The sequence below is a fragment of the Cryptomeria japonica genome, chromosome 8 (assembly GCF_030272615.1).
Source record: "Cryptomeria japonica chromosome 8, Sugi_1.0, whole genome shotgun sequence".
Taxonomy (NCBI): Eukaryota; Viridiplantae; Streptophyta; class Pinopsida; order Cupressales; family Cupressaceae; genus Cryptomeria; species Cryptomeria japonica.
Window position 1 is genome coordinate 3,127,329 of NC_081412.1, and position 144,179 is coordinate 3,271,507.

The 144,179-nt window shown below is 35.9% G+C and overlaps 1 protein-coding gene across 2 annotated transcripts; it reads left to right on the forward strand.

Moving 5' to 3' along the window:
* The first annotated feature begins 8,385 nt into the window (after positions 1-8,385).
* LOC131028878 (uncharacterized) lies at positions 8,386-88,736 on the forward strand. 2 transcript variants are annotated; one of them, XM_057959254.2, is made up of 8 exons: positions 8,386-8,734; positions 37,117-37,211; positions 81,709-81,788; positions 82,092-82,147; positions 82,345-82,457; positions 82,637-82,688; positions 84,927-84,988; positions 88,032-88,077. In XM_057959254.2, the coding sequence occupies exons 1-7, from the start codon at positions 8,665-8,667 to the stop codon at positions 84,983-84,985; spliced, it is 525 nt and encodes a 174-aa protein (XP_057815237.1). In that variant the 5' UTR covers positions 8,386-8,664; the 3' UTR covers positions 84,986-84,988; positions 88,032-88,077. The 2 variants fall into 2 exon arrangements, with proteins under 2 accessions (XP_057815237.1, XP_057815236.1); XM_057959253.2 differs by lacking the exon at positions 82,637-82,688 and having other exon boundaries at positions 8,390-8,734; positions 88,032-88,736.
* The last annotated feature ends 55,443 nt before the right edge of the window (positions 88,737-144,179 follow it).

Here is a 144,179-nt window from a genome sequence, read left to right on the forward strand (position 1 = left end):
TTCATTATATCAGCAAAGTCCATACACATATCATCATTTCCACCAAAAATTATGTCATCTACAAACACTTTTTCTATCAGCATCTTGTCTCCATCAGTCTTCAAATAAATATTGTTGTCCTCTCTGGTACGTTGGAATCCAATTTTGATCAAATGTGCATGTAATCTCTCATACCATGCCCTCGGTGCCTGCTTTAGACCATATAGTGCTTTGTGCAATTTACACACCATGTCCTTATGATCAGTCAAGGAAAATCCATCCGGCTGTTCAATGTATACTTCTTCTTCTAGAATCCCATTTAGAAAGGTTGACTTGCAATCCATTTGGTAAACTTTGAATGCCTTATATGCAACAAATGCCAACAACATCCTTACTCCTTCTAATCTAACAACTGGTGCAAATGTTTCACCATAATCCTCACCTTCTTCTTGAGCATACCCTTTGCAAACTAACCTTGCCTTTTTTCTTACAATCTTTCCTTCTTCATCCAATTTATTCCTAAAGACCCATTTTGTTCCAATTACATTCTTATCCTCTGGTCTAGGAACAAGTGACCATGTCTGATTCTTCTCAATTTGATCTAATTCTTTATTCATTTCATTCATCCAATCATCATCCTTTAGTACTTCCTTAATTGTCTTGGGTTCAATTGTAGATATCAAACACGAGTTCTCTTGGATCTTTCTCCTGGTTTGTACACCTGCATTCTTATCACCAATTATATGCTCTTGTGAATGGTTCAGTCTGACATATCTAGGTATTGCTTGTGCCGGTTCTGCATCTTCTTCATCAGGTTCTTCATCTTCTTCCTCATTGTCATCGCTTATTGGTTGAGTATCCAATTCTGCATTTGTCGGTTCTTCATTATTTTTTGCCTTCGGTTCAATGATCACAAACTTTTCCTCATTATCATCCTTTTCAAGTTCTTATCTGCTTGTACCTTCAAAATTATCAGATAGTCATCAACTTTTACATTAGCACTTTCAACAATTTTCTTAGTTCTCTTATTGTAACATTTATATGCTTTACTTTTAGAAGAGTAACCAATAAAAATTCCTTCATCAGATTTTGCATCAAATTTATTAGTGTAGTTATCTCTCTTAATAAAACATTGACTTCCAAAGATTTTAAAATAACTTACACAAGGTGTTTTTCCATACCATAGCTCATAGGGTGTCTTATTGTTACCTCTCTTTACCAGTGCCCGGTTTAAAGTGTATACAACAATACTGATCACTTCTCTCCAAATTTTTTTGGATACATTACCCTGCAATAACATGGTTCTTGCAACTTCAAATATTGTTTTGTTCATCCTTTTTGCTATGCGATTCTGTTGTGGTGTCCTCAGAGCATACATTTGTCTCTTTATACCCTTTTCATCACAATACTTAATAAATTCATCAGATGTGAATTCACCTCCCCGGTCCGATCTTAAACACTTCAAGTTCTTACCAGTTTCCTTCTCAACCAAAGCTTTAAATGATTTAAATTTATTAAATGCTTCCGATTTCTCTCTCAAAAATGTCACCCACATCATTTTAGAATAGTCATTGGTGAAGATCATGAAATACCTATCATCGTAATAACTCTTTGTTCTCATAGGGCCACATAGATCAATATGTACAAAATCTAAAACATTCTCAAAAATACAATTCTTGCTCTTGAAAGAAATAGAGGTCATCTTACCGATTTGACTATCTTCGCATATCACACTATCCGGTTTGACAAGTTGGGGTAATCCTCTTACAACACTTGACTTGCTTATGATCTTAACCAAATTATCAAAATTAACATACAACATTTTTTATGCCACAACCAACTGTCTTCCATTCTTGCAACCAGACAATTATTAATATTACTATTCAAATGGAATAAGTTACCTCTAGTTTTCTTTACGATAGCAATCACTTCACCATTACCTCCAAGAATTCAGCAGACTCCACTTTTAAACTCAAGAAAATAATCTTTATCATTGAGCTGACCAACACTTAAAAGATTATGTTTAAGACCATCAACCCAAAACACATCATCAACATTACTCTTCCCATTTAGAGAAATTGAACCTTTACCTTTCACCATGCAAGGAGAGTTATTTCCAAATCTAATAACACCTCCATCAAATTCATTAAGGGTTATGAACTTACTTTTATCTCCGGTCATGTGGTGTGAGCAGCCACTGTCTATAATCCATTCATCACTATTCTCCATATGAGATACTAGTGCCTTTTCATCAGACAATTCCTCCTTCACGACTACAAACACAATTTCTTAATTGTCATCTTCTTCTTCTGACTCCTCATCGATCACACCTTCATCTATTGCAACATAACAATGTTTCTTTCCCTTTCCTTTGAATCTTCTAAACTTCTCTTTCTTAACAATGTTAGGGCGGTTAGAAGCAATATGACCAATTTTACTACAAGAGAAACATTTCAAAGGTAGCTTTACTTTATACTTACCATGCCTCTTGGAAATCTCTTTGCTAATAGTGCCTCAAGTTCCATCACTTGATCTTCATTGTCTTCATTTCCCCGGTTACTTCCATGACTTGTCCTGCACTCATGATTTTGACATATATCCTTTCCTTTTCTAGCAAATGAACCGGTAACAGAAGCTTTAAAGGCAAATTCAGTAGATTTTGTCACACTATTGTCAAAACTATTTAACTCAAAAGTTGTAAGCTTACCAATCAATGAATCAACAATTACCTTATCCTTTGAAATAGATCTAAGTTCTTGGATTGCCGATACTCTTATAGCATACTGAGGTTGAAGAGTTTTGAGCATTTTACTTACTATTGCATCATCTCCTATTTTACCTCTTGCACTCTTTATGCCACCAACAACTTCTTTGATTCTCTGACCATATTGTGCAATATTCTCTCCTTCAAGCATTCTCATGTCATCGAACTTTTCTCTTAAGCTTTCCTCTTTGGCTCTTTGAACATGCTCATCTCCTCCATAGATTGTCTCTAACTTTTCCCAAACCTCACCTGTAGTTTCCAATCCTTGAACATCAATATATTCTAAATCAGATAAAGTACTTACAATAGCTTATAGGGATTGCATGTTATCTTGCTGCTCTCTGAGTTCATTCGATGTCAAGGGAGTAGTAGTAGGAGCAACATATGTTGTTTCAACTTGCTTCCAATATTGTGCACGAAAACCTTTGATGTAGATCTTCATTTGGTCTTTCCAGATCTGGTTGTTATCCTTGTTGAACTTGCGACCCTCTTTCTTCATCATCTTTACTTCCTCAGATTCTTTTCCTTAAGCAGTTAGGCTTTCTGCACACAGAGGACCAAAGATCCTGATACCAATTGTTAATCCAATGAGGATCCGATTAATACTGAGAGGGGGGATGAATCAATATTAAAACTAATTAAAAATTTAAACTCAAAAACAAACTTATATCAGATCTGAAACCATTTAACAAATATCTCAACTTCTTTAGTCAAATCTAACAACCTCTTTATCAGATTTGCTTAACACATTAATCAAATCATTTACCACAACTATCAATACTTTTACCACCAAAGCAATCATATAAAATTGATCATTTACCAACTCATTAACCTTATCAATCAGATCAAATACTTTCACAAACAACTCCTTATCAGTATCGGTAACCTCTGATAAACTTCTAATAAAACATCATAACCGGTGTCTAAGAAATAATGCATGAAATGAAACATAAACAAGAACATCACATGAAAAACATTCCACACATGAACACCATAAGTTTTTGATGTGGAAACCCAAATAGGGAAAAACCATGGTGGGAGTTGGCACCCACAAATATTTGTACTCTTTTGAATTACACCCTATTAGAAGCTTACAATACGCCTGGTTAGGAGCAGACCCTGTTAGGAGTCACCCGGTTAAGGGATTTGCCTAGAAGCCCGGTTAGGAACTTGATAATCTGTTAGGATCAACCTCATGAGAGTACTTAACACTCTTTTGAGAGCTGCCTTGTTAGGGGACTTAAATGTTTAAGGCCTGTTAGGACCTACCCGGTTAAGGGATTTAACTTGCTGCAACTATTAGGGAACAACAATAAGAAATGATCTATTACTTGCACTTCTCTGCTTGCTTGATTAGATCCAATTATACAAAATACTCTGTAACTCTTAGGAAAATATCACACTTCACTTGGATTGGTTAACACATTCTCTAAGACCACTGACACAATAAACATCAGCTGTGTCATCCTAAATAGCCATCTCAACTAGGTCGGCCACTAAACCCTAATTACATCATGAATTTACAAATCAAATCATAAGAGATCATCACAAATTGATATATAGATCATTACAACAAATTAAAATGCAATATCAAACGTTGGTTGATCGTAACCCATCACAAAAATCCGATCTATACCAAAGTCAAACCCTCAAAGCACTCTACTAAGCATTTCACTAATTCCTAGGAATTTCTTTCTTGAATTGCACCAAAACAACAATCAAATATTTTCATGCGGGTTGTGTCGTGTTACCAACTTCATGTAGACTCGTCGTTGATCACCGTCATAACAAAAATCATTACCGGTTTGATGATTTCTTCACCGGTCTTAAACCCTACTAAAACCTTAGCAAAACTTCATCATAAATTTGAAACACGCCTTCTGGTAATCTTCACAAGTTCCGGTTTTGGTCAGATACACCTTTCCATGATACAAGTTCACCATCCAAACCTCAAATCACCAATCATCGTCGATCGTTGGATTCAATCAAAACATCTCTGTTTTATCGGTTAAAGTCCTGTTTCATAGACTTCAGTTCTCTGCTAATAAACCCTGTCTTCTGGTAAACCAAATCACTAAGATGACAAAACAAAGCATCAGGAACATCATTTTACATTAGTTGCCATCAATGACAACACAAATAACTGATCATGTCATCTCATCACAAAATCTCAATCTCTTCATCACAAATAGACTTCTATCCTTTACTCGTACAATCATCCATCTTCAACTGTATCACCTGCATCTGCATCAGTTATGCCAAATGCGAACACACCTATCAAAAGGGCATCAAAGAAGGAAGAACCTCAAAATGCCAAAATATCAAACACTTAGCCACCATTGCACTTCCTAGTCAATGATTAGGGGTAGAGAGGGAATTGAAAGCTAAGTTAGAGGTTTTACTGGTTCTCGAAACCACTAGAAGTTTTGTGGTGTAATCATCGGTCAGGAGGGACCTCAAAGAGATCAATGCGGACTGGGCAACAAGAGTAAACACAACGGAAACAAGATGATATGATGGAGGCAATGTAGAACTGAATGAATTAGATCACGAAAACTGATTACAGATAATTGATAATATCCGGATTACAAGATTCGACTCACTGGCCTGCTACATACATGCTCAATTATATAATTGGTCAACTTTGGACCTCTAAATCCTATGATCTATCTCTATGTTCTATATGACTGATTTCTAATGCTCAATTACAAATATTTATAAGATCCAAGGAGATCTGTTTGGCCAAAGGGGATCAAATGCGAAGAACAATATCAAACATGTAAAACCAACATGTTGGCCTCCACCAGAGAGATTCCTTTGAAAAATCCAAAGGATGAAGTGTGGATCAAAGGGAAGGTTGGTCACACGCCAAGGAACATCGGAATCAACAAATTGGGCTCCACAAGCTACGAAAAGGATTCGGTAGATTCACCAATGCAAATAGGTCCAAGCGGTTTCGATGCCAGAAAACTGTCTCAGAATCCGAAATCAACAACTTGTCAGAAAATGATCCAAGTGCTCCGCGGTTTAGGAATAAGGAAGATGATCATGTCCTTAAGCAAAATCCAACTCCGCAAGATCCGGTGAGACAATGCAAGAAAATGTAGAAAGAAATGTTGAAACTGCAAAACAAAAAACAAACAAAAACCAAATATTTATGGTTGATGCAACATTGCCAAGAACCGGGGATGCTCTTGCATCACTTTGACTCTCCAAAAATTAGCCAAAATCGACTAAAAGTTGATAGAAAGAAAGTGAGGCCGCCTAACAAGATGATCTTCAACATGAAACTACAAAACTATGCAAACACTACCTAAGGTTGGGGTCCCATGGAGGGGCTTAAGATTCTATTGTTTAGGAACAAGAGGTCCCATGATGAAAAATAAAATTTGCTACGAGATTATTTGGAATCTTTTCCAAAAAATTAGAAGCTCTTACTTTTTAGGCTTGCATATTTATGCAGGTGAAAATGGGGTGGGGCTAGAAATTGCCCCACTAGCTTAGGAATGTAAGCTACCACTTATCAATAATCTAACTTTAGATTTTTGTTAAGATTTTTTTTGGAAGGAATATAATTATTTTTTACTTGTTTTTATTTCTCATGCAAAAGTGTTATGTTCATGAGACCACCGACTTCCTTAAATTTTGGAGGCTAAACTTTTAAGCTAGTCTACACCACAAAATTCATGAGACCAATAGATATAAAATATTCCTAAAAAATCTCAGTAGCTCCAGCTCTATTTTTTAGGAAGCCCCCTCCATGGGACCCCACTCTAATTTTTTCAATCGGAAACTTGGGCCCTACTCAGAACAAAATCAATGTAGAAAGGAAGGTTACGAACAAATGGATGATTTTGGCAATTCCAAGAACTTCTAGAACCTTCAACAAACACTTAGCAATTTTCTTCATGTTTCATTGGCATTTCCAATAAGAACATGAACAAGAACCATTGATGGTTCCAAGAACAAGCACACCTCCTAACTAACATCACTATAAATGGCTAAGGCACATAAGAAGAATCGAGAATGAATAACATGAAAGGAATTGGAAACTCGTAGGTAGTTTCACCTATTTTCAAAACTACAGTGGGCATTGATGGAAGTTATTGGAACTAGGGAAACCTTTGATTGGTCATAACTTGCACGATTTACTCCAAGATTCCCTAATAACCCATTAGGTGTTTCTACAACATGGAAAGCTCAAATAAATTTCAAACTTAGCCAATTGTTGGATTTTTGAGTTTCGAGGAACGAGCTAAGGAAAAGGAAGGGGAACATACAACCAAGGCAAATTTTAACATGGTGGCCTATTGTAGACTTTCTCATATCAGTTATTTATGGAGGATCATGAAATGGGCACATAAAGAGGAAGAGATTCAAGCCAAATAGAGGTATGAAAAGATTGAGTCCTAACATATTAAATCTCAAGAGTAATTGCTAGCAACACACTTTGATTTGGTGTAATAACAAGGGTAATGAATTTGCATTAGACAATTTCTTGTTGTTTTCAATCATTGTTAAATTTATAGGAGTTGAGAGAACTTGCCTTCCTATGATGAATCGACAAAGCTTAAGGTATTTTTAAATACTACAAGTCTCCACACATTTAGAAAAGGAAGAATAGTCTATTAAACATGAAATAAAGCTGTAGAGAAGAACATTGTTGATTTTAAGGATGAGTCTAAAGTTTGAGTATAGATATGTGACAACTTCATTCCATATCCACAAACTTGTTTTTGATAGAATAGAGACCTAACAATCATGTCAAGGCATCTCACTAACAAAGAGATACTGCTTCCAAATCAAACATCAAACAAATTTCATAATCTTCTTTATTTGACACTCACATATAGCCTATATTTAGGCATTTTTTCCATAAAACACAACCAAATTTTTGAGGAAGATTGCATCTCATAAAACAAGAGATTGTAGATTCAATTGTTAAACTTTCTACAAAATCACACTTGAATGCTTGCATTAGCAATGGTAACTAAAAAAATATATATGTTTTTAGTAAGTTCCACAAATCTATGTAGGAAACTTGGCAAAAAAAAGTAAGCCCAAGGCAAGGTTTGGTGGGAATCGTTGTGATGAGTCACAGGGATATCTCTATGGCCAACGAAAAAAAGAAAGAAAGAAGAAATATTACCTTGAGAAATTTGACCTCACTTCGAGCATTCAACAAAATGCCTATTTAGAGGCCAATATCCGTTAGAGATCAAAGATTCTCATTACCTAATTGAGTACTAATCCACATTATCTTTGATATGAAACATATAAATGAAAATGCCAATAGAAATATGAGAAAAGAGAGAATATGCATTTTGAACAACTATCACAATTAAAAGAGAAGAACACTTTATTTTAGATTATAAAGCTTACAAAGACATCTAAATTCAAGTACATAAATACTTTAATAACTTATTCTTTTCAAATTGAATGATCAACACTTCACAAAATAAAAATAATTGAATCGACCATCTCATAAACTCTCTCTTTTAACTCCATGAATATTAAAAACCTTCCATTCTATTCTATTCTCTTCTATTCTATCGCAAACAACTATCCTTAAATTAATAATCAATATAAAAATAAAATGATTTTAAAACGGGTATATTTGATTGCATTTATTTATTTACTTAGCCTAGGTAAACCGTAACGGTAAGGAATTACATCGTACGAACAAACAAATACAAATCTGTTACAGTTTTTGTTTCTCCATTTCTATTAATGGAAGGTGTTCCCTTATGAATTGTTCCTGCGCCATTGGAAGCTCCAACACAAACGCCATGCTGAGACTGTATATTTCTACCCATTATATTTTCTCGCAGAATACCGAATAAATACCCATACAACACTAGATCATGCGGTCATAAAATCATGGCATAATATAATTTCGTATATCCTGTTGGAGGCCTTCAATGGGCGGAATTCAGTGCTCCATTTGCTTGGAACTCGTAAACGGAGAAGCATATTTGGATCAGTGTTTCCGTAAGTTTAACTATGTCTAAATTTTTTATTTACAGTTTAATTTTTATTTATAAATTGTTCCCGCTAAACCACCCATGATGCCAATCTAGATTATATTCTGTCAAATCTAAGTTGGGGTTTGCACCTGGCCTCGAATGGGCACATCATAATTTATTCAATTTAAAGGTTAAAACGTCTTTCGGGGATTTGAACTTGTGCAATTTTTCGCTTAATTTACTGAAGTTTTGTACTTAAAATGCTTTGTAGGGATTCAAATTTAGTTTCATTTTACAAAAGGCGGATTCATTTAGGGTTTGAGCTCAATATTTTTTAATTCTATCTGTACCAGTCTTTCCAAGATTTGAATTTAGTCATTCTTAATTTTATAGGTAACACGTCTTTCTGAGATTTGATCTCAGGCATTTTATTATTTTACTGAAGTTTGTGTTAATCAAATCAGAAATACTGAGAGGGGGGCGGGGGTGAATCGGTATTTCAAAAACTTTTAATACATATAAAAACAAATTAACAGAGCTGAGCCAATAACCACTAAGAGAACACAAGATTTATTTTGTGGAAAACCCTTTTGGATAAAAAATCACAGCATCAAAAGTTTTCATAAAATAAACTGGGCATCAATCCAAATACAACAGTTAGCTGCAACTCACATAAAAGCACCAACTCAGTACAAAAGAGGCACCAACCTCAAAAAGAGCTCCAACTTTATCAATAACACAAAGGCTCCAACCTCTTAATAGAAGTAATAAAACTGAACTTATAACCTCTCAGACTTCAGACTTTAACATATATATTCGACTATAAATTTCTTCTAAAACTGAGAGGAATGTATCACAAACACCCTTTTCTCTCCAAAACTTACGAAAAATTATATTGAAGTCACCTATGATTTCTTCAATACAGATTGAACAAGCTTTCAGAACATGAGTTTTGGATCAGTCCCCCAGCAATTTGATATTCTTGCATGTGTATCTCTGTATATCATCTTCAAAAAATCTGCAAAAAAGACTGTGTGTGTTATTCTACTCTGCAACCCAGAAAGATCTGTCAAAAATAGTCCTCATCTCAATATTCACACTTTAAAAATCTTATCTTAAGCTCATATCCCCATGCCTAACACACAACAAATGAAACTGATTTTTTAATTATGAAAGAAAACTCCAACTCTCCAACAAACAAGCTCTGACTTTATCTGGAGAATACTTAAGAGAAAAACGTATTTGTCAGACTGGTAACCTCTTATGCATAGTCCAGAAATTAATCATTCAAACTCTGCACAAACTAAAACTGTTTCTGCACAAACTAAAACTGTTTCTGTACACACAAGGAATATTGAACTACTTCTACACACACAAAAAATGATCAACAAACAAGCACAGCTGTCAGATTTGAAACAGTCAAGAATATTCTACCAACTTGTGCAGACTTCTGATAAACCACCAAAAATTCTGTCAATGTCAGTAAACCGCCAAAGACAAAAAGAACAGTTACAAAACAGAGCCAACCGATTCAAGAAGACAAGTAGCAGTGTTGACATCCACTGACACGTCTGCATAACACAAACAACAGAGACTGCAAAACAGAGCCAAACGATCATGAAGACAAGTGGCAGCCTTGACATCCACGGATACATCTGCATAACACGCAAACAACAAAGACTACTTTGCAAACCACGTGGCAGCAAGCAAACTGCCCATACGTTGACATCAATGACAAGAAGATCAACAGTTTGCACTTAACATGTCTTCCTGGGATTTCAATTTTGGTGAATCTTTTGCTTAATTTAGTCAATTTTATATTGAACCAGCTTCTTCATGATTCAAACATAAGGTTTTGCTACAAAAGGCTAATTCATTAATGGCTTGAGCTCAGCATTCTTATTTTTATACGTAGCATGTGTTTCTAACATTTGAACTTGGGTATTTCACTATTTTGGTACTTTTCTTAATTTAATGCTTAACATGTGTATCAGGGTTCGAACACTGGTGGGTGTTTGCTTAAATTAGTTTTATATTTAACACGCTTTTAAGGGATTAGGTCCTTGGAACGGTAGATAGATTCATTTATGACCCCAACTCATTATTCTTATTTGTGTTTTGAGATTCGAACTTGGATGGTTGTTGTTTACATCATTTTTTTCTTAACATGCCTTTGGGGGATTTGAACTTTGGGTGAGCCTTTGCTCAATATACTCAATTTGCTTTTGATCTTAATATTTTTATTTATTAGTTATAGTTATTCTTTAGGCTGACATAATTAAGATGAAGGGGTGTGTCCCTACATAATTATGTTAATAAATAAGGAAGAGTAAGGCTCTCCCAAACTATCTTAAGTTTATATTGAATTCATATTATTAGTTTTCGATTATTGGAGGTCACCCCTTTGAAGTGTTCTACTAGTTTATTGATTTTTGCATTTATTCTAAAAAAATCAGAACAAGTGGCATAAGAGCTATGATTTGGGCCAAAAATTTTGTTTTCACCATAATCTGTAACATAAATTTAATGCTATTTAGAATTTAATATTTCATTACTTGAACTAGAAAAGAGATTGAAAGATGCATGACAAAAAAATGCAGATCAGAGAAAATAAAAGTGCTGAAATGACAAATTGGACACTGAAATGGTATTAACAAAAAATAAAGAACTTGGCACCAGAGGGTGAAGCTCACTACCTAGTACATGCATGGATGCCCAACACGATGTGCTGTCATCCAGAAAAGTTGCAAAAGTTAAAGTTTTCACTAGATTTCAAACTGACTTGCACTACAAGAAACGAGGACAGTAGAAGCAGCAAACCAGTGATACAGATGGTATTAAAATGTTAAAAACATATGTATTTTGAAATAGAAAAAATGAGAGGGAGATGAGAGGATTCAAACTCATATTTGTTGAAGAGCACCAAATAAAGCCTGTAGCTTGGAAGAGAGAAGATGTTTGTTATGTCTTATTGCTAGTGTGTCTAAGTCTATACTTATTAGGTCTGTTTTTGTGTCTTCCTTGTTTTTGTCTGCTGTGTATTTTCCCATCCTGAGTATGCCTTTTCTTCCAAATCCGCTCTTTCTTTCTTCTTGTTGGAATTTTGGATTTCCCCATCTTGTCATACCTATCATCCATTTCCTGCTCCGCTGTTATATTTGTTTGACTTTCAGATTTTCCCTCATCGGCATGCCTTTTGCTTGCCCCCCAATGCCCTGGCCTGTAGCTTGAGTCTTATGGTATGACCAACCCCCAACCACTGATATCTCTGCCCATGTTTCCTTTCCCATCCTAACTTTCTAGCACGTACCATAATGTTTCTAGTAGTTTGTTTTTGGTGCCAAGTGGAATCTTTCTCTCCCATGATCACTATTCACATTTGGAGTTGTGGGTGTGCTTGGTGGCTGACCTGTTTTTTTCCCGGGAGGAAATAAATATTCAAATGTCTTCATTCAGGATTGTCATATACACTTAACCAAATTCCTTTAAAAATTTGTTTTGAGCACTTGGGTTCTGGGAATCCTAGGATGAAACCCTAGTGATTTGGAGGGCAATCTCATACCAAGTTTGTGTTTGAGCTTCATTGGATATAGACTCTAGCTGAATTGAATTGATTCATTTGCCTTTGTTGTTGGTATGAATTGCCATTGTTGTCAAATAATTTGAATGTAATACAGTCATTATTGTAATAAGAGAGAGATCAGAAATTGTATCTGATATTTGTTGTTTGTTATAAGAAGAAGATCCAGTGTTATGTTTGTCATGTGTTGATTGGAATGAAATGATATGGTTGATGTATAAACATAATTTAAATATGAGGATCTAAGATCTGATTAAATAAGAGGACTTAATAGTGTGATTATCCAATTGGCAAGTGTCTGCCGAGGGTTAAGAATCAGATTTGCATTATTGTTTAGGCATAGGACATTACAATGTTGGGGCTCGTTAGGAGCTTGCCGCAAATGATCAATCAATTATATTAGTCTTTCGACCTCCACGAGTAGCTAAGAAGATAGAAAAATGTGTATGCGGTTTTATTCTACACATGTTTAGGAGGTAAATGTTGAGATATGGACCAGCTAGGACTCGAACCTAGGACCTTCCATACAGTGCTGGAGTGCTCTACCACTGAGCTACTGGCCCCTCTTGGACCAGTCCATCGTCGGTCTGGGTGTGGCTTATTTCTAACACCAACGCCCCCCCTTAAGCCACACCTCTCGTGTGCTTGGGGCTCCTAGCTTGGACTTGGCTCTGATACCATGTTGAGACATGGACCAGCTAGGACTCGAACCTAGGACCTTCCATACACTGCTGGAGTGCTCTACCACTGAGCTACTGGCCCCTCTTGGACCAGTCCATCGTCGGTCCGGGTGTGGTTTATTTCCAACACCAACAGTAAAACAATGACAAATTATATGAATGTCACTCCCTAGTCATAAGGGGTGGCAAACTAGTGTGTATATGTGTGTGAGCAACAAGGAAGTAAAACCCCAATGGTGCCAAGTACACCAAAGTATTTTGCAGCAATGAAGGTAAGAAAAATGAGAAGGTAAGACCCCTAAAGTCTAACTACAAAAGCAACAAAAATAAAGTCACCTCGACTTGTTGGAGAAGCCAAAAGAGACTAGGCTGGTTGCAGGGTGCTACCAAGACCTTCAAGAGAGTGGCAAAATATGTTGGTGTATTCACATGAGGATTACCATGCTCAAAAGCGTTTTAGTATGTGTTGACGTGTATTTTGTACACAATCAAACACAGAATAAAATACCTAAGGGTACCTTATCCTCTCTTGAATAAAGCCTCTGATTGCTGAAGATATCGCGAAAAAGGATCAATTAGGATGACTCCAAGGTTCTTGTATGTAGGGTCTCTATGTGTGGATAAGCTCTCTGTGGTATGATGTGATTTGTTGGAATCACAAGGGGACTTACATTTGATGATTGAACGTTTGATCTGCTTTGAATATTGCTGGAACATAGGCTCTTACTGGCTTTGACTTGAAAAAAAGGAAAAAAAATGAGGGCGAAGAGAGGATCTAATCCTAATACTAAGAATGTAGGAGCAATGATTGATCTTTGATGAAACTCTAACTAGGTCTTGTTTTGACATCGCAGGACCATCTCCACAAGGCTAGTGCGATCTTCGAAGGGAAGCTTTATGATGTTCAAATCATCACTGCAGGCATAGACACCATCAGGTTGATGCATATCAATGAAGAAGCGACAATTGAAGTTAAGCTTAAGCTGAACGATTCCAGTTGACTACACAAGGCAAGTCTGCAATCAACAAACTGCTAGTAGTATGGATATGCGAATTTCACCATCAATCAAGCATATTTCTTCCACTCATCTAATAACATGAAATCAAATATGAGAAGTATAAAGACCATGCAAATTGTTGAATTGACCCATAAATTTCACCATTTCTTCAATGAAGTTACAAGTCTTTTACAACAACCTCTTGGCAACAATCTTTGCCTTCTCTCTCTACTCTACTCTAATTGCTATTCTAATCACCTTCTAACTACTTTCTATCTTCTAACTGCTTCAACTATTTACATACTATCTCTAATTGCCTTTACAAAATGAAGAGTCGGGGTTTATATAGTGCCCTCAATACAATTCGATGGCTAAGATCAATTCGAGATCAATGGCCAAGATTTTACAATGAAAACCCTAATTAGGGTTTGTTACAATCATTACATAACATTTTAATGCTTGACCAATGAAATAATTGTATTGCTTGGACACATGTCCTCTCTGAAAAAATCGGCCAATGGATAGCCGGGGTAGGTACATCGGAGTTCGTGCCACCTTCCATGAGTTAGGTACATTGAATCTGGAAATGCTGAGGTGGACCACACTAACTGGAGAAGTGATGACTAGGATGCCACCTCGTCTGACACTTGTAACTTGGTAAATATTCAACTTGATGTTGTTGAGAAGCTAGCTTTAATTAATTCATCTGGAACTATCTACTTCTTCAACGAACCCTTTGCTTTGACTTCTTGTGTCCTTGATGTGCAGGATGATTGATGTACCTCGCCTTGGAATACTGGATTGGAGAAGTCGCCCTTGATGACGTTAGTCCAAAGAAGGCCATCCTTGTCGATGCTAGGCTGGAGGAGGTCGCCCTTGTCCTTGCTTGATCGTCCTGGAGGAGACCGTCCCTGATCTAGCTTGATTTTCCTTGATGAGAGCCTTCCGACTTGTAGATCCTTCGGGTTTGGGAGTCGCCATCTTGATACCTACACAACATTTCAAAATTAGTAACATGTTTTTGAAAAAATTAAACTTTAAAAGGAAGATTCAAGATTTTAATTAGGAAACTTCATGATAAATCTTGAGTTATCATTTCCTAATTTAGGATTTTCAAAGCAAAATTTAAATCTTCAAAAATGGTGCCAAGGTGATTACGCCATACCTCCACTTGGGAATTAATTCTAAAGAATGATGCAAAAATAGGAGAATTCGCTAGGCAAAATGTAGATCAAGACTCCCTTTAGCAAAATGCGCCCCCTTTAGCTTGGAAAAGAACTCCATCTTCCACTAGCTTCTTCAAGATCTGGAAATTCGCCTTCAAATACCTTCAAAACATCTGGAATTTATCCTCCAATCTAGCAAGAAATACGCCTCTCCAATAGCCTTCAAGATGAATTTCACCCTTCTTAGTCTCCACTCCTGGTAGAAATTCGCTCCTCAAATTGCTCTTCCAAATCGCACTTGAAATGATGAGTGAATGATTTGAATAATGAAAAACATGCCTCAAATATATAGAGCGCTCACCATTTTATTTCCATGGGCTGACTTGGAAAAATAGGCCAAAAGATAAATAAAAATTAATAAAAGAAGAGGCTGACTTGATAAAAACATTAAATAATACCCCAAGCGCTCCAATTTTATTTTATTTTTTAAAAATAATAATAATTAATTTTAAATGCCTTTATAATTAAAAAATTCGATTTTTTTAGGCTCAAAATTAATTATTAAATACCATGCGCTTTTATTAAATGCCAAAAATATTTCAAGGTTTTATCGAATCTGGCATTTAATGTAATTTGAAGGATATTTGGCGCCCAATCATGAAAAATAATGGCCATTAACAAGATCGCTCTGGTCCCTTGGAGAGGGACAGGAGCGCCTATACCTTTTGGACCTCACACTTCTTGTTTTTTACGTCCAAGACCTCATTTTTGACGTCCAAGATGGCATTTTTACTTAGAATTTCGAGTTCAATTTATTCGATCTTTGAAATGAGTGCACTTTAAAGCATTTTCGCCCTGGTCCCTTGGTGAGGGACAGGAGCTATTTTGCAAATCCAAGCTTATCCGTCCTTTGTTAGCCTTCCAAATTATATTCAATGGATAAATCATGTTTTCCTTGGTCTCTTCAAATCATAAAATTGTCTTGATCCTGCAAGAACAGTGCAAATTTGAAATTCAAGCTCCGGTCCTTCAGTGAGGGACGGGAGCACTTTTGCAATTACAAGCCAATTCGTTCTTTGCTAGCTTCGAAAATTATCTTCAACGGATCGATTGTGTCTTCCTCCACCCACCTCAAACGCGAAACTTGCTTTCCTTTTGCCAAAAACTTGCCTTGAGGGAAAATCGCTCTGGTCCCTTGGAGAGGGACAGGAGCGCCCTAGCCAGTCACCTTGGTCCCTTGGAGAGGGATAGGGGCGAACTTGTTACTTAGGCCGATTTTCTTCATTGTGGCGTACTTAAGTTATATTCAACGGGCAAAACATACTTCCCTTGACCTCCTCAAATCGCGAAACCACTTAAATCTTGCAAGGATAATGCGAAATTGGAATTCAAGCTCCGGTCCTTCAGTGAGGGACAGGAGCGATTTTTGCTCTCAGGGCCAAATCTTTTTACTTTTCACTTCAAATTTCCTTCGCTGAGGAAAATATCATCTCTTTACACGCCATGAATAAAAGTTCGAGTCCAAACAAGGTCTAAAAATGTGTACATGAATAAAATCGCTCTGGTCCCTTGGTGAGGGACAGGAGCGAATTTACCTTTCTAGACAAATACTCCATCATTTCATCGTCCTTAATCAAGTCTGGATGCTCTATCACGTTCATTTTGTCCTCCATCATGCCTTTGATGTCTCAATTTGTCCAAACATGGTCAGGAATGACTCCACTAAGCTTTTTCGCTCTGGACCCTTGGTGAGGGACATGAGCGATTCGCCTTGGACCCTTGGAGAGGGACATGAGCGAAATTCGCTCTGGATCCTCAATGAAGGACAGGAGCGAAATTTAACTTTTCGAACTCTCTATCAGGACAATTTTAATGGAATATAACATTTAAGTATAAGTTATATTCCATATATACTTTCAGGATGTTTGAGAGTGGTTTCAGACCTCCAGGAGTTATATTGCAAAATCTAGTTTTTTGAGGTTTTTCAGTTTCCAGACTTAGTCAAATTTCAGGATCAGAACATTCCAGACTTAGCCAAATTTTCAGGATCAAGACATCACTCCAACAGGACTTGCTATCCTATTGATCTCCCCGACAGCACTCAAAATGCAAAGGCCAACTGACAAAACCCTAAAAGACCTAGAAAACAAACCCTAAACAGCAAAAAAAAAAGCAAGGGTCCCCATTTGCAATGGGGCGATGTGTGAAAACGTCACAACAGTATGTTGGAAAGTTTGCTTGTGAGTTGAGAGTTTGTGACATAGGTTCAAAATGTGAGCCATTTGGATTTGTTGTAAAGTTGTTACCACCAATTAGAGCATTCAGTAGGTGGTAAAATCTTTTGAAACAATCGATGAATGACAAACTATTGCAGGACACCTACATGTTGTGCTAGTGTCTAGACAATTACAGCTCTTGGAAAAGCTACAAGCTAAGAAGTGACAAGGTTAGCAGAGGTAGAATGCAATTTTACATAAAAGATACCACAAGAGGTCATGACCTTGACGTTGTGGAAAGAGGCTAAGGAAAGGGTCAAATAAGCCTAGAAACATGCTAAGGGATATGGATACCAAAGTGGATCCAAAACATAATGTGAATTGCAAGCTTTACTTAAAAATTTAGCAATCTATGATCATTTTGTGGAATTTATTACAATTTTATTATTTTTCATTAAGTTGCTTTACAGGCTGCAATATTTGTTTTTTTTAAAAGATTTTTTGACTTGTTTTTTGGAAAGCTCATGAATTTTTTTTAGGTAGGATCAATTCTTTATATTTTCTACTTAGAGGCAAATTTTGTCAATTATTGGTCAAAAGAGGGACATCAAATTTAGCTAAAGCTCTTGTTTTAAATTTTTATTATTACAACAGCTTTTGATTTAAATTTTTATTATTACAACTCACACTAGGTACATCCCTCCTCTACCTAATTGAAAAATGTAGAGTTTACAAAAAAACAATACACACACATCAAAAGCCATGTCATCTTTTGGATTAGAGAAATTTTCGATAAATATTGAGTCTAGTGAATCTCTTTAATGTTCACTACTTTAAGTCAACGGAAAAATTCCATGACGATGTGATATAGTGGTACATTTTAGCAAGGATCATTTGTTTGCCCCATATGCAACATCTTTAATTTTTTAAATGAGGGTTTGGATAGGTTTAAACAAGAACTATTTCTTGAACTGAAGCCTTGGCTAAACAACCTAGTTGGTGACAACCCTAACAGACAAAAAATTAAGGGATAGGGCAGCTTTTCAAGGCCCAAAATTGAACCTACCCAAAATAGGCATTCATAAGTTTGATGCTATAGATGCAATTTCATGGATAAGTCTCATGGAACAATATTTTAAGCTTCATAATATATAAGACTATGCAATGTTGACATAGCCTCGGTACATTTAGAATCTAAAGTTCATCAATTGTATTAATGGATGATGAATGCCAAGCAAGGGCAAGTACTTAGTTGAAAAGAATTTAGTAATGACCTAATAGTGCACTATGAGCAACCATGGAAGGGAAGCTATTTCACCCAACTAACAAATTTAAAATAAATAGGGTATGTAGCCAAATATAATGCTGAGCATATGAGATTGGTGACTTGAATATAGGATGTGACACCTTATTATAGGCTGTAACTTTACATCAAAGGACTTAATGACCAAATTAAGCATGATGCTGGTTGTTGGAACCTTGTTAGGAAAGTTGTCCAACAAGCCTTGCATACTGAGCAATGGAACTCCACCACTAGAATTTACACACACAAGGTTAAACTATAAGATGGAAAGATAGAAATGTGACTAATCCTATTGACAAAAAATGGGACAATTTTAACCCAAGACAAATTACTAAGCTCTGTCCTCAATAAAAGGTTGAGAAAGAGAGAAAAGGGTCTATGTTGGTACTGTGATAGCAAATGGTCTAGAGGTCATAAGTGTACGAATAGTGAGAGAAAATTAATGATTATTAAGAATGAGGTTGAAGAAGAGAGAGTAGTTACAAAAGAACCAAATGTGGAACTTGAGCATGAGACTTCAGAGGAGAAAGAAAGCCCTACTATTTCCCAACATGCATTGAATGGCACACACACACCTCAAATATTTAAAGCGATTAGTTATGTTGAAAGTTAAAGGTGATAGTATTGGTTGATATAGATAGTTATATAGTCAGGTTCATTGGCTGCCTTGTAATGTCCAATTTTTTTTGTCCATTTTTAAAATATTAAAATCAAATTGAATGATTTCTTTTAATCTCTAAATTAGATTTGTATAAATTTGAAAATAGACAAATCAGTTTTACTGAAATGACCTCCAAAACCATAACATACTAAAACCCAACTTAATGCAACTGATGTAGATTGTTTTATTAAATGTTTGAACATGATTTTACATCAACCTTGCTGCCAAACATCAGATAACAGCCATGAACATCTGCTGTAAAAATCAATAACAAACTCCAACTCTTTGGTATTCAAACACACAAGAAACAGCTACAACTTCTACTGAAACTTCTCCAAACTTCTCACACTTTCTCACAACAGTAAATTACATGAAGTAACATAAAAAAACCAGCCAAGTATAGTAATATATACTGTTATGAACAACAATACAAACATGAAGCCAAACTTCTAAACTATGCAGTCAAATCCTCTACAAAACACATACAACCGATGGAGAAAACACTACAAATTGAACCACCAATACAACCTTTGGATGAGATTGCCCTTAGAGACCCTTTGGACCACTACCTTTGAGCCTCAATCTCCTTGGTTTATCAGTCTTGGAGATCCCTCTTCATTGTTTTATTACCCTTGGAGGTCCCTCTTCATTGGTCTATTAGCCTTTGAAGACATACAACATCAGTTGGTTAGAATGAGCAAGATAGAATGCCCAGAATGTGAAATCACCTCCAAATATCACGACCCCCTCTTGGAAAATAAACAAAATATCATCAGTTTCCCTCCAAAAGAGGCTCCCATTAAGACCACTGAGTTGCCAACTGTTGAGTTGTCCCAAAAGCCCCTTCCATTTGTAACTGTCATTTCTGTTCGAGACTTCTTGCTACATGAATCAAAGGACACACATCCCAACGTTCCAAACCCAAGGGGCCAAATTTAATATTAATTAATGATTTTTTCAAATACCCCCCCTCAACTTAGGCCTCATAAAGAATTCCCATAACTGTCTTTAGATTTTTGGCTAAAAACAAATTGTAATTCCCATTGTGACAATTTGTCATAAAATCAGCCATTTATGCCTCTTGAGTTGGCTTCATTAAAATTAATTTAATATTTATTTTTCCAAATGTAAATTGCATTGGGACATTATAAATATTAAATAAATAATATTTCCCAATGTATTTTGTCATAGTCAACTTACTATTTTTGGCCAATGGGGACTTACTGTATATAGAAAGTGCTAGTTTTAGAAAAAGGGATATGACAAGCCCTCCCTTATGAAAATTGCTTGTCCTTGAGCAATTGCATACATGTAAAGCTGAAATCTTGGTGCCAAAATAGTCTGTCATGGCAAACTGCATAGCAAACCTTGACTTTGCATCTATATAATGTTGTATCTTCTTTCCAAGCATCTTGGAGAGACTTTGTGAGGTGTATGTTGAGTTGATTGGTGGTGACTATCTTCAATTCATAACCAAAGAATTCATGTTGATTGGTGGTGATTATCTTCAATTTATAACCAAAGAATCCATGTAGTTAATTTCAATTTTCCTCCTTTCCAAAACTTATCTTCCCAAGCTTGAGTTCCCAACTGAATTGATGTATGAACATTGAGCAACATGCACTAATGGTTTCTAATACTTTTGATGATGTTGTGGATCTCAAACAGAGTGATAGTGTTTCCAGCTTTATGGATTGATATGCAATAGAAAATTCACATCAACGGAGCAGCCATTAGTATCAGACAAAAGCAATATTCATTCCATATCATTCTAGGTGTCCGAATCGTAGATGATATCTTATCGTGATGGAAAATGATGTACCTTTTGAAACCATCCATCGATCTATGTTTGATATTCTTCATAAGTGAAGTGCCGTGAGCTGCCCTCAACATTCTCCTCTTCATCTTTGGTTTAGGAAAGAGACACTCCCTATCCATGTGAAAAATGAACTCATTTGCCTCCCTGTGATCATCATCCTGAAACCTTTGCTAGAATTCATCATAGAAGTACTGTGTACATCATCCATATCCATATCATCTCCTCCAATGGAGACTCCTATCATGAATATCCTCCAAACCAAAGCAATGGCTGTTGTATTATTTTTCACTAGCAATGATAACCTTCTCTGCAATGATCCAAGTGCAACAAATTGTAGCTATTCAAAACAAGAGTTACCAAAATCAGCAATAATTGCATGAGTGACCAACCTAAGTAGCAAATGAAAATATCTCCCTTGTAAGATAGGTGATCAACCATGTAAGGGATGCAATGTCTCCATGAGTAGCTGCAAAATGAAAATCATTCCTTCCCAAGCATGAAAATTCCCTTGGAACATAAACTACAACACTTATGAGAGTGTTCATGTTAGCTCGTATACAAGTGTGCAAGATTACAATCAGCCATACAAGGTTGGAAAACATTATGATCAACAATATAAATGGAATACAACAGTAATTCACCAGCAATATAGGCCATAGGAAAACATAAATTTACCATACACTAATTTCACTTCCCTCCAATAACATTTGCATGCTACTAAGATCAATCAAAATCACCAACCCTTTGAAAATCATTACACAAGGATTATTTAATATTATTATGTCAGAATGGACATCTCCTTGAAGTTTCCTTATGGTAGAAATTAATTTCTCATAAAGAAAAGCATTCCCATCATGCTTCTTTCCAGTAGCATCACATTTTTGAGTGCCAATGTCTTGAAAGTGTATTATCAATGTCCCATGAAGATGCCTTAGAAAAGAGCTCTTGTTGCTGAATATATCTATAGCTATATTGCAATACTCCCAAGCATGTTTCCAAAACTTGTTGGAGATCAAAATATCATTAACATAGATGAAATCAATATCTCACTTGATTCACCATGAATTGGAAAATCAACCTGGAAGGAAAGAACTTGTATTCCATGTGCTCTCTGTAAATAGATGTCTGAGAGCAACATGATGCAAAATAAAAATTTGAGACAAAATTAGTGTGTGCAAACCCATGGCATACTGAAATATCCCCTCCAAAGATGATCTTGGAAGCATATGTTTGAACACTCCCCTTTGTTGATTTGGAAAGAATGGAATGATAGAAAGAGATCTATGATGCTCATCAGTAAATATCACTACTTGCATGCTATTTACCACCAAACAACTTGTTGCCTGCTTAGGTTCTCTTAAAACACTGTACTCTTCTACACATGGATATGAAAAATCAGAATGTGAAATGCAAGACATGAGTTGATTACCTTCATAGGATTTTCTTAGTTGTTGCATTCTCTTGCATGTTAAGAGTATTGGTGATATGGCCCAAGTATGAAATATTTATTGTCATGGAGTCATAAAGATATTAATTTGTAGTTAGAGCCTTCTTTTTTTCATCCTCCACTTTTGTAGATTTTGGACCTTCCTCTTAACACTTTCACTTTTCACCTATGAACTTAACTTCCTTGGATTTTTGCATTTTTAATAGCTCATATATTAAATGCAACCAACATAAAACTTTAGAATGTGTAGTTAAGTATTAAAATTTAAAATCAACCATTTTGAAACCTCTTGCCGACCATGCTACATATTCTTGAGGGAATCTTGCAACTATCTTTCCCTTCATCATTGCTTTATCTTCAATAATAAGATGTTTTTCCAAAAAGTGTAGACATTGTACTTCAATAACCCTGTTAGCATAGAATTTGAAACATATCTTACCCTTGCTCAAGGTTATGATAAGCTCTCTATTTATTCAAGTGCATAGAATGGATATTCTATATTTGACTATTGTATCAAATCCATCAAATATTTCAGCCTTCAAATGAATTTGAATGTTGCCCCTCTGTGATTGATCGGAAAAGGAACCGGGGTGCCATACCATCATGCATGAATAAGTCAAAACCATAGAAAAATTATTTGTATCACCTTTGGATAGATTTTCACTTGGATCCCATATACAAGAGTTTGAAGAATGATCTACCTGTTTTACATGCTCTCCAAAATGCCAGAAGGACTGAAATTTTGTCATACCTCGGTTGCAAGTAGGAAGCTTATCTTCATTTGCCAAAAGAGATTTCTCAACAATATTTTTGTGATCCAAAACCCATGAGTTTAGGGTTAACCAAAAAATTGCTCTTAAAAGAAAATTCATCCATAATCTTACTCTGTAACTCCATCAATGGATCACCATGTGCCAATACCCTTTTCCTTTTACCAAACTCTTCATTGAGTGACTCTCTTCCATAATCCTGCATGATAGATACATTCTCTTCTTGCACAAAAAGAGTTTTCCTATTTTCTACTTTCAAAGGGCTCTTTGACAATATTAAAATCTTTTTGAATTATCTTCATAATCAACATGCGGTCCTGATTTTGTATGAACTTAATCCAAATAATCACATCCTTGCTGTGAAATCTCATCAATTGAAATACCTTTTCCAACTGAACATTCAATACCCTTAACCTTTGGTTCTATCCTCTTCTATGCTGGCTCTTTCTCTTCAATCTCCTCTTTCTTGATGACGCCCTGAGATTTAACCTTTAATCGATCTTTTGGCTTCTTGATTTGTTTATCCTTATGCAATTGTTCTTTTATCTTTGGATCATTCTCATGTATTTCTAGGAATTTCACAAATGGAATAGCTGATTTGAAGATTTTAGAGTTTTTTTTGTATTCTCCATACCATTTTACAGCAAGAGATGAAGTAGGAGGAACAATGTATTTTTCTCTTGCCACATTTTCTCCAAAATGAGAGCCAATTTATCAACCATTGCAATAAAAAAAATTCTTGGATCTTCCTTATGCTTCCCTCTTTATTCTTTAGCCATGGATTCTTCTTCTGATTTTTCTGTCACTTGGAAACATTAAACAATCAAACCCTACAGACTGGCAAGATCTTAGCTCTAATACCATTTGCAATGTCCCTTTTTAAAATATTAAAATCAAATTGAATGATTTCTTTTAATCTCTTAATCAGATTTGCATAAATTTGAAAATAGACAAATTGGGTATTACCGAAATGACCTACAAAATCATAACAAACATCAACTCTTCGGTATTCAAACACACAAGAAACAGCTACAACTACTACTGAAACTTCTCCAAACTTCTTACGTTTTCTCACAATAGCAAAATACATGAAATAACATCCAAAAAACAGCCAAGAACAACAATGCATTCTGTTATGAAACTGATGTAGACTGTTCTATTAAATATTTGAACATGATTTTACATCAACCTTGCTGTCCAAAACATCAGATAACAGCCATGAACATCTACTGCAAAAATCAATAACAAACTTCAACTCTTTGATATTCAAACACGCAAGAAACAGCTACAACTACTACTGAAACTTCTCCAAACTTCTCACATTTTCTCACAACAGAAAAATACATGAAATAACAGCCAAGAACAATAATATATTCTGTTATGACAATACAAATATAAAGCCAAACATCTAAACTATGCACTCAAATCCTCTACAAAACACATACAAACTGATGGAAAAAAAACTGCAAACTAAAAGCATTAAGCACCAATACAACCTTTGAATGAGATTGCCCTTAGAGACCCTCTAGACCACTACCTGTAAGCCTCAATCTCCTTGGTTTATCAGCCTCTGAAGACATACAACATCAGCTGGTTAGAATGAGGAAGATAAAATGCCGAGAATGTGAAATCACTTCAAAATATATAGAGGAGCAACCCCTCACAGCCCCCCCTTTTGGAAAATAAACAAAATATGATCAATTCGCCTCTTAAAAGAGGCTCTCATTATGACCATTGAGTTGCCAATTGTTGAGTTGTCCGAAAAGGCCGTTCCATTTGTAACTGCCATTTCTTGTTTAAGTCTTCTTGCTACATGAACCCAAAGGACACATATTTCAACGTCCCGAGAGGCCAACTTTAATATTAATTAATGATATTTCAAATATTCCCCCTCAACAATAGGCCTCATAAAGAATTCCCACAATTGTCTTTGGATTTTTGGCTAAAATCAAACTATAATTCTCATTACGACAATATGTCATAAAATCTACCATTAATGCCTCCTGAGTTGGCTCCATTAAAATAAATTTAATATTTGTTTTCCCAAATGATATAAATTGCATTGGGACATTATAAATATTAAATAAATAATCTTTCCCAATGTATTGTCATAGTTGACTTCCTATTTTTGGCAAATGGGGACTTAATATATTTAGCAAGTGTTATTTTTAGAAAAAGGGACTTGACATGCCTGCCTGGATCTGGGTCCAATTCGCACTAGATCTGGGTATCAGTTCAGTACACCTATGAGTGCACTCGATTTTGATTGTGGTGGCCAGCTCTTTTTCTTGCACATGGTTCGCTTGTTAATACTTGTGTTGCCTTATGCCCTTTTCCCTTTTGGCTTGCAGTTAGTGATTGACTGATAGACACAGAGTCCGCCTATCCAAAATAGTCTTATGGTACCTTCATCCTCTGTCCACCAAACGCTAAAAAACGATTTTGATGATCTCTCTTAAAATTAATTTGTTGTTTCTCTGTTGCAATTAATGCAGTCAGTAGAGCCCAGATTTCGGAATTTAGTTTTTTTAAGTTTTAGTTCACATAAATTCAGTTCATATGAAAAATTAAATTGGAGCTTTTAATCAGGAATCCAATTTTGTACATTTATGAATGTAATAAGGTATGTTAGTGGATTGCAGAATTAAATACATGTAAAATTCAGCCTACGTTAAAACATTTATAATTTTTTGTCAGACATTCAATGTTGTACTCAATGGAATAAAGTATATGAGATGATATGTAAGATATGTATAAACATTAAAATCGGGAACTAAATATTTATAAATTTAAATCTACAGAAAAAATTATATCAATCCTAGCAAAATCTCTTTTAAAATGTTGTATTATACCAGTAAATATAAAGTAAGTAAAATTTGTATAAATATTAGATTCTTAAATTAAAATTATTCAAATGTTTTAATTTAAATTCAAATAAAAATTATCATGCATGTTTTAAATGACATTCAAGTTTATGGCAAATTTGCTGTTTATATGATGTTATGTAATATTCTAGTCTTAATCCATGCTTCTAGGCTAGTGGAAAACTGAAATTAACTACATGGACTAAGATTATAATATTTCATAACATCATATAAAGTTAAACAACAAAACCACCATAAACTTGAATGTCATTTAAAACATGCATGATAATTTTTATTTGAATTTAAATTAAATCATTTGATTATATATATATATATATATATATATATATAGTTAATAACTAATCCACTGATTCCTACAAATCACCCCCCTTAATCCTATCATCTAGCCTAATCATGACTAACATTTCCCCCAATTTTATATTCCCCCACTCATTCTCTCTCCTCATGTCATATCCTTTTGAATTGCCCACTTGCACTCATAATCTCTCATTAACCCACCTAATTTGTCCTCTTAATCATTTGCACAATGATTAGGGATGGGTCATCTCTTTGCCATAAATGGCTTTCCCATCCCACCTTCCAAACCTTAAATTGCCACCAACTTTGGCTCTTCTAATGTATGAAGGGTATAATATTTTGGTGCATCCTAAGGACTGAATAGCCATTTCGAAGAGGGGGATTGAGAGGGGGGGGATTGGAGGAAGGCACTACTTGATATAGGAAATCTTGCTCAACATTCTAGCGAGAGCATCGAGGAAGAAATGGTTAAATTTATGCATTGTTAGCTGATTTAAGTTGCTGTCAGATAATCTTGAAAATAGAGAGCAAGGATATCAGCATAGCAAAGTGGACTGTAGTGTCGCGACTTAGTAAAAGCTGTATATATATATATATATATACATGGTTTTTACGTGTTTTTTGTATAAAAAAACCCAAAGCCCCAAAATTTTTTAACGGAAGCCATGATCCAAACCCTTGAACTTGAACTTGAACTAGTACCAGAACTGAAAACTTAGATAGATAGTACACAACTTTATTGATAGAAGGTTAGAATATTGGTGTATGAGCTCAATTGTTTTGGGTATCCAGTCTTTAATTTTCTGTCATGGTGGTCAATGGAAAACAACTTTCTTGTGGTTGTAAATGCCATCATATAAAACTCTCAATTAGAGATTATTAGTTAGATTTATAAATGTTTGCTATCCCACTTACCGGAGCAGATGTAGTTCTAGGTTTGCAATGGCTTAAATAATTAGGAACCATGCTTTTCAATTCTTAGGACTTATTCATGGCTTTCAATACAAATGGACAAAAATATGAATTTATAAGAATACAATCACCATTGAGTCAAATTATTATCTCCCATATGATAGAGAAATTACTCAAGAAAGGTTCTTATGGTAGAATGTCACAACTACATTTTATAGAAGCTTAAGATGTGAAAATTGAAGATCCACTAGAGCCTCAAGGGATCATTCAGCACCATCAACAAAAGTTGGAAATAAAAATATTGGTCAAGGAAATGTTGGATTTAGGCATTGTTTGTCCCAACAAAAGTGGCTATTCATCTCCACTGTTTATGATTAAGAAGGATGAGTCAGAGAGAATGTGCTTAGATTAGAAGGAGCTCAGCAGGTTGTAGAAACCCTTGCACATATAGATGTAGGAATGATTGATTACGACACAAGGAATTTTGTCAAATGATTCACATACCAAGTCTCAGTCTGCTAGTCTGAGTTTGAGTCTGATATAATTCTGTTTAAGTGACTACACAGCACCAAAATTGTTTGCAAATGATCTCTATAATGTCTAAGCTAGAAGCACTAAGCAAGAATAGCTTCTATTTAATCCTTCCTTTGCATATACATGACTGTCAAAAGTGAAATATGCATCTACAGCCAGTACACATTTTTACAAACATTTGGCATGCGAACCACTAACATTAGGAGCATAGATATAAGATCATAAAGGGCTGCAACTCAATTCCCTTTAAGTTATTTTATTCAATTGATGTCTAATATTTCATACTACATCATACCCGGTGAACAAAGGTTTGAATGTGTGAGCTTGGTGGTGAATTACAGCAGCTGGTAATGTACGGACAGCAGCAAATTATTGGTCTGCACCTTGGAAAGAATGTCTATTGCTCCCTTAATGCTGCGTTTCCCCTTCTCTTACCATCACAACCCTTGCAGATTTTAATTGAAATTTATTGAGGCCTCTATCTCCAAGATCAAGGCACCTAGGGATCTACGCCCTCCCACAGCAGAAGTGGTGGCTGTATCTTGTACGGCTGCTTAGGTAATTGATGGCCAAGCATGGAAATTGTGATGTCCCCTTTTTGTTGACATCAGTTCTTTAGTGAGGATTAGCCTATTACCTTGACCCTCGTAGGCTAATGGGATTGGTTAGAGGATCTTTTGAGGATTGGTATCATCCCCAGTGTTCAGAGTGTTTCAGTTTGGTCTTTGTTTGGCATCATTCGGACATCATTTGCTCTACTTACTATTTTTAGTAAGTCTTGGGATGTTAGAGATGGACCCTTGCTATTTTTAGTAAAGATATGCAGTCTCCTCATGTTAGCTCCCAGTTTAGACGACGTTCGAAAATATAGAGTATTCATGGAGATATTAATGTTTAATTGGCTCAATTAAACATTAATTATTTGGAGATTATATTATTAAGTTATAAAATGACTTTATATTATAAAGCACTTAAATGAGGGTCTATTTATCATGAGAATGGGGCCAAGTTTATTAATAATTTACGAGCACATAACCCAAGGTTTAATTACATTATTGATGCCAATGAAATATTATAACATTTTCATGTTAATTAAGAGCTTTTTGAAGAAGTTCGAACTTCTTGAGGAAATATAAGTGTGCAAAAGGAAGCGAACTTCATTATGTGATTGGAGTTTTTGATTGAAGTTTCTCAAGAGCATTGAAGTGTAGGATACCAAGGGTTTCTGCAGAGCGTGGCTTCTTCATTGTAACAACATATAGAGGGTGTGCGATATCATCTGATTATGCTTGTGAGAGTTGGCTTCATTCAGGACTTAGGAGTCAATATAGAGCTGATTGGAGGGTTTATTTCAAAGTTTGTTTGCAGATTGAAAGGGATTATATTCAGAGATTTATTTGCTGCTACAATGCTTGTGAACAATGCACTACAGTACCCCATGAATAGTAAATCGCTACAGTATCCATGAATAGTAAACGCTACAGTACTAATGCATTTTAGAAGAGTTAATCTACATAAATTCAAAGGGGTTTGAGGAGCGATTTCAGATTGTTGGAGGCTACAATTATTGCTGTTAGTACCACTCATTGGCACATGGGAATTACATGTGGGTATGACAAGTGTTTGTGTTAATGACAATCTGTTGTAAGTGCATTTTGGTCTCTTAGAATGCATGCCAAATGTTTGTAGAAATGCCTAACAGCTGTAGATGCATATTTCATATGATTTCAATCACACATTGTCATTGAAAGGTTAGTGGTAGGTGTTACATTGCATTCTCATTTAGTTTCAGACTTTGATATATGCCCTTTTGAGTTCAATGAATGCATATTATTATCTCTTAAATCAGAATATCAAAAAGAAACCACAATCAACAAGTACAGAAGTTTCATGACAAGTGTTTGACAATATTCCTTGAGCATCTAAATCAGAAATTTTCAATCAGATTTGGCAAGGGATATTATAGAAATGAACCCCTATCACATCAACCCTTTTGGTCTGCAGATGCCACTTGTGATCAGCACCAAAAACAAGAAATTCCTCACCAATTTTTGCACAATTGGAACTCCTGAATTGAAGCTCCCTGTATGCCACAATTTAGTGGACATTTCACCACTTCACAGCAGCTGCAACACTGAAGAGTATCACGTTCTTCAATGGCTTGGAAATTGGAAACCCTTGGTTTCTTCCTCTCCAAAGAAATCAACCATTTTCAACAGCATAATCACCATGAGGTTCGAATTCTTCAAGACAATATATATATTTCCCTCACAAGTTCGATTTCTCCTTTGCTCATTAAATGATATTAAATGATAATAAAATTAGATTCACTTTATCATTTAATAATTACCTTGATTTGAGAGTCTAATTAATTAATTCCAATGACCCCAACTTATGATGCCTTGACCCTCAAATAAGTCATGAAATAAAGTTACATTATAACTTTATAATATGATCTTTAAAAATCATTAATGTTTATTTTGACCAAACAAACATTAATATCTCCATAATTACCCAATAATACTGAACGCCGTCTGAACTGGGAACTAAGCAGATGAAGCTGTACATGACCAAACACCTTACTTAAATTAGTAAGGGTCCCTTTCAATCAAATCCTGACTTACTATAAATAGTAAGTTGAGCATGCAGAGTCCAAAAGAAGCCAAATGAAAGCCAAACCCGCAAAACTCTAACCGCTAGAGAAGCTTCATCCCTCAAAAGGACATCCTATTCAACCTTATTAGCCTACGAGCGTCAGGAATAGGCTAATCCCATTGAAGAACAGGAACGAACTAAAAAGGGGACATTTCAGTCCGCCCCTCTTGAAATTGCTTGTCCCCTAGCAATCTCAACTGTAAATAAACTCCTCCACCTAGATCCCAAGTGAAGACCTGTGTAATGTCCTTGCTAACACTAACCAATTCTTGCAACACCATCAACAACACAATGGACAAGACCTGCCAAACTAAATCAAACTCAACAACAGGTGTCGTGTCACAAGAACATGATATATTTAACTTTCTTTTTTCAATATTATGAATGATATTTTTTAAACATTATAAAAAATTGCATTACCATTAGGGATGTCTATGGAATGATAATTTGATGTTGTAATTAATTAAGGAGAGGAATACTCCTTATATAGAAAATTACAAGATGATCTTTCCATAACATAAATAATCAAGAATAGAAACACGAAAGACAAAGGAAACTTCTTAATAATACCTAGAGACAAAAGACATAAATAGAAGTTTCTAAATACTAACTAAATGATTAAGATGACTATTATATCAATATCACAATATTATTTTAATACCCTCCCTTAATGGTCATTCTACTTACTACCCTACAAAAGATGTGATATAATTTGTAGGTCATTTGGCCATAAATGAATAGAAGGCTGGCCCCTTCTCCTTAGAACGCTTTGCAACATGAGCCTATTGCTGAGACTCTCCCTGGTTTTGCAAAACTTTTGGATATGACCAACTTTACCATAATCCTTCTACCAAAATCCTTCCAACATGATGTTGGGTAACAAAGCCATTCCTCCCTTTATCCAAAGACATTGATATCAGCTTCTCAAAACTTGTGCAAAAACCAATCATGATTTTTTTTGGAAAAAAATCAGAAAATCTAGAAAACAATAGCACCCTTCATGATTTTTTGTGGAAAAAATCAGAAAATCCTTCAGCTAGAGAAAGAATCCATGAGTTTTGTGTGGAAAAATTGTGCAAAAAACGAATAGAGACACCACAATTTTTGAAGAGAAAATCATACAAAACCCTCCATGATTTTTTGTGGAGAAAAATTAGAAACCCATCCCCGATTTTTGAGGAGAAAATCACACAAAATCTCCTAGTTTGTTCAAAAAATTTACTTGCGGCCATCGCAAGTAGTAAACAGAAACAAAACTCCATAATTTTTTGTGGAAAAAATCAAGCAAAACCCTTTCGATGATTCTTTGCAAAAAAAAACTGGAAAACTTACAAATTTTTTTTATTAAAAAAATTTGCTAAAAAAGAGCCTAAGCTTTGATACAATGAAATGATGATTCGATGTTGTAATTAATTAAGGAGAAGAATACTCCTTATATAGAAAATTACAAGATGATCTTTCTATAACAGAAACAATTGAGAATAGAAACACGGAAGACAAAAAGGAAACTTCCTAAAACTACCTAAAGACAAGATATAAATGGAAGTTTCTAAATACTAATTAAATGATTAAGATGACCATTATATCAATAGTACAATATTATTTTAATAGTTTGCCTGTACCTAGGATGGCTAGGGGATGTTTTAAATGTCTTTGGCTGTCTTGGGGATGGCCAAATGTCTCCACCACATTTCCTATTTTTACAACATGTTTTGGAAATGTTTTGAAGATTTGAAGATTTTTGGGGATGGTAGGGGATATCCCTTGTTGCCGCGGTGTACTTGAAATGCCATTGGGGATTAGGATGGGGGTTTGAGGGACAGGGATGCATTTTTGTGGAACACAATTTCTTACTTTTAGTTTTTCCTTAAGTTGGCTTAATTAAGATGAAGGGTTGTGTCCCTACATGATTTCCTATTTCTGCAACATGTTTCAAAAATATTTTGAAGCTTTGAGGATTGTTGCGGATGCTAGGGGGCCTCCCTTGCCATCTTGCTGTACCTAAAACGCCATTGGGGATGGGGATAGGTATTTGAAGGCCAATGATGTTTCCTCGTGGAACACAACTTATTAGTTTTAATTATTCTTTAAGCCGACTTGATTAAGACAAAGGAGTGTGCCTCTACATAGTTATGCTTATAAATAAGGAAAAGTAAGGCTTTTTCAAACCATCATAAGTTTGACAATTAAATTCATATCATTATTTTTGATTATTGGAGGTCATCCTCTCAAAGTGATCTACTATTTTATTGGTTTTTGCATTTATTTCCAAGAAATATTCAACAATTTCACATTTAGCATTTGTTTTAAGGATTCAAACCAAGATCATTGTTGGGAAAGGCTAATTCATTTATAGCCAGGTTCAATATACTTAATTTTACAGCTAACATACTTTCGTGTATTTTAACTTTAGTGGGTCATCACCTAATTTACTCAATTGTACACGTAAGATGCTTTCAAGGGATTCAAACTTGGGTCTTTATTGCTGAAGGCGAACTTGGTTTATCGGTTGACCTCAATGTGCATAATTTTATGGTTAACAATTAACATCTCTTTCTGATATCAGAACCTGGGTGTATGATCAATTTATTTACTTTTACACTTCTGATTTTTGATCTCAGGTCTTTGTTCAGAGCTCGATCTTACTCAATTTTGTATTTAATGGGGATTTGAACTTCGGTTTTTTCTAGGAAACCCCATTGTTTATTGCTGGAGCTCAATTTACACAATTATACACTTAGCATGGGGATTTGATCTTGGATCTTGTCTGTGAAAGTCCATTGGTTTACTACTTGAGCACACTTGTTGCTTGGCTCAAGTTACTCAATGTTACACTTAACATCTTTTGGGGATCTGAATTTGCATCTTTTCTACAAAAGTATTTTCTCTGTGAGCTCATTTTACTCAATTTTACACTTACTGCGTCTCTTTGGGATTTAAACTTTAGCCTTTATCACTAAATCCCATCGATTTACACTTGAGCTCAGTTTAGTTAATTTCTATTTGATTGGTAGGTTCTCCTTGCAGAGTGTTCTTTTTCTAGAATGCCACTAAGGAGTATCTTTTCTGTCAAATGCATCTAGGAGATGGCACTGGTATTTCCTGTTGGTATATACCATGGCAAATTAGGTGCGGTAGTTTACCTGATTAAAAATTTTGACATTTGCAAAATGAGCTTGTAACATTTTGATTTGTTCATGCTTCTCCACTATGAAAGCCTTGATTATTTACCTCTCAAGCTCATCCCATTTGACTTCTCAATTTTACACTGAACTGTCTCTGGGCATTTGAAATTGGGCATTTTGTACAAAATCTCATTGATTTACTATTTAGATCTGTTTACTCAATTTTATAGTTAACATACTTATTGGGATTTGAACTTTGGCCTTTGTTAAGGAAGCTCATTAGTTTAGTTGTTGAACTCAACCCAATCGAACTATCTTGTTTAAGTTCAATATGGTTGAATACTTATTAAATTATTTAGTGAAAGATTTATAATCTGATTTTAGGATATAGTTTGGGCTTGATGCCTTTAAATCAAATTCTACCGATTTACCATTAAAGCACCTTTGAAAACAATAGATTCCATAATTTTGAATATTGTGCAAGGGTTTCCCATGTTGCATAAACTTGATGATTTCATTGATTTAGTTTGTTTATAAATATGACAAGTAATTTTCAAATTTTATAACTGTTTTCTAACCTGTTAAATCAGGGCCTTTTTCTTAATGGGAAGATACGCTTTAAACTTCCAGAGAGTTGTGCATGTCCACGGGGATATTCAAATTGGTATGACTCTTAAGAGAAACTAAACCTACTTTACCTCTAGGCCATTTTACATGGGATGAGGGTCGCTTTAATTTCATTGATGAGATCAGTATGACCTTTTTATATCTGATGAGGTTCACTTAAAAAAACCTATGCTAGTCCATACTTGTTAGGATGCTTAATACAAAACTTGGCAATGAAGAAATTCTTCCCCTGGAGATATTTATTGTTAACTGTTCTTTGTGACCAGAAATTATATCTGATTGGATGATGAAAACAACAAAAGCCTACTAGAAGTTATGCATACCTAATGCTTGGTGCAAATGTTTGCCATACAAAATGTAATGTCCCCACTTTGAAATAAAATTTAATAATAAATGATAATAATAAAATTAAAATATTTAAAATTAAATTAAAATATAAAATAATAATTAAATATAATTAAATATGATTAATGAAAAGTCAAAAGACATGAAAGGAAAAGTTGTGACTCCCTCAACAATGAGATATAAAAGGGAGAAGAGAACCTCATTTGAGAGGGGGAATAATTTGAAAATGAGAAGTGCAGATCTGATCTAAATAATAAGTGCAGATCTGATTATGAGAGGTTGTGTCCCTTTCAAAGGGCAGAAATAATGAAGAGTTGCACTCTTTCAAAGGGTGCTAATGGTGAAAGGGCATGTCTCTTGCCAAAGGGTATACATGATGAAGAGGTGTGACCTCTCCCTCACATTGAGAGATATAAAGGAAAGGAATCAAAGCATCCAATAACATCACCATGGATTGATAAGATCAGAACTGTTATTAAGTTACAAGCAGTAACATCTTTGTTCTTGGTGGTATGCATGGGGATGAGCTGAGTTGTTCATTCACATTTTGGCATAAATTGGTTATATATACTTACGGATAGAAAGCCGAAAGAACACCACAATCATTGCCCAGTTGGGTGGTTCTACATGCACAGAGTCAGTAAACCAGATCGCATGAATACGTGGACTGGTGTCAGGGATGACAGTATATACATAGCATAGTGACAAAGAACTATAACACAAACCATGACAGTACAGTTGCCATTACAAAATCAGTCATAGACAAATTGCATACTCATATCAATGAATGCCACCTTCAGAACTGCTGGTATCATTGACTCTATCAGTCATAACATATCCTCAATTGTCAAAATCCGGAAAGCTGATCAAGATAAGTTCCATTATTCGAATTAATCTCAGAATTTTATAGTAGAATATATCAAATTCTGATAAAATTATATTTATTAATATATTACTATTCTAATTTGAGGTTAGAATGGATGTCTCAGGTTTAAATTAAGGGAAATCCCAAGTGGGGACATTACACAAAATCAAGTTCTGTTTTCATTCATAGCATGTGAAGTCCCCTTGAAATGATTTCAGTTTGCATTATGTCTTTCTCTTGACCCAAGAATATTATCTGATTGGATTAGGAATTGTCTGAGCTCTGCAAACAACAAAAACCCAGTAATCTCAGTTATGTATGCTTGTTGCTTGGTGCAAATGTTTTCCCTACAAATTGGGTGTCATGTTAATTTGCAGCATGAGTTCCCTTAAAAAGGATTTTAGTTCATGCCAAGTCCTTTATATGACTATAGTGGAGGTTCAGCATTAGAAATTTGTAGGTTTATCTACACGTGGTTAATTTGACCATGGTTGCTATATTGAAGCTGTCTTAAGTAGTTCGTGGACTTGGTAAATATCTAGTGGCTTCATGTATAGCTTTGATGCTATTGTTTGTTTTGTTTACATGAAAGTTTACATCAAACTCTGGTGTTCAACCAATTCAGTAGGTCTTTTTGGGATCATTTATGTTCATTTCTTTAGAGTCTTAGACACAGGGTGCACTTTAATCTTGATATAAATTAAGACTCAAATTTAAAGCAACAAAGAAATGCCAGAAGTGAAATTAAATAGTCTTAAGTCTCAGTAAAAGCGGAGTTATCTATAACAGGCGAGCTTCAGGAAACACACCCGATGATTCTGCAACACCAAGGGTGAACTTCTTTTGGTTTAGATGTTACGCGTAAGGGCTATCTGTCCTCCCAAAGTTGCTTGCAATGAACATTCAAGTTTGTCCCATTTTGTATTCTTTTCATTTAGGTGGCGTTTTTTCTGAACAGCTAGTACAAACTGTGATCAGCAGTATCTCTCTTGATTTCTAGTGTAAGCTGTCCCTGGCTGTCCTGAATTTTTTTACTTAGGGACTAATGCTTTTCAAATTTAAACCACCATAGCTTGGTGAAAGAGTCAATATTCATTGATAAATTGGAACAAGGGAAAAATGAATTTTGATTTTAGAATGACCGTGTTTGTAATTACTTGTGTAGTTTCATATTAAGAATGAGACCGGTTACCTTGAGAAAGAATTAATTGTCACTGATGGGCTTGTCTATGAACACATTACTATTATTCTTGGAATGTTCTTCTAAATGTATCGTTGGAAGATGTTAGGGCCATGTATTGTTCATTTGAAAGATGACTATTGTTATATTAGTATTGGGAGATTTGATTTCCTTTCTTCAAATTTTCTTGCAAAGTTATTTATGTTGTACTGAATTCACAAAACACTCAACTTGGATGAATAGCTTCCATTATTCAGTGAAGAAGAGCTTATCTTTGGGTGATTATCGTGCAAAGCCACATTCTATTTATATTTTTAACATGTTCAATTTTTTTCTGTTCAGATAGGTTCTGCTACCATTGTATACTGCAATGGGCTGAAATGCTTTTCAACAAACAGTCTGACTCCCTTCCGTGTCTACTTTGCCCTCTTTGCAAGGTTTTTGACTATTCCTTATCTCATAGGATTTTATCAGATACAAAATTTCATTTCAGTAATTACTCTTTGCCAATGGCCCAATAGGTAATATACTACTTTTAATATGTTCTAATGTTTGGATATGTATGATGTTTTAGATGGTTATATGTGCTCTTTCTTTGTCTTTTTCAATGCTTGCAAAAGAGTTGTTAATGTTATTCATGCCTGTCCTCACTATTCATATTAATAATTTAGTTGAAGTCTAAGAATATTACACCTCTTAGAAACACAACAAATGTACGAGTGCATCATCATTTCCTTTTTTGCATTACCAACAACGGGAGAAGTCCACCTGGCAATATCACGAGATGCTGATTGGCTGAGCAAAGACTATAGTTTAGGGGTCAAAACATATACTGATAGATAGGAGTAAAGTTATGCCTTTTTCTCTTCTATTGACTACCATTCTTGTGACTATAGCAAACATATTTTTCATGTACTTTAATAAGTTCTAAACTGTGCACAAGAATCAACATGAAATACATGTCATCGTCAACCACCTCAACATATAATTTTTTGAGAGGTGGATGATACCTAGTAGAATTGCATAACTCGTTAGTTTCCATAAGGAAAATGTCTTATCATATCACCTATTGGCTATTAGGAGTCCCTTTCTTATTCTGTGGATGAGGGTATGTGCATGTCTCCGATGAATATTGATGAAACAAGGAGTCCTTAGATAAAAATCTAATCCAAAAGCATGTCATGCACTGCCCTTAGGGGAGTGTTTGGATGAAACCTAATTAAAAAAAAGCGACACATGAAATAATCACCAGTTATGTAAGAGAGAATGATAAGGTGATTTCTGGGGTTATTGTGTAGGAGTTTTTTGTTTAAGTGAAGCTTCATATGCCCCTTTAAGAAGGATCAAAATAAAAAACACATTGTGTAATCTATGTATGGTGTACATGTCATGGCAGGAGTCTAACTGTTTAAAGCAGAGTTCACAAACTTGGACTTGGCAGACTCCAAATTTAGAAACTTGGTAAAAATTCTAGTAAAAAGCAACAAAATTTGGCAACTTGAAATATTTTATGGCCAAAAATGGTGAGTTTTTCAGTCTCAAGTTATGTATTAGGGAATGCTTTTTTAGTAACCAGCTATATTACCAGGTTTTGCAGTATTGCCCCACATGCCAGTTCTGGTCTGGTATGGTTTGGGGTTTGACCAGGGTTTGGCCCAAGTACCCTGTGACCCAGGGTGCTTGGGGTAGACCCTAGGAAAACCCAGGTGAAGGTTCATGCACCATTAATTATTTTAGTGCATTGATCTCAAGATTATCATTATTTATCCACGTTTGTTAATATTTACTAAACCATTTTTTGTTATTCGAGGAGTTATTGTGATTCTGGGTCATATTTGAAGGTGAAATATTCTTTTTGTTTCTTTCTGTATTACTTCTTAAAAGAGTAACCCATCTAACCTTTGCAGGAGATTTCCTTATTCCATTCTACATTTATTTGGAAATGTGTAGAGCACTGCATTGCAAGATCACTAGTGTTTTCACTTTTCTGATCTCATCTTTACCCTGTATTCCTACTATGAATTAATGCCAATATGCTTCATTTCAAACTAAAAAAGAAGTGTAACATGTTTTTACATCCTTCTAATTTTTGCCTTGTAAATTGATTGAGGAAGTATGACCAGTTGGGAAAAGAGTCAAGAGACGATAATGGATAATTCCTTTCTATGCTGAAAGTGTCAATTCAAAAATCAATAGAATGCTGGGTGTGGAAATTATATGAATTTTTGATGTTTTGTTCATATTGCATTATAGCATGAAACTGTCAAAATTCAAGTCAGCAGATTATGTATGCATGTCTGTCTGTCTGTGTATGTATGCATGCATCTTTAATTAATTTGGTGCATTGATCTCAAGATTATCATTATTTATCCACATTTGTTAATATTTACTAAACCATTTCCTGTTATTCGAGGAGATGTTGTGATTCGGGGTCATATTTGAAGGTGCAATATTCTTTTTGTTTTATTATTCTGTATTACTTCCTAATAGAGTAACCTGCCTAACCTTTGTAGGAAATTTCCTTATTCCATTTTACATTTATTTGGAAATGTGTAGAGCTCTGCATTACAAGATCACTAGTGTTTTTCACTTTTCTGATCTCATCTGTACTCTGTGTACGTACTATGAATTAATGCCAATAATGCTAGATTTCGAATTAAAAAACAAGCATAACATGTTTTTACATCCTTATAATTTTTGCCTTTCCTTGTATATTGATCGAGGGAGCGTGACCAGTCAGGAAAAGAGTCAAGAGACCATAATGGATAATTTCTTTCTATGCTGAAAGTGTTGATTCAAAGATCAATAGAATGCTGGATGTTTTGTTCATATTACATTATAGCATGAAAACTGTCAAAATTTAAGTTTGCAGATTACATATATGTGTGTGTGTGTGTGTATGTATGCGTTGCCTTGAATTTCTCCCCATAATCAAAATTTCAAATGCTACCTTTCATTTTAAGGTCGGGGGACATTGTTCATGTTTTAAGACGCCTAAGTGAACTCATTTTCCATCATTAAGTTTCTACACTGTTTTTTTGTGAGTTTTTCGGGTTTGAGTCTAAGTTAAAAATTCTCGTTGGGCTTCGACAAGCCTTTAGACCCCGTGGCTTTTCTTTTAAGCATTTAAAAGGTGTTGTCAGTCCTTGCCTTTTGTTCTAAAAGTTTTGTGGGGCTCCGATGCCCCTCCTTGTACTTGGCTTTAAAACTTTTTCGTTGTTGGTCCTCTTTAAGTCTACAAACATTAGTTCTTAATGCTGTGTCGGAACCCGACATGCGGTCTCAAACTCATCTTTTGGCCTTTAGTAAGTTCATTTTTGTCAAAGTTTCAGGCCTCTTTGGTCATATTCTTAAGTTCTATATGAAGTGTCAGGTCCCGATACGGTTTTCTAACCACGTTGGAACCCTATTGCTTATCTCTTAAAGGAGATTCATGAAGGTGGAAATGGTCGGGGTTTTCTTAACAAACAAACTCTTCAAGGCCAAAGTGTGAATTAAGGGGTCGGGCCATGAGGAAGTTATAAAACCTCGTCGGACTCCGACACCTAATTCCAAACTAAGATGAAGAGGTTAAAGAGAAAGGGATCAAAACAAGCATCACATTCTGTGGCATAAAGTAGAAGGAAGTATGGTTTTAAAATTATTGTCGGGCACCAGCAAGTTTTTCTAACTAAACTAGAGCCAGAGTGTTGACACCACCCAATTTACTGTGCTTTAATTGCAGAGGGTCGAGGTAGGCATGTAGTTAATGTAGCTGGAGGGAAAGGTTATATAACCTAAATTATCATTGTTCAAAATGCAATCAAGGAGTTTAGCCAGTTTCAGCGAAGGAATGCACAACAAAATTAGTGTGGTGCCCTGAAATTGAAGCACCAATTGTCACCATTGCTACAGAAAAAGGTAAGTCATCAGATAACCATAAAAAAGCTTGCTGTTCACAGTATTAGGGTTCTTATTTCGTCATCGAAAGTGGCCAAAATAAATGGAAACAATGCCAAAATTTTTCCAAGGATTTGAAGGATAATTCAAATGAAAGACAAATACTTAGGGTATGAGCATTTGAATGGGTTAGAGAGCTCACTATCAAAGGTTGGGGATACTTGACTAGGGCATATTGACTTGAAAGATTTTTGGGATCGTGTAAAGAACCTTGACCAGCATCTAGTTACACAGAAATTAGTTGAGAGTAGATTGCTAGAGGCAGTGATGTTCCCAGTAGCGGTGCAATGCACGGATTTGGTTTTGGAGTGCATCAATAGGTATGACCCTCATACTCAGTGTAGACACCCAAAAATGGTCAACGCTTGCGAGGTCATACTTTAACATTTGCGCATTGCCTCATTTTAGGTTTTTGCGTCGCATTAACATTTCTCCTATGTCACGCACTTGATTTTTATCATTTGCGAACATTGAGTCATTCTTCTACATTCTTCAATCATCTCGTCTTCGAATTTGGTCTTGTCGACAACATTATCCAGTCATGATTTTGATCGATTTTACTTTGTCACATCAATATGCGTATTCATTTGTCATCATTTTAGACATCGTCAATCCTAATTAGGGTTTTGTCCTCCTGTCAATCTTATCAATTTTATCATCAATCTTATCATTTTGGACATCGTCAATCCTAATTAGGGTTTTGTCCCCTTTTCAATCTTGTCGATTTATCATCAATCCTTCAATCTTGTCATTTTAACGATCGATTTGTCATTGATCGTTGTCATGTTCAATCTTGTCATCTTGCAATCCATTTTGTTGTCGATCCTTGTCCACTTGTCAATTTTGTCATTTTGCGACCGATTTGTCATCGATCGTTGTCTGTCTCAATTATGTCAATTTGGATCAATTTGTCATTGTTCCTCGTTAATTGGCGCATTTTCTCAAATCATTCTATCGCATTGGTCCTTTATCAATTCAAAATCATGACATTAATTATCTCTAATCAAGACCTAATTGTCATCTTCGCATTTCTAATTCGTCTTCTAGGGTTTTATGATTTGGTCATTTAACCTAATTTGCCATTTCTTCCTCTAGGATTACTAAATTATTTATTAATCCTAAGTCTTCTTATTACAATTAAATCTTTATTTAATTGGCTAATTATTCTTCTTTGTGAATTGATTAATAAATGAAAAATTATTAATTAATTCACTAATTCACTAAATCCTATTTTTCATCAATTTCTAATTCCAATTTCCTAATTGGTCATCAATTTCAATTTTCCTAATTTTCAAATTTCTAATTCTTTTTCCCTCCTAATTCATCTCCTAATTCTATGGGAGTGGCATGTCAATTTGTCATGAAATTGTCATAATTGATAATCAATCAATTTTGACATAGAATGTGTCATAATTTGTCATCAAATTGTCAATCAATCAAATTGTGCATGGAAAGTGCATAATTTGTCATAATTTGTCATATTGATTTGCAATTTCCATTTGAATTGCATCATGCCAATTTTGTGATTTCTCCAATTTCTCTATAAATTGGATAATTCTTCTTCTTCAACCCCTTCAATTACTTCTTGAAATCCGAATTGCTGTCAAACTATCAAATTTTAGTTCTAGTACTCTTGAGCTTTTTGCTTTCAATTGTGAGAGCACTTGTAGGTGAGATCCACAAAATTATTGAAGAGGAAAGAACAACAATGGAGCCGCATGGAAGGAGTATTCAATCTTGAGTCTGGTTTGCATAATGTTTTCTTTTGAATGCTTCATTTTCATACCTCTATTGAATGTGCATTGTGATTAGGTTCATTGCAATGAGTATTTCTTTGATTGAGCTATCATGTTTAATGTTTTGATTTGATCTACTTATCTTGTAATGATTCCTAATTTCTATCCCACATTAAATGGTGAACCCGACGTGAACATGCTTGGATCTAATATCTTTTTGAATGTTTTGTGAAGTTGCAGATTTTTTTGTGGAGAAATTGCAGATTTTTCTTCGAAGAAAAAAACAGTCATAATCAATTGAAAACGTAAAAAAATGCGTGCAGAATTAAAATAAACGATTTTTGGGTTTATTAGATCACGTTGTTATCTTTCCAGATCATTTTACGGTTTGTAATTTGGATAAATATTGAGAAAGTTATGACATTTTTAATTATGCTGCTGTAAATGGTCAAAATTTTGAAAAAAACAAAATCATGCAACCTTCATCTAGATTAATTTAGCTTGGCAAATTAATCATGCATTCATGCAAATAATTTTTGGTGTTTTTGCTTTCTATTTTCTATGCTTTGGATTTTGGTACTAATTATTTGTGCAGGATCTTGGCATACGCATGACAAAGACTACAAATCAAACTACTAACATGTGTTATGCAGATTCGATGGTCAAAGACAACAAATCAAACTTTTGACATGTGTTTTGCAGGTTGCCTTGGAGAAACAACCAAATTGTGTGTTTGAGTTTTCTAATTAGGCACTTAGTGATTTATAAGTAGGTGGGAATGAACATTTGTTTGCTTTGATTGTTAAGTATGACATTGGAGTAGGAGAGTATGCTCTCATCCTTCTTAGGGTGATCAGAAATCCAGATCTTCGGTACCATACTTGTGTTGTTGATTGTTTGTCACCCTTAGAGGGCCTGCCTTCCCGACCACTTTGCTTTAGCAAGCAAGTGATAATCGTGAGAAGGGGACGACCCAAAGTGAGTACGGCTAGAATTCCTTGGCATTCTAACTCACTATAAAAAAATACCCGATAAGCGAAAGCTTTGAAGGAAGTGTTACGTGGGAATTGTAGTTACTTGGGAAGTGATGCCCCTTGAAACTCTTTCTCATATCAACATCTAAGTAGGGCCTCTTGGTCTAAATCGCGCTTGCGCGACTACATTTGTTTGGTATCTTGATGGGCTTAATGTCTCAATCATGCTTGCATGACATCAAGGAGTAATGCTTAACAGAAATCCTTACTACACACCTTGTTTTTAGAGGCCAAAAACCCTTCTAGTTGCTTGAGAAGGACAAATTCGGATACTTGGAAGAGATACTAAGTTCGCCATGGGGAGGTTCCATGGGGACTGATGCTTGGCTGCCCTGAGAAGTGAGTGTCGTGGAGGGGAGCCCGTGGGGTCAAGCATCTATGTATTCTCCTTGAATCCCATAATGAGTCTACCTCTCAAGTACCTAATGTCTTTGCCTACCATAAGGAATGTGGAAATGAGCATGATTGTCTTGAGTCTAAGTTGTAACATCTTGTATTCTTTGATTGTCAAAAGTTGAATCCATTTCAAGAACAAACACATTAATATAACACAAGATCAAACACCAAAGACATTCATCCAACAAACATTCAACAAGATTCAAAGATCATACTTCAAGCATGGTTGTCCAACATTGGTCAAAAACTTGTCTCAACTCTTATGTCACTTGCATTTAGGTGCATCCTAGGTTTGCATTTTGCAAAGTCATTGTCAATTACCAAAGTGAGGTTTCACCTAAGTCATATTTCTTTTGCATATCAATAAGAGTCATCCATTTGCATGTGTCCTCTTGCATTAAAGTCATACTATTATCATACATTTGCATTTGCATATCCTAAGTCTCTTCATTAAGCCTAAGTCATTGTCATATCATATTAAGATCATTTGCATATTAATTATCCTTTTGCATATAATGTCAAATCCAGGCTTTGTCATACTTGAGTAATCCAAATCTTTGATAAACCCTAAGTCATTGTTAAGAAGTCTAGACATTATCAAACTTTTGTCCTTTTGTCATCAATATCATTTCGTCAAACCTAGCTTAGTATCCAAGCATATAGGGGAGACATTGTCATCTTGTCCTTTGCCATTTAAGTCCTTTTGTCCTTTGAGGTCTAGACATCATTCCAATATCCTAAGGGTCTCTCTTAGATTTGCATTACAAAAGTTTGTCAAAATCTTCAAAAACACCAAAAACATAGATTGCATTTTCATCTATTTAGTTTGCATTTAGTTGCATATCATATATTATCCTTGAAAAATTCCAAAAATATTGCATTCGCATAAGTGACATGTCTATTGAAACAAGGTTCCAAGTGCCAATGATGCAACAAAGTTTGACATATCAACCGACAATGCAATCACAATTCTATTCAACCCAACAACAAAGCAACATTGGTCAAACTTATCATGATGATTTAAATGTCCAAATACAAAAACTAGAGGAGAAACTAGCTCAAGAAAAGGAGATATTGGAGCAAAAAGTGATAAACAGTGAGAAGATAAGATCTCAAATGTCCAAAATGTTTCAAAAATTTCCAAGTCAAAATCCAAATTTTGAGCCAATTAATGTAAGATCTCTTCTTGAACGATCAGACATACCAGCTCTCCTCTCCCAAATAGAGATGATGAAACAATTACAAAAAAGGAGACAACATCAATTTCAACATTATGTGCCTCCACAACAAGAACAAGGTGTTTACTATCAATCAGATTTTCAACCATCACAACCAAGGGTCCAACATATGCAACCAACACAACCAATGGTTCAATTTCAACAATATGTCCAACCAACTATACAATGTCAACAAATGGTTCAACCAATGGTGGAATATCAATGTCAACAACCACAATCACCAATTCAAAAACAAAACTTGCAACATGCACCAAGCCGAATTTTGAACATGTCAAACCAAAATGATCAACATCTAGTTCAATATCAGAAAATGACATCAAATCAAAAACAAGTTCAAGTTCAATCAACATATCAATGTCAACAATTGCCACAAAACATTCAAAAACAAAGGTTGCAACACACACCAACCCAAGTTTCAAACATGTCAAACCAATCTGATCAACATCAAGTCCAATATCAAAACATGACATCAAATCAAAAACAAGTTCAAATTCCAAGTCCAATCATATCAAAACCTAAAAAGAAGGGTGGCCTTATTGCAATGCTCTTAAGGAAACGACTAAGTGAGTCTTTTGAGGAAGATAAAGATAATACAATTTTGTCTAGCAATGCCTCATCCCCCCATAAGCAAATCGACTCTCCAGCGGCAGCTATCCCTACACCTCTAGAAGTTTCACAAGAACCTTCCATATTGTCCTCATCAAACAATACACCCAAGGATGCAATTATCCAAGAGCTATCCATAATTGATTGCCACGATAATCCAATTTGTGATGCACATCCTTGTCATATTTTAGAAATACAAGACCCAATGCCACCATGCACTTTATTGCCATTCCCTATTTTAGAGGACCCCATTCGAAGTCCCTCTTCCTCATGTTCAAGCATTGATTCCTTGCCAGAATCCATCGCAAATGTTCAAAGTGCATCCCCTTCATGCCAAAGCATTGATTCCTTGTCAGAATCCTCCATGCATATCCAAAGTCCAACCTCATGTCAAGAGGATAATTTAGAGCACGAAGAAACGTGTCTTAGAACATATCAAGATCAAGATCCCAAAACCTTATCATCCCATCCAATTGTTGACCAGGACCCCATCTTCCCACACATTCATAATGATCCTCCTATCACTATCCATTCTATCCAAGAGAACAACACCTTTTCAAGTCCTATTGACACTCCATTCTTCGAGCAAGATCAAGATATCTTAGTCCATCCAATCCCAAATGATCCCATTCCATTTCATGAACACAGTGCCCTTTCAAATCCCATTGACATTCCACTTCCTCAGAAAGATCAAGATATCCCTTCCATCCTTTCCGATGATCCCATTGAAAGTCAAGAGCAAAGCACCTTTAAAGAAGATTCCAATGATCTTCCTCCTTGTCAAGATCAAATCATTCCTTCAGATCCTCCACAAGATCCACTTGTCCCTCCATCTCCACGTCCTAATCCCGCATATCCACTCCAAGATTGCATTTCTTTTGACGATCCCATTATTTCTCCCATTCCATCTCTTGAAGATCTTGTCATTGAACCATGTCCACTACACACTCCTAGTCCCCCTCATGATCCTGATCCCCCTCATGATTCTAACGTGTCAGTGCAAGATGTTCATGAACCCCCTACATGCATAATGGGTTCTTCCACTTTGGTGCAATCCGATCCGCTTCAAGATCTCACTATTTCTCTCATATCATATCCACCTCATAATGGACTCTCGTCTTCTTCCCAAAGAAAAGAGTATCCTATTAGTCAAAATATTGATAAAGGCAAAGGGGTAGACCTTCACAAGCAAGAACCCTTTCATATCAAAGAGTATACTAATGGTCATGGCTACAGAGCTCACACTCAAGGCGTTGGTATCCCTTCAAAGTCAAAATCCAAATGTCCACCTTCCCCATCATCGCTTCCATCCATTCTAGGTCCCTATATCCCTCCATCTCCTATGCAACATCAGCAAAGGCACACATCTTGGAGAACCTTCCATCCATCCCACAGGCCTCCATATCATTCCCTTCCACACCAACATTCCTTTTCTCCTCCAAGCAATTTGGATGCCAAGCATAAAAGTCATAAGTCTAGAAATCCACATGTATTCAAGGATCAACATGTCCAATCTAATCGACATGTCAAAACAAAGAGCAATATGATCTATAAAGAAAAGGAAATATCCAAAAGGCCACAAAGGCCCACTGAGCAAAATAAAGCAAAGTCAAGATCTATATGGGTTCCTAAATCCCTTGTGCAAGCAATGCACTCCAAGGAACCACAAAAGCATGAAAAATCAAAAACCATGTGGATCCCTAAGAAGCTCCTTGAAGCACAAAGAGAAACATCAAACTTGGCATCCAAAATTGTTATTCCTCCATCCAAACCTCTCAAATCTATTCCTCCATCACCTTCATCATCCATTTTGGGCTCTTATGTCCCAAAATCCCAAGCTATTCCTCCATCCAAATCTTACAATCCAAAATATATTTGTCCTCCATCAGTCTATCACCCCTCAAGGTGTGTGCCAATGTTGATCTTGCCTTCATTTCCATCCACTGAAGCCCAATTCTTCCAATACCCTATCCATTATCCAATGCATATTTTCCATCCTTCCATCCCTTTGATCCAATCCTTTGCGTCAATCCTGGCCTTAGTGTCATCTCATTTTCCATGTCTTTATCCTACCAACATCTTTGAGCATACTTTTAAAGGTCATGGTCTATTTTTTTCAAGGCTACTATCCAAACAAAAAGACGCTTGAGTCCTTCTTCCATCCTCTATCATGTGTCCATCTTCTATTGAAAAAGTCAAAAAATCAAAAAAAAAAGAAAAAAAGTCAAAAAATCAAAAAAAAAGAAAAAAGTAAAAAAAAAAGAAAAAGAAAAAAAATAGTAAAAGAAAAATAATTCGTCCACTGGTGAAAACCTGGCAAACAGGCGCCTTGGGCAAGTACCATGATGAAAACCTGGCAAACAGGCGTCATGTGTAATCTATGAACTTCTTGCACACCACACTTGGGGGCAGGTTTCCTCCTATCATATCCTTTTGTCCTTAATTGTTCCATTATCCTATCAAACCCATGTCATACTCCTTCATATCTCATTGCCCTTCCTTATCCTATCATATCATGTCATGTCATACCCTTCATATCCTGTTGTCCCTCATGTCCAGTTTCCCTTTCCACTTTTGATCTTGACAAGGCTAAGGATCGTCATGAGAATCATGTATCTTGTTTGCAGCTTTCAGTCTATCATAGCTTTTGGTCATTTATCCATTTGCTTATTATAACCTTTCATCCATATTCCCTAGCTTATTGCAACTTTCTACCACTATCCCTTAGCCTACCCCGACCTTCTGTCCATGTCCTTTATCCATTCTTGGTCTTGCTTATCCTATCCATATCATATCACTATCCATACACTCTTTCTGTCCCTTGATCTTGATCTGACAAAAGGATGTAAGATTTAAACATGGATTCAAAAACCTCTTGACATGTCCCTCATGCCATTTCACTGCTTTTGTCATATCCAGCTTGTCCCATCACGCCATAGCCCTTGAAACTTGCATCCGTATTGTCTCCATAATAAAAGACCTTTGCCTTCCCTCTATCCACCAACATTTCAGCAAGCCTATTAATTCACCTGTCATATTCCTTGCCTTGCTAGACACTGGGGGCAAAATAAATCCATAAAAATCAAATAAATGTCCTGAAAAAATTCATAAAAATGGCAAAATGTCCTGAAATAATCCAAAAAAATCAAATAATGTCCTGAAATAATTCAAAAAAATCAAATAATGTCCTGAAATAATCTAAAAAAATCTTAAAATGTCCTGAAAAAATTCCAAAAAAATCAAATAATGTCCTGAAAAAAGTCATAAAAATTGAAAAATGTCCTGAAAAAATTCATAAAAATCTCAAAATGTCCTGAAAAAATTCATAAAAATCGAAAAATGTCATGAAAAAAGTCATAAAAATTGAAAAATGTCATGAAAAAATTCATAAAAATCGAAAAATGACCTGAAATAAGATCATAAAAATTGAAAAAAGTCCTGAAAAAAAAAAAATTCATAAAAATTGAATAATGTCCTGAAATAATCCAAAAAAATCAAATAATGTCCTGAAGAAATTCATAAAAATCGAAAAAATGACCTGAAATAAGATCATAAAAATTGAAAAAAGTCCTGAAAAAAAAAAAAAAAAAAAAAAAATTCAAAAAAAATCAAATAATGTCCTGAAAAAAATTCAAAAAAAATCAAATAATGTCCTGAAAAAAATTCAAAAAAAAAATCAAATAATGTCCTGAAATAATCCATAAAAAAAAAAATCAAATAATGTCCTGAAAAAATCCATAAAAATCAAATCCTGAAAAAAGAATGAACACAAAAAAATTGTAAACCTCCAAAAACCAAAACACGCATTTTGCAATAAAGTATTCCCTTTATGCATCGACAGATCACTGAGCATTCCTCCAACGACTCGCAATCAAACATCGTGCTTTAATGAAATCATGCTTTAACCAGATGAACTTTTTCAACTCAAACCAAACATTCAAATTGATCAAAATTGTCTTATCAATTGAATATCACCATCAATATCACTTGTCCTTGTCATCATTATCATGGGTCTTATACAGGGTGTGGTATACTCGAAACCAGACTGTGTCCTGTCTTAGACGGGGTACCACATTTCCTGAAACCAGACAGCATGATCGTCCTATCAGCACATTCAACTTTTGACAATGAAGATCAAGATGTTTGTTTGATTTGCTTGAATTTGTGAGTCTTATCTTTTTATTGATTTATCTTTGGCTTCGATCATGTCCCTATGTTGCTCGATGATGTCACTGAGTGATTTAGAGTAACCGGGATGGCTCATGATCCTTTTCTTTTTTTGATTATGATTGTCGTTTGTCTGTGATGTGTCTGTCTTTTGCAAATCGGGTTGCATTTCAGCTCTGGCCTTCAATGCCATGATGCTACGCATCCATTTTGCTAAATAAAAATAAAGGTTCTCACCTACAAAGTGCATTACTGAAAGCAAATTTTCATCATCTCTAATTGTCCTCTGTCTTATTTCTTCTTACTAACACTTCTTCCGTCCGGTCGGATAGTCAGTTCGGTCTAGTGCTCCGATATCCAAAACCATATTGTGTCCTGCATACATTTGGTCAATACATTTGCATTCCATTACACATTACATCACGCATTTTATACATTTCATATTATAAATACATCCAAAATACATAAAAATGCATCCATACATGTTCATAAACCAGTGCATAAGTCATCCATTCATGAAAAATAACATAAGTCATCACATATTGCATCCCATCATATCGATGCATATCATATTACATATCATAATAATGTCGGAGTACAAAATCGGACTGTCTGTCCTAAGTATGACTCGCAGGCTGACTACATAATGGCAAACTACATGATGTCCACTGTCTGTCATAAGGAGTACGTGCCTCTGTCACTAGGTGCTCCCTCTGTCCTCCTCATCCCTGCAATGTCCCGTAAGCCGTCAAAATTCATGAAATTCAAAACATGGGTTTTTGAGATACATACCGCTGCTCCTGCATCCTCCGGTCATCTGAATGTGCGTACACGTTCTCCAAGGTGATCCGTCGTTGGAATGTTCGCCATCTGTCTGCAAGTGTCCTTGTCCAGAGCAACAAATCCTTCTCTTTAGCTAGTGCAAATGAGTCATTTTCACCCTCTTGGTCCCATTTATAGCTCTTTGTCATTGCATAGATGGACGTGCGTCCTCTCCATCTTATGTTGGTCGCGGTCTTGTGCACCTTAAATTGCTTGTCTATCATGCATCCGATCTCCGATTGTCAGTCCGTTCGATCCTGTCATTTTTTATCGATCAATTGGCCTCTTTTCTGCATGTTTCCGGCCAATTCCTCGAGGAGGCATGCATATGTCATTATCGTTGTCTGGGGCATTTTTTGTTATTGTTCTTTGAAACAACGCTCAGAATCGCATTGTCTCAAAGAGGGGCAAAATGTAGACACCCAAAAATGGTCAACGCTTGCGAGGTCATACTTTAACATTTGCGCATTGCCTCATTTTAGGTTTTTGCGTCGCATTAACATTTCTCCTATGTCACGCACTTGATTTTTATCATTTGCGAACATTGAGTCATTCTTCTACATTCTTCAATCATCTCGTCTTCGAATTTGGTCTTGTCGACAACATTATCCAGTCATGATTTTGATCGATTTTACTTTGTCACATCAATATGCGTATTCATTTGTCATCATTTTAGACATCGTCAATCCTAATTAGGGTTTTGTCCTCCTGTCAATCTTATCAATTTTATCATCAATCTTATCATTTTGGACATCGTCAATCCTAATTAGGGTTTTGTCCCCTTTTCAATCTTGTCGATTTATCATCAATCCTTCAATCTTGTCATTTTAACGATCGATTTGTCATTGATCGTTGTCATGTTCAATCTTGTCATCTTGCAATCCATTTTGTTGTCGATCCTTGTCCACTTGTCAATTTTGTCATTTTGCGACCGATTTGTCATCGATCGTTGTCTGTCTCAATTATGTCAATTTGGATCAATTTGTCATTGTTCCTCGTTAATTGGCGCATTTTCTCAAATCATTCTATCGCATTGGTCCTTTATCAATTCAAAATCATGACATTAATTATCTCTAATCAAGACCTAATTGTCATCTTCGCATTTCTAATTCGTCTTCTAGGGTTTTATGATTTGGTCATTTAACCTAATTTGCCATTTCTTCCTCTAGGATTACTAAATTATTTATTAATCCTAAGTTTTCTTATTACAATTAAATCTTTATTTAATTGGCTAATTATTCTTCTTTGTGAATTGATTAATAAATGAAAAATTATTAATTAATTCACTAATTCACTAAATCCTATTTTTCATCAATTTCTAATTCCAATTTCCTAATTGGTCATCAATTTCAATTTTCCTAATTTTCAAATTTCTAATTCTTTTTCCCTCCTAATTCATCTCCTAATTCTATGGGAGTGGCATGTCAATTTGTCATGAAATTGTCATAATTGATAATCAATCAATTTTGACATAGAATGTGTCATAATTTGTCATCAAATTGTCAATCAATCAAATTGTGCATGGAAAGTGCATAATTTGTCATAATTTGTCATATTGATTTGCAATTTCCATTTGAATTGCATCATGCCAATTTTGTGATTTCTCCAATTTCTCTATAAATTGGATAATTCTTCTTCTTCAACCCCTTCAATTACTTCTTGAAATCCGAATTGCTGTCAAACTATCAAATTTTAGTTCTAGTACTCTTGAGCTTTTTGCTTTCAATTGTGAGAGCACTTGTAGGTGAGATCCACAAAATTATTGAAGAGGAAAGAACAACAATGGAGCCGCATGGAAGGAGTATTCAATCTTGAGTCTGGTTTGCATAATGTTTTCTTTTGAATGCTTCATTTTCATACCTCTATTGAATGTGCATTGTGATTAGGTTCATTGCAATGAGTATTTCTTTGATTGAGCTATCATGTTTAATGTTTTGATTTGATCTACTTATCTTGTAATGATTCCTAATTTCTATCCCACACTCAGTAGATTAAAACAAATGATGACATGGTCCTCATAACCCTAGACCGAGCCACAATTGAGAGTTTTTTTTCAGCTTCCAAACAGGGAGTAGTACTCACATTGGGACTTTGCCATATCGCACACAACATTCAATGAGAAGAAAGGTTTCCATAGGAATGTCATTGCTAAAGATTGGTTCACCATACTGAGGAGAGGGCAATCTCAAGTTCCATAGTTGAAAATCTCGGACTCGCCTCGGACTTGGCAAACCAAAATTTTGGACTCAGACTTGGACTCGTGAAAGACTCGCAAAAGACTCGGCAAAGACTTGGCAAAAAAAAAAACCTTAGTTTTACAAAAAAACATAAAGAAATTAATGCATTTAGAGAACATAAGTGCCATAATTGAAACATTACACACGTCATATGATCTACAAACACGCAATATTTGAAATTTCATCATTCATGGCAGCATATTCAAGTTTCAAGTTTCAACTCTAAAATGTATAATGGCAGCATAAGTATATAAATGTTCACAAAATTACATATAATGATATGTCCAAATCCAACTCCAAATGTGAAAAACAACAATGTGAATGAACAAACCAAAGAAAAGACTACATCTTCCTCTTTGTATTTTTCCTAATATAGCTCAATTTTTCAGGCTTTGAGCTAGAAGTAGTAGCAGTGGGTGTTGTGGTATCTTAAATGGTGAGATGATTCTTCTTCAAAGTCAAAGTCCTCATCATCATCCTCATCTTCGTCCTCATCTTCATCCTCCATTTCATCCAATCTTGCTCCTCCTGCATCTTGTGCTGCTCCTCTCTCTATTTCTGCAATTTCTTCTTTGGTAAGGAGGACATCGTCACCATCATTTTGTTCATTCATGGTCCAATCACCATATGGATCAATTTCATCCAAGTCAATGGCCTCATGTGAAACACCCTCCACCTGTCTAACTCGAAGGCGAAGGTTGTACCGAACAAATACTAGATCATTGAGCCGCTTTTGTGACAATCTATTTCTCTTCTTTGTGTGAATGCTCTCAAAGACACTCCAATTTTGTTCACACCCAGAAGCACTGCATGGCTGAGACAAAACACGGATAGCTATCTTTTGAAGATTAGGCATGCCGGCACCATAATTCTCCCACCATAAATCTACAAAAAATATTTAGAAATATTAGAATTGAGAAAAAAATGTATCAATCAAGTTTGTAGGTTTTTTCTTGCACTATTGAACTAAGTTACTAAATTTTTTACCTGGTTGTTGTTTTCCTCTCCTATCAATTGCTAGTTGTGATGAGAAAAGTCTCCCCTCTGCACTTTTGTAGATCTTGAACAATGAACATTTCCAAATTCAGAAATAGATAGTCAAAGTGTCAAACTCAAATTCAATAATGAACATTTCCGAATTCATAAATAAAGATAGAGCAATTGCAAATGTCAAATCTCACCTCCAACTCATCAAGAACCTTGTCTCTCAACTCAGGATTAGGTATCATCTTATCAATGCATGTAATAACACCTGCCATGACCTCCTCATCAGCCCTAAATGAATCAGAGAAGTAGAATTTTGGGTTCAAAAAGTAGGCGAAGGCATGTATCGGTTGGTGGAGTTGGTTTGTCCACCTACGATCAATGATGCGCCAAAGGATTTCACATTTTCTTGTATTTCCACGATAGTAATGTGAAATGGCCTCTTTGGCCCTATCCATGGCCTCATAAATGAAACCCATTGGCATGCCCTCTCCATCCACCATACGAAGAACCCTTACCAAAGGTTCTGTCACCTAAAAAAATGAAAACAAATTTTAAATTAGTACAAAATCAACCCCTAAAAAATAAAATCAGCAAATAGACAAGATTGTATAAACTTTACTTTTGTGTTTGTTACTTACTGCAGTCAACTCCTCTCCACTTTTATTGAACCCTTCATCAAAAACAATGCTCACAATCTTCTCTGCTTCAGGTCTTTTGGAGTATGCAGACCCCAACCAAGCATCTGACACAAACATCTGCTTAAGATGAGGAATGGCACTAAGAATGCTTTGCAAAGTGATGAAGTGGCTAGCAAATCATGTCACTCCAGGTTGCACAAGGTCCTTGCCATTTGTGTGTTTTCTCATCAAAGCAAGCACCCAAGTATGGTTGTAGATGAATTTGGTGACACTTTTTGCATCTTCAACCACCTTCTTCACCCATCCAATCTTCCCAATGTCCTCTAGCACCAAGTCCAAGCAATGTGCAACACAAGGACTCCATGTAATCGAAGGATGCCTCTCCATAAGCATTCTACCTACAGATACATATGCAGCTGCGTTGTCCGTGATAATTTGGACAACATTCTCAACTCCAACTTTCCGAACCACACCATCCAACAGATTACACAAAGTCTCTGCATTTTTTATTTCATTTGAGGCATCAATAGACTTTATGAATACCATTGCACCATTTGAAGCCACCAAGAAGTTGAGAAGAGTCCTATTCTGTCCATCTGTCCATCCATCAGATAAAATGCAGCATCCTTTTCTCTTCCAATACCTTTTCTGATCATCAACCACACCTTGTGTATTTTGCACAGCTTTCTCTAGCAATGGCCCACTGAAGTCACCCCTTACCCGCAACTGTACATGCATTAACAAAACTTTCCCAATACACATTGTTTGCTGCATTGAAAGATCGATTATTGTAAAACCAAAAGTTTGAAGCTGCTATCCGTGCTTGTTCATGCTTCTCTCTATTCCATCATGTACCTTCAAGTGAAGGTTGTGCACCTGGAACATTGCGTGGTACAAAAAAATTAGGGTCTGATCTAACAGGAGTGCCACTAGCCTCACCCTCATTGTCACCAAAAGATGAAAGTGACTGACGACCCCGACTGTGACCAATGGGACCCGAAGTGGACAATGTGGGATTCATTGCAGTTGCCATGGCTTCTCTTGTTTTTTGCCTTTCTTCCTTATGCATATCCTTCTCAGCAAGAATGGCCTTCATCTCTCTAATAATTTCAAGAGTTGATTTAGGGCATGCCTCCACACCATATCCAGGTATTTGTGCAAGGTGGTATTTTAATCTATTGATTCCACCAGTCATCCATTTTGTACATTCGGTGCAAGTGACCTCCCCCTTTTTGCTTCCTGCAATCCCATATTTCCATGCTTTATCTCTTTGTCTTCCTGACCTTGGGGTTGCCCTTGGAGTTGGACTTGCCATTGCTGATTTAACTTGAAAAAAAAAAAATCAGCAGGGTTTTATGGAAAATCAACAAAAGAAATGACAATGAATCATTTGGGAAAAATAGCATTCAAAAACAAGAAAAAAAAATGAGGAAATAACTTAGGAAAGAAAATAGAAAAAAATTTGGCAGCATATCCCCTTGTTTTTCAAGATTTTTTTCAGTTTCAAAATAATGAAATGATTCAAATGAAAAAAAAAAAGAAAGAGAAAAAATCCTTACCTAGATCTCTCTTGCTGTTTTTTTCTTCTTCCCTCTACTCCTTCAAACCCTACAAACCTGCTAAAACCAAACAACACTGAAAATGAAGTGAAAAATGAAAAAAAAAGCACTTTTAACCCTTCACGGGCGTCTTTTTCTGGGCCCGCGAGTCTCTGCGAAAGACTCGCGAGTCTTTCACAAAGACTCGCCTTCACGGGCGTCTTTTTATGGGCCCGCGAGTCCCTGCGAAAGATGCGCGAGTCTTTGCGAAAGACTCGCGAGTCTTTCGCAGGGACTCGCCTAGACTCGCCTCGCGAGTCCAAGGCGAGTCGACTCGTGGCACCAAAGGACTCGCAAGTCCGTGGTGAGTCTGAGGCGAGCCGCCAAGTTTTAAAACTATTGCCAAAAATAACTCATAAGTCATACCTAAAAGGAGAAATAGTAGACATAATTATCCTGTTACATAGGCTGTGAGGGGATGACAATGATTTTAATTTGGATGAATGGATGTATTTCTTTGTGCAAGTCATATTTGTTGGTGAATCATACTTGGATTAGGTTAGTTTAATCAGTGACCGACTACATAGCATGATTACTAGTTTTTGCCTCAATAAGTTCTTTTACATTTCATCTTACTTATTCTATGCCCTAGCTTGCACATGATATTGGTATGGTCTAAATCGTGTAGAGCAATATGGTGATATCAACCAAATTTATGATTTCTACCCAGATTTGCAGTTGCAGAAGAGCTAATCCAATTTTAGGAGGGTGAGTGATGTGTTCACTATGAGGCTGGTGAGGGAGTTACAAGGTGATTTGGGAAGAAGAATTTCACCAGAGGCAGCCATCTGATCGCCCAATATGGAAGCTATTTTATACAATTTCAAAGGTTCACATATCTCAGGGTAGGAGGATTTGATGACGTTTTGAAAGAACGAAAATTGGCATTCAGTTGCCTATTGGTTTGGGTCTTTATTCTTGTAAAACAAAATCTAATGCATTGATCATTGAAAGAGACATTGTCAAATATAGTGCTGCTACTTATGATCATCTCAGGCTGCATTTCGATAGAAAAGACTTTGTCAAGAATAATTTGCATTTGGGCCTTGCATTCAATCATGTTCCTCATTTGGAGGATTACTAGGCGGATTGTGTTGATGATTATGAAGTTCGAAAAAGGAATTGGATGAGACTAAGTCTTAAGAAGATAATTGATTAGAGATTGGGTTGGGACGTGACAGGTGTTGAAGATGATGAGTCTGATTTGATTGATCCTATTTACACAACCAATGTCCAAATGCAACTCTTGATCTCTATTGATTGGAGTCTGGCAGATCAAAGAGATCTGGAAATAAGGACTGCGGTGGTTCTAAAGAGAAGTCAAATTTGGCTTGCGAAAAAGAAAATAGAGACTTCAAAGGCTGCCCCAAAGAAGTCACAAGGAGCAGGAAGCCAACCAAACCCAAGTCTCGTAAGTATTACTCCTTTTGGTCCATCTGTGCAAACAAAGCCAACAACTGCTCCAAGTGGAAGTGGGGGTGATGAGGAGCCACTTGAGAAGAACAAACCATCAGAGAAGACTTCTGGAGATGGTTCATTACTAAACACGGGAGCAAGAAAATAACATAAAGAAGGAGAAGATGAAGGAAAGGATCATGAAAGAGATAAAAGGGAAAGGGAAGAAAGTAACAGGGAAACAAGAGCAAATAGCTGAAGTTATTGATACCAATCTGAGCGGAGGTCCCATAGGTGGTGAGTCTGACACACCCTTCCCCTTTAATTTGCAAAACATAGAGAAAACCCCTCCTGTGAAAAGGACTGTATTATTTACTCCTGATTCAACGCAAAGTACTATGAAAACATCCTTGTCCAAAAAGAGGAAAATTGAGTATGTTAAGAAGTCTTCTGGGGATACTGTGACACAATTTGACTTCCTCTCCCAAAGCTAAGAAGCTCAAGACTATGGAGAAGATAGTAGAAGATGAGAATTTAAATCACTTGTTTCTAGAGATTTCTCATCCTACCACGTAGAAAGACCCCAATCAAGCTACAATAGGGACTTCAATATGACCAAAATTGACATGGGCTCGCCTAGCCAAGATGCAAATTTGCATAATTTCCAAGTCAACGTCTTGAAGCTCATGGAGAGAATAGAAAGAGATAAATTTGATAAAGAAGAATTGAAAGCATTGGTAAATGTACTCTCTGATTGTTTGAAATCATTGTTGGGACTCTCTTTACAATCATCCAGCTCTTCAGAATTAATTTTAGACCCCAAATCTGATTCTAATAAAGAATTGGTAACTAAAATTCAAACGGATAGTTATTTCGGCAGTCACTCAAGAGTGGATTATGAAGATCAAAGCTAAGGGACCCCCTTTCATCATTAGCATGCGCAGATCATACCATGAGCTTAACTTAGCAAGGAATGGTGTCAACTTAGAAATCGAGTCTACCAAACAAGAAGAAGCCGCACACACAGACAATCATCCCTTTCATCATTAGCATGCGCAGATCATACCATGAGCTTAACTTAGCAAGGAATGGTGTCAACTTAGAAATCGAGTCTACCAAACAAGAAGAAGCCACACACACAGACAATATAAGAGCTCCAAGAGATCGTGGCCCTCGGCACAGATGTTGCAGTTGCTGAAAGGATAATTCCCAATGCATAATCAATATGTTGTGTGGATAGAAAGTCTCAAATGGAAATGTAGTTTCCAACAACAAAATGTTCGAGATCAGAGCAAGCTGCTGAAGGATGCAGACAAAATGATAGGACAATTAATGTAGGAATTTAATGACATTGGTTGTCAAGTTAAAAAAAGGATAATTTTGGAGATGCCATGGAAATGAGCGTAAAGCAAAGTTTGAGCAAAGTTTGAGAGCAACATTGACACTTTATCTGATCCAAAGACTTTCAGTGAAGAGAAACAAAGCAAGTTGGCTAGAATTGATTCCTCTTTGAGCTAGTGTGCTAATCATGCAAGGGCCTTCTCCACAAAGAACAAGGTAATTATGTCTAATAGAGCCTTATGGGGATTGAGGACAAGGAATGTTTTTATTCCATGCGAGCAAGAGATTCCAGCCATCATTAAAGCACTCCCAGAATATAAAGCCCGGTGAACGCAACAATAGCCAACACAGCAAGGAGATGCCAGCGCGGCTCCAACGAAGATGCCACCTCAGCCTTAGTGTCATCTTGCTTTTTAATTATGTTATGTTCTCTTTCTATGTTTTAAAAAAGACTCTTTAAATGTTATTTTAAAGATTCTTTTAAAGAATCGATTTCAAGAAGACTTTGACAGTTACAAACTTGGATATTATAAATACATGTTTTAAGGACTATGGAAGGGTCTGAATTTTTTATTCCCATTATACTTTGGTATAAGAGTGAGACACAATTGAATTGAAGGATTATTGAAATCTTTGCTGTGTTTCTGAAATTTCACTATCTGTGTGCATTGGGATTAAAGTTTTGCTTATGTTTCGTTCTAAGTCTTTGGGCTTGAACAACTTGAATGTCATGTTCTATGAAATATTGATGTTCACATAAGTGATTTTCTTTACTTCAGAAATTCAGCTAATGTTAAATCTACAGTCTCGTGTTCATGTGTTGGCTTATAAATCTATGCGTTGATGCTAATGGTGAAACATTTCTTAAAGTTGAATAGCCTGTGAGCTTAAAGTTAGAGTCTTGAAATTATTATTTTATTCTAAACATTTTATTCCGCATTTGTTGGATGGTGATGGACAAATGTTAGGCACCTTCACTACTTTCGGTTAAAAGTATAACCAGATTTAAATATCTTAAAAATCAAAATTTTGATCATATAAAGGGAGATGTACCTTTTTTTAAATTTCAGAGGGAAACTAATTAATAGTTTAACCAACTGTTGATTAACAAATTTGTCTCAATTTTGGGCAAAGAGTCTTATTTTATATTTTTTCAAAGAGACAAATCTGTTAACCAATAGTATGTAACATACATACATAGACACACATTTAGGAATTTATTTGTCATTGATGTCAAAAGTTCTTTTTGAAGTGTTTGCTTTCTTGTGTGCTGAAGGTGTTTACTTGCCTGATTCAGCTACTTGCGTGTCTGCTGGAGCTGTTTGAGTATTTGATTAAGCAAGCTGTGTGCATACTTGGTTGCTCCTGTGTCAGCTGCCTACTTGGTTGCCAAGTCAGATCAATTTGACACATCATCGGTTCTTTTTACAAAGAATAATGCTTCGTATTTACTTATTTTCGGGAGCTATGTTGGTCAATCTTTCGATTCTCATATGTGTAGTGGTGGCGGCAGTTTTATTTTGTGTGTGACGGATGTCAGATTTTAGTTGATATTAGAAGCACGACTTTGGTGGAGTTTTTATTTAAAAAACAAATTCAATATGCCTGTGTGTGCATTTTGTGGCAGGTAGCGCAGAAGTTTTTCCTTTATTTTTTTCATCTGTGGTAAAGTTGTGTGGAATTTGTTAATGGACCATTAATTTGAAAAAGGGCCGATATATTTGGAAATAGCCGTGTTAAAATGGAACACGATGGTGGGTTTATTTGAAATTTTTTGGTTCGATAATTTATTTGTTCCAGTTGAAGTGCTGTGGTGGAATCTCTTTTAAACGTGCCGTCGGAGAAGAGAGGCAGCTGTAGCAGCTTTTAACATAATAGTCTGGAGATGTTTTTTTTGACTCCTTGGATCGATTATTATTTGTTTTGCTTTGCGTGGAGGGTGATTGTGGTGCGTTTTTTTTTTTTCCTGTTTGTTCCTCTTAGCGGCGGTTTTAGTTCTCTTGGCGTGGTTGAATGTGGATATGATTGGCAGTGTCTTCGTGGAAAAATTTTGGTGTGCCTTAATTATTGACGCCTTTAAAGAGTCCAAAAAAATTATGTGTTGTGGAATCTTTTGATATCAGCTAATTTTTTATGGTGGAACCAAAAAAAAAAAAAAAACGGCTGTTGCATGGAGTTATACAGAAAAACATGGAAAGGAATGATTTAATTTGGAAATTGGAGCTGTGTTCGAATATATAATTTTTGTTGCTTCAGTTCAATTTTTTTGTGGGATACATCGTGGAATATGACATGGCGATGTTCAGCCTTATGATAAAAATCGCATGTAGAACGAAAAAGGTGTGAGTAAAAAAAAACGTCTGTATCTGGTGTTAGAGCTGTGTGATTCGACAAATTTTTTGTCTCTATAGGAAACAAGGAGGCTGCATTGTTTTTTGTGAGTTTGTCTCAGTCTTGATAAGAGAAGTTTTCTTTAAAAACATACAGAGATAAGTTGTGGTAAAAAAGCATGTGTTTAATTGAATCCATATTTCCAGAGTGCTGAGTGTTTCAAAAATATATCCTTTCTCTCTGTGGGTTGGCACGGTTTGGAGATAAGTAAATGTTTGCAATAAATCAAGTCTTGTAGCTTCTAGTTGGAAGATGTTGCAAATGAGTATGATTGAAGTCTTTTCTTTGTCAAGCAATTAAGCAGATTTGAAGTTGAGGCTTCTGCCGTTAATTGAGTTGGTGCTCAAGTTGAGTTTAGTGATTTTGTCAACTGAATTTGGTGCTTCAGTCTCTCTGGTTTGGTGCTCAGTTTGTATGCAGAGTTGTAGCCCTTGTGTTGGTGCCCATTTTATTTAATAGAAGAATCTTTTATGCCATGGTTTTTCACCCAAAAAATCTCATGTTGATGTCTCTGAGCTTTTCTTACATTTCTATATATTTGTATCAGTTTGTTTTTAGAGTCATTAGTTGATTTTAAAAATCGCAATACTGATTCACCCTGCCCCCCCTCCCTCTCTCTTAGTATTGCCTGTGTGATCTTCAACACATACACACATACATACACCCTAAGTCACAAAAATCGGCGATTTTCAAAGATGAGGGCCGATTTTTATCGAATTTCAAACTAATATGAAAAATTCGTTCAAATTCGACCAAAAAATCTGATGGCCATGATGTCATTTTTTTTTTATTGAAGTTAAAATTTTAAAAACGTTTTTCTAGGGTTTCCGAAAAGCGTTTAGGGTTTAGGGTTTTTTTTAAAGATTTTCGGCGGATTCTCTATAAAGCGCTGTCGTGGGTATGCTTTGTATCTGCAACTGCTGGGTCGCGATTCGCTGGTATTCTCCGCAACTGCTGGGTCACACTTGGGTATCCACTTTCGTGACTTCAAAGGTCGTCATGGCTGTCGGATTTTCTCCAGCTGCCATTGCATTTTCTCCTGGCTGAGCCGCTGCCGTCGCATTTTCTCCTACCCGAAGTATACATATATTTAAAAAATAAACAAAATTATATAAGGTGATTTTTATCCGATTTTTTTTCTTCGAATTTTTCCCTTGTCGAATTTCATCTGAATTTCATGGCCGTCAATTTTGAATTCGAATTCGAACCTTGTGACTTAGCATACACCCACATACACACACAAACGCATACATACAAACACTGACATACATATAGACACACAGACACAAACATACACAAACATACACAGATGTACGTACATACATACATACATACATACATACATGCAGTCAGACACAGACACAAACATACACACATACATTCATACACATAGATACATAGACACACACACACATATACATACATACACATAGACACACATACATACACATTTATTCTAAACAGTGACTTAGAGGATTTCTATGGGAATGAAATATTTTAAGGTCATCAAAACTCCAATAAAGATATTATTGTTATTCAAAGCTGCAATTTAAGAAAAGAAAATGTGGTTCTTACTTCAACAAATCAATAACTTAGCTTTCGTTTACTTATGGTTTTCATGTCATTGTTTTCTAATAGTGACATATTATTCCTTATAACTAAAAGTTACAAAATGAACATATTCCCAAAAAATAATTTAAAATATAATCAAATGAGGTTCATTATTTTGTACTTCAAAGGGGTAGTTAGGAAGTAGTTACTAGGTCCTTATCACGAAGAAGCCTATAAATACAAGTCTATTTTGTCATGTAAAGGGGGGACACTTACAGAGGTCAAACTCTAGACAAATTCACAGAAAGACTTTCTAATGATTTTTTGGGTTTGAACCTATTGTACAAAAGGGTTTCCAAGATTGTATAATCTATAAAGAATGCATTTATTTGTATGTCCTAAATTTTTTTTGAGTTATTATTGCTAATTCTTTGTATGTCAAATTAGTGATCCCTTTATGTACCTATGTGAATCATTGATAATCTATGCAATTTGTGTAATGAAACATAGCCATTTCTTGGTATCTTGAGTTGGGTGTGTTAAAGTAATTTATCTCCTTGTATGTCAAGATTTGTTATCTTTATTTATAAATAGTTGCATATTGTTGGGTGAATATTTTGTCACTAGCATACCAATGACAAAATATATGATTCACACACAGCTATGGTGAGAAATTAATCTCTCCTCTCATCAAGGGGAGGTTCCCTTTGAAATTTCTTCTCTAATTAATAAGAAATTAAAATCTGTGGGTAAGTGTTGGACATATAACTCTTTTTTGTCAGAGTTAATGTATTCTCCCTCCACTTTGTTACAATTTCCCTATCACTTTGATACTTAAGGAAATGAACAAATTAATCCAACAAACTATACCAAGATCTTATAAGCAAGAAGCACAAAGTCTTTCTTGAATATAACACTAACTTAACTAATTATCACAATGGTAAGGAATTCAATCTTGCAGCTCAAAGTCTTCAAGTATAATTCCTTAATCCTTAAAACTACAAACAATAGTAGCAATACAACGCCTACTACTAATCACTTAACAATAGAAAATTTCTCAAATATTCAAGGAGCACAAAGTCTACTGTCACAATTCAAGACCTCTTTTATCCACTTAACAATACCTCCTATATCAAGAAATTCAAGAACATATATAAGTCGTGAATGTAAGAACATCAACTCATATAAACAATTTTTGACACCACACAAAGTTTGGGATCAAATAAAATTGCTTTCTTTATTTGCTTGATCAAATCTTCACAACAAAAACTCAAAGTTTTAGTTGAGACAAAAATTCAGCAGAGTTTTGCTTAGCATAATAAAAGATAAAAATATACAAATGAGGGTCCTCCTTATATATAAGAAGAGTGGAGAAAAATGTGGGCATAGTTGACTAATTCAACTGCACAGCCCCACTTGACTACAACTACAACAGAAAGAAAATATACAGCTGCGGGAAAACTTGCAGCATCTAACAATGCAACTACATGAAAAGAAAATGTCAAAAAGGGACACTTTATTCATCTTTCTCCTCATTTGATTTGTGGAATTCTTTGAACTTAGTTAGGATGGCCTCCATCTCTGCTTGGTTCGGCATTGGGGTATCCTCAGCCTCTACATATTTCTTTTTCCCGTCCTTCAGCATGGATGCGAGGACCTCAAAACTGACTTGGATCTCCAGTAACTTATCGAATGCACCAAGTAAGAAATTTTGTCCCATGCAGTGATCCATTAAGGAAAGAAATTCCTGCGTGATGGCATCACTAGTTACGAGATTTTGATTGTCATCATACAGATAACAAGGAATGTCGGCAATTCTGGCAGAAATGAGATCAATCTCATCATCACCTTCCTTCCTCTCTCGATCCAGCTCTGCTGTCATCAACTTTATTGTCTTTTTCTTGTGAGACAATAGTGACAAGATTTGGACATATTTTTACCTTGAAGGAACCACTTTATTTTCAACGAGGACGTCTATTCTGAAGTCCTCCATTTTGCTCCAAAGGATTGTACTCTTCTCAATATCTTCAATCTCCTGAGATAATGAAGTTTTGACACTTTGCATCTGACTTTGGATCACTTCAAAATCGGTCAATAACCCAACTGTTGAACTTAGGTGATGAGACCCTTCTGACTTCAGCCGTGCAATCCACTCGTCCACCACTCGGCCCTGGGCTCCTACATGTTCAATTTTCTTAAGAGCTTTAGTGTCCATTGAGGATCCTATAAGCTCAACTTCCTGGGAGGATTGTGTAACTTTCAGAAGAACATTAGTCAATTGTTCACATTTCTGTTTTAATTCATTCTTCTCATCCCTCTCTTGGTCAAGTTTTTGTAACAGAGAGTTAAAAGCTGTCTTAGAATCCAGCTTAACACTCTCATGCGTCTCCTCCCAAGCTCTACAGTTTGCATGATGTAATCCTCAGGTTGCATATCATCTTTATTCTTATCCGATGATGGTACCATGACCTTAGCATACTTCCTTTTAGAAGCTGGGTCTACTAACACCCGAGAGACAGTCTTCGACTTCTTTGTTCCTTTGGGCTTTGGAAGAACCAATTGCTCAAAATCAAACTCATCAGGCGAAATTACTTGTTTCTTCCTCTTAGGTGCTACTACCTCCATCCAAGGTGGTAATTCTGGATTGGCGGGTGGAGTAGTAGCTTCTTGCTGAGTCTCACTTGGTATTTCAGGAGAAAACTGGCTTGAACTTGCAACAGTTGTAGATGTTATTGATATCAATGCTGAAGCATCCAGTGATATGCCTGTTGATGTAGTAACTGGCTTGAACTTGCAGCGGTTGTAGATGTTGTTATTGATATCAATGCTGAAGTATCCAGTGATATGCCTGCTAATGTAGTAAAAGCTGCTGATGCTGACCCTTCTTCAGTTACGGCCACAGAGGAGAGACTGGAAGGTGTAGTGGAAACAATTTGAGTACTAACCAGAGGTGGAATTTTTGTTATGACCACCGTAGTATAAATAACTTCAGTGCTTACCAGAGATGGAATTTCTGTTATGACCACCGTAGAAGGTAAAGTCATCATCTGTTGTTCTGCAAATGCTTGCTCCATAGCTTCAGGAAACTCCAACATTGAAGATTCAATGGTGGTTGAAGGAATATCATCCAGACTAGAAAAGTTGGATAATGCGAAAAATTGTTGAGCAGTCTCTGACTGCGTCATATTTATGCCCAGGCCCTCATCATCGAATTCCTTTTCCTCTTGATCAGAATCAAAATCGATGGAATGGATAATCACCTCTGAATGAGTTGGCGCCTGTGAAGTAGCCAGGACATTAACTTCAGCAAGATGTGACATTTCTTTAGCCTGTGCTTCCTCTTGTTGAGGAATTTCACCTTTTCTGTCTCCTTCTCTTTTTCAGTATCTCTAGCAGTCTGTTGTTTTGGTTCCTTTGTGGCTGTCTCCTATGCTGCTGAAGATGATTCACCTTTTTTGGACCCTTTAATTGTGAACTTGATTTTGGGTCCTTTCCCCTTAGATTGCATTGCAGGGGCCGAGGATAGTGCTTGTGGATCTGCTTTGCCCTTGGTTCTTGTTTCAGTCGTAGCTGTCTTACCAATCGGGCCATCACTATTATCGTCATCTCCAAAACTAGCAGGAAGCTGTTTCATTCTAAGATTCTTTTTTAACAACCATGCATTGGTGTTTGCCAAAATGGGAGAGATTCTTTGAGTGATAGACTTACTCTCCTTTTTCAACCATTGCACCTGTGGAAATGGAGAGTCGACAATCTTCTTTTCATAATAGACTAAGTCTATTATGTCATCAGTGTCTTCCATGGTCATTGGGATCTTTGCCAAATCTAAATTTTCAATCTGCTCCAGGGTAAGACGACTGAAATCCATTCTTCTTATGTCTTCCTTATCTTGGCAATCCGCCCACACATCCTCGAACCTAAAAACATGGGTGTAGTTTCTTTTGAGCTTATTCTTCATGCCACGAAAATCAAAATTAGTTCGTGCTTTGAATCTTCTCATAGTGTTCCATTGCATCTCTTCCTCCATGTTCTTGGCCTTGGGGTTAGTTAAAACTGAGTACCTGCCAATAGATTCTGGGAACTTCAACCCGGTCTTACGTGCTTGCGATTGCTTTTCATGCACATAGATTAGTGGCGGACACAACTCCATGAGAATGACCTTATCAGAAGGATACCTTGGTAAAATGAAGGGTACACTTGAGAAACATCTGATCCGGATGTAAGTGAATGTTGGAAACTGAAGAAAAACGCATCCAAAATGAGATACCCTGTTATATGCAGACTCTGATAATTTTTTCTTATGCAGGCTTTCATCAAACATGCACTTCCACACAACAAAGAAGGCATCATTGACTCTTCTAAAATGGCTACCTTGATTCTTGATCGTGAGTTGATCATAGTATTCCCAGACAGGTACTAATCTCCTGTCACCTTTGGTAGATAAACCTAGATATTGCCTCATAGAAGCAACTGCATAAACCAGGTAAGAGGTCATAAAATTTCATTGTCGCTTTGACTTCTCTCAATTGCGCCCAGAGTGCATCATTGGTTTGCTCACCCCAATCAATCCTAGCAGCCCCTTTCCTGATTATATTTATGTAATAACACATCCAGCTTTGAAAGTAATGAGAATCCTTTAAATCCTTCACTCTTGCCAACATGGTGACCATTTCATTGTACTCCTCATTGAAGTCACTTCTGTGGAAAAACTTAGGCCATCGCAAGGTGGTAGAATTTCTAGCAGTAGTGAGGTACACTGTATTGATCACTTTCTTGCATTTGACCTCATTTTTCTCATAGTACTCCTGAGCACTTTCTTGAGAAATGTCGGCTACTTCCTCGATTGAAGAACCTTTGAAAAAAACACTGTTGAAGAAAACACTATCCAAAGTCATGATCACATTTTGATCAGCATCCCTAACTTGTCTTGTATTCAGATCGAAGTGATCCGCTACTGCAAGTACAAAATTCATATCATGAGCTGCAACTAGGAAAGAAGCATATTTATGCAACTCAGATTTGATCAAGTTTGTTAGGCGAGAATGAGCTTTCTCAACTCGATCAATAAACTCCTGCATACTGACATGACCAATTTTTGTATCTTTGATCTCCTTGAAGTTTGAATCTACTGAACTTTTCGGGTACAAATTCAAGTGCTTATCATACTTGTACTACATCTTCTTTGCTGATGTTTTACCCAGTGAAAATTCCAACTAACTCGAAGAAGGCTCCAATTTGTCGTGAGAGGGCCTTGACATTTGCAAATGATTGCATTCAACATTGAGGATTAGCTTCTTCGACAGTTATCATCATCAATACAACCAAATTTTATCAATCGGATCGAAAAATCGGACTTAGAACAGGCTTGGGAGCAAAACTGTCAAAAATGGCAGGTCGGGAAAAAAGTCCAATCTGCACCTTAGGAGTCAAAATTTGCACATCAGACTTTAAATTCCGATGTGCAAAGATAAAACATCTTTACTTGCATATCAGACTTTAAAGTCCGATGTGCAAATTGGGGAAAGTTATCGGCACATCGGACTTTAAAGTCCGATGTGCTGGGGAAGGGCAACCGATTGACATGTCGGGTTTTAAAGCCTGACATGTCAATTGGATAATCTCCTCTCGCAAAGTCCGATATGTGAGGTTTACCCTCCTGCATATCGGACTTTAAAGTCCGATATGCGGAGAGTTATCTCCGTATAACAGCCTGCATGTTGGGTTTTAAAACCAGATGTGTAGGCGAGGGGAGGGGGGAAAGTAAAATGGATCAAAGGGCCCGATTGCCCTCAACCCGAAGAGAAGGTTTAAGAGCAATCAGATTTTAATGTCTGATTGCCCTCCGACAACAGAAAAACGAATGCCCTTCGACAACAGGAAAAAAAAACGCGAAAGGAAAAGAAAAACTATAAAACAAACAAAAACCCTACTTGAATCCATGCGGTCGAAGAAAATCAAGTGACTGATGAATTGAAGTCGAATTCACGAGGAGAGGAGTAGGAGGGCACGCGCAGAGGAGAAAACTCAAAACAAAATGAAGAAATAACCTCAAAAGATTAATAAATAACCCCAAAAATTAGCAATAAATGCGCTCATTAATGGTTAATTGCCTGGTGTATGTTAGACTTTAAAGTCCGATATGCAGGATTAAAACCCTTGCAAGTCAGACTTTAATGTCCGACATGCAAATTTTGACAAATCAACCTGCAGGTCGGACTTTAAAGTCCGATCTGTAGGGGAAAACCAAACCTTTGCACATCGGATTTTAAAGTCCGATGTGCAATTCCCTTTGAAAAGAAGGAACTCTGTAGGTCGGACTTTAAAGTCCGACCTGCTGGAAAAACTGCAAATCTTGAAAACTTAAAAACAATAAAAGCGAAAAGCGAAAAGCAAAAAGCTAAATGAACTAACCGACGAAGTCGATCAAGCTCTCGCGGAGGTCGTAAGGTACGAAACATACCAGTTTCGTAGGGTTGTCTCATGATTTTGGCTGTGCTAAAATCGAGGACAACAACTGGCTCTGACTGGGGAACAAGCTACACCACTTGAAGTAGAATCCAGAACTCCGAGTGCCTGTATCCATTGGGCTATAGAGTCGGCGACGAAAAGACTAAAAAGAAAAGACTATACAAATTTTACAAAAAGTACAACTTCCTTTACATTGCTCTTCATTGAGTAAAGACCTTCAAATGTTCTCCACTGTGAGGTAGTGAGAACGGGGTACCATCCGCATATGCAAGTAAGTAGCTATGCTCGTCACATATTTCATGAATAGTGAAAGGACCTCTCCATAAGGAGTCAAACTTTCCATGCAGACTTTTTGGTTCCCTTCTCTTGTCCCATAACAAGACTTGATCACCAACTGAGAACTCACGAGAATTAGTTTTCTTATCAAATAACATCTTCACTTGGCTTTGGTGGTGCAACAATTCTATCAACCACTTCTGCTCTGGTTTCTTCCAACTGAGAAAGAAACATAATCCGCTTATCAAGTGAATCTTGATAGGTTTCATTTTCAACGGCCTTGGCAAGCTTTAATGCTGGAAGATCCACAGTGATAGGAATCTCGACATTCAACCCATACAGAAGTTGAAAAGGTGACATACCGATCGCTCTTTTTGGAGTTATACGATCCGCCCATAGCGCATCATAAAGAGCTTTATGCCAAGTCCGTTGTTTCTCATCAACAAGCTTCCTCATAATAGTAACTAGATTCTTGTTGCTTGACTCGGCCTGACCATTTCCTTGCGGATAATAGTCAGATGAATGTGAAAGGGTAATACCATGATTGAAGCAAAAGTCAATGATCTCATAATATGAAAACAATGAAGCGTTATCGGTTACTATCTTATGAAGAACACCAAACCTTGAAACGATGTTTTCCTTCAAAAATTGACAAACCACTGCCGAGGTAGCTTGCTTAGTTGGAATTACCTCCACCCACTTGGTGAAGTAATCTGTCGCTGTGAGAATGTATATGTAACCTGCACTAGATGTCGGATTGACAGGTCCAATGAAGTCCAATCCCCACTGTTGAAAGGGCTCTTCAATTACAACTGGTTTAAGAGGGAGTGCAGCTAGTTTAGGCTTACCTACAAATTGCTGACATTTCTCACATTTGCAAACCCAACTGTATGTCTCCTTAAACAATGTTGGCCAATAGTATCTAGCACGCAAGATTTTGTGTGCAGTGATAGGGGCAGAAAAATGTCCACCACAAGCAAGATCATGAAAATCTTGAAGTAATCTTACTTCTTGTTGATTCTCCACGCAGCACGGGAAATTGCCGTCTAGACCTTTCTTATACAAACCATTGTCCCATAGGACAAAATTCACCGCTTTAAGCTTCAGGGTTCGCCTTTCATTATGTGACAGGTGTGCAGGACAGTCTCCATATGTTCAGAATACCACTCATCAGTGGTGCTGACAAATAGAACCTTGGGAAGATCTTGATTCATACCTTCATTTTCCAGCACCACTTCATCAATTGATTTGTTGTCAGCTATCAACTGACATAGACCTTTTCCATGAACCAACTTAGTGGGCTTGATTTCCATATCATATTCCTGAATCTTGGCAACCTAGTTGCCCCTTTTAGTTCCAAACTCCCGTTGCGTCGAAATTGACTTGACAACAGCATCAGGAACAAGAGCGATGACATGTGAATTCAGAATATAAAACCTCAAATGTTTCACCGCTTTTACCACGGCAAAAGCATGCTTCTCCATTTTTGAGTACTTCAACTCATGAGCTTTTAGCGGATAACTCATGAATGCAATGGGTGATTCCACGCCTTCATGATTTTTTTGCATCAGTATGGCCGAACAGGTATGATCGGATGCATAGCTATACATGATAAATTCTTTGGTATAATCAGGGCATACCAAGACTGGGCGTTTGCCATGGCCTCCTTGATCTAATGAAAAGCTTTCTTTCCTTCGGGAGTCCACTTGAAAAGAGAATTTCCTTTCATCATGTTAACTATGTGACGAGTCTATTCAGCAAAGTCTGGAATAAATCTTCGTAAGAAATTTACTTTGCCAAAGAAAGAATGAACAATAGTCTTACTTGTTGGCATGGAAAGATCACGAATAGCTTTTACTCTTTCAACATCAATTTTTATACCTTCTTTTGAAACAATATGCCCAAGTAACTTACCTTCGGTAACCCCAAAAATAGATTTCTTGGGATTGAGGGAAATTCCATGCTGACGACACTTACCCAAAACTTGTTGCAAATGATAGAAATGATCTTGACGTTTCTTAGAATAAACAGTCAAATCATCCAAATAGACTACAATGAACTTACCAAGGAAACTTCAGAAGGCCAAGTCCATTGCACATTGGAAAGTTGCTTCTGCATTTATCAACCCAAAAGGCATTCTGTGATATGCAAAAGTGCCCCAAGGTGTGGTAAATGCAGTTTTGTGTTGATCTTTTTCAAGAACCTCCACTTGGTTGTAACTCGAAAATCCGTCCAACATGGACATCATCTCTGATCTAGTAACAGCTTGTAGGACATGATCCATGACAGGTAAAGGGTAGTTATCTTTTAATGATGCCTGGTTCAAATTCCGGAAATCAACACATATCTGGATCTCACCATTCTTCTTATATACAGGTACAATATTGGCTATCCAAGAAGAATGATGAATGGGGAAGATTATCCTTGCTTTCAACATCTTTTGAACTTCAGCAAAGATAGTATTAGAGATCTTTGGGTTATATTGTCTTTGCTTCTGACGGAAAGGCATGATACCAGGCTTTAATGGAATGTCGTGACGGAGTTCTTCGAGACGAAAATACTTTGGATCTTCATAGGAGTAGGCCAAGACGTCAACATATTGCTGCAATAATGCAACAAATTTCTACCTTTCTTCTTGTGAACAACACTTTCCAATGTTGATCATCTTTGGATTGACTTCAGTCCTGATATTTACTTGCTCATATTCCATTGAGCCTGCAGCTGATTTTTGTTGCTTTTTTACATAACGGTCATGTTTGTCAAAAAACTTTTCTAAAGAAACTAGACCCTTGGGGATCTTGTTTCCTTTCAATTGCAGAAATTTCTCTCCCGTTTCTGCATCAGTACTTTCAATTGCATCCTTTGAAGGGCAGTGACTACCTTCAAAATACAGATCATCAAAATTGTCAGCCATCTGCAAAAAATTAATTACATGATGATCGTCATTAAACACTTGCCAATGATCAGAGTTGTCAGGAACACTTGGTCGAAAGACCAATTCAACATTGTATTTTGATCTCGAAAAATCTCTGTGAGGAACCAAAGAGGTTGCTGATACTGCTAATGAGTCCGCCCTGTCATTAAATTCACGGGAAACCACAGATATATCAAAAGCATCAAATGCCTCTATTAGATCCCATACAAGGTTACAATAATGCCATAGCCTATCGCTCCTTGTCTGATATATGTTCTTGACTTGACAAACTATCAACTCAACATCTCCTTGACTTCAGTCCCGATATTTACTTGTTCATATTCCATTGAGCCTGCAGCTGATTTTTGTTGCTTTTTTACATAATGGTCATGTTTGTCAAAAAGCTTTTCTAAAGAAACTAGACCCTTGGGGATCTTGTTTCCTTTCAATTGCAGAAATTTCTCTCCCGTTTCTGCATCAATACTTTCAATTGCATCCTTTGAAGGGCAGTGACTACCTTCAAAATACAGATCATCAAAATTGTCAGCCGTCTGCAAAAAATTAATTACATGATGATCGTCATTAAACACTTGCCAATGATCAGAGTTGTCAGGAACACTTGGTCGAAAGACCAATTCAACAATGTATGTTGATCTCGAAAAATCTCTGTGAGGAACCAAAGAGGTTGCTGATACTGCTAATGAGTCCGCCCTGTCATTAAATTCACGGGAAACCATAGATATATCAAAAGCATCAAATGCCTCTATTAGATCCCATACAAGGTTACAATAATGCCATAGCCTATCGCTCCTCGTCTGATATATGTTCTTGACTTGACAAACTATCAACTCAACATCTCCTTGAGCATGTAAAATTTTAATCCCCTTCCTTTGGGCAACATTCATCCCCAAAAGAAGAGATTCATGCTCGACAGTGTTATTTGTGTTGTCAAATTGCAATTTGAAGGAGAAAGGGAAAAAATTTCCATTAGGAGAAGCTAACACAACACCGACTCCTGATCCAGTAGAAGAACAACTGCCATCAATTCTAGCATCCAAACATCATTTGGACTACCAATGCTGACAGTATCAAAATTGAGAATTTCTTGTTGTGAAGTAGAAGATCTTTCTGATTCTATAACAATACTTTCACAATCAACTAGAACGTCATTGAGTGGAATGACATCTTCAATCTCAGGAACAACCTCTAAACCTTCATCAACATGCAGGAAATAATTACCCATACTTGACGACTCGAAAAGAATCTGTGCCCGCTGATCATCAGACTTGATAACGGTGTATTTTGATTCTTTTTCTGGAAGTAACTTTTGGATAACTCCTTTAACAGGAATACGAGCCTCAGTCATACCCATGTTTAACTCACCTCCCACATCTCTACAAAAATTTCTTCCCAACAATAGACCATAGGAAGCCGACACATCGGCTACCAGTACTGTCATCTTAATCTTCTTTTCTGGGAATGCAGCAAAAGCAAATTGCGCGTCCTTGATCTGACCTATCAAGGGGACTTGCTAGTTATCCATAGAGAAACATCTTCCAAATGTTTTGGTCAAAGTTAAACCAAGGGCATTGGCAACTTTTGATGACATAACATTATCAGATGCCCCAGAATCGATTACACAGTTACTAAGCTTATAACCATTTATCAACAAAGAGATATAGAATGGTTCTCTCTTTTCTATAGGAGAAGGGGAAGTCACTAAGTTATTTTGAAGTAAGTTAGACTTGGGAAGATTACTAGGAGTAGTACCTTTTTCTTTAACAAACTTGACCAAACGGTCAAATTGATCTGGATTAGATCTCAAAAATTCAACCTTAGACATTTGTATTTTGGTTTTCCTAGCATGGTCTAAAATATCAAATGACTGAAAAGAATTCATCAAAGATTGATTTGGGTTCTCATTTTGAGAACTTAAAATATTAGGTACACTAGTCTTCGATGCAGGTGTAGAAGAATTGACAGGTGCAGAAAAATTGACAACAGTCGAAGAATCACTTACACTTTTATCCTCCGTGGCGTCCTTTGAGATAGAATTGTCTTTGGCGGGATTCGGTATGGGAGTCCCACGCTTAGCAATAGAAACTGGCAAACGTTGAGAATCCTTGATTTGAATAGAATCATCACTCTTCACAATGACAGGTCGCTGAGCTACCTGTGCTTGCGAACGAGTGAATACTGCAAAGACATCCTCATCACGTGTGTCTGGCGTATCATCTTCTTGATAATGCATAAACCTGATATTAGATTCGCCAGCCAACTCTGCATCGTCTTCTTGATGCAAATTGGCATCTTCTTCACCAAAAGGGGGAAGATCATTCTGTTCAGCTTCATAATAACCTGTAGCTGAATTTTGGGGTGGTGCTTCAAATGTAAGCCTCTCTGGAACGGAAGGCAATTTATTCTGATTACGCATGGCGTAATTGGAAGCATTATTTGGATAAGTCCTTCTTGGAACATCACGATAAGAAGTATTTCCTTGTGAGGAAATTTGCTTCTTAAGTGCTAACAACTCATTTGCTAACTTTTGTATCATGGGATTAATAGAATTCGTTGAAGAAAAACATGAATCAACAATTTGATTATTCCTAACCTTGTTAGGATCTCTCCTTATCTTACTGATGAGGATAAGATCATCTTCGACCTATTAGAATAATATCTTTCTCTTTGTGTTATTAATGGTCATTTAAGTTGTTTCTAATTTCGCCTCTAGTTAACGATTGTTTCTTTTAGAAACATCGTCTTTATAACTCTATTTAAAGGAGCTTTGTCTCCTTGATTAATTGAACAACATCGATTCTTTGAAATCTATATGCTTTTGCATCTGTATTATGGTATCAGAGTCTTGGTTATTTTCGAAATAATTTTTCAATTCGTCACAAATTTTTAACAGTTTTTTTTTGAAATTTTTTCTGTTTTTTTGCATTTCGTTTTGGCTGCAGCTACTAGGGTTTTCAGCTATTTTCTGGCTATTTTCTGCCCTCTCCTGCGACCCGTCTTTCCTGCATTTTGCGCGACTACGCTATGCGATTTTTTTCGCATGCAAATTTTTTCAGCCATTTTTTGGACGGAAATCTGCATTTTCGACTAGGGTTTTTTCCCTTCAGATCAAGTTGAAATTTTTTTCCGATTGTAGATTCTTGGTGGGTTTTTCGAGATCTCAATTGGGTCGTCATCATAATTTTTTGGGTGCCTCGATTTTTGAGCCAGCGGATCTAGATTCCGACAACAGATTCTTTCTGGGTTTTTCGCAAGGATTTTTGGGTTGTCTTCGGATTTTTTTGGGTTAGCCGAATTTTTTTTCTTGAAATTTGTGCTTGTCGAACATTTTTTTGAAGTTTGTACCTGCATCTGCCTCTGTTTCTGCATTGGGATTCGAATTTTTGAATTCTGTGCCAGTGCCTCTTCTCAGTTTTTTTCATTTTCTGTGCATTGGGAAACATGCAAGATGGTGTCATTGACCAACTTGATGTTGGAAGGTAGTCAGGTTTTGTGCACTTAGCATCTTCTTAGTACCTCGTTTTTCGTGCCTCGAAAAGCGTGAAGATGGCTTATGGACATCGATGTTTGTTTCGGTTTTTAATATTTTTACTTGAAAAAAATTCTGATGGCTTTTAATATTTTTTTCCCTTAAAAAAGTGGGTTTTTAAATATTTTTTGTCCTTGTAAAAAAAATCATTGGAGGGTTTATGATTTTTTCCTCAAAAATTGTACTTTGCTGCAGTCTGTTTTTAGTCGCACCTGGAGTTGTTGTGCGAACATCTGCACTAGTCTCTTGTTTGCAGTCTATTTTCGGCCATCTTGCTCATCTGCAATAGTTTGGAGGGTTTGCCGATTTTTTCCTCAAAATCGTGACAACTGTTCTTGGTGTGTCTCTAGTTACAGGGAGGAACAGTTCTCCAACATCAGGTTGGACGGTTGGTGTTGTTTTGGGTATCTCCAGAAGTTCTACAGTTTCTGGGAGGGTTGGTGGCAGACTCATCTCAAGTGGCAGAGTTAGTGGCAGGCTCTTGTCTTCTGTTGCAGCGTGTCCTGAGAAGAAGGGGGCAACCTTCTCTATTATTTCTCTTGGTAGTTAGAACAATGACCATTAAGGGAGGGTATTAGAATAATATCTTTCTCTTTTTGTTATTAATGGTCATTTAAGTTGTTTCTAATTTCGCCTCTAGTTAACGATTGTTTCTTTTAGAAACATCGTCTTTGTAACTCTATTTAAAGGAGCTTTGTCTCCTTGATTAATTGAACAACATCGATTCTTTGAAATCCATACGCTTTTGCATCTGTATTACAACCGATATGGCCATTTTGTTGCGTAGCGGCCAAATCTGTAGGGTTATTCCTTCGCAAAAGAAAGCTCACCTTTGACAATTGAACATTGATAAAGAAGCATTTCAAATTCCCAACGGTGGGTTGTGAAGCAAGTGAAATGCGATTGTGCAATCTGTTGAACTTTGCTACGAACTCACGCATAGGTTCTTGAGGTTCTTTTTTCATTTGAGTTAACTGTGGCAGCAACGCGTGATCATCTTCAGCAGACTTGAACCTTGCTTCAAACAATGTTGTGAGAGTTGCCCAATTTGTGATACAAGCATTTGGAAGATGATAGAACCAATCAACAGCGGCTCCATGCAAAGTCTCAATGAACAATCTCACTGAAACATCTTCATGCTCAACACCTAGGACTCCACATGCGATGCAGAAGGCAACAATGTGTTTGTAGAACCATCCCCCAAAAATTTAGGCAAATTTTTTCACGTGCCTTTGAAAAGTTCATGCAAAGGTGCGGTCAAGCTCAATGGACCAAAAGCGGTACCCCAAGGGCTAGCAGCAGCCATCCTTAACGGATTATATGATAGTATTACAAAACGACTTGCAAGTGGAACAAATAAGACTTGCAAACTTGATGCCTCACTTGGTACGGGAGATTGCCGTGAAGGAGGAGGAAAACCTCGTGTCCGTTGCAAAGGAGAACGCGTCCGTGGAGTTGTCACTAAAGGAAAATTACGTTGTTGCAGAAACTCAAAAGTAGGAACAACTCTCGCTAATCGTTGCCCACGAGTGTAACTTCGATCAGCCAGATTATGATTTTTGAGAAAAACAACAAAATGGATATTACAATGAAAAGAACACTGCAACCCAAAGGGAAAATACCGGTTGCACGTCGCTCCCCAGCAGAGTCGCCAAAAAACTGTTGGGTGAATATTTTGTCACTAGCGTACCAATGACAAAATATATGATTCACACACAGCTATGTTGAGAAATTAATCTCTCCTCTTATCAAGGGGAGGTTCCCTTTGAAATTTCTTCTCTAATAAATAAGAAATTAAAATCTGTGGGTTAGTGTTGGGCATATAACTCTTTTTTTTCAGAGTTAATGTATTCTCCCTCCACTTTGTTACAATTTCCCTATCACTTTGATACTTAAGAAAATGAACGAATTAATCCAACAAACTATACCAAGATTTTATAAGCAAGAAGCACAAAGTCTTTCTTGAATATAACTATAACTTAACTAATTATCACAATGGTATGGAATTCAATCTTGTAGCTCAAAGTCTTCAAGTATAATTCCTTAATCCTTAAAACTACAAGCAATAGTGGCAATACAAAGCCTACTACTAATAACTTAACAATAGAAAATTTCCCAAATATTCAAGGAGCACAAAGTCTACTTTCACAATTCAAGAGCTCTTTTACCCACTTAACAATACCTCCTAGATCAAGAAATTCAAGAACATATATAAGTCATGAACGTAAGAACATCAACTCATATAAACAATTTTTGACACAACACAAAGTTTGGGATCAAATAAAATTGCTTTCTTCATTTGCTTGATCAAATGTTCACAACAAAAGCTCAAAGTCTTAGTTGAGACAAAAATATACAAATGAGGGTCCTCCTTATATATAAGAAGAGTGGAGAAAAATGTGTGCACGGTTGACTAATTCAACTGCACAGTCCCACTTGACTACAACTATAACAGAAAGAAAATATATAGCTGCGGGAAAACTTGCAGCATCTAACAATGCAACTACATGAAAAGAAAATGTCAAAAAGGTACACTTTATTCATCTTTCTTCTCCTCGTTTGATTTGTGGAATTCTTTGAATTTAGTCAGGATGGCCTCCATCTCTGCTTGGTTCGGCATTGGGGTAGAACTTGTGATTACACAAACACGGGAAATTGTATCTTCAGCCTCTACATATTTCTTTTTCCCGTCCTTCAGCATGGGTGCGAGGACCTCAAAATTGACTTGGATCTCTAGTAACTTATCGAATGCACCAAGTGAGAAATCCTGTCCCCTGCAGTGATCCATTAAGGAAAGAAATTCCTGCATGATGGCATTACTAGTAACGAGATTCTGATCGTCATCATACATATAACAAGGAAGGTCGGCAATTCTGGCAGGAATGAGATCAATCTCATCATCACCTTCCTTCCTCTCTCGATCCAGCTTTGTTGTCATCAACCTTATTGTCTCTTTCTTGTGAGACAATAGCGACAAGATTTGGATATATTTTTCCCTTGAAGGAACCACTTTATTTTCAACGAGGATGTCTATTTTGAAGTCCTCCATTTTGCTCCAAAGGATTGTACTCTTCTCAATATCTTCAATCTCCTGAGATAATGAAGTTTTGACACTTTGCATCTGACTTTGGATCACTTCAAAATCGGTCAATAACCCAACTGTTGAACTTAGGAGATGAGACCCTTCTAACTTCAGCCATGCAATCCACTCGTCCACCACTCGGCCCTTGGCTCCTACCTGTTCAATTTTCTTAACAGCTTCAATGCCCATTGACGATCCTATGGGCTCAACTTCTTGGGAGGATTGTGTAACTTTCAGAAGAACATTAGTCAATTGTTCACATTTCTGTTTTAATTCATTCTTCTCATCCCTCTCTTGGTCAAGTTTTTGTAACAAAGAGTTAAAAGCTGTCCGAGAATCCAGCTTAACACTCTCATGCGTCTCCTCCCCAAGCTCTACAGTTTGCATGATGTAATCTTCAGGTTGTATATCATCTTTATTCTTATCCGATGATGGTATCATGACCTCAACATACTTCCTTTTAGAAGCCGGGTCTACTAACACCCGAGAGACAATCTTCGACTTCTTTGTTCCTTTGGGCTTTGGAGGAACCAACCGCTCAAAATCGAACTCATAAGGCGAAATTACCTGTTTCTTCCTCTTAAGATGGGGATGATAGGGGACACTGAGACGTGTTTCCGGTACAAGGTACTTTTGGTTCATTTTCGGGGGGACAACAAGGGGCGGCTGTTAAAAAAGTAGGGGTTTTTTATAAATTAAGAGAAATTTCAAATATGCATATCATAACAATGGTAAAGCATTCATCATAGACATTAATACATTGCATTAGACTTGAATTGAGATTTCACAAGAGAATTGACAAACGTTTTACCAAAATTCAAATGCTTTTATCAATCATTGCCAACAAACATATTCCATAATGATAAATATTAAATATTAAACATTCATAACTATGAGGTGACGTAAGCTGTAAATAGAAAAGTTAAAACATAGAAGTCCATAATCAGCTGTCTATCATAATGTCAAGATAAACTAAGAAAATATATGGCTGTCCTTAACCAGCCGATTCTTCTCTTTTTGCTGCTCTTTTTCTGTTTTGCAAATGTCAAAATGAGTGTCTTTTTCTTCCTTTTGTTTGTTTTATGCATCAGATTAGGGTTTGTTATATTTTAATGTTTATTTGGGGTCTTGGTGGGGCCAGCTGAACCTCTATTGTAAAAAAAAAAGTGGTTTTTATTTATTTTGGACTTAAAAAAATTCTGGGCTGTAGGGGACAGCCAGCTGTCCCGGGGACAGTTGGGAGACGCCTAGGCGTCCCTGGGCTGTCCTGGGGACAGCTGGTCACCCCTACTGCCCAACACCTGTCCCCGAAACATCCCATGTTTTTGCCAAAAGAGGGACGCTTAGGAAACGACAAATTCTTGTCCCCGTGTCCCCGTTTCATCCCCAGTTAGGTACAAGGGAAAGAAGGTAGGGGACGCATCCCCGTGGAACATAGGTTTTTTGTAGTGGTTTTGGGCTTTTTTACTGAGGTTTTTCCCATGTTTTGGTGAGTTGTGAGTTAATTCTATGAAAACTTGGCCAGCTAAAAATCCAGCAGGCTTTGTAACTATGGTTTAAACAACATAATTTCATGACCACGAGACTATGAGTTTATGGAATTTTTGATTCATAGATTCTGAGCTGCCCGATCCATATATCAGAAATAGGACAAGCTTGGGGTTCATTCAGGTAAGATATGCATACCATTTGACACGTTGAACCAAGCTTCTGATGAATGTAAAACAAGTTGAGACTTGATTTTAGAACTTAATGGAGGATTATTTCAAGCATTCATTGTTTTTCCATCACTTTAAGCATGTCTACTAGAATTTGTTGCAAGTGTAGACAGGATGCTCACATTTATCAGTAGGAAAGTATCCTTTAATCTGTGGTCAAACCTTTCACAGATGTCCATAAGAAACAGATGATAAGATCACAATCTTTGCCAAGTTATGTAAGTCAGCATTTGTCTTCCTCATTAGTGGATGCAGTTGAATTCCTTTTTTCTGTTTCTCTCATTCAGTGATCAGATTTTTTTTTACTATGTAATATAGTGTTTGCTCTCTAAACTCGCTTCCTTGATTATGTTTCAGAGGGATGCATCCCTATCCTCAGTCTCCATGCATTTGTCGTACACAAATATTGTTCTTAGTATTTTGGAAGTGCTTTTAAATGTTTCCCATTTGCATTCATATGCATTCTTACACTCCAAAAGGGGATTTGATGGAACACAGTTTCTTGACAATTGCTTTCCATAAAGAGAGAGAGCTCCAGGTGGAACATAAATATTTGATTCTGATTTGAATTGAAGATTACGAGGGAACTGTTTTTTTCCTTGAGCTTCTATGTATGCCACCTAATTTCTCACAGTAGACTGCATTGGATTTTGGTGATATATCTGCATAAATGTATTGACTAAGGGTTTTTCTGTGGTACATATTCTATGATATCATTACAAGTGAAAAACACATTGGCATTTCATAATTCTTCTGTGCTTTGTTTCACTAAGGGATCTGCTTAATTAGACTGAGAAAAGATCTTACTTAATCTGGTATTTTTTAAAAGTTTATGTATTGGCGTCTTTTGCAGGTGAAGAATTCTTCAATAATTCATAATTTTGTTGGTTCTACATTTCAACGCCACTATATATCAAAGCTTCCTGAAAAGAGGTTCAACTTTTTGTCTCAATATTTGTTCGTTAGCAAGGTTTAATGCTGATAAATTATCTTTAGTTGATGGTTAGTGGGTGACATTTTCCTAGCAGTGGATAGTAGGAATTAATTCATACATTGGTCTTACAAAATAATGTTCAATGATCCAGAGATCTTTACTTTGTATGATTTGTCTCTGTGTTCATTTGGGGCTTTAATACAAATATTCATATGTTTTGTTTAATTAAATTGCTGTCCAGTTGGACTTCTTATCTTCCAAATGTTCACAGCTTGCTTTGATTTTTTTATGGATTCTTCCAGCTTTGTCATGTCAGAGGCACACTATCGTAGATTACAAATATATTCTGAACCACCAGGTATTATTAGTCACGTTTCCCTGGCAATATATGTTTCTTTTCAAAGTAATTTTACATTTATAAAAATAGAATATGAAGCATTTAATACCCAGCATTGAGAACAGGCAGCCTTAGTAATTGGGGTCATAAAAAATTCTTTCCAAGGTTAGCCATGGTAGTTGGTACTATCCTAACATATTTGATACTTTGGATCTCAGATGCAGCATGTAGTAATGTTCAGGCATTGAAGCACTGGGATCGATATGGGAATCTGCAAAGTAGCTGTTGGTTGCAATGTTGGATACGTCGAGAACTTCAATCGCTGATGCAAGTATGCTCTGATTCATTTTGGCAGGGTTATAATAAAGTTATGTCACCATAAATGAAAAATTGTCCAAGGGTTTAAACTATGTTCACTCAAAATTTGTCTATAGATAATAACCAAACAACATAGGACTATAAAAGGTACATATGGTTTGACTGAAGTATGATGCTGTTTTGAAAGTGAAGGAGATCGCTCACAGATCATGGAAAGGTTCTGAAAAGTACTTACATCAGCCAGGCAAGCTGTTATTTTTACTTTCTTTTTTTGGGTGAAAAACGATCTGACATTACATTAGAGAAACACATGATTACATCTCAGATTTTACAAGTTTCTAAATGATTACCACCTGTCCTGACATAGGAAAGAACTAGAAGGGTGATGTGTCAGCCTTGGCACCATACTTAAGAGACTCCACATTTGCACTGCTAACTATGTTGAACGACACATATATCATCAGTCCCCATGGTTTTTTTATTTGTTTTAAGTGTGTGAAATTGTTTGTACTTTGATATTTTGTTGACCAAGCACTTGCATGCAAGCTCTGCAATTATAATTGACCAGAGTGTAGAATGACTTGTGAACATGTAGCACCTGACATGGTGCCACAAGTAAGAGTTTGTTGGTACGAGTCACCTGTAAGTTCTTAAATTTCTTCCAAGAATTTATGGGGGTTGGTAGATGCACTTCTTTATCATGTACTCAATGGTATAAATCAGGTAGTTAAGCATTATTTTCCTGTGAGAGGAAATAGACCCTTGCCATAGGAATGTAGTTTGAATACCCTAAGGTTTGCCTAATTCGCATTCCAAACATTTTTAGAATGTTAATTTGATGTTTTGGAGTGCAAGTAACGTGTCTTTGATGTAGTTTAGTCATTCATCACAGAAATGGATCCCTTGCCTCATTTGAATTTGCAGTTTGTTTTGTTTATTAGTTGTGGGAAAATGCAAGTTGTTTCAGCCTTATTCAATGTGGTAAATTAAACCTGCTGCTTGTGTCTTTGATTATTTTTTCAGATCCACAATCTGCCCAGCTTGCTTTTGTTCTTAAATCCAAGATAGCTTACCATTATCTTAGTTTGGAAATTGACAGTTTCATTTGACAGATTTTTGAAAAATGTTTTATAGTAAAAAGTTCTATGCACTCTTTCGAAATTGAGAAATTTTCTTCTATGAATGGAACATTATGGAACTTGGTTTTATTCTGGTGATATGCACCTGGAAATAGGAGTTGTCCAGTCTGCTTGTGACTTCTACAAGAAAGAATCTGTCAGATAAATAGATTAAATTGATTTTTTTGGAGGTGGTGATGCTTGAGGTCCAAATGCTTGCATCTCGTTTCTTACATTTGTCCAGGTTATGGCAGTAGCTATTAGGGGAGCTCCCTGAATTCACACCACAGTTTGCTATCTCTAGTGCGTGCATACACAACAATCACATATGACATACACCTATCAGGTAAGTTCCCTGAGCTCACCACTGTTCGCTATTCCTAGCATGTGCATACCCAACAATCACATCTGAAATACATATTATTCCACTGACCTGAAAATTTCTCCAAATTATAGACATTAACCTGGTATAAATCTTCTTCCTTTCTACCTAGGAATAGTTGAAGTTCATGTAATCATCTCTCAGCATACCTGGCACAAGGGTTTTCCCTGCAGATATATGTACCGGCTCAATATATCTCAAGCAGCAATGCATTCACAAGTCTGGAAGCAGTGTCTTTTAATAGCACAAATAACTGCATAAGGTTTCAAGGAGATATATCAATCATGAAATATATCCATGTTATCTCAGTGTTTTGAGTCTTACTCTTAAAAGCTATAAGGTATTAAAAATTTAAAATGTGTTATGAAGATTCTACATTATACTTCTACCAAATGCCAAGTTGTGTTCTTTTTGTGAAATGAGTATATAGAATTAAATGAAGATGAAGAAGCTGTAGGTTTAGTTGGTCACAAATCATTATTATGCACCTTAGCTGTATTAGATCAACAAATGAGAATTGTTAATATGCTAGGAAATGTCAGCACAGTTGTAGACTTATGAATAAATAGATTTCTTACCTTCCAATATATGCTTTTGCTAAATGCCTACAAGTATCAGAAATGGGAGCTAAATGGTTATTTAACAGTTAAAATTTGCAAGTATTTTGGACTTATGTGAAATATTTAGTTTCATAACATGTTAGACTTTGTAGTTATTTGCACTCGTAATCACTTAAAACTTTGGTGAAGTACCATTATTACCATGCAAGTTTTAGATATTAGTGCAAATGCCATTTGGAAGGGAATTATTTGAGGTAAACTCCCTCATTTCTTCTATTGCATAGTTACTGCAATTCTACTTAAGATATATTGGAGTTCTTCCCAATATATGTTTTTCATGGTTTTTTGGTTCACTTTTACGTTTGTTTAAGAAATGTCGTCCTTTTAACTTTGTAATATACTAATAATCGGCCACTGTATAGGAAGAAGACGTGGACATTGTTATGCACCATACACTTGGAATTTTGGAGTCTTTTCATAAAAGGTACACTAGAAGTCAATCTTTTTGTACAGTTGAATTTTTTTATCGTATTTATAGTTGGTTCTGTCTGTGAATTCAAAAGAATACTGAAGACAACTTCGATTTTCATTGGATGCAAGGGCTTTTAACTTCCCTTTGTTGTGAAATCACATGTGCATTGTATGCTCATGCATTCAAATGAACGAGTTGCAGTATCATGGCTTTGAGTTTATCCATAGATACGAATGAAAATGACCATCTAATTCAAGTACACAGCCAAAATATCTTATTTAACTCATTGCAACTTCTATGTGCCCCTTACAGCACGAAGAATTGTCTTATTTATCAACTTGTGTCTTTAAAATTTTCAAGTTGTAGTTAATAAAGAGCTCCATTGTGTTGATGCTTTGGTGTTATGAAAATGTTAGGGCCATGACTTAAATCATGTCTGTTAGTGATCTTTGATGGGTCTGAACTAGTCTAAGAATTTATCATCACAAATAGTAGTTCCAGCAGTAATGATCAGGTTAATCTGAGTGCATCACATGAGTCTGTGTAGAAGAGATTTCTTTTTCTTCTGTTTCAGAAAAATCAGTTGCAGCTATATAAGCGGCAACACATGCTAAGTAATAACATATAGTAATCATAGGGTTATTTTCTGTCTTGATCTCCTGATCTGAGAGAACAATGAACAGGAGCCTGTTGCTGCCTCCTCTCTGAACGTTTGCTTTAGTTAGCTTTATGGTAAACAATGTAATGCTTTCAATAAATTTTACAACCCACTTTTAGCTTATATATAACAGAGGCCTTGCATATGGCTGATGCAAAAGAGTGGTTTGCTTTCATGCTCTTTAAATGATATGGCCTTTTTTCTGTCATTGTCTCCTCTCTATTATGGAGTTGTTCTGCAATAATCACTATGAGTATTGCAGCTTGCTGCATGGATCTAAAGAGATAATTTTCAAAGTGTAATTCCTTATGATGAAAGAAATGTCATGAATCTTCAACTAGCAGATTCTTTGATTGTACTATCGCAGTCTGGCAGCTGCCATTATCATATTCTTTTTTACAAGTTGCTTACAACTTATTGAGGGAAAGGCAGCTTGATGAGGTGGCTTATCTGGTTTCAGTTTTAGTCAACTGGATTGTGTAGAGAATGGAAAATGGTAAATTGCAGACCACAACTAATGGTGCAGGTTGGAGACCGGGGTACCTTTTCAGATCGCCCAATCTCCCTCCCAATCAAACCCACAAGAGAAGTAAAACCACTCATCTACTCAATTTCACATATATGAACATTCCAATGTCAAACCAAGATATCTTACCTCACCAAACAAATTACACAAATACTTGCAAATTAGTTATTAATAGTGAATTAAAATCTGTATCTCTGGAAAACAAAGAAAGATTTCTTGCTCTGTTTCCTACTTACTCAGTACCCAAATCCTCCTTCTATCTGCACTTCACGCATCCTTCACCTGCTCCTTTAACCACAACTGTTAAGCAATTCTCAGCAATGCGAACTTTATTCCATTTGTATGCTCCTGAGCACCCTTCTGCAATTGTCTTCTTTCTATCTTTGCGCACCCTTACCTCCTCACTCCAACGCATTTTCTATTCTCTCTGTTTCTCCAATTTAACTCCATTCTGGCGCCCCTTTTCATTTCTACAACATTTGTTTGTTTTTAAATTACATTCTGGAATCTATGTTTTCACCCCTTAGCTCTATTCTGTCTCTTCAATACCTGCACACTCTCTTCTTGCATCTGCATGATCTCTCTACCTTTCTTCCCTGAAACGCTATGTGCTTCTCTTGTTTACTTTAAATCTGTAATGCAGTTCATGTGGTAGGCACCTTTATACTCTTCCTCACGTGGTCTCTTATCTTCACATACCTGTGCCCCTCTTCCTTCACTTACGCTGCCGCCTTGGCTTCTTTCCTCTTCTTTATGCAGCCTCCTCTGTCTATTGTCTTCAGGCGCCCTCCTTTATGCTGTTAAAAATCTGCCTCTATTAACTTCCCCGATTTCCTTGTATATTGTGCTGTTTTTATTGCATTTCTTTTGTTTCTTTTGATTTCCCCTTCCAGCATTGCCTTCTGTCTTTTCATTTTCCCCTCATAATTTGTTATTTTTGTCCTCTTCTCAAATCGACTTGCTGGCTGGCTTTTGATCTTCAGCTATGCCTTTTAATTTTTTTTGCTAAGTATATTGCCAGAGAAAATAATTAATGAACACTAGAAAAATACACAGGTATTTCTTTTAGCTGACATTTCTTGTTTATATTTATTTAAATGGTTGCATTCACATATTAGATTGATTTTCCAACACATTCATTTTTTCTTTCACCTTCCATCCTCCATGATGATAAATGTGAGAATTTGTTTGTATTTATGCCTCCGGTGCTAGCTGATGAATATCGGAACTAAATGAAACATGACATTTTGTCAATGAAATGACAACAATGTCACTCGAGTCGACCACAAATTGCCAAAGCTGCAAACCAGAAAACAAAAGCCAAAAGAAACATTTTGGCAATGCAGATTGTTCACTTGCCTTGATGCTCCTGCGTCAACTAACTAATGAGGAAGGGAATGAGGGGACATTGGTAGTTGGAGGTCTTAGGTTTGAATCTCAAGCGCTTCTCCATTTGTGTTTCAACATAGCCTGTGGTAATGAATGATTGGGTGCTTAGCTTCTTCTCATTTTTTATCTAACTGCTAAGAAATAGAATACAAAATTGACTTCAACAATTGGGGCATAGGATTTGAAGACCCTGAAAATTATGAAGAAGATGCATATGTTTCAAAATGTGTATTAGTTATACAAAATTTTAACATTTTGATTTATTTGGTTATGATAATTGCTTTTCGAATCATGTCTTGCTGTATTGACTAAAGTCTCTTACGTAGTTTTGAATTTGCATTTATGTTTACCCATGATATTGCTGTAATGCAAAACACGCTAGTGGTTTTTACTCTTTCTTTGTATCTTGTACTGATCATTCTAAAATAATTTCAAGTTCTTTTTAAAAAGAAATTCTGCTTTTCTGTGTATCTTTATCGCAGGACAAATACAGCAAACAAATATTCCACCAGAGAATTGAAATCAAGGCCTGTACAATGGAAATCATTGATCTCTAATGCTCTAAGTCCTTTCATATTTGAAAACTCTGTTAGGTTCGCAGATGAGTTGGAAGCATTTCTTGTTTCAGGATTAGATATTGCAACGTATGATGAGCAAGTCTTGAGAAGATCTGCAACTGGTGATACTTCAAGTTGCTCCTCAGGGAAGGAGCTCTCCAGTAAAGATGCATCTGGGTCTTATGTTTCATCTCAGTATGCTTTTAATGCAAGGGGTGGTAAAAGTAAAGAAGGTACAAGAGTGAATTTGTTCGATTTACTTGATGAAGATGTGGATTTGATTGCAGAGAAAAATACAGGAGCATAGAGGATTAATATCTATAGAAAATGTGCAATATAAACTTGTCCATATGGAAAGCATCTGTTTTTAGAAAGGGGAAATCCACTTAGTAGTAAGTGGTAAAATTATTTTATTAGATGTTGAAGAATTGAAGATTAAAGCTGATAGCTCTACTGCAGTTCAAAGTACACATGGCTTCACAAATAGAAAGTTTGTTCTCTGGTATTATGGAAAATTCCAGACTGATCGGCTTAAGCAAATAGAAAAGCTTTTACCACTGTACCATGGAAGATTTCAGTAAAAAATTGTACGATAATTGCATTAATTGTAATCAAAACAACTTTAGTCTCTCTCAATGTCAATTTATGTGACCTTTTTTTGTAGAATTTAAATTTCATTTACCATCGAGTAATCAATAATAAAAATTGCAGCACATCTTGGTAATATTTTATGTCGTATTTGTACATGATTGCAAGATGCCATGTACCAAAAGAAGAGGTCAATTTTTAAAATTTTAATTTCACCTCTTGTCGCAACTGGATGACATACCTGCTTAATACCGAACAAGAGAATGACAACTTTCAATTTTTGGAATGATGTAATACTGTAATGTGTCTTGTGCTCTTTATTGCTTGAAGATGAGAAATGCCCTCATTTTTCATGTATAATTGGATTTTATCAGAAGAGTATTCCCTTAAAATAAATATGGCCAATATGGAAGCTGGCTCATAATCAAGCAACATGTTAAGCATCATGTTTTGCTTCCAATATTTACGCCGAAGGCGTTCCCTTATATGAGATGGACGATATGCTTTAAAGAATCAACGATTTAAAATGCTTCTTTCACCTTGCAAGACCATTCAGATCATCTCCTCCGTTCATTTTGGCATTCATTCCGGTGTCCATGTTCACGACATTAATTCCCTGTTACAGTACCCTGGATTCAAATCATCTCCATCTATTCCGTTGTCCACTATTCATGGTATAAATTCCCTCTGACAATATCTCCCGCGTCCACGAGACAACGTACGGTGGCCTGCCCTTTGACAGCACCCCCTGCCTTCACAGCCTTAGAGGATTTAAAAAGTTTTGCCGGTACATTTTACATTAATAATTAATAACTGGTCCTTTTAAAATAATTAGTAATAAGTGTATTATACCAGTAACTCTGCATATGCCAAAATGGGAGCTTCCGAACAGGGTAGACATCCATCAAAACATAACGGAAGGGCATGACTGTAAAAGTTCTGGCAGACATGAATGCAAAAATGTGGAAGCATAGACATAGGTACGTGAACTTTTTGACCAGAGGCCTCAAAGAAATGTGGTCCCATGGAGTGCTACGATTGGAAAGATATGCAGAAAATGCGTTTGATTAAAAGCCTTAAGATATTTCCAATCGAATGCGATTAGCAGATGTAAAGCTTTGCCAACATCTCCCAGCCTGTGCGAAAATGGGAGCTTTGGAATAGGGTTTGGACATTATGAATAAACAATTTTGTCTGCTGGTGTAGACATGTATGCAAAATGTATAGACTTAGACAATGCACGTGAACCGTTTCACAGAATACCTCAAAGAAATATGCTCTCATGGAACAGCCTGGATATAGGATAGGAAGAAAACGGATTTGCTAAAATAGCTTTAGAAACTTTCAATAAAATGCGATTGGCAGGTGTAAAGTTTGGACGCCAAAATTAGTAGCATTTGATCTACTATTGGCATTTCCCATGACTAAATTTAGGATTGACTCAGCAAGCTTCAAAGCTAAACCAAAATTTATTTTCAATTGCTCGTTTTTAGATCAATAAAGCCATTTCATAAAACTTAAGTAAAACATATAGCATAATTTATGGATTTATATTTTAGCATATATTTATGGTGACTCATTTTGTCTAAATTTTTGTAGCTCAGCTTTGGATGTTATATGTCATCACAAAAAAATATTTGTCTACTATTTTTAGAAAGAATAAGTTCCACAAATATAAACTAAAAAATACACATTTGAATGTGAATTGCATGTATAATTATCTTTCTCCAAATTATTTTTTATTTTTTTATTTTTAAATTAATAAAAATAGAAACAAATAAAAGCAATCAAATTATATAAGTATGATTAAAAATGCCAACAAAAAAGATACAAGCAAGTGGCTATTAATGAGTGATGTATAATAAAATAGATGACCCAACTAACCTATTGAATTCTTATTAAAAAACCCCACTATATAGATTGAACCTGAAAATTTTAAGGAGCTAATTAATAAATGGTAAATAATAGTGTGGCTATATAGTAAGGATTGGCCCAAAGGAAGAGAAGGGTTGCAGTAAAGGGAGATTTAAGGAGCTACAGAGTTTGAAAATTGAGAATGTGAAGATAGAGAGGAAAATAATGTAAAGAGTGGGAGGCCTTTGAAAGGTCATGTAATCACATATTTTTTGTGTCCATGAGATTGATTTGGAAATAAACTATTTTTGTTTTCAGTCTACAATTAACAATTGAATGGAAATAGAGAATCTTTATTTTATGCCATGTGTTTTTGAATTTCTAAGTTGGTAGGTAGAGTGGGAGAACCCTACCTTGCATCAATAAAGTTTATAACTATAAAAGAAATATAAACTACTTGCAAAGATAAATCTATTGGGAAAATGTAGGTCACGTATTTAGTGTGGCTAATGCTATGTAATGTCCCTTACTAGGAGTAAGCATGTTTCCCATAATTAAACATGCATTATCATCACTTATCATGCCTTCATTTAGATTATTAAAACTAGAGAACAAATAATTTTTCATAATACAATCAAGAATTAGTATATTTAGACCCCATCCTTACTTCTTTCCTAACCTTGAAGGAGGACGAGGATTTGTTGGCATAGGGTGCTTGGAAACCAGTCTACAAGTAGGCTCCCTCAAGGTTTGAAGACTTCATCCATACCCCATCTTGGCCTTACCAATCTTGCAAGGATTTACTTCACCTCTCCCTACACACACCAACCTATCCTCTTGAAGAAAATAGCGAATGATTAAAGAGCATACCATTAATATAATAATCTTTCAATTACTATGAATGCATATATACATAAATACGATTAAGTATAAATCTGATCTCCCTATTATTAACAAATGCAAATCTTATTGACAATACTTCTTTATACATATTGATACTTGAATAAATATAATAATTTATATTATAGTTATATATATTTGCTCATTATTCCTAATAGAATACAAACATTACATATCATAAATGCAAATAACCATGTGATCATAAGTAAGAAATGATATACCAATATGTTAGTTATGATAATTATAGTGTTTAAGTTTGATTTCTTCTTTGTTGCGAACATAATGCCTTTTTCACTAATCTCCTTTAATGCTTGACAATAGTTGTTATTATAAATTGAAGGTATATTTATTTGAGTTCCTTTTTATGATTCCCTCTTTTTAAATGCATGGCCATTATATATCCTTGAAGTCGATATGTAGAGTCATCCTTGGTTGCAAAGGAGGTCATGTTTCATATGGTGGTGTCTCTTTCTTACTAGTTGTTGCCCCTTCAAGTCTTCCATTAAATTGTTAATTATTATCAATCTAATTATATCAATTTCATAATCATTCCTCCTTACTCAATTTCATTCCATGATTATTGTCAATACGGTGATCACTGGTTTTGCTAAATGAAATTGTTTCGTTATTAATACCCTAATCATAACCTCATGACATCATTCACTAAGTCAATGTTTAGAAAATTAATGTTTGTTTCTTCCTAATACCATTGATCCTATGGTCAAGCTTGTTTTTTTGAATTAGTTCCTTAATCATGTGTATGCATCTCATCTTATCATTGAGTATATATCGCTTTAGCTATAGGTTTTGAATCAAATGCTTAATATGTGATGGAGCGTAATCACTATTTTTTTTTTTTGCTTACTTGTGTAACACAAGTTATAAAAAAAAAGTGAAATATTAAAATTAAGATAATTTTCTAAATCTATTTATTTATTCTTGATATGACAATGAATATTGTTATGATATTCGTCATGGCCTGATCGAGGTCATGATAGTCCACCCTTCCCAACGTTTGCTTGTTTACAAGCAAATTTTAGTGCTCATTGAATCCAAAATAACCTTTAGTTTTTATGGTGCTATTAGATTTTGCTGCACGAATCCAATATTACCCAAGTTACAATTTTGAACTAAACTTCTAACCTAGCATTGAGAGTTGGAAAGGTTTGTGAGTTTCACCCATGCACTATTGTAAGGAGATGATTAGGTTGTCGTATTATATAGATTAGGATCAAATTGTATTAGGAAACTTGTTCTATCTATAGTTTAGTTTACCATTAGTTGTAAAAATGACATATATCTACCATTAGTTGTTAGGTTACTAATTTTAGTCATCATTCCATTACCACATTACAAAACAATTTATTTTAATTAAATTTTGTAATTACTTTCTTATCAAAATTATTTAAATTAAATTTTATCATATAAAATAATTACTTAAAATGACATTTCATAAAATAATCATTATAATATATTCATCTTAAATTATGGTATTTAAAAATTAACATATATGTGATAAAAAAAAAAGTAAATGTCGGTGTTGAGCAAGTTGTGGGCTTGGGGTGTAATTATTTATCTACATCTCTACCTCTATTTTCCATTCCCCGCTCCATCTATAGACATGCCTCCCTCTCTTTCCCTCTTCCTAAACTGTTATATCTATATCGCATTGCATCTATAGCTCCATCTCCCCATATTTCTTCTTCCATCTCTCCATCTATTTTCGTCTTCTTATATTTATATCTCTCTACCCCTATATCCTTATCGTTATCATTTTATTTCTCACCCTCTCTATCTACATAGTTATCTCTTCCATCTCTATTTATCCCTCTTTAGATCTATCAACATACTTATTTCTTCAAACTCTATCCATCTTTCTTTGGACTCTCTCTTTCCTCTTCACAACCATTTCCTTTTCCATCTACATCATTATCTCTATCTTTATCCCCTAGATCCATCTCCTCACCCCACTTTCTATCTATCTCTTTCTCCTTACTGACCTTATATATTGCACAAATATATGCAAAAAATACATCATTTTCTTTTTCTATTTGACCTTACACACCTATTCAGCGTACCCATTGCACGCCAAGGTGCAATTGCTAGTTTAGTCTTATAGGTGATTACGAAATCACGTTGTTTATCTAAGCATAGCCTTTACATATTTCATATAGGTGGTGCGGGCCCTTTTTTGGTGGTGGGAGGCAGAGAGAAGAGGGGGCCAAGTAGTTCAGGGATAATTTTAAGAAACACCCCCCCTCGGGCAACTGTGTAACATCCTGGCGAATCAGACATTATTTTCAGGGGGAAACTTTCATATCGATGGCGATTTTTTTTTTTTAAAAGGAAAAAATTATTTTGTATTGGTGATTTTTTTTCTAGGGTACGAAAATGCCATAAATTTATGGCGAATAATACCTTGTTCTATGGGGAAAATATTTATTGTGGGAGGCGAATAATTTTTGTTAAAAGGAACAAATATATAATTGTATGAGCGAAATTTTTTACTTCGAAAGAAAAATTATTTAAATGTATTGGCGATTTTTATCCACCGCTTGAAAATTATTTAAATGTATTGGCGATTTTTTTCCATCGCTTGAAAATTATTTAATTTGTTTTGGCGAATATTTTGTTATTTATGGTACAATATATAATTCATTGGCGATTTCATGAATTCATTGCCATTAATAGAGTGTCAAGCACATCACATCACATAATACATTGAGTCCAGACTCTGCACGATGTATCAATAAGCACGACCTCTTTGACATGTGAAGAGTAACACATACCTAAAATCTATCAATGATTTTAAAACGTTCGATGATCGTAGATCAATGGATGAAGTTTTATTTCGGCCCAATTTTTTGAAGAGAACATAGCACATTAGAAAGTGCCCGGAATGGAATTGGATTCAATAGATACGTATCAAATGTCACGAATCACGATTGATAATTTCGTTCATTTAATATATATCTATTCACTTACAACAATCCACTTTGTCCCCACGACTTTCAATGTGATACTTGCCAATTTGGTACCGGTTCATAGCTGTTTCCATTTTCGCACAATAGTGCATTTATGGGAAAGATTTGCAGAGATACAAAAGATTTAAAAAAATTTATAGCAGTTAATACGGTTGAAGAAGTAATTATTACAATCAAGAACTTCAACAATTTATATACGATCTTTGCTTCTTTCATCTTCAATTAGCCTTTGCCATTTGGTAGAGAAATTGTCGGAGCTCACGGTATTTTAGGTTTATAGGCTCAGGTTGTTCAATTTGTTAATCTGTTTTCTCAAGATGGACACTCCCATCCGCTTGAGAAGCATTTCTGCAGAGGACCAGAGGGCCTTTCTAGGCTCCGTTAGAGACCCAATCCTCCAATCAGTCTGCAAGGAGGTTGGGTCGTTCACCAATGAGGCTATGCGGATGGTGCTGGACAGAGAATTTCTGCGAAACGGAAATAGGTACCGTGTTAACATGGACATTACATCCTGCTTTTTAGCATCTCTTCTGGACCTGGGAGGAGACAAGGTGGATATGCTGATGCTATTGAGGAAGGTTTTTAAGGAAGACCTTCTTGGAGACGACATTACTCTTGTTGTCCTTGCAGAAGTAGGGGTGGAGATCCCTTGGGCGAGTGAATTATCCAAGCTTCTCCTCCCTGACCAAATAGTGCCAGTGGCCAGGCAACCGTTTCTCCTAAACCTGAATGTGGAGCAGTTGACGCGTCACAGGAAATGGGTGTGAATTAGCAAGGACTTCCTTCAGAAATGGTTCCTCCTGGACGACTTTCCAAACTACATGTGGATTGAAGAAATCTCTTAGCTTATGATGTCTGAAGAATTCTACATGGAAGGAGGGCCAGATTCTCAGGGCAAAATTGTAAACAATTCCACTACCTGTGCCCTAGCCCCGCCCCCCTGTAGTTTTTTTTTCCTATGTCCTCAAACCCTAACAAGCTCAGTGCTAGTGGCTCACTCATTTTGGCTTAAGTTTTTGGGGGACTCAAGTCTCAGACAAAAAAATTGTAAATTTTAAAAGCATAAATATTAATGACAATTTTTTAAATTCTAGTTTGTTTCTGTTTGCCTCTTACAGTCTTATGGATATAAAAATGCTTTCTATAATTCTATTTCATTTTTATTAATTAATTTCTTTCAAATGCTTTTTGTATATGAGCTACGCTATTTCAATTATTTGTTAAACAATGGAAATAAATTTAATACTGTGATCTTTTTAATGTAATGCTATTAAAAAAAAATCAGTTTGTTCCATTAATTATTTGTACATTGATTATGGTTGATTATAATTTTATAAATATATACTATATAGTCATTCAAAATACAAAATTTCAAAAGTTTCAAGATACAAAAGTTTATCGGTAAAGGTTTTTTCATTCTATTAATTCAAAAGTTTCAAGATACAAAATTTGCAATCACTCATGCATAAACGCAGACAAAGAGAAAACCATACTGCCCACAACTTATAGCAAGCAAACAAAAAAACCAGTTCATTGCTGATAGGCCGCTCACTCAGTCTCACTATCCCCCTGGGTCGCCTCCTCCCAGTCCCTTCCCTCCTCAGAGGTCGATGCTTTGGCTTTCCCTTTTGCCGCTTCAACTTTCATTTTTGGAATGCAGTTTAAGCACTCGAAGTCGGGGGCGCCCTCCAAGTTTGCTAGTAGCTGTATGGCCCTTCCTTCTTTAGTCCTATCTCTCAATTCCCTACCAACCTCCATCCTTGCCACCACATGCAAAGCCTTCAGGACTTCATCCACCCTCGTTAATTTCACAAAGAGTTTCATCGCTTCCCACCCCACTCGGGCTCGTTCACGGCATTGGTATTTGATTTCATCCTTTGGGTCACAAATAAAAGGAAGCAATTCCTCCTGGTCGTCCCCTTCCTTAATTCGAATGCCAACTCCCGACACCACCCACTCCAATATTGAATCCAGGTTAATAAAAAAATCCCCATCAATCAATTTGACCAATGTGAGTTTTACCTTTTCCACCTCTGGTTCGAATTCACAGGCCCACACCAGAATCAGAGAGTAAACCTCCATTTTAGTTCGATACTGGTGACTGATATGTGCCACCTCCTCCGCAAGCATCAGTCAAGCTGCCGCCCACAACTTCTCCTCCTTAAACTTGACTGATATGTGCCACCTCCTCCGCAAGCATTAGTCAAGCTGCCACCCACAACTTCTCCTCCTTAAACTTGAACAATCCTTGCATTCGTTTATCAGATACTTTGCCCAAAAAGGGCACCAACTTCTTGTTTGTTCGAAGTGTGAAATTGGCCTCCATGGTCACCTGCAATTTCAAAAGCACTTCCTGCAAAAAATGTCTTGCAAAAGCTACGATTCTACGAACTACATATTTGTTCTGCTTCAAAGCAAAAACTGGTACACAAATCAAAAGGTAATAAATTTTGCCTCCGTCTTATAGGCCGGGTAATGAATGTGCAGGATAAGGGATTAATGCCATGAGATCAAGAAAAAGATTTCTTCCCATCCTCCCCTTCCTTCGTTCGTGCGACATGCCACAGACAACTCCTTCTGCAACAATTAATCGCCACCTTGGCATTTGTACTTTCCAAATTTGCTTGCCTTAACAGGTTGAGGACTGTACATTTTTTTAAATTAATACACTAAATTTATGTTGAACTTATATATATATATATATTTTTAAACTATTTTTAAAAATTATATATCGTAAACATATTTTCAAAGAATTTTGTTAAACTTTAAATTAATATTTTAGATTTAATATTGAATGTTTTCTTTTTTATATTAAACTTTTACCTTTCAAATTGTATATCAAAATTTATATTTTTATTTAGTTATTTGTTTTATTCTAGAAACTAAGTTTCATGTTTAATACTATTTTTGAATTTCAAATTTTTACAAATAGTATTAACATTATATTTAATAGTTATCTCAAACTATTGCACATCTTTAATTAGAAATAATATTAACATTATATTTAATAGTTATCTCAAACTATTGCACATCTTTAAAATTTAAATGTCTCTTATTATGGGACCGACGACATCTAACAACACTCAAGTTCTCAACAGGTATCATCGTCCATCATATGAGCAAAGATCAACGACTTAGGGTGGATTTCGGCCCAAATGTGGGTAGTGAACACATTTGTGAGAACTTCGCTTGGAATTGAACATTTTAAATTTAATTAAATATAATTAAGTCTATAGTCTATAGACTATAAATCTCTTTTTTCAGGCGGAATTTTAAAATGATTAAATAGACTTTAAAAACAGACCCGAAAAGTGACACGAGTATGGTGATGTGCCAAAAAAATGGCAGAAGTTGTGGGACCCACTTCATCTAAAAACAGGTACCATCGATCATTGGATGAACAAAGATCAACGACTTAAGGTGGATTTTGGCCCGAATGTGGTAACTGAACACCTTTCTGAGAACTTCACTCGGAATTGGACATTTTAAATTTAATTAAATATAATTAAGTCTATAAAGCTTTTTTTCGGGCGAAGGTTTAAAATGATTAAATAGGCTTAAAAATCAAACCCAAAAAGTGACACAAGTATGGTGACGTGCCAGAAAAATGGCAGAAGTCATGGGACCCACTACATCTGAAAACATGTACCATCGACCATTGGATGAACAAAGATCAACGGCTTATGGTGGATTTCGGAGTGAATGTGGGAAGTGAACAACTTTATGAGAACTTTGCCCGGAAAAGTGGCACGAGTATGGTGACGTGCCTGAAAACTGGCAGAAGTCATGGGACCCACGACAACTGGCAACAGGTACCATCGTTCGTTGGATGAGCAAAGATCGACGACTTAGGGTGGAATTCAGACCGAATGTGGGAAGTGAACACATTTGGGAGAACTTCTCTCGGAATTGAAACGTTTTAAATTTAATTAAATATAATTAAGTCTATAAAACACTTTTTCGGGCGGAAGTTTAAAATTATTAAACAGACTTAAAAAACAGACCCGTAAAGTCACAATAGGTACCTTGGTCCCTCGTTTGTTGGATGAGAAAAGATCAATGGCTTAGGGTGGATTTCGGCCCGAATGTGGGAAGTGAACACATTTGGGAGAACTTCGCCCGGAATTGAAACGTTTTAAATTTAATTAAATATAATTAAGTCTATAAAACACTTTTTCAAGCAGAAGTTTAAAATTATTAAACAGACTTAAAAAATAGACCCGTAAAGTCACAACAGGTACCTTGGTCCCTCGTTCGTTGGATGGGAAAAGATCAACGACTTAGGGTGGATTTCAGCCCAAATGTGGGAAGTGAACACATTTGGGAAAACTTCGCCCGGAATTGAACGTATTACATTTAATGTCCCCAGAATTTATACTGAAGTAGTGAATGTTTTGTCCTTTGGCATCGAATAGTTATTAACAATAATTAATAAAATTACAACATGGTTCTTAATGTCCTTGAAATTTATACTAAAGTAATGAATGTTTTGTCCTTCGGCATCGAATAGTTATTAATAGTAATTAATAAAATTACAACATGATTCTAGATATTTTGCCCTTTAGGTTTTACTTTTCTACTTTTCAGAGTTTTCAAAATAAGAGACTCTTAAATCATAATCGTCTTTCATTTCTTGGACAAACCTGTAAATCGAGGGAGATTCAGAAACAACTACTAGATTAAGGAATGCAAGTTGCAACAAAGACTGTCTACACCAATCTAGTGAAATAGAAATTCCAATTTTCAGGTAAAATCTAGAACACCTACATCCCGCCTTTTTTGCTGTTGGTAATCTCGTGGTCCAATTTGAGGGTTAGCATTTTCAGGTTTTTGTCTAGCATTATTTTGAATTATTAACAATAATAGTGATGGGGAAAACGGGAAGCAGTAGTTCAACAAGAAGCCAAGTGAAAAACAAAATGTACCTAACCGAACTGGTTAAAACACCAGGTTTCACTGATGAATACCATGATATTTATGACCTTTCTATCCATGGTGAAAAGTGTATCATAGATATTAGATATACATTGTCTAGTAAGGCGACAGATGCATCCAAGGCAAAATTTACTATTTTCAACCCAATGTTAAAACAAAAAACAAATAAAATCGCATCATGGGATGTTGGATTGGGAAGCATGGTGTTACCTGAAGTATTCCCTTGCCCTAATTTTGTCATGGTCTGCACCAAAAATTATGATGAAGATAAAAAAGCAATTGTCAATAAAAATACAAAAGAGGAAATTCTATCCATAAATGAGGGAGGATTTGCTTGTTTGTTGAACCTAGGATTTGAAGCCCAAAACTCAAACGTCCAAATTGACCTTGAAAAGCTGGTGGGGAATTATGAGAGTCTCGATCCGAGTCGCAGAGATTCATTTATCAAAGCTCTAATAAAGAGTAGTACTAGTATTGTGTTGGATCAGAATCATAAGCCTCCTTATGATTCTAACATTTTTGTTTCATGGGTTGGGGATACTATTTCCTTGCTGTCGTTTTGCCTGGGATTGGAAAATGATAGGGAAGTGGGTGCAAGCCTTCTTGAAATGATTTATAATATCCATTGTGCAGGTCAGCCAGTAAGATATAATTTTATTGAGCACATTGAAAAATCCATGCAAAAACAATTACTAATAATAAAAAAAGGTTCCTGTAAGACATTTAGGGTCTCATCCTACTTGTGCTATCTCCTTCTATCCAAGTATCGTGCAATATTCGAGACCAACAAGCTTCAAATTGTGAGCTATAAGATTGATGAGAAGACTGGGAAGAGAACAGAGTGTCCAATATATGATTGGACGCCAAAGATAAGGATGCATGATAACAGAAAGAACTACAACCATTTTGTAGACTTCTTTTTGGCACCAATGTATAATGAAATTACAAGCACTCCAATGCCGAGGTTGCATGTGTGTTGTAGAGATTGCATTCAACTTGAAAGTCAAATATAATTGGCTGACTGGTTCTTCATGGAAGAATTCACTGTGTTAAGGTTTTACGGATCGACAGTAAAACCATACAGACTTCCAATACATGTGACAGAGAGGGTATTTGCATTAGAGTATGTACAACAATTGAAGAGCATAGATAGGCACTTCCATGGTCAGCAAAAGAAGAGCATATTTCCGTCCTTGCCTTTCTCATGTGGAGGGTTCACATTTGAGAGAAAAGCATTCAATGTGGTACATGATTTTTTGACAGTTTTTAACTTTGGTGATGAGGGTCTCTGGCAGTATGATACAATCGGTGTAGTTCAAGCAAGGCTTAAGAAAAATGGGAACTCTTCCATGTTAGTCAACATGAAAGTAAACCATTGCTAGAAAAGCTTAGAAACATGGACTCCTGGGATGAGGTTAAAAAAGAGATGGAGAAAATTGCAGCTGACAATAACATTTCAATAGAAGAAATTTCATCACAAATTATGGCATTGCAAATGCACACAGAGAGGACAACAGAGGAGGGCTAGGGCATCCAAAATAGGAGGTCCTACAATTTCTACCTAAAATCTACTAATCCATCTAACAAATCTATTCCCAAATCAATTCTGCACGAATGTAAAGAGAATTATTTCACTAAACCAAAATAAATGATTTTTGGACTATGAGGAGGAATCTCAGTGAACCAAAGACAAGTGCAGAATTTGAGAGAATCGACGAGGATGCAGAGTTTAGCAAATTGTGGGATATGGAGCATGGGAGGACTGAAGATGATGATGAGCATGAGGTTGTCGTTAAGCCCCCTCCAACAACTACTACAGTCCCAAAAATATTAGGTGGAGTCAGTGAGTCCATGAAAGAAAAATATAGCAAAGGGGCAAACCTTGTGGAAAAAATGGGTTTTGAAGGTGGTGGTCTAGGTACCAGAGGAGAGGGCATTTGGTATCCACTTCAGGTACAACTTCCATCACAGTCAAAATCAAAAGGTCATCTTAAACCAGTCATTGGACTTGCTTCTTCAGATTCATCATGGATTGGTACTACTCATTACCCTCAAGGTCCACCTACATTTGTTTCAGGTTCAAATCCACACCCACCACCACATCATGGTATTCCCATTGGTGGTGAATCAAGTGCCACTGCCACTGGTGGGGAATCTGGGGATAGTATTCCTATTATTGTTCAGTCAAGTGTCGCTGTGATTGGTGGGGTTGGCATGGGTACTACTACTGATACTAGTTGTCTTGGTGTTGGACAAGGGCAACAACAAAATTTCTCTCGTAAGAGGCCACTAGAAGTAGATACTCAATCTCATACTTTTGAGAATCCTCTATCAAGTGCCACTGACACTACAAATCAATCATTTGTAGCTTCAGATCACACACTTCAAAAGACTATGAAAACTACAAATGAAAGTGTTAGTGGGAGTGGGACAACATCAGGAACTGTTGTTGGTAATCCTGGTCAAGCATTAGTTAAAACCACACGAATAAGTGGAACTGGAGCCTATGGTATTCCTATGTCACCTTTCAAACATTCAATTGCTTCAGCAAGCCTAGATTTTCAATTTCGTGATTACTATGAAAAATATGAACACACAACAAAAGCAAATAAAGAAAAAAAGAAAGCATTTCATAGGGTTTCCGTGTCTGAAGTTGTAAACGAACAACCTGCAAGAACAAGGTATTTCCGACATATGATGGAGTTCATGGTTGTTATGCTCCTGGCCCCATCTAAAGATAAAAATCCACCACATAGTCAGATAGATCCCTCTCAATTTCAAGTTAGCACCCTCCAAATGGATTTTTCCAAAGTACATAATGTGGACAAAATTAGTGTGTCAAAAAGGACTAACGAAGTGGTCTACACTTCACTGCTAAAGGTGGAGAGAGAAAAAAATAAACTGGAGAAACAAAGAGAAAAGTTACAGGCAGACCTGGAAAACAAAAAATCAAGGAGGAAAGCAACAAATAGCAAGTGCAATGATTTACAGAAAAGGATAAAAAATTCGGGCTCTGTAGTAGAAATTGCAGAGTAGGAGAAGAAGGATGCAGAATTGAAGAACCTAATAGAAAAACTGGCTAAAAGCAATAAAACAAATTGTTGAGGAAAAAACAAGTTTTCAAAAATTATACAAAAGTTATGAGTCTGCAGTCGCCGAAATGAGAAAATTACAGGACCTATTGGATCATGGGAAGGAAAAAGAAAAACATTTGCAAGAGAAAGTAGAGGAAGAAAGAAAAAAATGTGCACAAATGAAAGAAGACCTGCACAATGCAAATGATAAAATAAAAACTTTGGAGGATAGATTGAAAGATAATATGAAAAATACAATGCAATATATACAAGAAAACATTTGGCGTCAAATAATGCAGAGGAGTGAGAAGTTATGTTAATGGTTTCAATTGACTGAAAGTATGAGACTAATTTTTATAAAAGTCAAAGGGCATTATGAGAAGAGCACACATGTTTATTCAAAAGAGGACATGGCAAAAAAGATTCTGAAATTAGTCTACAGTTCCAGTGACGGCTACTTGGCATCCAAGGGAATTAAGAGCCGCATTGATGCCACAGTTAAGACATCATCTATTATTCAAAAATGACAGAAGCTAAGGGAAACAACAAAAGTTATGGAAAGTTGTGGAAAAAAGATATTGAAGCTGCAAGAAAAGAAAAATAATTTGATTAAACTTGGTTTGCCTAAGCATGTTGACACATCAAATAAATTTATTGGAGAAGAAGTTTACCAAAAAAACATGGAGATAAAAATGAAGTTTGATTTAGACTTGCTTCCAAAGGACACAACTCCCGAAAGCTTTCTGGAATTCATCCAACCATTTACAACTCTAAATTTGGTATTGGATGAAACAGTGATGTCAAGTAAATCTTCTAAATATGAAATGTTGACGAAGTTGGAGTTGACTTTCCATAGTTTACAGAATATTGACCTTCCATCAAACGAAGAGTGGAGAACCCTACAAAAACTGGCACAAAATTATTAAGAATCATAGTATGTATTGCACAATTTTCTTCTTTTATTCTTAATTTCAAGGTTTTATGTTTTTTCTGTTTGCTATTTTGCTAATCCAACCTATGAATCTATGATGCACTTTCTATTTCTATTTTGCTAATCTAGCCTATGAATCTATTTTATGAATAGGAAAAAAACAACACTCGCTATTGCTATTTTGCTAATCCAGCCTATGAATCTATGATGCACAATGCAAAACTTCAGCCAGTAAATTTGTATTCTCAAATTCTCCCTTGCTTTAACATTTATGCATTTCTCTATTTCTGATTAGTAGGTTTAGGCACTACTATTATCTATGTTTAATTTGTCATGGCGTGAATTAATATTTAATTTTGAACTCTATTTTTTGAACAGGAGACATCAAACATGTAGCAGATGTTAAATTGCTAATACGACCTGTGATGGCCATATAAATCTGTGTTGAGTTTGTGATTTTGATGTTCAATCTTCACATGTTGCAAACTTGCAATTCGACTTGAATCTGTTGTTGCTCCCTTGTTTCTATAAAAGGGAATTCAAGGTCATTTGCAAAGGGTTCTGAAACTTTGTATTCACTTTTGCATGGACATTGGAGAATCACACAAGAGTTGTTGTTGCTCTCTTGTTTCTATAAAAGGGAATTCAAGGTCATTTGCAAAGGGTTCTAAAACTTTGTATTCACTTTTGCAATTGGCATGGAGAATCACATAGATTGGTGTATTACTATTGGATGAATTGTATCATATGGCTATATTCTGAAAGAATTAATGAAAATCTAAGTTCTCGACATGGTGTATTACTATTGGATGAATTGTATCATATGGCTATATTTTGAAAGAATTAATGAAAATCTAAGTTCTCGACATGTGTATTACTATTGAATGAATTGTATCATATGGTTCTGAAATGTATCACACAGATTTGAGACTCAAACATGTATAAATAAACAATAAACATCTCTGTATCAATAAACACATTATGGTTTTTTTTTAATTATGCTATTTTAAATCTGGAAATAGAAAGTTGAAAAATACAATTACAAATCAATATTAAATTCTAATTGCAAAAAGTAATATGCTTTTGTAATATGAATGATGAAATGCAGTAATAAGATTAATAAATACCAATCTCTTACAATTGCCATTCATCCTTATCAAATTCAGTGCTTTCTTGATTCTTGTCTGTGGTTTCTTCACTCTAAGTCTGAGTCTGCATATCTTCGCCGAACTGCATCTCAATGCTACCAGTAGGTCCAGTACATGAGTCAATAGTCCCACTGGCACTTTGGTTTGAAGTGTTGCCCAAACCTCTTGTTTCACATTTGGACCTCTAGATTTACAGTGCCCTATCATAAGGAAAAGTGTGGACATCATACCTAGATGTATAGAGCCTCAAGCAATTTTCCAATTTTTTGTCTAGTTTGTTTCTTAGCTTTTATTTTAGGAACCCCAAAGCACTGAAAACTCTCTCATCTTCCACCGAACCCAATATCATGGTAAGACATAAATCAGCAAGCTTCAAATATTCTAGCATTGAATCACGCAAGGCTGCGTTCTCAGCTATATATTTCCAAAGCCTTGTTACTGATCCCTCTTCACGGGGGTTCTCCATTTTGGCATATTGTTCTTTCATAGTGTATGCAAAACGAGATGATTTCTCTCGAAGATGAGTTCCGTCTAATATTCCATTTATAGTTACTCCATTCAATTCTCTGGATATGCAAAATTGTTTTATCAAAGTCAGTAGCTTACTTTGAAACTCAGATGCAATGTTGAAGCTCCAATAATGAGGAAACACAATAGATATGGCTTCGAGTAGGTTGTCAGGAGGGAATTTGCTTCTAATTTGTGAGGAAAGATCATATGCAATTTTCTTCATAGAAGTAGTTACAGTCTCAACAATCTTGTCGAAATCTTCCTTTGTAACTCTTGCTAGTTGCTTCCTGGGGCGCTTTCCTGGTTCCTCGGGGTCGACTGTGGCATAGAAGTGCATTGGTATCTCAACTCCCCGTACATTGGCACATACCTCCCCGTCTGCACCGATTTGTAAGAAGTTATCAAGATTGTTCAAATATGTGAGTGTCCGCCACTTAACAAATTTTTCATCAGATAGTGTTGGTTGATTTCAATACAGATTGTCGAGGGTCATGCATGTCACCTTACATAGCGCAGCATATTCTGCAATATACAGAGCTCTTTTTTGGGCAGCCTTCATAATATTCCTCATTTCCTCTAGCATGGGCAAAATAGCTGCTAAAGTTAAGAGTGTCTCTAAATTACTTAACCTACCAAGAAGTTCAAGAAATTTCGGTTGATCTGATTTGTCGCGAGTTGTTTGAAATATTCCAATCAAGGATAGATATTCTGAAAACACTCAATGCGTTGGACCATCCAAAGAGATCCATATGGTATCATTATCCTTGAGAAGCTTGTTCCCATCAGTTAATCCATCAGCAAAGTGTTGAAATTCCATAAATCGCTTGGGACTTCGACAGAAGTGTGAGTAGAGCTCTCTGATTAAAATTTCAATTTTTTTAACCGAAGCAAACTTGCTCACAATTCCAAAAGCTAGATTAATTCTATGAGCCATGCAGTGAATTGCAGTAATGTACGGTGCAAATGCAGTTTCAATCTTTGTACAAAGACCGTTCCTATGACCTTGCATTACTGAAGCTCCATCTGCTCCAACACAAACCAATTTTTTGGCTACCGTCATGTCATCCATACCTCCATATTCAATTAAACTTCTCTTTACTAGTTGAAATAAATTTTCCGCTATCGCACTCTCCTTCATTTAGCAACAGATAGTAGATGAGGTTGGCGGGTATAATTCTCTACAGTATAAACATGCATGCATACCCATGAAGTATTGTCTACTGCCGTAACTTTGTCTAAAGAAAATGCAATGAAGTTTGACTCTCTTATTTTTTCCTGTACATCTTCTTTTTCAACCTTAGCAAGACAACTTGCCCATTCCCATCCATTGTTTACTGACCAGTGTGTATTAGGATAGTTAGGAACTTTCAAAAAGTGTAATAAACCACTAATTGATGGGAAATCTGTCATAGCACGCCCTCTGCTCAAAATATGAAAAACAACGCTTAACTGAACAACTTTTCCCAGTTGTTCTATTTGCATTGCTTTTCCAAAAACAACTTCAATAGAACCTTTAACTTCAGCAGGCTTCGTCTGCAATTTCTCATGAAAATAATACTCTTCGGCATTCCTCACATGCTTACATTCCTCCTTTGTTTTCCATCTTATCACTGATTTTTCAACCCCGTCTATCATTTGTTTTTCATAAACTTTACCCATATGCTTTTCTATGGTGTCAAATTTTAGCTGCAACCTAATTTCCTTGTTATGTTTCCAAGTGCAAATCTTACACCTGCATTCTATTGGAGGCTTGCCTTCAATTGGATTCTCCACTAGTTCAATGAATGGATACTTTGATGCCCAATTAATTTGAAAATTCCTCATTGACATATCCCACTTCCGATCCTTTTTTGATTGTGGTTCACCCTTTTTTGATATGGCTTTTGTTTTTCCCTTCCGTGCATTATCATCAATGGAATTATCACCCAAGTCGATTATATCATTCTGATTAACTTGGGTATCTACTAGATAATCTTCTTCAAGATCATCCTGATCTGAGATATCAGGTTCGCTGTCGTCTTTAACATGCGGTGTAGGTGCGAATTTTGTACTTGTACTTGTGATGATGTACCTTCCTGATTTTCACCACAATCTTTTCCAATGCCAAAGTATGAAGACAACGTTCTGCTTTTTGTTGGCCTCTCCTAGCCTTCCCCACATTTAGGTTTCCTACCCCTCTTCCTGTTCGACATCTCCAACAAAATAAAGGCTGCCAAAAAAATATCAATTTGTTGAAGAAGCAATAATAGACTATAATGTATAATATACCACTTCAAAAATATGATCGCTCACCTTTAGGCTTTAGGTCACTAGCAGTCGCCAATGCAGTCAACAACAATGATTTTCCTTGGTCTGAAAATTCGCTATTGATCAGAATTCAGAGCCTAGAACCCACCAGATTGTGTTGAGATAGATCTGATCTTTGCATGTATTTATACCAATCCTTATATGGCGAATTTCGCGGGAATTTTATATGGTATACAAATATTTGGCGAATCCCACATAACTATAACACGACTTATGTAATTTTTGAGGTGATTATAGGTCGTCCAAATACGACTTATGTAATTTTCGAGGCAATTATAGGTCGTCCAAATAATAGGCGAATACAATATAGTTGGTGAAAGTTGGGGTGAATGGAGACACGCGTTGGCAAGATGTCGGGTGAATTGGGTCCCCCTGGCTAACAAATCTTCACATGCCTATAAGCGAATTAAAGTCATCTATTAAGGCAACCTCAGAGAGTGTAGGTGAAACAATTAAATTTACCATGTGTCCACCATATATTGTATTGGCGAAATCATCTCATAGAAACATTTAATTGCATAATACATATGGCGATCGGGTCATGACTTTGACAGAAATTGATAATATTCTGGCGACATGGCCACCCCTAGTTGGTACAAAATATTTGCCATTTCCGACATGGCTGACGTGAAAAATTTGCCATTGGCGAATATTCGCCACTAAAGTAATCTTTGAAGCAGTTGTAATTAGATGTTAAATTTTTGTGGGGTTTGACTTGTGCAATTTATAGCCAACTCAAAAGGACCTCAATGAGTAGTAATTAGTGTAACATTATTATTACACTGATGACGTTTTCCCTAATTTATATTGGTAATAACTACAAGGCAATGATATCCATTTAGCATGCAAGCACTTCAAGGATTTGTTAATAAGGGTTGATGCAATCAAGGAGACCACCTAGAAACTCCACCAAATGAAGAACTTTGGACTTAAAAAATTGCAACCCATTATGTCATGCACATGAAATTTATTTTAGATCTGATGTATTTAAGGATACACACACTTTTGGATGAAATCAAACAAGATAAGGCTCAAGAAATTGTTGACTTAATTATTGAATACAAGGATAATTGTTTAGAAGGTTTGGGGAGATATTTGTAGAATTTTCTCAAACAGAAGTACATCTTTAATCCTACAAGAATCTTTACAACACTAGAAACACTTGCAGACAAAAAAATCTATGGCTTCTTGAGCTCTTCTTCTATCATTTGTAGCACCATCCTTGAAATGTGGCATCCAAATCTAGAAGTTTCATGGATGGAGTCAAAGCATAGTTCCTCCCAAGAAACTCCCTACACATGTGGTGCCATTCCTTAAGATTTTCATGCAATAATCAATGGGTTAGAGTTATTCTAAAGTAACTTCTTCCACTTGACCACCACATCAAAGTAAGTATGAAATATTCTCAATAAATAGTAATTGCCCTTTACATGGACACTCCAATCAATGGCATATGTTAGGATAAGATGACATTAACCTTGCAATCTTAAACCATTCATATGTCTCCATGTTCTTTGGAAAGTGTTCCCTAGGACATGTGAGGAAAATATTAAATATTTGTACTTTATGGCTATTTGTAATTGCATTTTCAAGAGGTGAACATGAATAGGTGATAAATATAAATCAAAATGGATAAGATAAACTCCTTCGTATGCCCATAATGAGACATGAAGAGTCATGCATAAGGAGATCAAGTTTGGAAGGAGAAAAGGTATCCATTTGGGGTTTTGAATAGTCACCACAAGCTTCAGAGCACTCAGAATGTGTAAAGACTAAGTGACTTTGGGTTTGGCACCCATGAGGAGTCAATTGAAAAGGCATTTATTATTTTATTATGTCTATTGGCTATTCAATCTCTAAGGCATGGATTTTTGCAAGTGGTTTTGGCCCCTTGTTTTAGAAAAATAGTTGTGTTTTTCCTCTCTCATTTGGCTATAAATTGGAGCTAAAACATAGTTGTTTAATCATTAGTTGGTCATTGTTTCCAAGTAGTTCTGGGATCATTTGGAGAAGTGTATTATTGTGGTGTTCTCTCTTTTGAAGAATAATAATATGCTTGGCCCCGTTCTCTATTGGAGTTTTTTTTCGAAAGGGTTTCTATCTTTTGGTATGGTTTTAAATTTATATTGAATGGTGCAATCACATGTTCATTTCACATTTAGTTTCAGATTTGTAATCACATAAAAAAATTTATATTGCATGTTTTTTTCACCTTGTTACTCAACATTTGGTAGCAAAGCTAATGGTTCTGCTAAGAGGGGGATGCCTTTCTCTTTAAGTGTTGAAGGTTTTTTGTTGCAATGGGAGCTTTTATTATGTGGTTTTTTTAGATTTGAGAAGAGGATCGAAATTCATGGCTTCTACTTCTCGTATAGATATAGAGAAATTCAATGGCACTGACTACGAGATGTGGAAACTAAAGATGGAAGATCTTTTGGAGGAAAGAGATTATCGATTGGCAGTACACATGAAAGGTAACCGAGGGACTCTACTTTGGATGATGATACTTGGAATTAATCGGACAAGAAGGTACAAGGAACCATTTAGTTATGTCTTATCAATTTCGTCCTCTTGAATATTGCCGCAAAAGACACTGCATACAAGTTGTGGAAGAGGATTTGTGATATTTATCAATCTAAAAATTTGTCCAGTAAGTTATATCTCAAAAGAAGGTTATATACTTTGAAAATGAAAGAGGGTGAATCTATTAAATATCATTTGAATGCTTTTAATCTGATTATAAGTCAGCTTGCATTGATAGGTGTTAAATTACAAGGTGAAGATAAATGTATCTTATTTCTTTGTTATTTGCCTAAATATTGGGAAAATATGATTGTTGCTATTAGTAGTGATAGTATAGAGCCAAAGATGGACATATTGATTTCCATACTTCTTTCAAAAGAGGTGAGAAGAAATTCTATGAATGTTGGCTCCCAAGATGCTTTGCACGAGTGAGGAAGGTCCAAAGAAAAAGGGCCTAAAGGGGATAAAAAGAGGGAGAAGTCTAAAGGATGATCAAAGACCCCCAAAAAGAGAATAACTAAATTGTTGGAATTGTGGGAAAATAGGGCATGTGAAGAAGGAATGTAGAGTTAAGAAAAAGAATGTTGATTCCTCCACAGAAAAGTCTTTTAATGATGATTCAGATGCTTTGTTTATTTTTGCTAACACTGTTAGTGATCATTTTTGGCTTATTGATTCAAGTGCCTCCTACCATAGGAGTGGTTTTCCTATTACAAAGCATGTGATGGGGGAGAGGTTTTCCTTGGTGACAACAATACAAAGAAGGTTGTTGGTAAAGGAAAGGTAAAATAATGTTTCAATGAGGAAGAGTAAAAACCATTGATAATGTTTCACATATTCCAAGACTTGTGAGAAATCTTCTTTCTGGATCCAAGTTGAATGATTCTAAAGTGCATGTGACATTTGACAAGTCTAGTTGCAGGTTGGTAAGATGGATTTTGGTGATAGCTAAAGGATCTCAAATAGGGACTTTGTTTAGGCTTAATGCCTCTACTTTTTGTAACTTTGCCAATGTAACTAGCAATGAAAATACATGTATCATGTGGCAATAGAGATTAGGTCACATTGATGAAAAAGGTCTTAGGATCATTCTAAATAAAAGGTTGGTTGACGGTCTTTCTGATTATTTTGTCAACAAAAATGATTTATGTGAGCATTGTGTTTGGTAAACAAAATAGATCATTTCCTAAATGCATATGTAAGGCCAAGAATCCTATGTATCATTCTTGTATTAAACATGTTGATGTTCAGTATCCCTTTGTGTGAGAAATGGTTAATGATGGTAAGGTCTTGATAGAATAAGTTGACACATTGGATAATGTTACAAATTCTCTTACAAAGCTAGTGACCACAAAAAAGTTCTCTTGGTGCAGGAAGGCCATGGGCCTTGATCATTGTACTTGGTTTTATATGTATCTATGGGATATAATTGGAATATATAATGTCAAGTTGGAGAATGTTAGGATAAGGTGACATTAACCTTGCAATCCTAAGCCATTCATATGTCTCCATGTTCTTTGGAAAGTGTTCCCTAGGACATGTGAGGAAAATATTAAATATTTGTACTTTATGACTATTTTTAGTTGCATTTTCAAGAGGTGATAAATACAAATCAAAATGGATAAAATGCACTCCTTCTCACATATATAATGAGACATGAAGGGTCATGCATAAGGAGATCAAGTTTGGGAGGAGAAAAGGTGTCCATTTGGGGTTTTGAATAGTCATCGCAAGTTTCGAAGCACTCAGAATGTGTAAAGACTAAGTGCCCATGAGGAGTCAATTAAAAAGTCATTTGTTATTCTATTATTTCTATTGACTATTCATTCTCCAAGGCATGGGTTTTTGCAAGTGGTTTTGGCGTCTTGTTTTGGGAAAATAGTTGTGGTTTTTCCTCTCCCATTTGGCTATAAATTGGAGGCAAGGCATAGTTGTTTAACCACTAGTTGGTCATTGTTTCCAAGTAGTTCTAGGATCATTTGGAGAAGTTTACTGAAGTGCATTATTATGGTTTTCTCTCTTTTGAAGAATAATAATATACTTTCCCTCTTTCTCTGGTGGAGTTTTTTTTCGAAAGGGTTTCTCCACGTTAATCCGGTGTCTCTTTTGGTATAATCGTTTGTATATTTATGTTGGATGGTGCAATCACATGTTCATTTCAGATTTAGTTTCAGATTTGGTAATCTTTTCAAATATGTAATAACTAAGAAAGTTAATATTGCAAGCTTTCTTCACCTTGTTTCTCAACAACATATGCATGCAAAAGTCAACAATATCCAAGGTAGCCCACAAATGTGAGTACTTTTATGAAATTGTGACTCATCAACTTCCTTGGAGTTTCATGAACCTTTAAACAAATGTTAAATAAGGCCCTCCAATATTTTGTTGAAGGTGGATGCTAAATTGGAAAAAAAATAAAAAAAATTTGGGTGATGCCAATTGTGTTGGCCCCAAGATGCTCTTACATTCAATGACAAGGTAAGAAAAGACACCGAGATCGTTGCTATGGTGAAGATTGTAGTAAATCGGTGTTGTAAGAGTACCAAATGTCTACATATGAATCAAATAGGTGACAACTCTTGTATTTTGAATGTGCTATACTTTTACCTTTGGCCTTTCTAGAATTTATGCTCTCTAATATCAAATATAATTTCTTTGACCATGATTCATGCCTATTAGTGTTTTGGCTCTTCATTTTATATTTTGTTCATTATGTAGGCATATAAAAGCAACCCTACAACATGCAAAATATATTTCTCATACTTTGTTTAGTGCACCCTTTTAAGAAAACTTAGCCATAGGATTATGATTCTATTAGAGTACAGTCAACATTGAGAGTGGGGGTGAATCAGTGTTGATAGTCAATTATCAATCTTTTTAAAATACTTTTGTATTTTGAAAGATGTAATCAACATGAAATGACAATGAGATGTATCATAATGCACAAATCACACAACACAAATTGACACAATGATATGTCCCGAGTGGAAACCCTCCTGGGGAATAAAACCACTCGAATTGCCTCACTGGCTTATCTAAAAATAATCACTTTTATAATTCCTCACTGGCTATTTGAATGCCTCACTAGAAAAAATTGCCTCACTGACCAAAGAACCTCACTGGTTGTTCTAATTTCACTGAATGAGTTTTACACACAAAGTTTTTATCCCTGTTTCATTTCTCAACATTTTCTAATCTCACAAATTTTGAGATGTAGGAACAATAGTTTAGAATGCCTTAATTGATCATTTACAATACACCATTGTATATTTATAAACTACACACAGTAGTATCATGTAAATAGCCTTAATGTTCACTTACAAAACATTATTGTGCATATGAAGGAAATATACAATGATATACTGAAATTAACCTTTTACAAAGATATTATAAGATATTCAAAAAGTCTTCAACACTGTTGACAATCTCAGTTATACATCAAAATAATGTCTCTATGAAAAACAAAAATCTTCTTATTAGATAACAATAGTAAAGATCTTATTTCTCTGTGCAACAACATCTTTCTAGATATCTTCATAATGATAATTATTTTTAGCATTGAAAACTGAAATCTACATAACTGTTTTGCAACCGATAACTCACAGAAGATTACACTAAAAACATATTGCGTAGCAAACTCAAATTTGGTCTAAAAAATAAAATGGTTACAGAGACAACTATCGACTAGGGTTTTTAAAAACATAAAACCTGCCCAAAAGAGTTACAAATCCGTAAGCACATTTTTACACAAACCCTTGACCATAAATGAAAGAATTAACTCAAAAACCTAAACAAGAAACCAACTCAACAAAAACACTGCAAATGTTTTGGTTACTACTTTAAATAGAAACAATAGTATAGAATAATACAGTAAGCCAAACAAAAAGAGACGACTTTAACACAATATACAAACTATATAACAAACTTTGCATTTTTTTTAAACAACAAAGAACCAATATTGAATAACAATACATTCGGTTAAACACATCTATTTCATATAAGAAGATGCCAAAAAAAAAACACAGGTTAAGGAACAAAAACACCTTGAAGAAGATGAGAGTCAAATAACTGATCATGTTACCCTACTTCTAATAGTCCATGTCGCCTACTACACAGTGAAGAAAGCAACTTTCAAGATGGAAAAAAAAGAGATGCAAACCCTAACTGTTATGCCCTAGCTCGAGAGCTATTTCTTCCAAAAGATGAAGTGTCAAAATGAAATGACCAAAGTCATTATGCTCACAAAATATCAAGCCCCGAGATGGAATATTCCTCTCTTAGTTTATTTCACAACCTTTTAAAGACTTTTTCATAGTGTGAAAAAACAATGTTCAACCTCTTCATTCTAGGCTTCAAAAAGACAAATGTAATGCACATCTTAATATGGAATGAACATTAGAAGATGTGTCTTTTTAATAAATCATTTGTAGATATAATAAGATGATTTAAGCACTTGGTGTGAAAAAACAAATTCATTTGTCTAATAAATGAATTTCTTTTTTCACATCAAGTGCTTAAATCATCTTATTATATCTTCACATATACAAGGAGACCAATGATACTATTTTGAACACCACCAAAGTATACCAAGGAGAGGAAATCAATAAAATATTATCACCTTTTGTTTAAACATCAATACCAACACATGCCATAGGGGACAAAAAACTCCCCCTTTGGCATTGATGTCAAACCAAAAAGATGAACACATAAAACCATGTATCAAGCTGAAACATACACCTGTATATGTTGGCATTTGGCATTATAACAGATGAGGGGAGATTGTTCGCATTTCAATAAGGATATTGAGAAGGTTGTTGATGATTATGGATAAAACTGATTAAGGATGTTTACTATCTTAATATTATTATTTTGTCATTGATGTCAAGAAATTGATTTTATAATTCAGTATGATGTTGCCATAACTTGAGAAGTGTGATTTGATGAGTATAAAGATGTCGGTAAAAGACATAGATAGAATATGATGGATAAGGGGAGAAATAAGTTATTCAATGGGCAACTATTACCGAGTTAGACAATGATGAGATCATGATGATTAGATTGTTTTGATATCCTACATATGTTATTGATTGAAAGGTTAAAACTATACTATGTTACCGAGCAAAGAACCTAGTCGGTAAACCCTAAGGAACCTAGTCTGTAAACCCTAAGGTTATCGCTATCGGTTAATGAAGGAAGAATGTCTACTAAGTGAAGTTTAGTATTTACCAAGTTGCAACCGAGTAATAACATAATACATTAAATGATTACATGCATTATTTAATGAAGTAAGCTGATGAGCTGGCTATGATTAAATGATTGGTATGCCATGAATGAAGTTTGATAAAGAATCTATGGCAAATGAAAATCGGCAGGAAGATCTACAGCTTAGATTAAACTGCAATACCCTAGCACAAGTTCCAAGAAATGTATGCAAGTTCCAAGGCAAGGTAAAACGTTTTCAGATCGAAGGATACATTGAACTTGGACAAAGTTTGAAGATCTGATGGCTATGATTGATCATGGGAAATGTGATCAAGGAGATTAAGCGGTTGGCAAATTATTTATAAATAGGGAACTGTTGATAAACAATGCATGCGGGCAAGTGTATGCACAGGGATGCTACATAATGATTACCGAACACAGAAGCTTGAAGACCTGTTTTGAATAACAGAGTATATAGCCCAACAGATGGACAAGATTAGTTCTATGTCTATATTGTATTGAGCAAATAAGAATCTTCTTTAGCATTTTAGATGTGAAGTTGTAGATAGATTTTTATTACTGTTATTTTGTGAAGTGACAAAAAATCTCTTAACCGAGTAGACTTAACAGTCTTATTTGTAAAACCCTCTAGCAAGGTGACATTCTGATTGAGTGTTTGAAATCCTTTAACAAGGTCACTTCTAACAAGGTGAAGATCTTAACAGATCTGAGGGAAATCCCTTAACTGGTTCACATCTAGCAATGTGTTTGTAATCTTTAACAGGATTTTCTTTAAACCAAGCATACTCTAGAAGAGTATATTTCTTAGTGGGTCCGAAATCCCACAGTGGTTTTTCCCTATTTGGGTTTCCATGTTAAATCTGGTGTTATGAGTGTTATGATGTTTATATTCTTTTGAGTTTACATGTTTAGCAGTTTTGGTTATATTACTGAAGAATATGTTACCGAGGTTGAATTTGATGTTTTTATGGAAGATTAAGTTTGTATGATTCACCCCCCCTCTCATCTTATTAGCTTGGCATCTGTACTTATCTTTAAGTATCAGAACTATTAATTGGTATTGGAGCTTTGGACTCTGGAAGGAAAAGTTTAAAGGTACTTGAGGAAAAGATCCAAAGACGTATAAGAGGGATGCATTGAAGCTGAACAAGTCAAATTTCTCTACATGGCAGAAAAGGATGAAGCTGCACCTATCAGGAGTTGGAGAATATGTTGTATATTATCTGGAGAATGATTTCATCACACCGAGAACCTATCCATTGACAATGGAAGAGATAAAGGCAAAGCAAGAATATATCCAAGCAATGATTGAAATAACATATGCATTGACCGATTCAGAGTTTAATGATCTAGAAGGCTGCAATGATGCAAAGGCAATGTGGGACAAGCTCATATTTGTGTATGGAGGAGATGAACATGTTCAAAGAGAAAAAGTGGATAGTCTAAGAGGACAACTTGAATCTATGAGGATGAATGACGGTGAGAACATAACCCAGTACAGTACAAGACTAAAGGAGATTATCAATCAAATCAAAGGAGCGGGTGGAACTATTGAAGAAAAGGATATAACAAGTAAGTTGTTAAGAACCCTTCTATCGGCCTATGCAATCTGAGTCTCTGCAATCAATGAATTGAGGTCTGTACCTAATATGCCAGTTTCTTTAGATGCTACTATTGGTAAGTTACATGCATTTGAGTTAAGTAACTTTGATAACAATGGGTCATCGGTAAATAAAGTTGAATCTGCATTTAGTTCTTTTCATATTGGTGAATCTGATGATTACAATGATAGAATGAGTAAGTACACTAAAGGGGATCACAATGGAGCAAGTGAAAGATTTCGCAAGAACATGGAGGAAGTACACAAACTGTATGAGGAAATCAGAAAGCAAGAAGAGTTTGAAGCACTATTATCCAGAAGGTTACTGAGAGGCAAAGGTAAGTATAAAGGAAAACTACCTTTGAAATGTTTCAATTGTCATAAGATAGGACATATGGCTTCTAACTATCCTGACAAAGATTCTACTGAAAAGAGAGATTACCGAGATGATAGACAGAAAGATAATCATTACAGAGGACACCGAGACTTCAGAAGAAGAGATAGAAAGTCATGCTTAATAGCGGATGAGGAATCCAATGATGATAAATTAGATGAAACTGATACAAAGGAAGTAGTTTATGTGGCCATCAAAGATAGATCAGATGAAGAAAGGTATGAAGAAAAAGCCCTTATATCTCACATAAAAACTAATGATTCTTGGATCATAGATAGTGGATGCTCACATCACATGACAGGTGATAAACACAAGTTTGTTATGTTAGAAGACTATGATGGAGGCTATGTAAGATTTGGTAATGATGCACCATGTCCGGTAAGAGGTAAAGGATCCATAACACTTCTTGACAATGCAAGATGCAATGATGTTTATTGGGTTGAAGGTTTAAAATACAATTTGTTGAGTGTAGCACAGCTAAACAATATAGGATACCGAATAGAATTTCAGAAAGGAATTGTCAAAGTTCATGAAAAGCATGGAAAGTTAGCTGCTACCGGGACACAAACAAAAGGTAACACATTTCACCTTGACTCAACTCGGAATAAATGTCTGTATGCAAAGATAGATGATACCTGGTTATGGCATAAAAGGTTTTGTCATGTGAATTTTGATAATCTGATCAAAATAAGCAAGAAGCACCGAGTAAGAGGTCTACCGAGCCTTGAAAAACCTGAGAATGCTATGTGCCAAGGATGCCAGATGGGTAAAATGACAAGATCAATCTTTACAAGTAAGTCCTACACTTCTAAGGGAATTTTAGATCTTGTGCACACTGATCTTTGTGGTCCTATGAAAGTTCAAAGTTATTATGGTGATAAATATTTCATATTATTTGTGGATGATTACTCAAGGATGATGTCAGTAATGTTTTTAAAAGAAAAATCAAAAGCTTTTCAAATGTTTAAATGGTACAAGGCAAGAGTTGAAAATGAAACAGGAAGACAACTGAAATGTCTTAGATCAGATAGAGGAGGAGAGTTCACATCTGATGAGTTCAACTTATTCTGCAATGATCATGGTATAAAAAGATAGGTCTCTGCACCGAGAACTCCACAACAAAATGGAATTGCTGAGAGAAGAAACAGATTTACTATGGATTGTGTCAGAACCCTGGTGATTAAAAAGAAAGTGCCACAAACATTTTGGAGAGAAGCAATAAGCACTGCAGTTTACACCCTAAACCGAGTACAACTGAAGAAAGGTACTTTGAAGACACCTTATGAAATCTGGTATGACAAGAAACCTAATGTAAGTTATTTTAAAATCTTTGGAAGTAGATGCTATGTACACAAGGATGATAGAAATGACAAGTTTGATCAGAAAAGTAAAGAAGGAACATTTCTTGGTTATTCTTCTAGAAGTAAAGCATTTAAATGTCTGATCAAATCATCTAACAAAATAGTAGAAAGCGCAAATGTGAAAATTGATGAATTTGCAGAAAGAAATGATGAGGGAAATTCCAAGGAACCTAAAGATTATGATGAATTTGTCTATGTTCAACCTCCTACCGAGAAAAATGCAGAAGGAAATGAAGAGAATATCCAGTTACCGAGTGATGAAGAAGAACATATAGAGCCTACTGAGCCTGTATTATCCAAATATGTCAGAAGACATCATGCACCAAGTCAGATTATAGGAGATAAGGATGATCCAATGATGACAAGGAACAAACTGAGACATAACACATGTTTAATATCTGAATTTGAACCGAGAATAGTGAAAGAGGCATTTAACAGTGAAGATTGGATAAATGCTCTGACAAATGAGATTGATCAAATCAATAAGAATGACACATGGACACTGGTCCCAAGACCGAAGGACAAAAATGTAATCGGTACAAAATGGATTTTCAGAAACAAGTTGAATGAAAAAGGAGAGGTCATTCGAAATAAAGCAAGACTAGTTTGCAAAGGTTATGCCCAAGAAGAAGGAATTGATTATGGTGAGACTTTTACACCTGTAGCAAGACTTGAAGGAGTAAGAACATTGTTGGCATATACCGCTTACAAGAATTTCAAGGTATATCAAATGGATGTCAAATCTGCATTTCTAAATGGTATATTAGAAGAAGAAGTTTTTATTAAACAACCTAAAGGATTTGCTAAAGACAATAATAAAGATCAGGTATGTAAATTGAACAAAGCTTTATATGGTCTGAAACAAGCACCTAGGGCATGGTATGAAAGATTGCACTCTTATTTAATCAAGATTGGTTTTATAAGAACAAGTGAAAACAACAATATTTACATGAAGAATGATGAAAATGGAATACTGATCTCCGCCATATTTGTTGATGATATTATATTTTGTGGAATTGACTCTCTATGTAAGAACTTTGGAAATGAAATGAGCAAAGAATTTGAGATGTCATTAATTGGTGAGATAAAGTATTTTATAGGTTTACAAATACTACAAATGAAAGATGAGATTTTCATTACTCAATCCAAGTACATAAAGGAAATATTGAAGAAATTTGGAATGGAGGATTCAAAACCAGTAAGTACTCCTATGACTACCAACTGTAAATTATCAAAGAATGATGAATCTGCATCTGTTGATGAGACACTTTACCGATCCATGATTGGAAAGTTTCAATATGTTGCTCACAGCAGGCTAGACATAGCACATGCAGTAGGTATAGTTGCAAGATTCTCTGTGGATCCTAAGGAAACACACATGACAACAATCAAGAGAATTTTCAGATACTTAAAAGGCACTGAAGATTATGGCTTAGTATATCAAAAAAGAAATGACATTGATTTAAAAGTTTATACTGATGTTGATTGGGCATGCAACATTGATGACAAAAAAATTACAAGTGGAGGAGCTTTCTTTTTAGGAGAAAGACTAGTGAGTTGGCTTAGCAAGAAACAAGGATGTGTTTCACAGTCAACAACAGAAGCTGAATATGTTGCTGCAGCATTGAACTGTACCAACATAGCATGGATCAAACAACTGTTGGAAGGTATAAATGAGAAAGTGACTGAGTCAGTAACTATATTCTGTGACAATACTAGTGCCATTAACATCTCAAAAAATCTTGTTATGCACTCTAAGACAAAGCACATCTCTATCAAATATCATTATCTTAGAGAAGAAGCTCAAGAGAAGAAAGTGGTGTTGGAGTATGTTAGCACAAAGGAACAAATAGCAGATATCTTCACCAAGCCATTGCCAAGGGACACCTTTGAGTATCTCAAAAGTAAGTTAGGGGTTCTACCCCTATCTTCTACTCACTGACCGAGTTCGGTGAAAGCATCAATTCGATGACTCTACAGAATATCTTTTTAGGAGTTGATGCTGATTTACACACTTTAGGATGTTTTCTAAAGGTGTGCAGGAAACAATACAAGAAATAATACAGGGAACATGAATTGAAGACATAAATGCTCTGATCGAGACTAAGTTGACACATAACAGCAGGAAATCACTTCATACATGAAGAAATTATGTTTTAGTTCTTTACTTTTTGGCATTGTTGTCAAAGGGGGAGAAGACTGAAGAAGAGGAGAAGACTAATGTATGGGGGAGAATTCTGATGATAGGGGGAGAATTCTGATGATAGGGGGAGAGCATTTCAACATTTCAGCATTTCAGAATCTCACAACAATCCGAATCAATTAGGTCAAATCAATTGGTTTTCCCATCAATGCCAAAGGGGGAGATTGTTGGCATTTGGCATTATAAGAGACAAGGGGAGATTGTTGGCATTTCAATAAGGATATTGAGAAGGTTGTTGATGATTATGGATAAAACTGATTAAGGATGTTTACTGTCTTAATATTATTATTTTGTCATTGATGTCAAGAAATTGATTTTCTAATTTAGTATGATGTTGTCATATCTTGAGAAGTATGATTTGATGAGTATAAAGATGTCGGTAAAAGACACAGATAGAATATGATGGATAAGGGGAGAAATAAGTTATTCAATGGGCAACTATTATCGAGTTAGACAATGATGAGATCATGATGATTAGATTGTTTTGATATCCTACATATGTTATTGATTGAAAGGTTAATACTATACTATGTTACCGAGCAAAGAACCTAGTCAATAAACCCTAAGGAACCTAGTCGGTAAACCCTAAGGTTATCGCTATCGGTTAATGAAGGTAGAATGTCTACCGAGTGAAGTTTAGTATTTACCGAGTTGCAACCGAGTAATAACATAATACATTAAATGATTACATGCATTATTTAATGAAGGAAGCTGATGAGTTGGCTATGATTAAATGATTGGTATGCCGTGAATGAAGTTTGTTAAAGAATCTATGGCAAAGGAAAATTGGCAGGAAGATCTACAGCTTAGATTGAACCGCAATACCCTAGCACAAGTTCCAAGAAATGTATGCAAGTTCCAAGGCAGGGTAAAACGTTTTCAGATCGAAGGATACATTGAACCTGGACAAAGTTTGAAGATCTGATGGCTATGATTGATCATGGGAAATGTGATCAAGGAGATTAAGCGGTTGGCGAATTGTTTATAAATAGGGAACTGTTGATAAACAATGCATGCGGGCAAGTGTATGCACAGGGATGCTACATAGTGATTACCGAGCACAGAAGCTTGAATACCTGTTTTGAATAACATAGTATAGAGCCCAATAGATGGACAAGATTAGTTGTATTGAGCAAATAAGAATCTGCTTTAGCATTTTAGATGTGAAGTTGCAGATAGATTTTTATTAATGTTATTTTATGAAGTGACAAAAAATCTCTTAACCTAGTGGACTTAACAGTCTTATTTGTAAAACCCTCTAGCAAGGTGACATTCTGATTGAGTGTTTGAAATCTTTTAACAAGGTCACTTCTAACAAGGTGAAGATCCTAACAGATCTGAGGGAAATCCCTTAACTGGTTCACATCTAGTAATGTGTTTGTAATCTTTAACAGGATTTTCTTTAAACCAAGCATACTCTAGAAGAGTATATTTCTTAGTGGGTCCGAAATCCCAAAGTGGTTTTTCCCTATTTGGGTTTCCACGTTAAATCTAGTGTTATGAGTGTTATGATGTTTATATGCTTTTGAGTTTGCATGTTTAGCAGTTTTGGTTATATTACTGAAGAATATGTTACCGAGGTTGAATCTAATGTTTTTATGGAAGATTAAGTTTGTATGATTCACCCCCCCCCCCCCTCTCATCTTATTAGCTTGGCATCTGTACTTATCTTTAAGTATCAGAACTATCAGTATATACCTATGCTGAAAAGATCGTTGTAATAAACATATGATTACAAACTTGTTACAAGCCAAAAAGCCTATCAAATTGCCCTGTACTCAAAATATGACAAGAGTTAGTATCAATAACCCTATCCATCTCAATAACACTACTTATCATAGATCCAACTGCACAATATTGTTCATAACACTGCAAAAACTGCAAATACATCATTGAATCCAATGTTGTTCATAACACGACAAAAAGTGCAAATACAACATGTGAGTGTAGGTTTTTTATTTTCCTTATGTTAGGGGGTATTTATTTTTCCTACACATATTTTATTAAGCTTGTATAGGTTATTAGGAGTGGTTAATATGGGGACACTTGGTGAAATACTTCAGCTACATGTGTAACTCTCCACCTCACATGGGTAGTTGAGTTACACACCCTCTTTTGGCTTGTTGTGCGACCTCTGATAACCACTATTTTGTCATTTCCTTAGTGGGTAATGGGGTAGTTGGGTTTCTCACCCTCGTTTGGCCTTATGTGCCAACTTTCTCAACTCCTTTCATGTCTTCATGTAAGGAGGTTATGCCACGTGTTTTGGCATTTACCAAGAAGGTAAAACCTCCCACTTTTTATGGGGAATAGGAGTTAATGCACCCCTTAGATGTATATGCTTTTATTTTTTTATATAATAATAATTATACTCTCACCTTCACTAGTTCAGTGATTGCTTAGTGATAGTCTTCTCCAAAATTCTCTTCTATCTCTATTTTTTTTCTCTCATGTCAGATTTATCTTCATTTGGCTATTTTGATGTTCAATCATTTTTTGTTTGGAGTTGCATGTGATCTATGACCAACATCAGATCTTGGCTTGGTTCTCGCTTTTCACATAATCTAACATGGTATCAGAGTTGACTTCTTGACAGGAATTTCAGACTTGTTTATAGAGTCTCATATTGGAGATCTAGGAGATACTATTGATTGCATACATCTTCTCTTTGATGAGGATGATTCTTCTTCAGTTTTTGTGGAGGAACCTTTGGATCCTCTTGTTCACTCTTCACATGACCATTAATCATAGTTTGACATTAGTGCAGATACTTTTGTACAACATTTGGAGGACACATATTTACCTTTAGAGGAGGTATATTTGTCTTTGGATTATGTTCTACATCAATCTCTAGAAGATTCTAGATTATCATTCTCAATAGTGTGGCCTAGAACACCTTGTTTGATCATGACAACTTTCAACATCAACATGGAGACAAGTAAGCAAAGTTCAAAGACATCATATGGTTTGCATCTTCTTCATATATATTTATTCCAAGAATGGGAAGATGCCATGCATACACATTTGGTTCTGTTTATTCCTAAAGGGAGGAACATTGTTCGACGATTGTGGACCATCTTCTACATCCAGTTTCGAGCATCTACCATCAACATGCATCTACTTCAGGAGGGGCTTCTTAGTCCTTCATTCTTTCTCTCTCTATTTAGGGGGGGCTATTCCTCTTGGGGGGGGGGGGGGGGGGGGGTTCTTCTTCTTTTGGGGGGGATATCTATGTACATGGGTACCTAACATGGCCTCATTTGTCGGGACCCATCTTTTCACCCACCTAAGATATGCTTAAGGGGGGGTGTTAGTGTAGGTTTTTTATTTTTCTTATGTTAGGGGGTATTTATTTTTCCTACACATTTTATTAAGCTTGTATAGGTTATTAGGAGTGGTTAATATGAGGACACCTGGCGAAATACTTCAGCTACATGTGTAACTCTCCACCTCACATGGGTAGTTGAGTTACACACCCTCTTTTGGCTTGTTGTGCCACCTCTCATAACCACTATTTTGTCATTTCCTAAGTGGGTTATGGAGTAGTTGGGTTTTTCACCCTCTTTTGGCCTTATGTGCCAACTTTCTCAAGTCCTTTCCTATCTTCATGTAAGAAGGTTACGCCACATGTTTTGGCATTTACCAAGAAGGTAAAACCTCCCACTTTTTATGGGGAATAGGATTTAATGCACCCCTTGGATGTATATGCTTTTATTTTTCTATATAATAAGTATTATACTCTCACCTTCACTAGTTCAGTGATTGCTCGATGTGAGTCTTCTCCAAAATTCTCTTCTATCTCTTAATTTTTCTCTCATATCAAATTTATCTTCATTCGGCTATTTTGATCTTCAATCATCTGTTGTTTGGAGTTGCATGTGATCTACGACCGACATCAGTTCCTGGCTCAGTTCACTCTTCTCACAGAATCTAACACAACACCGAATCAAGAATCACTGTATTGTCACAAAATCAACTAAGAATCAATATTATCACTGAATCACAATGTATTGTCACATAATCAACAAAGAATCAATATTATCACTGTCATCATAAACTGCAAATAATTAATCATCATTCATCATAAAGTATCACCACTGTCATCATAAAATATCACCACTTTCATCATAAAGTATCACCTGCATGTATCCAATTCTCCCCATTTTGACAACAATGCCAAAAAGAAGAGACTTTTAATACTTGTCAAAATCCACCACACAGTGAACATGTGGTACGTGAAAGGAAAATGTACAAAGATGCGTCACACAGTCACTTGAAAACAATAGAACAAATGCCAACACTACCAAGGCAGATAAGAAAGAAGAATGAAGAACTCCCCCTAACTCCTTGAACATGAGATAAATTTTTTAAAAAGAATGGAGAGAAAAGACACCAAGTCTATCTCTCATGCTTTCAAAAACTTCTTTGGGTAGTGGCTTAGTGAAAATATCAACCACTTGTTCTTGAGAAGTCACATAATCTAGCACCACATCATTAGCCAAGACCTTTTCTCGAAGAAAATGGTATCAAATATCAATGTGTTGAGTCTGAGAATGCTGAAAAGGATTTTTTGATATATTTATAGTGCTAGTATTATCACAAAAGATAGGCGTTGGTTTAGAAATAGTAACATAGATGTCTTTCAAGGTCTGAACCATCCAGAGAAGTTGGGTACAACAATTAGTTGTTGCAATGTACCCTGCCTCAACAATGGACAGAGACACAAAGTCTTGCTTTTTGTTGTGCCAAACTACCAATCTCCCTCCAAGAAAGAATGCACCACTAGAGGTGCTTTTCCCATCATCAATACAGTCTACCTAATCAACATCAATATAGACAATTAATGTAAAGTCATTGTGTCTTGGATACCTTAATCCAAAATCAAGAGTGTCAAAAATGTATTTCATAATTCTTTTAACAACACTCAAATGAGATGTTTTAGGTGCAGATTGAAATCATGAAACCAAATAGACAAAGTGCTAGTCAGACGAGGACAGAGAGCAGAGGTGTTACGGGGCCTCCCCGGCGTGATCCACCCAGTGGAGATCCAAGAGATGGGACATCTGCTATGAGAGCATCAGCCTTAGGAGATAGTCATACCTAAGAGACTTGTCTCTATTGTATTGCGATCATTTTGTTGTATTTTGACACACATGATATCCCTTGTACATTTCAATCATTATATATATATATATATATAGCATTGATTTCTCTGATCCACATGTGATGTGTTATGGATGATGATTTATGATTGATATGATGTTTCTATGATGATGATGTAATGGTTAGATAGTAATGCTTTTGATTTTTCTTATGATGTATGAGTCATGATAGAATGGGAATACAATGATGCTTTGTTATCTTGATTTTTTTGATGTATGATATGATAATGATGTGAGATTAATGCAAGATGAAAATGTGATATGCAACTAAATGCAAGCTTTAAGAATGATATGTAACTAAATGAAAGTGTAAAATGATATGCAACTAAATACAAGTGTAAAATGATATGCAACTAAATGATTACCTTCATTATGTCGTTGTCATTCTTGTTTAGTCACTTATTTTTTCTCGGTTTTGGTTTGTCATCATTGAGATTTTGATATGTTAGAATTTTATACAAGCATAATGGTATAATTGAACCATAATAATCTGAGTGAAATGCACATGGATTTTGATATTGCAAGATGATACAAGCGTCGAGGTATAATTGAACCAAGACGACCTGAGTGTTGCTTGCGTAAAACGGACAAGAGTTAATCATTTGTATGCACAAAGTGGAACAATGTCTTCAATGATATGTTTTCAATCATGTCTCAAGACAAATTTGCACCGTACAAGTGATCACCTCACAGACAGAAAACCAAAAAATATCAGATTCCCTTGTTGCCTCCTCTAGCTCGATGTATTGTTGAGAAATTTAGGACATCTAATGAAAAAATTTGTAAGATACAAAATAGTCAACACTTCATGCTAGGTGTAAACAAATTATAATTCAGAAAATCATCCATCATGTGTGTGTTAAAGTTTTTAGTGGGATAATTGCCTTGTTTTCTTGCCTGATGAGTTGTTGTTGATAGATTTCCTTAGCATGTTGTGATTATTGTTTATTGGTTGTTTGGAATGCTTGAAGTGAGAAGAATGTTGCCCCTAGCTATAGATATCTATCGATATGGATATACACGATGATTACCAATCCATGTGGGATATGATGAATTGGTCTGCAGATAATCAAGGATAGTGACTACGCTAAGTATGTCCGGGATAATGTTGCGTGAAAAGTGTTGGGTGATGGCCATTAGCTTTGAATTTGGATGGATGTCAAAGATATGAGTACTGATAGATAGAGGAGTCATTCTCTCACAAATAGCGCCTGTTGCTAGGTTTTCACCACTTGTTTTTATTGCACTTTTTTGTTGTTTTTTGATTTTTTTTTGTATTTTTCACTTTTTCCATGCATTAGACGGCTCAAGTGTAGAATTTCTTTAGATGGATGTTGTTGGTTGGTTCATCGAGCACACCTCCTTCTGAAGTTGTTAGCTAATAGGTGCCTAATCCATAGGCTGATATGATGACATAGGGACCTAACCAATTAGGTTCAAACTTCCCCTTCTTTTCCCGATTCTGTTTATTTCTGGGATTTTCTTTGAGTACAAGATCACCGACTTTAAAAATCCTAGGGATGACTGTAATTGTAGCTTCTGCACATACGATGTTGGTATTCTTTGAGGTGATCATAGGCATGCTATCATTTTTCGTATAGAAGCTCGAGTGCATGCAATTTGTTTACCTGATACTCCTCATCTAGCATGAGGCCTTTGAAAGATACTTTGAGTGATGGAATTTCTACCTCAAGAGGTAGAATTGCTTCTGATCCGTACACCAATGAATATGGCGTAGCCCCTATAGGTGTCCAAATGCTAGTCCTGTATGCCCAGAGTGCCGGATTGAGTTGCACATGTCAATCCTTACCCGCATCATTTACTATTTTCTTTAGGATTTTCAAGATTGTTTTATTTGATGCCTCTGCTTAACCATTCCCCTGTGGGTAGTAAGGTGTACAGAAACGATGTTGGATTTTGAATCACTCACATAGTTCTCACACATCTTGATTTTTTAAGGGACGTCCGTTGTCTGTGACGATGGAACTGGGAATGTTGTATCTGCAAATTAGATAATTGAGAATAAATGATGCAATCTTCTTTCCAGGTACTGTGGTCATTGGGACTGCTTCAATCCATTTTGTGAAATACTCTGTTGCAACGGTAATGAACTTGTATCCATTTGAAGAGGAAGGATAGATTTTCCCTACTAAATCAAGTCCCCACTGATAGAAAGGCCAAGATGTTGTAAATGGCTGCAACTCTTGTGTTGGTGTATGGATAAGATTGCCATGAATTTGGCACTTAGGAAATTTCTTTGCAGATTGATAAGTCTTTTTCCATTGTCGGCCAGTAATATCCCATTCTCAGAAGTTTTTTAGTGAGGGTAGGACCACTTGAATGCATGTCATAGATACCCTCGTGAAGCTTGTGTAAAGTAGAGTCAGATTCATTACGATCAAGGCAACAAAGAAGAGTACCATCTAGACCTCGATGGTAAAGTGTGTCAGCGGTTAAGGTATAATGGGCGACTTGCCAGATAAAGCTGCATTTTTTATTACGAGATAGGTCAAGTGGTAGGGTATTGGTTTTAAGATTCATAGATTGTCCCGTATAGAGGAGAGTTTGAACCAGTTAAGGCATAGATGATGTGGGATGCAGAGTTGTCATAGGCCAGGGAAAATAATTGCTCTACCAGGAACTCATACCGACTATGTTGCTCTAGAATTTGTAGCAATGAAGTGATAGTGGCCATTGCATCAGCCGCTCTATTGTCCAACCTTGGTATTTGCTCGAAGGTGATGTGTACAAAGTATTGTTTGAAGTCATCCACCATTCTTTTATATGACAACAACTTGTTATCCTTTGTCTAATATTCATTGTTGATCTGATTTATAACTAGTTGGGAATCTCCAAAGACTCTTAATTCCGTGATTCTCCATTCCACTTCCATTTTGATTCCTGTGACTAGGGCTTCATACTCAGTGATGTTATTGGTGCATGGAAACATGAGCCTATACAATCTTGGAATAGTGTGTCATTTGGGAGTGACAAACAAGATGTCAACACCCGATCCATGTTGGGTGACGGAACCGTCAAAGTACAAGGTCCATTGCTTGAGTGCAATAGTAAGGACATCCATGTTTGGAACTTCTACCTGCATTGGTTGTTTATCTGGTAGTGGTGCTTTAGCTAATTGATTTGCAATTACCTTTCCTTTGATAGCCCGACGCTCTGTGTATTGGATATCAAACTCACTGAGAATCATGACCCATTTAACCAGTCGGCCTGCAAGAACTGCTTTGTTGAGTAAATACTTAAGAGGATCAATTTTTGCTACTAGCTTGATTGTGTGAGCTAGCATGTAATGGTAGAACTTTTGGAAGGCGAATACCACAGCTAAACAAGCCTTCTCCATGAATGTGTAATTTAGCTCATATCCATTTAATGTTTTGCTAATGTAATATATAACTCTTTCCTTGCCTTCTTGATCTTCTTGTGCTAGCAGTGCCCCCAATGATACTTTCTTTGTTGATATGTAAAGAATGAGCGGCTTCCCTGCTATTGATGGTATCAGAACTAGTGGATTCACTAGATGTTGCTTGAGTTGATAGAATGATTCCGCACACTTGGCTTCCCATCTGAAAGGTGTATTCTTATGTAACAAATGGTTGAATGGTAGACTTTTATCTACTAATTGGGCTATGGATCGCCTGATAGACTATATTTGTCCTTGTAGAGATATGAGTTGACTAATGTTCCTAGGAGGTGGCATCTCCATGATGGCCTATACCTTCGTTGGATCTACTTCAATGCCTTTCGCAGACACAATGTAGCCTAATAGTTTACCCGATGTTACCCTGAAGACAAACTTCTTAAGGTTTAGCTTGACTTGGAATTGCTCCAATCTTTGAAAGATTTTATCTAATATGCCCAGATGTTCTGCCCAGGTGAATGACTTATCCAAAAATCATCCACATAGTCCTCCATGAAGGTATGCATCATATCATGAAAGACTGTCATCATTGCTCTTTGATAAATTGCCCCAACATTCTTTAATCCAAAAAGGCATGACGTTCCAACAATACGTTCCCCAAGGACAGGTGAACGCATTTTTATCTTGACCCTATGAAGCTATCTTGACTTGATTATAGCCAGAGAAACCATGCATTAATGATAGCATTGCATGGCCTGTTGTTAGATCCACAATTATGTCGATGCTGGGCAAAGGAAAGTCATCTTTTGGACAGGCTTTGTTGACATCTCTAAAATTTGTGCATATTCTAATGCTTCCATCTGGTACAATGTTTGAAATCCATTCAACATAGTCTATAGGTCGAATGACTCTGACGTCTAATAACTTCTTTAGTTCAGTTTTGACCATTAATGCTACTTGCAAATTCATCTTTCTTAACTTTTGTTTGGCTGGCTTAGCTCCTGGAGCAATAGATAAATGATGCATGATTAGGTTCAGATCTATTCTGAGCATATCAACATAGGACCAAGAAAAATTGATTTTCTTTTCTTTGAAGAATCTGATAAACTCTAGTTGTTCTTTTTATGTCAGTGATTATGCTACGTGTATGTTTTTAGCTGCTACTTTTGTACCGATGTTTATTGATTGAGTTGGCTCAATCAATATGGGTGACCTCTCTTGATAGTGTTCAGGAAGAGTGTCAAGTATCCCATCCTTAGGTGCCTTGAAAAGGTTTTCACCCTCAGATGCGTCCTTTATTTTGAACTTTTTGTGATTAGGTGCTGCCATTGACTGGTTTTCAGCATTATATCCTTTGTTTCTTTCATTTTTGTGACTGAGAGACTTGTCACTCTCCCGATTGCAGATATCGTTATTTTGTTTGCTGGTAGAGTCTGTTTCCGAGTTGATTGTACATAGGTAATGGACAATGGATTCGTCACCTAGGAAAATAGGTATATCATAGTGTTCAGGTTCATCCCAGTCTATCAAATCAGGAAATACAAGTGGTAGAGAGTCATTTGGTGGGTCAAGGTCGGTTGCAGTAAGTGTCATGATGGAGGTATTGTTAAAGCTATCTAGGATGTTGGTTAGGTTAATGATATTGTCAAGGTCTTTAATGATATCATCTTCAGTGTAGACTTATTCGTAGTGTTGTTGCTCAGTCTCCTTAGCTTCGTAGATATGACATGGACCGAATTCAAGTAATCAAGACTCTGTGCCTTGTCCCTCCTGAGAAAGGGGTGTGTGTGAATGGATAGTACCTTATTCGACATCCTCGATAACATTTGAACAACTACCCCATTCATATTCATTAGAATCAGTTTCAGAAGTATTGTCCCAGAGTCTTTCAATGTTGTTGACGGGTATGTTATAGGGTGATAAAAGATCTTTGATAATTGATACCGGTCTTGTATTTTTTTATGATTCAGAATCAGGGACTGGTTGTACCCTTTGCATTTGTTCATACATTGTTTCTCCTTGGGGAGTAGTGATGTCTTTGGGTGGTGACTCTGCCTTGTTTTGAATAGGTTCCTGCACATGATCTACTTTCTCATAAGATGCTTCTTCCCTTTGAATGACTAGTTCCTCTTGTCGTTTCTTTTTTTCCTAGTGTTCCCACTCTTTCCTTGTTGTTTCTGTTGCTTGGTGTAGTGCCTCTTGCCATGAGTTCTCATTGTATTTATTCTTTACTTTCCACTAAGGTTTTTGATACTTATTTTGTTTTTGCCTTGGTGGTATGTTGTGTTCATATCCCAGTCCTATTTTGTCTTGAGAAAATTGTGAAGGAGAGTCTAGTGGTTTTGTAATGCCTTCTTGACGCTTGCCTATAGGTCCTTTGTCGTTGTATCCCATCCATTGCATGATCATGAATCCTTTTCCATATTGTTGTCTTAGTATGGCCACCTCCAGAGTAGCAGCTCTAACTTCTTCCTCATCCTTGTATAGCCAACTAAGGATGTCTTTCTCTTCTGATTCATTTGCTAGTGTGCCGAATTGGATAAATTTGCCATCAAACTTGGTGATGGGTTGTGTTGCTTGATGTGTTGATGCAGAAGGTTGCCCATGAGATTTTGGTGATGTTGGTAATTTGGATAGACACATGGGTTTGAAAGAGTATTCTCCCATGCCTTGCTCTTTGATTTTCATCTTTTGTTTGAAGTCCATGGATAAAGACATGAGTTTTTCTTGATGAGGATCTAATGTTGAGGAAGTTGGAGCTTCCCTGTTGTATGGAACCAGGTTGTCTTGAGTTGCCCTCATAGCATTACAATGTTGAAAAGGATTATTATCGGCAGATATGGAAATTTCTTGTCCATTATACGAGAATTTGACACACTGATGGTATGTTGAAGGCACTGCTTGCATTTCATGTATCCAAGGACGACCCAATAGAATAATGTATGTTAAGTCTATGTCTAAGACTTGGCACATAGTGTCCCTTTGTATCAGTCCTACCTGAATAGGTAGTATCATTGTCCCTTTGGATGATCTCTCTTCATCATCATAGGCCTTGATGGTGATCCTTTTGTGTGGATCAATAAACTGTTCAGAGAAGCCTAATGCATAGATAAGTTTTAAAGTACATATATTGAGACCAACTCCTCCATCTATTATTACTCTTTTAACTCGATGTTTATAGACTAAGACTTCAATATGAAGGGGAGTGTTATGTGGATGACTCAAAGAGATATTATCGTGTTCAAAAAATGTGAGATTATGAGGCCTTGTAATATGAGCCACCATGGCTTGGAATTTATCAATGTCCAAATCTTGAGGAACATTTGTTTAAACTAGTGATTGTTCTAAGATATCCTTATCTTTCGGCAAGAGTTTGAGTAACTCGAGTATGGATATTTGAGAGAGAGTTGTTCATAGTTGATTAACCAAATCATATTGAGTCTTGGGGATATTGGTGGATATTAAGGTATGCCCTTTCAAGACGTATTTTTGAGCTTTGGTTGTTACATTGATTGATGTATGGTCTTGTTTGTCCTTGATCTTTATGACATTTATTTGGTTGTCATCTGTCGATATGTGATTGATGGTGTTGTTGTACATGTGATTTATATGAGCTCCCCTTGTATCGTTTGATGATGAAGATCCTTCCTTGTTGTAATTCAGAAGAGGACTTTTAAAGGCGTCATGGTCACCGTTTATTTTGAGACCATCTACTGTTAAATCACCTCTATCAATCATATCCTGAACAATATTCTTAAGCCTCATGCAATCATTTGTGTGATGTCCTTTGTTGCGGTGAAAATCACAAAAACGTGAGTCATTCCACCAAGGTGGTTTGACCTAGGGTTCAAAGTTGTTTTTGGTTGGGAATGTGATAATCTTGTTTGCTATGATTTCTCGAAATGCCAATTCTAAGGTTTGCCCTGATGGTGTGTGGATGCGTCTATTTGGGAAAGTGTTGGTGTTACCTCTTTGGTTTGTATTATTCCCTCAGTTAGCATTGTTGCCTTGGTTATTGTTGTTGCCTTGGGTAGTGTTATTGGTATTTGAAATTGAAAGTCCTTGATTGGTATTTTGTGGATAAGTGTTAGTACCTTGATTAACACTTTTTTTATTTTTGTTAAATTGTGGATTACCTGATAAAGCTAATACTGGTTGTTTGGACTTCATATCATTAGCATCAGCTCCTCCCTCATTAACAACATTTTTATTTCTTGTCTAGAATCTAGATTTGTCTAAAGTGTTGTTGTTGTTTTGGTTGTTAAAGAAGTGAGTGTTGGATGAGTTAGTTCCTTCTTTAAAGAACTTCAATGTTCCTTTCTTGATGTTGGCTTCCTCTACTTGGATTCCGTTTTCGATCAACTTGGCAAAAGATGGTATGCATTGGAGCTTGAGTTGATAACTCATCTCACTATTTAGGTTGTCGATAAAGATCTCCATCTTTTGCTTTTTAGGAATGTCTCAAGGATATCTCAAAACCATACGTCTCCAACGCTGAAGAAACACCATGAATGTTTCATTTTTTTTTTGTTTGGTGTTACAAACATCCAACATGGTGATCGTGTGTTGAATATTATAGGAGTATTGTGTGATAAATTTTTTTACCAAATCATCAAAGGATCTGATGGGAGGTGTGAGTTTAGACAACCACTCCATTGTTTTCCCTCCTAAACTTCTTGGGAATAGTCTCATCAAGTAAGTGTCATCATGAGAAAACTCTAGGCTTATGGTACAAAATTTCTGAACATGATCACAGGGATCACTTTTACCATCGTACTTGTCATATTTTGGTATATCTGAATTCGGGGGAAAAGGTATCATGTTTAATCTCCTGTTAAAGGGGTAAGGACAAATTTCATCCAAGGAGTATCGCACTGTGGTCCCTTGTTGTATGTCTTGCATTTGCCTTTGCAGCATTTGTATTTGTTGTGTAAGAGCGACCATGGGCGCATTGTTACGTTGAGGGAAAGCTTCTTCCTTTTTATTAAGATTATCCTGAGTTCGGGCATGGTTGTGTTTGTGTATGTTATTTTTTTCAGGTATGATTTATGGGTCATGTGTTTCTTCTTCTCTTTGTTGGTCTTGATAGGCGTAATTTCTAGACCTTGTTCCAAAAATTTGTTCGTCTACATTCCTTATGTTTTCAGTATTGAAATCTTCAAGAAGTCTAACTCCTTTGCTAGTTAGCATGAGCATATATTTTTCCTTGTTTGCTTCAATAAGTCTTTCCATGAGCCTTTGGAATGACGGGTTTCCTTGACATTCTTGGAGAAGTTCCTTGAAGTGATCTCTATATCTCCCAGATTAGTATACTCGAAAGAGTTGGATAATCTACGACCCATACTTGACTCTGGCTGTGATTCGCTTTGCTTGTTTCTTTGAGAGCGAGTGACAGCAGACATTTATTTTTATCGGAGTTCCTGGTGGTGTTTGGTGGATAGAATGTGTTCCTTAATAAAAACTTTTGGTTACAAAGGGAGTTTCATCTTCTTCTTCTCTCTCAGGGGTTGGTGGTTCAGGTCGTGCTTCGTTATAAGTGATATAGAACTGTGGGAATAAAGTGGGGTTGATCCTTCCTCCACGATTTAAGTGTTGGTTGAATGCCGCTTTAGGAATATAATCTCTGCTTCTTAAAGGTTCTTTGTCAAACTCGTTTGATTTGCCTTGAATATACAATTGCATGTGATGCAAGAATGCGCGATGTGATTTAAAAAGTTGGCGATTGATATAGAGAAATTTATTCCTTTTTGCAAGTGTCTTAGAACTAGGTTGTCTCTTCTTCAACTCAGTTTTGTGATGAAGACTTGTTCTTCTTAAAATAAGTGGTCATACACGAATGATCAATGGTTTCCTTTGATGTTGGATTGTGATACTTTGTTTGAAAAACTCAAGCTTACTTCATCAAGTAGAGGTTTAGATTCGCCCCCATGACAAAGTGTGTCAAATGATATGGATAAAAGTCTCCCGATATGGAAACTTGATTTGACAACTTAAGGATTAAACTCGATATGTTGTTTGTGATAGGATCCGTTAGATGGTGAAACTTTGATCAATGAGATGGTACCCCCTGATTTTGGTTGGATGAAGTCTTATCTCGAGCTAGTTTAAGATTTGATAGATTTGTTCTAAGGATGCTTGTTTGATTGTGGAATTGTTTTCTCTGATAATCTGGTTCAGATTTTGACTGGTGATTTTGACAAAAGACCCAAAAGGGTATTCAGGATTGGTGATAAAAAATTTCTAAAATGCCTAGTTTGCTCTTTGTTTTTCTGGATTTTTACCATGTGCTAAAACAAAGACTGGATGCGCTAACTAATGGTCTAGATTCACCATAAAAAGTTCTCAATGCACTAAGCTGCCTCTTCTATGCGCCGACTAGGATTTGTTTGAAATTGTTTTGACTAAAAGGTTACGCGCTAATATGTTCCTGCAAAGCGCTAAGAAATGCCTCTTACGCACTAAGTTGATGTGCGAATGCAGTAAACTGGTTATTGAATGCGCCACTGAAAGTTTTCTTAATCTGAAACTGGTTATGCACTAAGTGAAGGCCAAGAGCGCTAAGTTTTGGTACAAATGCGTTATAAAATGATTGATACGTGGTAGGAAGTTGCTCCTATGCGCTAAGATGCCTTGATTCCTTTGTTTTCTATCATTTTAGAATTTTAACTTTTGTTTTTGATGGATGATTTTCTGAAAAATAAATTGCAAACATGACACACAAATGAGATAACAAATTTTTCCTATGCTAGACAAATAGTGTATGTTTTGTGAGGATGTGTTCAAATCCTCGATGTTTCACAGTTTTAGATAACAAGTAAGACAAATCAGATAGACTCTTTATTCAAGGGTCATCAACAATATCATAGCCCACTAGTCTCGATACTCCGTCAGCTCAAACAACCTTATCACCCCCTAGGGAACACCCATTTTTTTGCCTTTTGCCAAAAATTAACCCAAAGTGAATTGCTTCACAATTGAGTAGTTATCTTGGGAGATATATGGTGAGTGATCTTGGGGGCAAATTCTTCCCCACCCTTGCACTATGATATTGAATATGTTTGGATACTAACTCGGCTCAAAGTTTCTAGTTCTAAGGTTCTTAGTCATGCTTCCGTTCGGTCTTTAGTGATAAACTCCCTCGGGAGGCTTCCCAACCTTTAGAACAAAGGCTTTACGTATCTTAAAGATAGTGGGGGGAGGCTAATCGCTGAACAAAACCATTGAAGGGACTTTCGTCAGCCTCCACTTTTGATTATAGTGGGTTGGAACCCTTGTCGATAAAGTCATTTCCCACTTAGGTCGTTCCCCTCTCACCAACCATTTAAATGGCACTCTAAGAGCAACTCGGGAGGGTAGTCCTGCTAAAGGATTTAATTGCTTAAAGTAAAGAAAGCATAAGAGTGGTTTGGTTTTTTGGTCACCCAATTAAGGGGAAAGCATATACCTTCCACTTTCAAGACAAGGCAAACAATATTCTTTTTAGCCTTCAAGACAATGATGATTTATTTTCTATTTGGAGATTTTGCTCCAAAAAGGCATGGTGTTCTTTTTAGATCCTCAAATTAGTGATTTTCGATCTAAGTAAAAGAAAACTTGGTCAACAAAATGAATTGCAATGTTTGGTCAACAAAAGAAAAATCGCGAATTTAAAACTCCCTTGCTTTGCACAAAATAAAAAGTGAGGTTCTTTTTATACTTTGCAAAATAAAAATGGATCCTTTTATGCACCAAAGGAAGGTGAAGTTCTTTTGCAAAAAGGAAACTTGTTCTTTTTAGACCCAAATTGAAAAGTTTTTCCTAACTTGCAAAGAAATAAAGAGTTTGTTTTTGTTGTTCTTTTTACCTTGCAATGAAATTCTTTTTAGATCCCAAATGACGATGTAGTAAATTTTAAGCCCAGAATGACAACATGAGATTCTTTCCAAATTTATAGAAAAGTGAATTATTTTTACTAGAAAGTTAAAAGAATTAAAATTCCTATTTAACTTAATTTAAACCTGCACGAAAGTGGTCAGCTACCTGCAAGAAGAAAGTTAGTAAAACCAGAATCAGATGGGGGCTTACACAAGCCTAAAATTGTTTTCCTTCGGTTACAAAATTTTGTCTTTTCTCTGTCAGATTAATGTGCTATACTGTTGCACCTATGCGCTACAGAAAAGCACAGATGCACTACAGAATGCTTCCTATGCTCTAAGTTGTTTACTGCATGCGCTACTCTATTTTCCGAATGCGCTATGATTATACAGAAAGCAGTCAGACTGTTATGCGCTAACTAAAATGCTAAATGTGCTAATGAAGAGGTCTTATGTGCTAAACAGTAAACTAGAAGTGCTAACTAAATATTTCTATGCGCTAACAGAATGCTCTAATGCGCTAACTCGATTTTTTTGCATGCTTTCCATATTGCTCTTGTATCAAAAACGATAAGATTAATGGGGTTATACCCCACGGTGTGCACCAGAAATGTGTGCGGGAAAAGTGGTAGGCATAAACGTAAAATTCGGTTTCACAAAGATCCACACACCAATGGGACTCTTGGTGCAAGTTATGGAGCTATATTGAATAACTCAACTTTCCAAGGGGTGTTCCATTGTACTCTATCTCACATGATCCCTCAAGTTAATGCTTTTGCTCTCAGATCACTGAGAAAAGTGACTTAGGAATGACAACTCCAAGAACGAGTGATGTTTGATTAATTTAGCATGAATGCATTCCTAGATATGTATGATATTGAATCTATGATGATTTAAACTATCATAAAATATGATGATAGGATGAAGGATTAGTGAACTTATCTTAGCATGATGTACTAGTCTAACATGGATATGCTATGATATTTAAAATTACTTCTAAAATGCTTATTAAAATGATTTTATCAAAGAGAGGCTAAATGCTTAGTAAAATGACTATAGATTAGATGCATGAAACTTGGATATCCCAAAATGAGAGAATGAGAGCTCTATTTATAGAAAAAATAGGGCAATGGATGGTCAAGATTGGATAATCATAACAAGGGCTAGGATTGAAAGTTATCAATCCATATTTACAATTCTCACCAATGAAAAGGTGACAATTGTCAACAAAAGACTGCTTGAGAGGAGATGTAAGAAGCATTAAATGCTTGAGAAGACATGATGGTTACCCTATGAGGTAAGGGTTAAGGTTAGGTTAGGGTTATCCATTGGATAAAGCTTTTACTCAAAGGATAAAATCTTGTGCAAGGGTTAAAGGGATAACCAAGGTTAAAGCTATCAATGCTTGATGAGACCCTTGGGTTAGATGAGGGTTGAGTTAGAGAGAAAGTCTCTAATCATGTAAGAAGGTTGAGTTAACCATTAATGTTTATGAAGACTTTGAGGGTTAACTTGTTGAAGGAATAATGACTTTAATGGTTTTCAAAGACTTTGAAGGTTTTAGAAGTGACTACCCTTTTCTTAGGGATGTGACAATATTTAGGAGATGGATAAGAGATGGATTAGGCTAAATTAGAAATGATTAGAAGAATTTAGAAGGGGGTTTAGAGAGGCAAGTGGGAGATGTAGGATTTTGCAAGTGGATGGAGGGGAATTTTAATTAAAATAAATTACTTTATTTCAACAAAAATAGATGCAACTTGCATAAATACAAGTGGGGGATTTAAATAAATAAATTATATTTATTTACTTGCAAGGATAAATTTAATTAAATGTAGATTTTATTTAAAAGGGGAATTAATTAAATAAAGTGATTTATTTAATCAAATGCTAGAAAAGACTTAGGTGAACTTAATTAAATAAATTAAGTAACTCATTTAATTAAATAGATGAATGTGAAGAAATTAATTAAATAGAGGAATGGGGTTAAAATGAATATTAAATATTCACTTAGGAAAGTGGTCATTTTTTATACGTCTACACTTGCTTATAAAGATTTCAAGGTATATCAGATGGATGTCAAAACTGCCTTTTTGAATGGTGATCTTGAGGAAGAAGTCTACATTGAACAACTTGATGGATTTTCATTGTCAAATGATGGAGACATGGTCTGTAAATGGAAGAAAGCTCTTTATGGTTTGAAACAATCTCCTAGAGCCTGGTATGCTAGACTAGATAAATATTTGTTGAAATTGGGATTTAGTAAAGGTGTTGCTGACAGTAACTTGTACTTTAAGATAGAGAATGATAACATCCTAATTGTTGAAGTCTTTGTTGATGATATTATCTTTGGTGGTGATGATAACTTGAGCATGAAGTTTGTCGGTGATATACAGAAGGAATTTGAGATGTCTATGATTGGTGAGATGAAATTTTTCTTAGGTTTGCAGATTGCACAAACTGGAAAAGGTATATTCATATCTCAAACTAAGTATGTGAAGGAATTGTTGAAGAAGTTTGGATTAGATGACTCCAAACCGGTTGGAACTCCTATGGTGATTGTTGTAAATTGTCTAAAATGATGAATCCCCTAAAGCTAATCAGAGTTTGTACAAATCTATAGTTGGTGGAGTGATATATCTTACTCAGACTAGGCCAGACATTTGCATGTTATGTGCATGGGTGCTAGATATCAAGTTGATCTGAAAGAGAGTCATGTCACTGCTGTGAGGAGGATATTCAAATATTTGAAGGGAACTATGGACTATGGTTTATGGTATTCGAGAAATGATGATTTCATGCTTTGTGCCTACACTAATGCAGATTGGGTTGGTGATGTTGATGACCGAAAGAGAACTATTGATGGATCATTATTTTTGGGTAAGAAGTTGGTTTCATGGGCTAGCACGAAACAAGATTCAGTGTTCTTATCTACTGCTGAAGTTGAGTACATTGTTGCTGCTAGTAATTGCACTCAAGTAGTTTGGATGAAGCAAATGTTGAAGGATATCAGAGTTATTTATGATGAGCCTACTATTATCTACTATGATAATTCTAGTACTATTAACATGCCAAAGAATCTGGTACAACATTCAAAGACTAAACATGTGTCAATCAAATATCATTACTTGAGAGAGCAAGTCAGTGAAGAGAAGGTGAAGTTGGAGTATGTATCTACAAAGGAACAAATAGCTGATATTTACACTAAGCCTTTACCTACAGATACATTCATCTACTTGAGAGAGAAGTTAGGGCTATCCACCCCTCATGATGAGAACTAGATGCATTGAGTTGCATCAATCCGATGGACTTTAGAGCTTTATCTCTTTATCTGGATTGGTGATTTGGTGTTGCTCCTCTGTTGGAGTAGTGTGTGTTTTTTTTTGGAGAAATTTATGTGATTCATGTTGTTGTTTTGGGGAGAGTGAGTTTGGTTTTCTATTTTTGGATCGTTGGCATTGATGTCAAAGGGGGAGAGAGATCATGTGAAAAAAAAACTTATTTCTAAGTCCTGATCTTAGGGGGAGTTTGCTCGAGATATCTTCTTTCTTTGCATTGATTGTTTTTCACATTCATATGTTGCCATCAATGCCAAAGGGGGAGATTGTTGGATATTGTTGGTCATTGTTGTTGCTAGGATATGTTGTTTTCATTGATATCAACATATTCCTATGTATTTCTCTAGTGATTGCAGATTGGGAAGATCTTATGATCCGGTTTGTAGTGTTGGTTTGTTGATCACTGTTTTGCAGAGTTTGGTATATCCTTCAGTATATTCCAGTGTGATCAAATATTGTGTTGATTTTTTTTATATTTCTTGGGATGGTCTTGTGTATCTTCATTTCATATGGATCATGATTTGGTGCTCCACAAGTTATCTTTCTTCGTGACAGTTGCCGATTGGTTGTGTTCTTGAGATTTTAGATGTTGACCGATGAAGATTTGATAAATGGTGTTGGTGCAACTGTTCCTGATGATTCTAACATGCTTGCTAGTGTTTTCTAGTTGTGTCCTATTTTGTTTTGGTGATCCGCATTGATCGTTGTGTGATTTTTTCGTGGTTTCTATCAACAGGCGATGATTTTCGTGTTATGTGGTTTTCCTGGTGGTGTAGCGTGTTGCGGTTGATCTTGCATGATTTCCGATGGATTTGATTATTTGGGATTTTGATTTAGGTCCATGCTATGCTATGTAAACCATCATATTGTTTCGGTGATAGATCTTTGTATCGTGTGATATAATTTTGTAATTAAGGGTTGAGGGTTTAGCCGACCTTGTTATCAAGGTTGATGAATTTTATATATAAGTGATGTATTCATGTAATTTAGGTTTTGATGTTGTGCCTAAATTATCAGAGAGAGGTTTATGTATGAACAAGTGATTCATCCTTTGGTGTTGAGTTTGAGGTGAGATTGGTGTTGTAGACCAGATATATGTGCTTAACCGGAACTGTAATCAGGCATTTGGAGATATTATTCTTTCAGTTCATTTCTTCTAGATTGTAGTCTGAACCTTATTGTAAGTCAGTGAGACTTCCCTGAGGGTTGTAGGCTTCTGGGCATTATATTTTAACAATGAGCTCTAGGCAGTGTGCCTGAATGCATGTGCATTTCCCATTGTAACATTTTCACATATTACTGCAGAGTATCATCTTACTATGGGTAGGTTCCCACCATGGTTTTTCCCTTAACCACTTTTTCCACTTCAAAAATATTGGTGTTGTGTGTTGTGTGTTGTGTTGTTAATGTGTTTATATGTCTTATTACTACAGTTTATCATATTTGTGTTTTGCGATTAAGTTTGTTATTCCGATGAAGACTGATTCACACCCCCCCTTCTCAGTCTTCCTTCTTGGTTGTTGCTAACAACAGATTCATCCTCCTTGTTCTCAAACTATTATGGAACTCTTTCCTAGTAGTAAGCATCATCCTAGAATCTCTCATATTCACCATCTTGTTCCCTCATTGGATTCAATACATATTTTTTGTCATCTTTGACAAGTGTGTAGATATTTCCCCTAACACCCAAAACTTCTCAATCAAAATTTTATAGTCTTCTTAGCAGGACATGACACCATACCACACCTCATCTTTGTAAAACTCAATATGAAAACTCATAAGACATTGTTCCTTCACCACTACATGACAATCCTTCTATGTTAATGAAACTTTGTATAGTTTTGGATGTGCTACTCTCCTTAAATGTAACTTATTCACTATTTCCATTGAAACCAAAATATCAATCTTGTCTCTATCCATGATAACCTTGCAACACCCTTTAATTTATAGGTGGTATGGAAGAGACTTGTTTGTACAAGCTTGTTATTCTCCTTTTATCATTAGGTTTTGCCTACTTTGGTTCTTGTAATATTGAACTAACTGATTCTTCATTGGTTTCTACTACATGAACTTTGGTGTCACTCCTCTCTTATCCTTCAAATGATCTCTATGAACATCCATAGGCTTTATGACTTGATCAATGCCACAACAAAACCTAGTTTGAAGAAATCCTCTTCCCTCTTTTACAATAGAGACCTTTCCCTTTTCAGGGACTACATCATCCTTGTAACTTTGAACTTGGCAAATGCTAGTTTCTCCTTTATGTTTCCCCCCACCTTATGGAATCTAATATTGCTCACCCCAATAACAACCCCTTCTTTGTCTTAAAGAAACCTCCTCCATGATAATATGTAAATAATCTTTAGTTTTATTGATATTTCTTTCTAAAATGTAAATAGTCACCATAAAGGTAAATCAAACAATTTAGTCATTCAAAATGAACAAAATAGTTACACTCTATTGATAAATTTTTACATTGCTTCTCGTCAAAGAAATAAAATTGCGAGCTTAATTTTTTTTGTTTCATCTTGCATTTTTGCAACCCAATTTCTTGGATTGACGTTGCTATTAGATCACAAGTAGTTCTTCTTTTGCATCGAATCCTCATCCCATCCCTATCCCTTTTTCTTTATATGTCTTCTATTATTCTTATTTGTCCTCATTCTTCTATTAGTATTGTGTTTCCCTAAGTTCTAATTCTATCCTAGAGATCTTGACTAATGCATTTAAAGGCCCAAACAAATTTATATTATTTTTTTATTAAGATTGAATATATGCACTCTATAAAACCCAACTACATCCACTCTATAAACCTATTTTTGAGACCCAACCATGACTTCTCCCTATGTGCTTCTATTTCTATATGCCAATGTATTTATAATGCATCCTCAAATATGGTGACTTGGTTCTATCACTGGCAATCTCTTAAAACTGTGAATATACATTCTTTAATCATTAATGTAGTCACTATATTTGCAATGGTACATTATGTAATAATATAAAAAAGACCAGTCATGAGTAGTTAATATGAATAGGCACCCATGGCTAGTCATCCTCGTCTACTAGACTTCTAGGATAATTCCATTTTAACAAACAAAAAATCATAAATGGTCTAATCAACAATGTGGCCAATAAGTAGTCTTCGCCTATCAGTTTGAGAGAACTCTACATCACCACTAGAAATAATAGTTGAAATATATTAGTCACCAAGGTAACATCTAACCAATTTTAGCATATTGTTCATAATAGACAAAAGAATTCAATAGGTGCAGTTAACATAATAAGGAGGAGCATGTACTCATCAATTGTCCACCAATAATATCCACAATCAACATGTTACACAAAATCATGAAATGGACCACAAAAGTGTAACCATTAGGTGTATTCAAAATATAGATAAAAGATCACTAATCACAAGGTATCAACAAGTTGTCTACAATTTTTGGGACTTAAGTGCACCAATCATGACCTCAACAAACTATGGCTAAAAAAAAGGCAATCTAAAATACATCAATAATGACATACATGTAGCGAATTTTCACAAAGAATTTGAAGTGCACCCATCTATCATCTCTATAAAGTCTCCACTTGAATTTGGAACACACAATATTCCCTAATAGAAAATGAGAGGAGAATGTCAGCAAGGTGTCCCTAATGGAGAAAAAGTAGAGAGCATACACCATTGACTAGAAGGTAAGCGAAATTAAGAACTTGGATTATAATTTGAAAATTTGTATAAATAGATGTAGAACTCAATAATGCCCTTATGGATTTTAATCTTAGTTTCCACCAAGATACCATTTTAGGTT

Coding starts and splice junctions, on each gene's coding strand:
- LOC131028878 (XM_057959253.2), top strand. CDS start 8,665: ATGGGCGGAATTCAGTGCTCCATTTGCTTGGAACTCGTAAACGGAGAA. Junction 81,789..82,091: donor TCAAAGCTTCCTGAAAAGAG/GTTCAACTTTTT, acceptor GGATTCTTCCAG/CTTTGTCATGTCAGAGGCAC. Junction 82,458..84,926: donor AACTTCAATCGCTGATGCAA/GTATGCTCTGAT, acceptor GCCACTGTATAG/GAAGAAGACGTGGACATTGT.